Below are 144,179 nucleotides of genomic sequence, written 5' to 3' on the forward strand. Positions count from 1 at the left end.
TGTCATGTTGTCTGTTTTTTTTTCGCTTTTTTGTCTGTCTCTTTCTATTTCTTTCTCTCTCTGTTAATTAGAACTAAACACAAGAAAGCCAAGGAAAGTATGGGGATGTTATTTGTAGTGATTGTGATGTAAATGTGAAGAAAGTAAAGTGGACGGAAAGATAGCTTGCCGCCGGCAGGGACCGAACCTGCGACCATCGAATAACGCGTCCGATGCTCTGCCACTGAGCTACGGCGGCGGTCATCCTCCCGTCCACTTTGTAGGGTATATATATGTGCATTTAAACCTAGCTGACTAACTCTCCTAGGTTTAAATGGGTAGACCACAGAAATTAAAAACATCAGAAGAACAGCGTGAATGCAATGCTCGACGAAAAGAACAAATTCTTTTTGCTGAAAATGGTCGCGGAACCAATCACGGTCTACCACAGCGACCACAAAGCATTATCACAACCATTACTGTAAAGTAATGATAAAACGTATTCCCCCATCAGCATGTGAGGTGTTTGATACAGCTTCGCTGGACATTCACGTTCGCAGGGCGGGACGGCGGCCTATTTTTTCTTGTCTGTCTTTTAACATACAAGGAAATCCCACTACTCACCACTTCATCGTCCGAAACGGTATGTGCCACAGAAATTGGGTAAACCCACCACCGTTGCTTATTGGGCGAGTTGGAACAAGTCAGCCATAATGATAGTTAGCGCAAACATTAGACAACATACAAAGGAGAGAACGTAGACGCAGCGCATTCTTCCAACTAAAATTTATTCAAAAGGAACACACATATATATACGGACCAAAGGACCAAACAAAAAAGAACAAAAGAAGAAGAAAAAAAAACCTGGGAGTAAAAAGAAAAAGAAGAAAAAACAAAAAAATGCGCCCGCTTGGCAAAGAATAACACGTCATCGCCGTGCCGCGGTGCCGCCCCCCTCTCTACGTCACGCCAGAAACAAAAGTTCTTTGTCGGAAAGGGGCAGCGATGGCATGCCGGACCGTGCGATTTCCTCAGCCTCAATGATCTCCCTCACCCTTTGATCCTACGTGCAAGGACCACAGTGCCTTCAAAGATATAGGGCTACACTCGCAATCCCGCACGTGGATGCCAAGGTGCCCCGATGCCATAGTTCGGACACTGTAGCGGTGCTCACGGAGCCTATCGTTCAGACAGCGCCCCATCTGGCCTACGTACCTTCTACCCCACGTCAGAGGAACAGCGTAACAACGCCTTTAACACATGGCACAAACTTGAGCTTATTTTTTCGTTCATCCGAGAAGTCGATCTACACAGGCATAGGCGTGCGCAGGGTTCCCCATCAGGGGGGGCGAAAGGTTCATCGCAGTGCCCCCCCCCTACTAAGTCAATGTATGGGGCAGATTTTGCCCCCCCCCCCCCTCTTAGGTGACTAGAAGGGTCAATGTGCGGGGCAGATTTGGCGCCCCCCCCCCCCTCTTAGGTGATTAGGGACCCCCCCTGTGCGCAAGCCTATGTACACACACGGCCGCTGGATACAGGCCCTAGATTTTTCCCTCTTAAAAGGGAAAAATCTAGGGACTTTACGAAAAACCACCCGAACCCCAGCGCTTTCTCCTATCTTCTTGAGCCTGTGTGAAACGTCATGCACGTAAGACACGACAGCCGTCTTTCTTTGGTCCTTGCCTTTCTTTCTTTCTTTCTTTTCTTGTCTTTTTTCTTTTTTTCTTTGGTCCGTATATATATATATATATATATGTGTGTGTGTGTGTGTGTGTGTGTGTGTGTGTGTGTGTGTGTGTGTGTGTGTGTGTGTGTGTGTGTGTGTGTGTGTGTGTGTGTGTGTGTGTGTGTGTGTGTGTTCCTTTCGAATAAATTTTAGTTGGAAGAATGCGCTGCGTCTACGTCCTCTCCTTTGTCTGTTGTCTAGTGTTTGCGCTAAATATTATAACTGGGTAAATCCCACTACTCACCACTGCATCGTCCTAAACGGGTAAACGGGCATGTGCCACAGAAATTGGGTAAATCCCACTACTCATTACTGGTCCACAAAAAATGAAGAAGGCAACAGTTAGTTCAAGAGGCTGCGAAGTGACGGCGGCGAGCCGAAGACCCCGAATATGTACAACGAGGTGACAATAGGGAACGGGAAAGGCAAAGGCGGCTGCGATAAGACCCCGAAGCGATGGAAGGCCTACGCCAACGACGAGGTGCCCATAGATCCATGAGAGGTGCGAACGCTTGGTTGCAGCGCGTAGATCTGTCTCTGCAGTTTGGACATCCGGGTCGTGTCTGTTACTGTGGTTTAACTCGAGCCTCTCTGCGCTGAGAATCAACGTAGAAACAACCTAGCATCACCAAAATAAAGCCTAGCTACAACCTATAAGCAACCTAGAAACAACCTGCATCACCTAGCTAAGGACTAGAAACAACCTAGAAGCAACCAGATTAGGCTTCAGAATCGTCCAGTTTCGCTGTTTCAAGCCTTGCGCGTCTTAATGCAAGCTTCACCATTTTTTTTTTGTATTTGTCGCTTTCTATTTCCTTCTCGCTCTTTCTATCTTTATTTCTTTCTTACCTTTCTGTCTCTCTCTGCTTCTTTCTCTCTCTTTCTTTTTTTCTCTTTATTTCTCTCTTTCTCTTTCTGTCTAGTTCTCTGTTTTTTTCTCTCTATTTTTCGTGTCTGTTTCTTTCTATATCTTTCTATGTCTTTCTCTGTACTTTCTATCTTTTTATGTCTTGATTCTTTTTCTTTCTTTCTTTCTTTCCTTCTCTCTTTCTCTTTCTCTCTCTTTCTTTTTATCTCTCCCGAGACCATGATTGCTTCAGGAGCTTCGCGCAGGCTCTTCATCATTCACCCGCGGATATGCTGTAATTTTTTTTTTTTGCTATGGCATACAGAGCCCGAAATGACACATGACCCCATTTCAAATCAAGGAGGTGCCCCCCCCACGAAAAAAATTCTGCCTACGCCCCTGGTGTTTCCTCGCGTACTAAACGCGAAAATAACGAGAAACACGGGACTGAAGTCTCCTCAGCTTGATTTTACAATTCTCGCAATATTATATCTTATTCGCTTCTGGCAACCACGTACTCTTCTCTTGTCAGTGGCTTATGCAAGAGACATCGGACCTTAATATATGGCGGACTACATACGTCTGGAAAAGCAACAGCCTTGAAAGACGCCCTTTATTTTTAAACAGACATGACACACTTAAAAATCACCACGCCGTTCACTCACTGCGCGGTAGATGACTGATGGAACGAAAACACTCCCACTTCGTCTTGGCACGGTTTCACCAGAGGTAGCATTTCTTGGCAGGGTTCATTGGCTCTTGAGCCGTGCACGAGAATGCGTGCGCAAACTCTTCCATGTTCATCAGCGGCACGTTGCAGCGGTTGTGTCCGTCGGAGTACTTTGTCCAGCCACCGTGTGCTTCAGGATGGTCAGTCGTGTTCTCGCAGAAGCTGTGGCAGTACGTAATGAAGAACGTCTGGTCGGGACTGAAAGTGCTCAAACCGCCGAGCACGTTGGCCACTTTGTCCGAAGGCAGAGCCGCCTTAAAAGCAGCGTACGCGTATCTCACTGCTGCATTGTCTATGATGTCCTCCTGGATCGTGTTATTAGTGTAGTCGCCAACGTTTTCGTACAGGTTGACGTAGCAGGCCGCTCGGGCGTTGTACGCGTCGGCAAAGTCCTCGCTCCACCATGCTTGCGCCTGGCCGTTGTTGATATCACGCCCTTGAGCATCGAGTCCGTGGAGAAGCTCGTGCGCAATGACTCTTCCGAGCACAGCGTAGATGGTTGACACTGGAAGATCTGCGGAGTACAGTGGTCCCTTGGTGCTAGCGATGGGAAGGTGCAGCTCGTTGGTGTAGGCGTCGTACTTGACGTGGTCTTCGTAGAGCCTACGCATGGATTCTTCGATTTCGTACTCTCTGGCCGGAAAGCCGGCGCGTGGGACGACTCGCACCCAGTTTTCAAGGAAGTCCGCTCCCAAGTCGGGGAATGCAGACGCGCTGGTGTTTTCGGCTCGGAGTCCGATCTCCGGTAGAACGAGGCGACTGCTCTGAATTTTCTGCATGGCCGTCAGCTTGGTGCTGTTGTCCAGCCCCGGGTTCAAACTAAGGCCCTTCAGTATCTCCCCTTTCACGTTGTCCGCGATGCTCACCACTGATCGCACCTCGTCCCTGCTCGTCAGCGATTCCGTCGCAAAGGCTATCATTTGGGGCAACATCATCTTTGATGCGTACTCTCTGCAGTACTCTCGAGCATCGCTCACGGGATGGCTGCACGAGTCCACGTTCATCTCCATGTTTTCTTCAAGTGTTCTGAACTCGTTTGTGAAGCAGCTGCCGAATCGGAAGATCCTCCATCCCAAGTACAGAGCGCCTTCCTTAGTGGAAAGCGAGTTCAAGAGCTTCCTGAAGTACTCTGGGCTTGTGATCACCATAGTGTGATTGTCCAAAAACTTGGACAGCACGAAATATTTGCTGAACGTTTCCATCCACATCTCAGGACTAATCGTCGGTGTCAGCAATGACAAGTTCCGTAGATGCACTCGTTGTTTCTTTTCCATGACAGCTAGCTCGAAAAGCTCCTCTTCGAATTTTGCTATCGTATCTACGATGCTAGCGTGCTTGAGGCCGCCACCCATGGTTCGGACGACCTTCTCCAAGTACTTCCTGTAATTCTCTTTCCTTGTGGGTGCAAACATGAACTTCGATATCTTTGGTGGTTTAAGCGTAAAGTCCCAGGCGTTCTGCCTCTTTAAAGAGATTCCAAACCTGAAGAAGGCCCCAATATTAAAGTCTAGCTCCATGCGGACTAATAGGTCGAATGAGTTCACTTCGCGGAGTTTCACTTTCGGCCAGCTGAAATTGAACATGTGCATGTAGTGCTTCATGCTTCGTACATTCCTAGACCCCGGGGCCAGGCTATGATAGCAGGACAGGTAGAAAGTCAAAAACTTTTGCGCCTCCGTTTGAGACCGGACTGGAATCTTGGGGTTTGATTCCACTTTACGGAAGGACTCCTTTAGCGTTTCAATAACCCAGGATGATCCAAAACTACCCTCTTGCAAAGCCGTCTGCCTCTGTGCTACCACGCTGTTCTGCTTCCCAGAGCAGACAAAGCGATAGAAGTTCTGGCAAGGAGCTTCCTTGGGGCTGAGGCTCTCGTTTAACCTTGTACTCAGTTGGTTGCAGGCTTGAGATCTAAAGAAAGGAAAATGTGCACGAGAGCGTCAATTAAGAAGGCTTCATAAACAGGAACAGCTAGGTTGCTGCATCGTACGCCGTCAAAGGCACAGGCCTCAACCTTCAACCAGAGAGACCAATGCATGCATTCATTGGATGGCAAAATTATCAATATTAAGTTTGCCGCGACATTTTAGTACACGTCACTGAATTTCTCCAGCACTAGATTCACGTTTGTACGAATGACCCCGGCAAACCCTTTGTGGGTGGTTTCTTTTCACTCATTCCTATTTCATAACAATGCGAAGTGTTACGTCGGGATCAGGCGAAAAGAAAGCGGCCGATCGCGGAGAGGGAAGTTCTGGACGAGTCGTGTTCTATGCATGGAGGGAAAGTACGGAGCGCACGCACCTGCACGTGCCGGCGACGTTTATCTGTCTGTTTGCGAATCCCATTTCGTCGTTTGCTTTCTTGGAGCCGATCGAGGCGACCGACAGGAGCATTAGTACCACGACGCACGCACCAACGGCGCCCGCCGTCACGTACATCTTGTTCTTGGTGACATTGCGGCTCTTGTCCTCGTCATTGATGACGTTTAGCTCGTCGGACATCATCTTGCAGGCTTGACCTGCAAGATAATAGTAATAACAATACAAGACGTCCGGCGTTTAAACTTTAAAATTTAGTGTTTCCGGATCTTTTAATCTGACGCACACAGCTAGACCATAAAAAACGCGTTGCAGGCAGTTTGCACGAAATGTCGAAAAACATTTAGCAACAGACATTATGTAAGTATGCGTACTAAATTTGTGCATAATTATGCATATATCCGCTGGTAACACAAAATCTTCGATGGAGACACGCGGAGCGCCATAGAACACGTTAATGTGTAACTAAGCTGTATTAGTAATTTACGTTTCTGTAACAGCGAAACGGCAAGTTGCAATGTTCTAATTGCAGGTACGCTGCACAAGTATGACTTGATTTAGCGCTGCCCTTTAGTGCATTTTCAGTTGTTCTCATTACCAAGCGGCGAATTGCTATTCTACGGTTGCTTGCTCGTGAAGTATACAAAAGTTCGCGCCCACGGCCATAGGACGACATGACTGTGGCTGGCATACGTGTTCACTATGAAAACTACCACATGGTATACTAAACAGCAGCATGTTTTGCGGGCCACAGGTGAGCAGATCGGCGCTCGTGAGCAAAAGGACTATAGCCAAACTTCGCTGTGTGTTCTACTGTATGCGGTGCGAGAGTACTTTTGATGCAGATGAAACACGTGCTGGTTCTCTCTTACCTGTTATTCATACTTGTTCGTTATACTTTAAAGATGTTGGAATCATGGTTAGTCACGTTCATTAACATCCAAGGCTCTTAACTATCAGACAATTTGATCGGGCTAGTTGGTAATGATCCGTCATTGTACATAGCGCAACACTTTACTAAGCGAGTTGATAGTTCTCTGTCGCTACAAACAATGCTTGTGTTATGCAAATATGGTAGACAACCCTCACTATCGTAGACGAACATGGTAGGCAACCTTCATTGTGACCGGTTGTTCCAATTAACTTATCTCTTATCTGTTGAAAAAGGTCGATATCCTGCCTGATCCAATTGTCTTCGCCCAGACCTTGCTTCGATCTACCTACCGCTCATTAATAACAACCAAAGTTGGTATCCTAAGCACACTCACGTGTTTTATTCCGGACCCCGAGAAAGAGATGCTTGTTCGGAGCCCAGCCCCTTGTCGTGGTCGATCATGAGACCCTCCGGGTGGACCGAGGTCGGCCCATGACCAGGTTGGCGGCTTGTGATGCGGGTTCGTTCCGTGTGCTGCACCGGCCGTACAATCTAACAGGGAGACGCGCGGGAGAAGAACAAAGAGTGCGCAATGAATATGTGCGAATCGCAAACTAAAAGGCTCTACCACAACGGGCTCGCGGCTCGGGCCGCAGGTAGTCTTCGACGTCGTCGTCTTCGTTCCCTATGGCCATTAGGTGCGCAGATGTGCTTGCTTGCTTGCTTGTTCCTTGATTCTTGTCACCTGCCCACTACGGGCGGGGATTGGCCATGACAGTGGCAGGTAATATGAAGGGGAAAATTTTTGAATTGAAACGAAAGATGAGGAGTGAATCGGTCGCCTACGGTATAAACAAAAATTGAAGGACTGACTAGTTCATACGCCAATGAATATAGGAATAATACAATGATATAGAAAACAATCGATTATTGAGAAGGACTCCGAAGTACCAAATTTTGATTTGAAACAAATTAACAAGGAATTCTTCTTGTGTCTCTAAGAATGTCGCATATGGCTAAGCAGACGTTCCTGTTGCTGTGGCCCAGAGAAGACGCCGCAAGGGAAAGAATATTTTGAGAAATCAGGTTGATCCTTTCGCTCTTCTTTCTTAAGTTACTAATACAGAATCAGTCTAAAGCTACAAAACAGTTTCAACATTTCAACTTCTCAAAACAGCTGAGGTACTCCGCAATGGATAACTTTGAAATGTCGGGTGAAATGTAGACGAGATCTAAGCTCGAAACCCAGGTATGTACCACTAACAGTACGTGTCGGTTGTGGTGAAATATTTTATTAAAGCTCGTTGAAGAGAAAGGCTATGGGTAGGGTCCGGTACAGCGTTGGCAAAAGAGGCCGCCCGAATTACGTCCGGCTGGTACTAGAGGTCAGGGCCGTACCTCTTGTCCCTCAAATATTGGCTTGTTGGATTGTTCATTTTCCTAGAAGGCCCATATCATGTCAGTAGGTTTCTTTCGAACAGTTTTAACCGTGTACGGCACACGTGCGGCAGTACTAAACTAGGAGAAAGAATGCCAAGCCGAATCTTCTCTGGAAGTTATCTAAATGATACGTAAGCTCTGTGTTTGATAGAACTGTGTCTAAATTCTAAAGCCGCAACTTTTATACGATATAACTCGAGAGATTTCAGATTTAACATCTGCTAGCTTAAGGGCTCCAATCTCTTCTTGGGGTGTGGTCGATACCCTCACAAGTCCACATCACAGCCCAACTGTAATTGACATAACCGACCTATTAGCTTCGTTGGATTATCAGGCGCACACTCTTGCAGACCACTGAAAATTTAATAGGAATTCAGAATCAAATTTGTATTCCTTGACAGGTATGATATATATATATATATATATAATATATATATATATATATATATATATATATATATATATATATATATATATATATATATTACAGCGATGAATCGTCGCTCAGTTTTAAAAGGTACCATAAAAAATCACAGTTTTTAATACCTACAGTAAAAAAAACCTGTGTGTTTGTTGGAATACCGACTGTGCACGAGATTACAGACGCCGAAAAGGCATGCGACAGTGGATAAGCCTTCTTGCCGAAAGGCCTCCCGAGCTAGTCTCGTGCGCCTGCAAGGGTAGCTAGCCTTTGCAGCCGCACAAGCACTAGCTTTTATGACGCTTACTAAAGTTAATAATGACACTTACCAATCTGCCACAAAAATGGGCACTTCATAATGTGAAACAGGCGCTTACCGATGTGAAACAGGAACTTACAAATGTGCTTAATTTTACCATGAATAAAGGAAGGGAGTTTTGAGGGCTCGTTTCTTCTTATTTGACACAACCTTAATGAGAAGCAGATAATGAAGCCAAGGAAAGTATAGGGGATGTTAATTGCACTGTTGTAAGTGTATTGCAGTAATTGTGATATAGACGTGAAGAAAGTGGGCGAAAAGACAACTTGCCGCCGGCAGGGACCGAACCTGCAAACTTCGAAATTTTCTTGAAATGTTCAATTCCTGATATCGACCTTAAGCGATGTCCAGCAGATCGCTTTCAGTCCGCCAAGACGAAATAGTTCAATGAAGAGCTCATAGCAAGTGTACTGCTTCCCAATTGCTTTTTTTTTTGCATTGTCAGTAGAACGTATGCTTCAGTTCAGTTCACAAGCATGGGCGCGTGGCCTAGTGGTCAAGGCACTCGCTTTCAGACCGGGGATACCTAAAGCCACTTTACCTAGGTTCGAAACCCAGCCCTGGAAAGAAAATTTATTTATTCTTAATTCTTTTGTGCGCACCAGCTGTTGGTGACGAGGGTCTTTTGGAACACCACCATCACCACAAGTCAGTCAATACAAGCTTCGCTTCAAAACGGCAAGTTGTCTAAAAAAATTGTCGCCCGCAGCTTCCCACGGGGGGAACTCGAGTAAATGCGTCGCAGAGTGGTGGGGATATCGCGTGAATGTTGCGTAATTGGGTATGGTTTTGGGAATGCTTAATTGTTACACGATGCGCACACCAAGTACGACTTGAACGGCTCCAGCGTGCACGAAGTTCCGGGTCCGCAGCTCGCTTCAAACGCTTGCGTTCAACGTCGTATGCTCGTCTCTTCGCAGCCTTGTCTTCTGCGTTGCTTGCTGTTGTTGACGCCGACGACGGTGAGGGTGGGGTAACGTTGCCTTCAACGAGTGGTGGGACGCTGATTGAAGGTACTGTTGCTTCCATCGCATCTACTTGAGTCAAGAAAAGCGTCAAGTCAAGCGAAAGCCAAGTAAAGACGCCCTTGACTGAATTCCGAACGTGCGCTCCGCCGCTTATATACACACCGCCCGCGTTCGAGGGAGAGGAGGGAGGGAGGGAGAGGAGAGGCTTGCTGCCGGCACGAGACGAGCCGAGAATGCGCAGTGGGGGTGTGGACGGCGCCGCCGACGCCACAGGTGCGACTAAGAAATGCTCCGAATTTAAAAAATTAAGAGGACGCTTGAGCTTCACCTTCAAGAGTAAAACGCGATAGCGTCAATCGGGCCCCGTGCGCATCGCCTTCCCAATTGCTATCCTCGCTTCGGTTCTCGGTGGATGCCTCAACCGTGCAGCAAGGAAAGGAACGTCTGTGCGCGTGTAACAATGGACGTTTCAAACTATCCTCGAATGCCTACTGCAGGTACAGTTGCGGAGTGCCCACTACGTCATAATTCCCTTTACGAATCAGCGAAGGGCCCACTACTCGTCCGTAAGGCAACACGCGAACCTACACAAATGCTCACTTTGCTGATACTTTTGCTGCCGATGATGATTAAATATGTCTGAGCGCTTTGATGGGCAGAGACAGGCGCGTTGCGTTCGAATCTTGTCCTGCCTTGCCTCAATTTTGCATGTTCTGTCCGCTAGGCTATGTGCATAGCGTTGGAGTCGCATTGGAAATCCCCACCGCACGGTGCCTTTATTAAATTTCGCAAGCGTGGATGTGTAGCCAAGTCGGTAAGGCCTTAGCCTTTCGAATGTGATACCCTGAGTTTAAAACCCAACACCACGAAAATAATTTTTACTTAGTTTTTTTTTTTTTATAGCGATACGTCTTACGTGAGGGAGGAGCGGACGAATGGACGGGAGGCTACAGCTTTCTCTCCTTGAGTCGGCATAGAAGTGCTTACGTATCAAAAAAAAAAAAAAATCGAGCCGTTTTCACGCGGTAAAAACATTCGGACAGCAAAGCTGTTGTCCCTTTCGTCAGGCATTGCATATTCCGCCTAAGTTCGGGCAAAGTTTTCACTAAGTGTTTCATAAATCCTCTAGCTGGCTCGTGATAAGCGACTCTCCTCGTAAGCTCGTGTTGGCACCGGTGAAACGATCGACAGCGTCGTCGCTGTCGTCTCGTCGCTATTAGCCCCGAGAACGAAACTGGCGGCGCGGCAGTCGCGGCGATGTGACGTCACGACAAGGATTCGCTTGTTCCGCGGCAGAGGATCGCCTTTTTCTGCGTACGCCGCGTACCCGCTCTTTCGCGATTCGGTGGTGATTACTGGTCATTCTTGCGATGCAAATCTCCCAAGGTAGAAGTTTACACTACTAGCGAACGTTAAGTATACTTAACGCTACAGCTTATAAGCTGTAGAAAATTTGGATAATATAGCTTATAATGGGCAAATTCCCGTCCGAACGGAAGATTCACTGTGCAAATGGTGATGCAGGACAGCACGCCATTCGTTGTTTTCACCGCGTACTCCCAGACATCGGTGCTAAAAACATTTAAAAACGCCATCCAGCCCAGTGAGTGATGCTACGAACTCGGGGGCATGATATCGCGATGGCTGCGAGTGTGCAGAAGATATGTGAAATGTCAACATTTATTAACCTCCAGTAATGATAGAAGCCATCTAAAGAACTATCATTAGAAGAAAATACAGCTGGTAGTCGAGTAACGCCGCGCGACGCGAGCGAACTGTAACGAAAATTGTGTTGTTTTCGCCACAGCCTAGCAGACGACAAAAGTAGAATCCCCGCCTTTGCGTCACCGGAGCGTACATTTTTCCAGTGACTCTACCGGAGCGCCGTTCGCAGCGCCGCCATCGGTGGCGCACGAGGCGAATAGCCTTTGGAAATCTTCGATCTTTCGATTTTTCAAGGTCCAGTCGAATTTTGGCGAAAGTGACTTTATGTGCATTTCGGGTAAAAACGGTAAGCCCGACTGCCTTTGGCAATCTTGAATTTTCCAATTTTTCACACTTTCGTCGCATTTTGATAAAATCAAATCTGCGTGCATTTCTGTGAAAATTGGAGCCACGGGTCGCTTATACGGGTCTTCCCGTGGCAAGTATAGACAACACGTACAGTGCACATGAAGGCGGCTACCTGAGACGCTTTTTTAAGGCTTCACGTTCTGAGTCGTGCGAATGAGGCAGCTTGCATATTTACGTTCGCAGTTTCACCATCAGACCTGTGCAACGATTTTCCCCGATAAGTATCTTTCAACGTGACGAATTGTCACGCAGACTCTGGAAATCACCGTTTACTGTGAATGTAACCAACAATAATGGACGATGATACAATGTTGCAACATTTTTATTCATTATTTTTTGCGTTAGAAAATACAAAACTGAAACTTGAAAAACTCAAACGTGACTTTTGTGACTTCTCCTAGATCTGGAGCACCTACAACATGTCCATTATATCTGCCAGAAAAACAGAAATATATCTCTCATATTGCGAGTTATTCCAAGCAAATGTTCGAGGAAAGTTTTCTGGGCAGGCAATACAGAGGGTCCTGCGACTTCAAGCAGCGTGATCAAGTAACCGGTTCTTTACTGCGTTTCACATATAATATACATATTGTATCGTATCTCTTTTAGAGAAGGTTTAACCAGCAGATGTCCATGAAGCGGAAATCTCAGTAACTTCAGATTACTAGGCGGCTGCTGGACAATTTGCAACAGAAAAATGCCCTTGTCTGCGCATGCACATTGTGACTGCCGCAGACCTGCAGGAACGTGCGCAGATTTTCCCTTTTTACGTACTATAGGGGCGGTAGGACAGGCACGCGGTTGCAGAAAGCAGTTCATGGTTCGCAAAGCAAGCTGCGTGGGAGCGTCGACAATCTTTGGGAAAAACTCATGCTAATTTATATTCATGGCTCCATATAGTCACCCCAGAGTTTCGCGAAACAGGCAGCAGTGAGAACAGTAAAAAAAAGCAAACAAAAGGAAATGGGGGGGGGGGGGGAGGCTAATCATGGTGGGAACGTTTCTATGCACCTCAGCAGCCCGGGGTCACATACCTGATCCAAAACGTCACGTTATTACGTCACTGGTAGAGCGGTTGCGGCAAGTACAGCTATTTTGCCAGTGTCACTATAGCTGCTCAGTATCACTGTAGGGCCAGTAACCTACACCGTGCCGCTTCGCGGTCCTCACTTTTTTTACAGCATCGCTACTGCCAGAGCAAGGGTGGACATCGACGTGCCGCTCTACAAATGACGTCACTTGACCTCTAGCTTTTGAGGTGCAGACAGACAGTCCCCGTCATGGTATTCGTACTTAGACAAAAAAAAATGGCGCAAGACGATTAGGCAATGGCGCTCAAGATGTCTGTGTCCACTTGAGTGTAGTTGTCTACTTTGCTTGCGCCGTATTTTTTATGGTGCGCGTAAACTATACCTGAACGACTCTTCCATATATTCACGATATGCGTGTACTTCGCATTTGATGACTCACTTGCTTTTCTTGTATGACGTGAAAACACTTCATGTACGTGCTAGTAACATACAGTGGAGATCACCAATGCTCGTCTGCTGGGAACAAAACAGTCGTCTACACAATCGTACGGGAACTGTTTTCCTTGGCGCCGTGTTGTCAGAAGCAACAATCATCATTTTTATTGTGCAAAGTGCGGCTTATTTACGCCACATTAATCTCACATCAGCCTTCTTTGCTGACGCATATACGAAGACACAACTTTGCTATTTACATTACGAGTTGAGCAATTTACGCGCAAGATTTCTAAACTTTGCGTTTTTTTTTTTTCCAGTACAAAGATTACGGGCAGTATGCTTGCCCTGCACTGGCTTCACTAAGTTTGGTTTGGATTTCAGAGGAGAAGTTTCTTAGGCACAGCGTTACAGGCAGGCTTTTCGCATGCAGTTGGTTCACGACACACAGATGTAAGAAAAAACTTGAAAGAATCACTCGAGAAGAATCGCCGCTTGCCCCCTGTACGGCAGATTGGGGTCGCCGCAGGGCAAGGCCCGAAAGTGGCAAGACCTTGAGATCGCTCATGTGACCTTCGTGAATAAAGAACTCGCGAATACGCGTTTACACGTAAGCGCCATTTAGAGAGGCTGCGTTAAACATACCACGAACGTAAGGCGATAACGCAAGAGGGCCGCAGTTACTGTGGTCCCTTCAGACAGCATATCTCATCTTCACCGGGACTAGTTGCTTTGCGCTTTGACCAACACTGCCATGATGAGAGACTACACGAAGAAAATAAAGATACGAGACGAGTACGCTTGCTCTGTTATAACTTGCAACTACAAAAAAAAAAAAAGTGTTTGTTGCCAGCTGTAAGCTGCTCTTCGGTAAATAATTTTATTGCGCGAATCTTTATATATGAATTGTTGTATGCTGGATGCCAGGAGATAGCACTACGGTTGCTTGCTTTCCTTCTGTCGGAACACTGTAAGGTTACCCGTAGCAACAGCATGCTTCTAGCACCGAAATATGCTTTACTAAAATATGATGAACAACAACTGAAGTAACTGAGCTTGCGACTCCGCGAAAGACATGCCAACAGATTGACAACTCGCAACGCCAGTTTACTCTGGCATGATGGAACTGAAGTGACACGTCATTTGAAGTCAGAATGTAGACCAAAAGTTAAACCTATGTCCAAGCCATCTGTACATCTTAAGTTGAGCTCAGTGGAAAAAAATAAGAGGCCCTGCCGCTGCATAACTTAGGGAAAGTTAATTTGATGCAGTGCCGCGTGTGGCCGCCAGCCATGCAGAGGTTGTGATAAAACAAAATTCTTGACACTGAACAGTCTACACAAGGAGTGCTCTACAAACAATGTCGGGAGTTACACTTGCTTATACATTTCGCCATAACACATAACAATGATGCGAAACGGTTCGTGAGACGCATGTACGGTTATAACTTAAGAATAAAATACAAGCTCCGCCCGCAAAACCGCGGCGCATTTGTCAGTCACGCATGCAAGAGAGTTATGCAAGCTGGTTTTCTTTCTGACCGTAAGTACTTTTTCTGTGATAATGTAAATACCACGCCTATAGAAAACTAAATGTTCATCGTTCCAATCTAAAATACGACCTTTGGATAATCAGTGCTGTCATAATCTCTGATGAAATTTGCCCGGACGTTCAAGTTGTAGGCTTAAAAACAGCGACACGAACATGTGTCTGCATATTGACAACAATTATCTGAACCATGCCAAATGTGCTTAAGGTCACGAAAGTGAGCAAATGTGATTGTATGGAATGTCTATGCAAATTCCCACTGGGTTGGGCAGCGATGGCTGTAGGTGGAGCTTGTATTTATTTTTAGGTTGTGACCGATATAGCTGTTTGGAGCGATCGATCGATATATGTGAGGCTAGCGCCTTCGCAGAATGCTGTTGACCAGCAAGCCCCCACATCACGGTGTGGAGCAATAGCATAACAGAAAAAAAAAAGCTTGCCTCAGCTTTGCTTCCCTCTTACTGAAAGACAGAGCAGAACGTAAAGAAACGCGGCGTTCTCTGGACGAATAAATTTGCCATTACAGCGAAAGGCAGTTGCAAGCGTGACGTGTTCCAAGGTATGCCGGTGGGTGAACAATTGCAGAAGCGGTGCGTGCTGCCGCGTGGAATTTCTTTACGTGATTCTGTCTCGGAGTCGTTGTGGACCGTCGAAGAATCGTCACCACAGACGACGCTGACTCGACGTCTCGCAGGGAGGCGTGACCCCAGAGGGTCGCTGGCCCTGCTAGGACCATTTCAGTTCCGCGGAGCTCTTCGTTGCCGATGTCGTTCTCGGCGCTTCAAAAGTGGGACGAGACGCTCGACGCAGGACACACTCACGCACGCACACGATATTAAGCACACAGGAGGACATTTGGGAGTCTCCGCGCGGCGGGGTCGAGGTCACAGGTTGAGTTCAACGTCTGTGGAATAGCAGCCGATCTGCTCTCCGTCGCGCAGCACCGTGGCCTTGATGACGAATTCGCCGTCGAGCAGGTACGAAGGAAGGTCCGGCGGAAGTTCGGGCACCTTGAATGTGGACGGCTTCAGGCGCCACTCACCCTGCATGGCACAGTTAAAGAGCAGCGCCGGTTACACTTGCAAACGCAATCGCCACTTTTCCTGCTCTCGCGGGGCAGCTTTCCGCGTGTGCGTCACCCGTGCAAACGCGAAGCACCGCCTCGCTAAAGTAGGGTACGTAACGCTACCCCTTTACGACAGCGCGAGGGGTCATCGTGAGATGTAATTCTTCAGGTAAATGACTCTGTCTGTGGGGAGCCTGCCACAACCAATATGACATTTAGGAACGGTAGATATGCAAGACAAGCAACGGACAGAAGCGTGCATGCAGTGTGGGAAACAAACGGTTGAGGCATTACGCTTGTGTATGTTAACTTGATAGCTTTATAGACGGACTTAGCATACTTTGGAGCGATCACATTTCTGTGAGAGAAAATGTGGGCCGATCACGAAGCACAAGGTGTCAAAGCTCTAGTTGTCCGCGGGGGAAGGAAAGTTGGAAAGAGGAGGAGAGAAAAGTCACTCTTTCAGCCGACGTAACAGTTCCGCGTTTGACATCACAAACGGCGAATCAGTCCGGTATCCTTGAGAAAACGCAACAGCGCTTTCGTTGCCTTTCGGAACTGTGATGGGCAGCCCCATGGTCCTAATATTTTCGCGACAGTGAAAGCGCTTCCGTCCATTTGATTTAGTGCAGTGCTGAGGTGAAGCCTCTCGGTTGCGTATGTCGATGTTTCAAATAGCAATTTAGGGACAGAGACGCATTCGTGTGATCACTGCCTGATTTTTAGGTATTTTTGTCTAGGGCGCGTATGCTTATACGAATTTCTATCAGGCTGTTTACATTTGTGGTCTTCCGTGCAATAAAAAAATTAAGTGCCATTGTTGCCTAATGGTTAGAGATTTAGGCTGATGTGCTGGAAAACAGTACCAAAGGGGCAGCGCTAACCGGCATATATACCACATATCCTACGTCCTGTCCCAGTGACACGGTCCCCAACCACTGAAGACAAAACCTGCCGCACGCCACTACAGACTTGGTATAGGCCACTTCGTCGGCCTTATTTAGCGCGCATGCGATAGCTGTCAGTCCATAACTGAGTAAACGAAAGTACACCAACCTCGGCGAAACCGCCAACCGTCAGAACCGCTAACCACCAGATGCACGCTTCGAAAGCTTAGGCGTTAATGTGAAGCCTTCTTTGCGATCCTTTCCGGATTCTCTTGACATTGTTGCTGGAAGCCGCTGTCTTGCGGAATAGTTCTCACATTAAAGAAAAAAAAGTGGAGAAGAAAAAGAAGAAGAAGAATAAGAAGAAGCAGAGGTTCCCTCATGAATTCGCCTAAGACGATTCGAAGATACAGTGCTCACGGATTGAAACAGGGCAATTTAGGGCTAAGTAACGCACACACTTTTGTTTCCACTGTCTTCAGTTCGGATCACATAGGCGTAAATTCGACTCGAACGCGCACATTAGAGCCAACATTATCTTTAGAGACCAGATCCGTCGCGACATGACATGTTCATATCGAGCGATTGCGCATACCAGTTGCTATATATGATAAACGAATGTGATGTCGGGTTTGAATCCGCGAGTACTGTATACAAACCATCCGATGTGGCATTTTACATCACGTCAATGCCCTCTTTATTTTTTAATCACGCAAACGCCGCAAATACGAAATAAACTCGCAGTTCGCGCGCGGTTTGTCATGCAACCTTTTGCACGATTTTGCGTTGACACCGGCTTTTCACTCAAGCTCATGTTCGCATGAGATGTATCGCCTTAATAATTACATGCCCGATGCAGGGATCGAACTTCAGGAATCCAAGCATAGCAACCCAATATGCCGGCAAGATCTTTGAGATTATCATCGCGTGTGTCGCAGTTGCGTAGTACGGCTGCGCGAGAGCATGCATGTGCGCTCACGCCAATGTTTTTTTAAGTCAAAGGCTCGCGAATGAGATGGGCAAATAACAGCCAGCCTTACCGATGTCCTTGCCATCGTCCTCACGACATCGATGGAAAAACACCGCCACAAGTTTCACAACGCGCAGTGTAAGAGAGGGGGAGGGATGTCAGTGAAGATTACGATGAAAATAGGAGTGGCGCCTACATATCTCTATGTCCGCGTCGTGTTCCTATCTTTTATGTACCGCGCTAATACATGCTACGTTCATAGAAGTGGACACGCTCGTCACCGAAAATTGATGCTCCTCTCCCATCGTACATTGCAGCTGTGCGCGTTTCTACACGGCCCAGCGTGTCACGGCTTCTGACTCAACAAATTTTGATGCTGAATAAAACTACTGCTTATCCCGCATGCAAGGTTTGCCGTGGTTGCTGAAAGACGCGTTCGTCGTTTAAATCTGCAGACGATGTCGTAAAGAATCAGTTTTGCATCGTCAGTTCATTTGCTGGTTCCTCGAAGCTTCGCGCGCCCCCGTTTCCACTAATAACTTTTGATCCTCTAATTCCTCAGGTTGGGATATGGCACTCGACATCTGGCCGAAGCTTGGAGCATAAAATAAAGCTTCCGAACAAGCTAAATATCGAGCAGTACAGCAGAAAGCGCCACGTGTAATACCAAGATATAGGAACGTGCTGGTGCAGAGTGGTTTAGAGAGAATACTCAGGAGGAGGAGCAAGGAAGGGCAGGGAGGTGAACCGGACGCGCGTCCGGTTTGCTGCTCGGGGAAGGTATTAAGGGTTGAAAAGATAGAAAGAAGTGGTGAGCATGCGTAAAATATATGTCAAGTTAAACAACACTGCCGCGTTCCTTGCACCGTCGAAAAAAGATTGAATCTTAAGTGACAGTTTGAAAGGTGTTTGTACGCTGGCTTCACAAATTATAATCAAATACACAAGGGGTCTCGCCAGGCCCGTAGCCAAGGGGGGGGGGGGGGGGGCACTTGCTGAAAGCCTTGACTATTCGAGAAAAACACCTATATCATTATTTATTTTTGGTAATAACACGTAATTCACCGAAATCCCCTGGCTACGGGCCTGGGTCTCGCTAGAGCCAACATATCGACAAGAAGCAGACTTGTCTTTGCCAAGGCAGCAACTGCTTTCACAAAGCAGTTGTTGCCTTGACAAGACAAGTCTGCTTGTCGATATGTTGGCTGCAATGACATTCCCTGTTCAAGAATTCTTCATCACTTCAAGTTCCGTTTTCCCCTGAACATCTGCCATAATACACGAAATATAGGCTGGCGATGAATATACATACCTCGTGATATGGACACTGACACGGGATCTCCTCCCCCGTCTTGACGTCCAGGCATTCCGGCTTGGAGAAAAGGTGTATCTTGCAGATGTCGTCGTACGTGCACGAACCCACGCCGTTGGGCAGGCACGGTATCGTTAGCCACGTGGAGAGACCGAACAGGAGCGTCAGCTTCTTCTGCATCTCCAGGTGCACCTGCGTAAAGTTGGCAGATAGTCTTGTTTTCCTTTCTACGTATAGGCACTGCACACGACCTACATCTAACTTCTCAAGAAAATTGAACGCCGTCGCCTGCTCACCAACTTATAGTGCAGTGTCCTTGAACGAAACTATATAGCGGTGAGCACATTAAAGTAAAAACCCCCTTGATTGCAGCCAGTCTATCTTGAGGTCCGTGAGCTGCGCGTTCACTTCGTATTCGCGTCGTTCGCGTGACTCGGGCAACTGACGGCTATGGAGTAACGCTGGAATTGAGAAATCTGAGCCAGGGCCTAGTTTGCCTTGCTTGGGCCAAGTTTGTTGGTTGTGTGGTAGGTTGAACAGGCATATATGCAACGCCAGAGGAGAAATGCACGAAATGAGACGCGACGAACCAAATGGCTCGTCCATGTTGACGCGGCGTTTCACTCTTTAATGCACGCCGCTTCGAATCGTCTTAGCGACAGTGACCCTCGGAACTTCTTTCTCTTTCGCCCAGTGGTTATTTGCGTTTATTTACCCCACCAAGTACAGTGCATGCACAGGCTAAAGCAGACGGGCACAGTGTACAGTGCAGACGGGCTAAAGCTGCGTAAACAGCAGCTTGACTAGCCCCGTCTCCTTCACACAACATGGCAGCAAACATGGCATCTAGGAAGCACGTTCAACATGAAAAAATTAATGCTGTATTTTATTGTACAGTAACATCCAGAAGTTAATTTTTGTAGTGACGATAATGAAGCAGAAACATTAAGAGTGAATGTAACCCTCCAATGGCAAAACTAGAGCAAAATGACCGCGAGGAAATGGATCATGCGCTTATGGGCTTCCTTGACAACCAATACAAGTGCACTTGCGAGGAACCCACTACGCTATAAATCATTGTACTTTTACTGTGACCCCGAGGAAGTGGATCATGCGCTTATGGGCTTCCTTGGCAACCAATACAAGTGCACTTGCGAGGAACCACTACGCTATAAATCATTGTAATTTTTGAGAAGTAGGGCAGCAGGCACTGTGCCATTTTTCGTCATTCTACGGAGAGCGTTGGTACCGGCTAAACCCATGTAAGGCATTATGCGCACTTTGTTGATGCTGTGCTGAGACGATTGAAGAATTATGGCAGAGTCCTTTGTAATGGGTTGGAAGCATTCAACAACCTACTCGTTGCGCAATTCGCATTGTGTGACGCATGCTTACAGAATTCGCACTGTGCGACAATGGTGCTTATTTTACTCTTCTACCACGCTATATTGCATATGCTAATGTGGTTCCTTCCCGACATGAAGCTGAAATGAAAAGGTTAGTGCACCAGCATTCCGGCATTTCGCTCCCGTAGAAATGCGGCCACGGTGAACGGGAATCGAACCCGGGCATGCGTGTCTGACAACGCGACACCTTATGCGCAAAGCAACCACGGCAAGTAACTGTCAACAACGTTCACGAAGTTACGTATACAGAAATCGTGCCCTGTGTGAGAGCGATTTCCCGGTAACAGCCTAAGTTTACGGTCGACAGTTCGGTGAAGCGATCACAGCGCACAAAAAATAAACAAAACCGTGCATTGCAATTATTCATTTAAACAGGCGGGTGAGAGAATATATCACAAGTGAGAACGAGCTCGTGCTCGCTGTCTTCGTTCTCCGCACCTATTGCACCACAAACGACATGCTTACCTTGTGCAACGACTTTAAAGATAAACGCATTCGTTTTTCGTACTTGGCTAAAACTATTAGCGACGCGTGGTGCTCTAGAATGCGTGCCATCTATATTTCGCGACTTATAATTAGACGAGATAGTTTTAGGTGTCACAATGAGACAAGTTTCATGCTTCGTGCGTTTCCTACTCATCTTTTCTATTTCTTGTTTTGCTCTCCGCATCTCAGTTGCGAGCTCAACTCGGTTCTGGTCTGTATGGCGCGAACATTACCGCAACGCGCGTTGCGAGTTCTTCCGGGAACCGTAAAATATTGCGATAGTCGTAAATTGATATCTAGGGTAACAGCGTGCCACGGCGCCGTTCTTTTCGTCCCGATCAGTGTAAACGACGCCAGTCATTCTTCGGAAATTCTATGTGGTGGTTAAACACAAGCTGCAAGGGCGTTAATGTCTGAAATTGGGACATTTATTGTGCCCGAAAAAAGCGTCTTGCTTGTTTACCATCACTATACATTAAAAACACACAAACACGAATGTGCGTTTGAACTTGCGCAATAGTAGCGTGAACATGTTCTCATTTTCAGCAACGTCAAACATTGGGCTAGTTTGTTATCAAGAGAAACAGCGCGACTGTTTTGGACAGGGGCGAAATAAAGAAAACGACGAGGACAATTCAGCGCCAATTTCAGATGCGATTTCATTTATTTTTTCATATTGCTGAGACCGTATTCTGAGACGATCAGTACCGATGAAACTGTCACTTAAACGATATTTCACGAGACTAGCGTCGGATGCGTTCAGCCGACTCACAGCGGTTTGGCAGTGTGCAGAGCGTGATAAGACGGTGGGCCAGAAACGTCGCTTGTGGATGGCGGTGCCCGACGCCTATCTTGTGGAAATCTCGCAAGGGTCATTGTGTCGCTGAAAATAATCGTCTCAATACCACTCCTGTCGGCACAGCAAGTAGTAGTGAGTGTTTTGAGGAAAGGAAAGACGCTTGTTTCTGCAACTCATGAGGGAGCATCGAGCAGCGCTGTTGTGAGGGAGGGGAAACGGGAGTTAAATAAGAGAGCCAAAAGGGGACCACCTTCTTGAGAAATGAGTACCCACAACAGCTTTTACCGCAGTGGTGGCCGAATGTTAGAGCGCGCGTCTTCAATGCAGGAGGGACTGGGTTTGATTCCCAGTGCCACCAGGCACTTATCGGTTTTGCTAATGGGAGTATTTCTTAATATGTGTACTGGGGCAGGTGGAAGTATTCTACACAGTGTTGTACGGAACGGCGTTCCAAGGAACGACGTTCCAGGAACGAGTTCCTTTTTGGAGGAACGGAGGAACGCTACCGTTTCATTAATGATCGGTGGAACTGTAATGGTAACTCGTTACGCTTACGTAGGAACGGCATAGGGAACGGGATTCCTTCTGTAAACGTTCATTGGCATTGAACAGGCGCCCGCACACAGCACATCATGCAGAACAGGATGATGGGCGACCGCGTGAGGCGCAAGAATCTACCGCTCGCCTGTCACTTGTCTCTGCTGGTGGCCTCCCACTGCGCATGTATGATCTTCGGCCCCAACGTAATGGTGACGAAATTACACTTTGGTTCTACCCCTTAGGAGTGAGCGCCTTGCCGCGTGCAGCGTACTCTTCCGACGTTTTATTGGTTTATGTTCGCGCGCTGCCGACTGCGAAGCTTCAGCCCAGTTCCTGGGAATGTTTCTTTCGTCGCGCGGTCTTTAGTGGCTGGCTAGATCGTCGCTTGAGTATCTCGTGCATGCCGCCGGCAGCTATCGACACATCTGTCTTTTGACACCCGGTTGCGTGGATAGCGGGGAAGAGGACCCAAACGCAGTGGACGAGGGTACTGCATTGGTGCCTGTCCGGTGCCTTCGATGGTTTCGTTTGGGCAGGCATTCCTTCAACATACGAGTTATCTCCGCGGCTATCAGTCTATAACATTTATTATAGTTCAGTTAGACAGCCGCCGCACCGCAAAAGTCTGTCATGCAATAAACGATATGCGTACATCCAGCGCTACATTCTTGTTGCGCCCGCTGAGCCTGCCCTCGCCCCTACGACCATGGTTGACTTGTCCCTATTTGTGTGCAACACGGCAGTGCCCTCAAGCACATGATGGAACGGCTCTTCAACATTGCCAACGAAGTGCTGACGAGAAAACAGGTTCCTCCGTCGGATACCAACATCGAGATTCAACTCTTGCTGAGTGCGAACAAGGGACTTGAATAAGTTGCGAATGTGTATCCTGGACATTATTTTCTACTCACACTGCGATATTGAATCAGCACTCATTAAACGCCTATGTATTGTTCTTTTCTATGTGGTTTCCTGTACAAGAAACTTATTTATATTGGTGAATGTCTGGGAATTTCTATTTGAATATCTGAAGCACAGTATTCTGACAGCGCATTTGAGGGCTGACGTGGAAAGTGCCCCATGTGTTGCACTTGTAATAGAGGAGCATGAAACTTGCAGTTAGACATATCTGTAACATGGCCGGTGGTCTCTAAAAAAGTTCGTCTAGGAGCGTTTCTTTAGATTCATTTTATCTACATATAACCTAGTGCTGGCGATGTCAAATTCGTAAAATATATGTAGCTCAATGTTAGCTTTAAAGTGCTCTCTTTATTTGGCCTCAGAAGTATCCGGCACTATATTTTAATAAAAAATCAAATGTAAGCGGTAATGTAACGACACGTTCTAATTTTCGAAATGTAACTGGAACGAGTTCCTTTCACGTTAAAGGAACTTGTATCGGGAACTCTTTCCAAGATTGGGAAGGAACGAGGAACGAGCTTTCGTTACTGTTTTAGAGGAACGTGTACAACCCTGATTCTACATGACCGCAGACTTTTCTCTGGCGGTGATTAAACTTTTTCTTTTTTTGCATATGAGTACGGCGTCCCCTTGTGGTACTTCCGGTATCAGCACAAATATAATGGTGTCGTATAGGGAAGGCATGCAGACAAAATATATCGGTACATACGCATGGCGAACGTATTTCATGAGAGAGTCTGAGATGCTTGTTTCGTGTGGTTATTATGCTTTGCTCAGCCTTGTCGACTGCTCGGACTGGCCGGCCGTAGCGATGCGGGAAGCTTCAGAATGCTTACCCGTTCACGGGTGAGTGAAGAGACACAGTACGAATCAAGGAAAGGGGAATGCGCACTAATGACACACGCTTCACTTTCACGTCAGCTTCCTTCCTGAATTTCTGTCTGACACTTCCGCACACGCTCCTGGGATCAGCGTAACAACGCACCTTTGAGCTCGTTTCGACGCCTTTCTAAGCACCACAGCTACACCGTTTGCTCCTTTGCCTCGAAGTCGCGAACCCGATACTCTTTTCCGTCTGGGGGCCCCAATTACGTAGATCAGCTCTTTAGCGCGCTAGGCCGCGGGCAGATAACACGGTTATTTTCGCCCGTCCGCTGTCTTGCTTTTCTGCTCTGTGAAGTGGTTGATTTCGCCTCAGGGAGTGGTTACATGACGGCTGATCGTTTCCCTTATCATTGGCGGCACCGTTTCGGCAGGCGAACAGCCGAACCTTGGCAACTGCTTTGTGTTGCGACCTGTTAAAACAGTTCTTCTTTCTGTTTCCGGCTCCGCCGGCACACGCGGAAGTGCCAGCTTTCCCCGGAGAGAGGCGGTCCCCTCTATCGCCCTGACCCCGGCTGCGATGAGCCGACGGCGTGACAGCAGTACACAGCGAGGGGGTCTAATGGACAGCGCGTTTAGTGTCCAGAGAAAACGGTCATTGGGAATGGAGGGTGGGAAGAACCATTGCTTGCTAGTGAAGCAGCGAAATGTTGCCACCCCTCAACCCTCCGACTAAATGTGGCCCGGTGCTGAAGGTACAAGATTTCTATTACGACCACGCTTAAAGAAAAAAAAAAACTATTAATAATTGATTCATGCAGCGATTCATCCCATAGCAACTCTGGGGCTACGATAGATGGCATAATGGGTTGCTCTAGGTAAATTTCACCACCTGCTGGCGTTTAAATTAAGTGCTTCGAAATCTAAGTATACATGCGTTTTGCACTTGAGTCTCGTCGAAATGTGGCCGAACATCAAACCTCTGGACCTGCTGCTCAGCCGCAGAGCATCGTAGGAGCCACTGAGTTAGTTCAGCGAGCACAATAATAATAATAGTAGTAGAAAAATAAAGGTCGTGAGCTTGTAAGTAACGTGTTCATGTTGACTGGTTACAGCATTTTATGGTGTAACTAGTGACGGCCATCGAGACGATGAGGATAGATGTGTCTGTGCCGCAGCGGCCGCAGCACGGTGTTGAGAGACGATCACATTCCCTCGTGCTCAGCGAATTACACGACCGGTACGTCTCTGTAGGGATCACCTATCGCTGAGAAACTGACGTCAGTGCCGTTGGATGACGTAGCACAACCACGCACACTTCCCCGCTTTGGCGCCATGTGCAGCAGAAACGTATATGTGCGGTCATTCCTTTTTATTTTCTTCTTATATTGTGCGGCCTGACAACGTGCACACGCACGCCGACTAATACCCCTGACACACGGCCACTCTAAAGTCCTTTAGAAAAGGGGACATCTTCCGGAAAGGCGTTCGAGCGCAGTGACACACGACAAAGGAGTAACTCCCTTCCAGAAACGATCCTTTTCGGAAAGGCAGATCGCGCATCTACTTTTCGGCCAGGAAGGGAGTACTCTCGCACACAGTGTGCAGAATTTATGAATAAAAGAAAATATGTTGCAACACTAAGGTGATCTCTGTCGCTCCGCTGATTCATAACAGGACCACGAGGAAACACGCCTCGCCTTCGCACAGTCAAGAAAAAATACAGCAAAAGCAGGAACAGCAAAACAACTGTTCATAGTTGCCAGACGAAGTTAAGTTGCTGCTAAAAACGGAAAAAATGAACGGAAATTGCGAGTATGCGCGTTATAAGCCGCCAGACAATAAAAAAAAAAGTTTTCATGCTTTAATATCGCGAAATATGATGTACATGTGCATTTTTTGAATACATTTCCTATTTTGTTGCTTGCACAAACAGCGCCATTTTTTTCTACAGCGTTTTTCTGAGGAACCACTTAAAGCAGTTGTCCGGTGCCGTGTGTCATCGGCACAACTCCTTTCTGCAAATGGTCCCTTTAGGCGACAAAAGGGGTTTACCTCAAAGTACTTTACTATTGCCCGTGTGTCAGGGGTATGAGATACACATGAGTCAATACTCATAAGAATGATTAAACGTTAGATTTGTTCCTCAGCACAGCTGTCGGCCAGTCGTTTTGAACTTGTCAGAGAATTTGGCCGGTCAGCGGTGTACATCATTTGCAAACGATAACCTTTGTGGATATTGTTCCGGGATATTGTAAAGGAGGAAGGAACAGGAGAGAGAGGAAAGGCAGGGATGTTAACCAGTCTAGAAAAAATGGTATACGCTACCCTACACTGGGGAAAGGGATGGGGGAGTTTGTAAGTTAGACGTAGAGTTAGGGAGAGGGGGAGAGCGCACGCCCGCCCGCACGCCCGTACACACACACACACACACACACACACACACACACACACACACACACACACACACACACACACACACACACACACACACACACACACACACACACACACACACACACACACACACACACACACACACACACACACACACACACACACACACACACACACACACTCACTCCTCGCAGTCAAAATATCGCTGTTGGTCTATAATTGCTTGTGGAAGACTATTGTAAGCAGGCAATTGTTTATAGTACGTCTTGAGAAGATGCCAAGCCAGAGGAGCAACGCGGCGCGTGAAGGCGCACGGAGGTTCACACAGGCGCTGCTCGACTCCCGGAGTCGGCCGGTTTCGGCAGCGTCGTCGGAATGTTGGCCTACATCCGCGGCACCGCCTCCTGCAGATCGCCCGCCCCTCGCTTCTTCTTTCCCCGTGTGTGGCATCGCGACTTCGACGCTGGAATGCGGGTCTGCGGCATTGGTGGCGTTCGATCGAAGCGCGCTCGCCTTATTTTCCATTCGCGGAAGTGCGCAGGTGCGTGTGTGGGCACAGCGGGGCGTTGTTTTCAGGCATTGGGGACGACGGTCTTAGCATATATTGAAACTCTGCTTGTCAGTGTAGCGAAGGTGAGATGAGACCAGCGAACGGGAACAAAGCACAAATACGGGGAGTATTGAGGTACTGATTTACAACGGAGAGCTAAGTTTAAGTAACTACACGTGTCCAAGCATCCTCGTCTTCATTTACTCCTCTGTCTGTACATTAACTTTTATTTATGCTAACTTTCTCCACGTCAAGTAACCATGTTTCGCTGTTTACACAAGGGTTTACGCCGCGGCTCAGTTGAATCATTGTGAATGCAGCCCAGTACGCGATGGACAAACATCACTATGTCTTTCTGACCCCAAACGTGTGTCCAAGGGCAATCTTTCTTTTTGAATGAGACAACGAAGACGTACTCTGGCTTTACTCGGCTCCATAGGCGTGCGCAGGGTTCATCATTAGGGGGGGCGAAGGTTCATCGCAGCGCCCCCCCCCCACCCTAAAAAGTCCATGTATGGGGCAGATTTTGCACCCACCCCTCTCTTAGGTGACTAGAAGGGTCAATGTACGGGGCAGATTTTGCGTCCCCTCTCTTAGATGATTAGGGGGGGGGCGGCCCCCCCCTGCCCCCCCCCCCCCCTCTGCGCACGCCTATGCTTGGCTCAGCATGCTCATTTGCTACTTAGTTATCATCGAGTCCATGCGGCCATCTTATTCGCGTCAGTGAGCCAGAAGGCAACTGTCGCCCACATATTCTTTTTTTTTTAGAGCGAGAGAGAAAGGGAGAAAGTAAAGAGAACGAAGTCAACCAGATGCAGGTCAGGTTTGAAGTTCGCAAGAAAAAGTTAGGAGTAAATTTCATTGGACAACTGCAATTAGGAGAACGCATTTAGTCTTGCAAGAAAAAAAGAAAGAATGGCTGAGGTTACGGCGAGAAGAAAAGAATGAACAGAAAAAGAAAACGCGAGAGATTACAGAAAAAGGATTCCCCAAGTATATAATTGCGTCTAGAACTGGAGTACAACTCCGATGTATAACTAAGTGTGAACGTCCGCTGTAGCTCTGCTTTGACTACCGAAGACCAGTTGCGAGATATCTGTAATTAGCCCGCTGTTCTGTACACAACGGTGGCGTGCGGCATACACGAAAATGTCGATAGTCCTTCGACTAACCTCCTTCGCTGCCTCGACGAATGGTAGCCATACCGAGCTGCATTTCTTTGAGCCGCTCCACCGTAATGAGCCTGTGTGACGTGCTGTTTGCGCAGTGCCCGGCCACGACTCGGCGGGAGCCGTTGCGATCGCGCTACTGGCTGACTGTGTAGATACAATGAATAGTGCAGACTGTATACGCAGCACGCCCTTTACGAGCCGCGCTGCTGAATTACTTAAGCCACAGTTTCCAGTGGCTTAGTTGGAGCGGCGTTACTTCTGTCCAACAGTGCTGGCAAGCCAGACGTCGACGGCGAGTGAGAACGGTCGCGCAATGCGATTACTATCAAACGTCAAAGAGCAAAGTTCTAGCGTTGCTCTAACGGCGTTCCATTTCTGGCCAAGCTGTTGCCTCCGGGCATAAAACAGAATACGTGATTGCTACTGTTTTACTAAAGGTGCTCAGTGCGGCCGACTAAGTGGCGTGTGCCAAGTATCTCAATACATATACGCATAGATGCCGAAGCACCTGTATGTTATTCATTGCGATCTGAAAAGCAGGCGAGGCGCGAGTCTCGTGGACTCTGAATTCATGAAGGAAATATGTAGCATGACCTTGCTACATATGTATAGGTTGTGTATAATACACAGTGTCCTTCCCAACTGGTCAGCCGCCTTCGCAGATAATGTGGTCAAACTCAGGATTGGCTGAAACTCGTTCTTACGGCAAACTGTAGCGTAAAAGTTCGTTTAGTTTCTCTTCTTCTTACTTATATTTTTTTTTGGGGGGGGGGGGTTCGGTGGGAAGGGGAGGGTACGATCCTTGAGTCATGTAGTCAGAAAAAAAAAAAACCGTTCCTTAACTTGAGTTGTTTGCAAATGAGGAATTCGTAGCGCTTCAGAGCTCGAATTCCAAACTCTTTTGCGTAGATTGTTGGTCATAAAAAATTCCGGCCAATATAGTGAAGGCGTCCAATCAATGCCAAATAGTATTCACTATATAGTATTCACTAATAGTATTCATAAATAGTATTCACTAATAGGCTGCGCGAATTTTGCCCCATATATCTGACATGTTATAAGCGAAGGCTGGGAGACATAGAGCGAGGCCCCAGACGAAGGCTTTTTCTCTCACACCTCGTGTGTTACGTAAAGACAAAATGAAACGGCCGTGGACCCATATTCAGAGAATTCATTCGCCTGCAAATGTACAGAATGAAACGGCGTGCCATACTAACCGCGATGGGTGACGTGAGGTTCTCGTTGAGCCTGAAGCGGATTCCGACCGACAGGGGGCCAGGAATCTGCACGGGGTTTGGGTCCAGGTCGAAGCCCGTCACGAACAGCGGATCCGTCTCTTCGCCGCAGTTGTTGAAGGCCAGCCGGGCATAGCCGCGCCGCACCGTCGGTCCGGAACCCTGTGTGATATAATAATCATTGGGGTTTAACGTCCCAAAACCACGATATGATTATCAGGGACGCCATAGTCTCCGGAAATTTCAACCACGCGAAGGATTTTTCAACGTGCACCTAAATATAAGCACACGGGCCTCAAGCATTTACGCCTCCATCGAAAATGCGGCCGCCGCGGCAGGGATTCGATACTGCGACCTTCGGGTCAGCAATCGAGCAGCATAACCGCTAGGCCGCCGTGGCGGGTGCAAACCTGTGTGAGAAGCAGCGGGCTGGCAGCACTGGGAATGACAGGTATAAAGCATGCAGGGAATAACAGCGAAAGCGTGCCACTGTCATCCGTTTTATATGTCCGTAAACTACGTATTGCTGAATCGAAGGTCGTATCCACGCAAAATTAGGTTTGAATGCGCTTGTTGCAGCTTCCAGGCCGCCCTTACAAACAATATGTCCAGATTCGGGAGTAGTTCAAATTTGTTCTCGAAAACAATTTTAGCGCAAGAACTTTTGCGGACAGGGCCTGCACTTTGGCAGGTGCACTGCAACACGGCACCATCCGTACTTGGATAACTTTCTTTACGTAAGCGCCGGCCGCGATATTTCACTACAGGTGTGACGACTCGTTATCAATACGATCGCTCTTAAGAGTTAAACGGTCCAGAAAGCCGGTCTTACAAAGGAAAGTCTGTAAGAATCTGGACATTGGGGCGAATGGACGTTTGTAGTAAAAGAAGCTTTTGAGTCTCAGTGCCTAATTCATTAAGAGAGAGAGAGAGAATAGGAATAAAAGAAAGGCGGGGAGGTTAACCAGGGCTGAAACCGGTAGGCTACCCTGCACTGGGGAAGGGAAGTTTTAGAGGAGGAAAGAAAAGTCACTCTTTCTTTGAAAGTTCTCATAAGCTTGATGAGATGCTGGACATACACTAATTAATATAATTGTAACTGTTGGATTTTTTCCGCCTTAAAGATGCCGCCGCGGCCGGGATTCGATCCCGCGACCTTCGGTTCACTAGTCGAGCATCGTACCCACAAGACCACCGCGGCGGATTGGACATTATATTAGCGAAGGCGACAGGCCACAAACTACGAAGGAAAAGCTTTGTGAATTCTTCCCCTGACCTGTACTTAAAAAAATTCGTGTCTGTTCTACTTTGTTCATAACAAGGGAGACGTGCCAGCCTCAAAAATTCTTTTTCTGCGTCTATTTGTCGCGTTTTGGCACGTCATTGTTTAAGCGTTTCATGTACTGTCACGCCCAAGACCAGTTGCAACATGTAGCGCGTCCTCAAAGTGGCGCCACCACTGTAAAGCGGCGCCGAGATAGCAAAATTTAGTGAAGTAAGTTATGTAAACCAATTTAACGCTTGCAGGTGCCACCTTTCAGTCTTGGGACCCCTTGAACCACGGCCACCGGTGTTGTTACAACTCATATTGAGCGAGACTGTACCTCTCTTGCCCGGACGAGCTCTTCCGTCGAACAATTGATTTTCCTCGAGGATCGTCGACTATTCAAGTGCAAGCTGGACCAAATAAACAACCTGCTGCAGAACCCGTGCTGACGTAAGCTCTCTGTGTCCCGCAGTCTCAAGCAGCACGTCCCTCGGTTCGTCCCAGTATGGAGCGTTCCTTTATTTGCCACCGCCAGTGGAGATTCGTGCTCGCCACCCGAGCGTGACGAGAGTCGTGAGTGCGCGTATAAACCCGAAACGGTCGCGGTGCGTCTCGAGAGATGCGACTTGATGGGTTCTTGATGGTCGTGCAGCGGCTGCAATGGCCGCTCGGCGCCGGCCATTGTCAGCCCGGGCGCGTCTTGCGTGGGACGGAAGGAGCTGGCGAGAGATGTTTGCCCAGATAAGGGTCACTCGGTCTGCGCACGCGCCACGTGCGCCGCGAAAAAAAGAAAAAAAGGGCGCCACTGGCGCTGTTGCCATGCCGCTCGAAGTGCCCAACCTGCGGTCGAACAGTCTAGACCTGGGCCCGTATTTACGAAAAATTCTAGCGCTTGAAATGTTCGGGAGAGAAAAAAATTGCACCCAATCATGCTGCTTTAGGAAGTTGAAATGGCTCCAGCAACAGTTTGAAGACAGCCCGACGTTTTGGGACCGATTCGGTCCTTCCTCAGGAGGTGACCGAATCGGTCCCGAAACGTCGAGCTCTCTTCAAACTGTAGCTGGAGCCATTTCGACTTCCTGAATCTTCTACCCAGCCAGACAGATTTATGTCGAAATGTTTACATTTAAGTCATGCTGCGGTACGTTCGAATACCGAAGGCAACTGGCCAACAGAAAAATGCACTTACGAAAGAATAGCTTTGTGAATTCGGTCTCAGAGCTCTGAAACTAGCCTTTGAATTCGTACTGCACTACACATACGCACGCACAAATGAAAAAAAAATCTGTGACGTCGCAAGCCTGAAATTGGGGGAGGAGGGGAGAATTAAGAGGAATTCAGGTGCCGCAGAAAGCGGGCAGTTTCAGCTGCTATATTGCGATAGATTTCTTTCGTGTCATAAAATTGAACCACTTTCTTCGTTCATTTGCTAAGCGACGCTCGAGCGGAGCAATTTTTAGCAGTATTTGCGAGGCTATCGGTTCGCCAGTCCAATTAATAATGGCACTAATCCTCCTCCTTATCCCCCTTGTAAAAAAACCTGAAGCTAGCACGCTGTGCAGGATAACGACTTCGGAAACGAAACTGGACTAAAATAAATGAAAGAAGGCAATTTCGAGGGCTCGTTCCTTTGTTTGGCACAACCTTAATGAAAACCAGCGGATAATATGAAGCCAAGGAAGGCATAGGGGACGTTAACTCCACTGTTTTAAGTGTATTGTGGTAATTATGATATAGATGGGAAGAACGTAAAATGGACGAGAAGACAACTTTCCAACGGCAGGGACCGAACCTGCAACCTTCGGATAACGAGCCCGATGCTCTATAAGTGAGGCCAGCTGGCTAAAAAAAAAAAAGGCAGAGTGTTTCACACTCGCCGTCATGGCTACGAGCGGCGGTGACTAACACTCCCAGGTTTGCATGCACATAAATACCCGATAAGCAGACGAGGGGACGACCGCCGCCGTAGCTCAATTGGTAGAGCATGTATTGCCCCTAAGCAAGTGCGATACTTTTTGTGGAATAAAGTGGAAACTTCGTTTTTTTTTCTTCCATCTGGACGATACCTTCCTATCCTCGTTTATTTATTTCGCAATGCACAGAGGTAAAGGAAGCTCACGAAGAGGACTGGCAAATGTTTTAACCCGTCAAGCAGTAAGACACGCAAGATGGATGGATGCTTCGAAATGGCAAGCTCTGCGTGCCAGCTACCATTTCTGCTGAACTTTGTGCATGCTCAGCTACGTCGAGGAAAAAAGTTCCTTCTTCCGCGCTCAGCTACAACATGCTTTCGTGGAGTAATGACTTAGTGGCAGTCGCACATTAACGCAATGCGGCGCTGAAGTTTACCGTTAGTGCTAGGCAAGCACGTTAAACACGATACTAAAGCGAGTCATCTGGGCTGTGTGCTATCTCCAATAGCCACGTAAAAGCTTTAAGCATGCTTTTCTCGCTGTCCATGTCTATCTTTACGACAGCTGTATGCATTTGACGCCGACAAACGATTCGTTTCCTCTTATGCGACGTCTTTATAGCACGAGGTGCGACGACGGCGTCGTGCTTTATGTGCTTTCCGACGCACAAGCATACTTGAGTGAGCTCGCAAACAAAGCGTACTCGGTGCAAAGGCCGGATTAAAAGCATTTCGCGATTACAGGCTCTGTAGGCTGCTTACGGTACAGGAACATATTGCTAGGTGCATATTGTATCTGGCCTCTCGGACTATGCGCGCGGGCACCATATGAAGAGGACGAAGAGCTGTCTCCGCTCGGGCTCTGAGCTGAACCGGCAACCACTGTTCTAAATATATCTTGTAAGTAGTCTACTAAAGTGCCTCGTCATAGGCGTAACATTTTAGTGAAGGTGCTGGGTATTGATTCCAGTACGTCCCTATGGTACTGAACTAAGCCCAACGTGGTGTCATATAGAACAACAACAACGACAACAACAACGACAACAACAACAACAACAACAACCACGACGACGACGACGACGATGATGATGATAATAATAATAATAATAATAATAAGAAGAAGAAGAAAAAGAGGAAGAAGGAGGAGGAGGAGGAGGAGGAGGAGGAGAATTTTCAACCTATTTTGTGTCCACTGCAGGACGACGGCCTCTCCCGAGGATCTCCAATTTACCTTACCTTGTGCGAGATGCTTCCATTTAATGCCAGCGAACTTCTTAATTTCTTCACTCCATCTAACCCTCTGCCGTCCTCGTCTACGTTTCCCATCTCTTGGTATCCGTTCCAGCGCTCTACAACTGACCATCGGCCATCGGTCCCTCGCATTACACGACCTGCCCAGGTCAACATATATGCAATGAAACAATTTTATTTGACGTTCGCAGAGCCCCCGCAAAAAAAGCACTATGTCGCCCCCCCCCCCCCTCCCCTCACCCCCCTCATCGCATAGCCGCTATAGCCATACAAATAAATGGCACAGCTGCGCATATGTCACAGGGCCACCGTAGCACAGTCGTCAGAACGACAGCCATGCAGAGCGGCAGAGTTTATAAGCTCTATGCTCGTAGCTTGATCTTTTTGTAAATTACAATCCAAGAAACGCAGCCAGCAAGTAGGGGGATCAGAGAAGAAAGAAGGAAAAAACGGTGCTCCAAGCCGTCGCTTCGAACAGTGGACGCGAAAGAAGAAGAATTAAAGAACATTTTGATCACCACTTTCGTAACGTCCCCGCGCTGTGTATTTCAACATCAAGCATGTTGCAAGTATACTCGCGAGCACTGCTCAGTAAATCCGCTTTGCGCGTTGCACTTGGTAAAGTGGTCCATGTAAGCCACGTTAAAGTTGATTTTAGACCCCACCAACGTCATATAACAGCACTTAAGCTCGGGAGCACCTATCTAAATGCACGGTAACGGAAATATCATTTCTAGGATACGACTGCGCCGATTTTGATTAGGTTTGTTGCACTTAAAAGGAATAATCTATGGACTGTTGGAAGGGAATTGCTAATTTATGCTATATCTATGAATAGGAAAGGCCGGAAAACCTGCAGAATTTTGTAAAACTCAACAGCCAACTGAGCTACTATATCGCTCAGAAATAAATAACAAAAAACGATGTGACAATTCTGGAAACTACCCGGGTAAGACATCGAAACACCGCTCTGAAATAAACCATCAGTTTACTAGGACTCTTGCGATATTCTTGTAAACGTCAGTGAAAACCAACAGATAATGAAGCCAATGTAGGTATAGGGGACGTTCATTGTACTGTTTTAACTGCATATTGTAGTAATTCTGACATAAATGCGAAGAAAGTTAAGTAGACGAAAAGACAACTTGCCGCTGGCAGGGACCGAAGCCGCAACCTTCGGATAACGAGCCCGATGCTCTACCAATTAAGCTACGGCGGCGGTTGTCCTCTCGTCCACTTTATCGGGTATTTATGTGCATGCCAACCTGGGTCCCTGCCGGCGGCACGTTGTCTTTTCGTCCATTTCACTTTCTTCACGGTTATATCATAACTACTACAATGCAGTTAAAATAGTACAATTAAAGTCCCCTATACCTTTCTCGGCTTCATTACATGTTAGTTTTCATTCTGGTTGCATCAAACAAAGAAAGGAGCCCTTATAATTTCCCTTCTTCGTTCTTGTAAACGTTGTAACATTCACGTAATCTGCGAGCTCATAAAGCAAAGTTCAGAGCTGGATCTGCTCTATAAGAGATGCTGCTTTACAGAACTTCGATAGCTGTTTTTGGTGCATACAATTGTTATGAATTTCTAAGCCTCGTGTTTCTAACGTTATGGTGCGGCAATTTTCAGACATTTTCGTTTTAAGTTTGGGGTTTTAATACAAAATTATGCTTCTCAGGATTTCTATAACTGATCTCTTTCTCTCGAACGCAACAAAAATTCATTCGACTCGGTCCCACTGCGAGTTTCTTTCTTCGTAAAAGCATTTGTGCGTTTTGCATGCATTCGAACGGGGAAAGCCGAGTTTACTCGAGGCTTCCTTTTATTTAGGCTATGCAATATGTTTGACTGAGAGTTTCCCTTGTAAGCTTGTTTTGATTCTGGTGGAAATCGTCTTATTCCTCACCCAATAGCGATTTTGCACACCAGGGAAGTTCGTGTTGCGTGAACGCTGCTAGAATGCAACAAACTGAATGTTAAAGAAAGATGGAAAAAATTTAAGAGGAAGAAATGGGAAAAAGACGCCCCCGGGCTTCCATGTAATACGTCGGGGCCAAACCATGTGAACTTCATCCAGATGCGTGGGTGGACAAGTGCAGTGCGCGCAGACGTGCCTCGACACCCGCAGCCATATCTTCGCCAACGAATTTGATGCGTGCTCGGGTGTACCGGGTCTTCCGTTTCCATCGATCTCGCACCTCTTCTGTCTAAAGACGTGCAGCGTTATGGAAGCTACGACGCCTATATAAAGAGAAAATGAAATCTCGTGCTAGAGGTTAGAACCCCCGTAAGCGTAGCCAAACCTAATGTTGGGCACGTTGTTCAAGGTGCATAGCGCGACCTAAAACGGTGACAAAAACCAAGGAAAACACCAAAGACAAGCGCTGACTTTCAAATTGAAAACTTTATTTCGCATTAGAAATACGCATATATACATGCGGAAAAATATGAATGAAAATTAGCGCAGGTTAAAAAAAAATTGCTCAAGCGCGACTTGATATCATCATTGCACGTGCTCCTCAAGTCTAAGAAATTCAGTGCTTACACTTGTACCTTTTTTTCTTTTCTTGTTTTTTTTCTTTTTTGTGTCCTCGGTTCAAAAAGTCGCGCTGTTTACTTTGAATTATGCCGAAATCACTGGCCAAAACCTTACTGCTCCTATGTTATCGGCCATACGTTACTTCGTCTAATTCTATAGAGCTAACATAGTTCAATAGACACCAGTTTAGCCCGTAATATTTCTTCTGCTGCAAATTATTATAGAGGAGTCAAAACCACCTAGCCCAGAAACAAGCTATAAGCCGTGTCGTATGATTTATGACTTACTCAGGTGCAGCGTAGCTGACGTCGGCTATATTATTCACAGAGTGTAGAGATAAGTTTATTCTTACTCAGCCTCTATGGTTTAGTCTTTATATCTGCTGCGTTCAGAAAGGTTTTTTTCTTCTTCATTTTTTTTACTCAGCGCAATCGGAATGTCGTGGGCCGGCTATGGTGGGCCGGTCGAGGTGACAGCACCTTCGCTTCCGGACTTCTTTCAGAAAACCACGACGTTGCCGCAGTTCTTGTTTTTATATTTCTCCAAGAGCACGAGCCCTTCATCTTTTCGACTTGGTCGGTGCAAGCCGCAGTGACACGTGATAGTATGGAGACCCACGATCCGGGACCATACTGCGGGGAAAAGCGGCCGTTGGGTTTCTTTTTTTTTTTTTTCCTTTAGCACATTTTATGCAGTGGCGCGAACTCCTGCAGAGCAACTGCGAGCTCATGCGTCTGCCTTCTTGATTTCTCTTCTCGCTTTGTCAGGGTATGCCTGCTGGAGGATTCATGGCATAGCGCTATATGTGGTCATAAATCCCCGCTTCATGCAGGCAGCTGCGCAATGACTTGGCATATGTAGCCGCACAAATTTACAACCTCAATGAAGCGGCCGATCAAAAAGTCGACGTATGCTTTCAACTGCAGCCCCTATACTCGGAATTCCGGTAAAAGAAAGGTGTAACGCCACGCTTTTATGCTAACTGAAAAATCAATGAAGACCTTCTGATTCAGAATACGAAAGCCTCTAGGTGAAAGAACCGTTAACTTCCACTGCAGCTCAGTAACTAAGACATGCCGCCGCTCATTCTGATGTAAATACATACTAGTTAAAACATTTGATTGTAAGCTTGACACCGAGAGAGAGAGAGAGAGAAACGAAGAGTAAAGGTATGGGAGGTTAACCAAGCTTTGACTCGGTTGGCTACACTGCACGTAAGTTCATTAGCTATCATTGGTATTGTGGCCTCAGCTTGCAAGCAAAGCAATCGACGTTCCCTAAGAACATTTCGCAGCTATTGCCTGATGTTGCATGCGGATACATTCTTGAGGAGGCGACTGTGTGATAGCGGTTATATTGTGTACAGCCGAACATTTCCTGTCACGCTACCCTTCTAGTGCCAGTTTTAATTTGACGATAAAACTGATGCGACTCTTCACTTAGTGGTTACTGCTGTGCTGGAACAGCTGCGTGTGCTCCAACGTCGAAAGGACTGTACTAACTGCTGATGACAACGTCGGCCACAATGCCTTGCGGAGAAGTTAGCGAAAACAAAGGGAATTTCGCCCACACAGCAATATTACAGCAATAGTTGAATGGATGACACTACGTGGGCTTTTCGGCTTTGCTATATGACCGCAATGAGGACTGGTAGTTATTAATGTCTGATGTTTTATGTCCCAAAACCACGATATGATTATGAGAGACGCCGTAGTGGAGGGCTACGGAAATTTCGACCATCTGGTGTTCTTTAACGTGCACACGGGCCTCTAGCATTTCGCCTCCATTGAAATGCGACTGCTGCGGCCGGGATCGAAATCACCACCTTTGGGTCAGCAGTCGAGCACTGCTCCGCTGCGGCGGACTAGGAGACTGGCAGTTGACCTAGTCTTATACAAAACCGAAAGTAAAGCTAAATTGTGACGGTGAGAGGAATAGAGCCCCAGTGGTACATGTCGAGGGATCCAAGATAGGCTCGACCATGCAGCCGATCGACGTAGCCCGTGCCGTCCCCTTTCTACGTCACGCATTGATAGCGACTGTTCCTAATCCATTATAAAACCTTGTGAACTTGGGTGAGTTCGTAATTCATGGTAAACTTGCCAAAGCTGCATTGGGAAGGGACGTAAGTTGCGCCTGTTTAGCTGTATACTGTGTCCCTTTGTAACGCGTTTTTGCAAGATTACTTCATACGTTTCATCGTTCAAAATGCCATAATCGTGAATTACAATAATCGATCGCATTTTATGACTTTACGCGAAATGCTCAATGCTAAGCAATAAATAGCTAGAGAACACAGTCTGCACCTTTGGACTTCTAACTTTTAGCTTACAATGTTGCACAGCCACGAATGAACTGTAACACTGCGTATTCCAATCGAGTGTTATCATCTGTGCACCTCACTTGCAACTTTTGCGGAGTACCCATGTATTGCTTTCTCTTTTCTTTCGCCGGACGTCTTTAAATGTGTTACTGTCACTTCCTTTCTTTTTTTTTTTGTTGCTGTCGTGCTTTAACTGCAGGCACGTCGTTTCCTCCTATGTGAGGAAATTGAGGAAATAGACCCTTAAAAGGTCATCACTGCTTCCGTTTCCGCATGCGCATATAAACTGACAAGTCGAAGGCTCAGCCTCTGAATGCCTTCTGTCATCGTCTGAATGCGCTTCCCTTTTTCCCCCTTACTTTCATCATGCACTTCATATAGTGTCGACACCGACGGAGGCATCACCAGAATCCTCACTTTTTGCCTTTTTCGAATTTCACTTTTTCTCCTCCCTCTCTCACTTCTTCTTCATTGACAATGCTGACGCTGACTCGGCCCCTAGTCGCTTATGCATTCGGTCAATTGGGACGGTTCAGACTTCCGGCATGCAAGAATGCTGCTTGCGCTTTTTCTCGTCGGTCCGATCGGAAGTGCATCCGGTGCAGGAAGCGCCAATTGGCTGCATTGTAGCTCTACCGAGCTTCACCCCTTCGCTGTCTTCTCTCTTTCCGTAACCACTCACGAACACTGCTTTGTGTGTGCGTGAGTTCATGGAACGTTCTTTGAAGGATGAAGCGTAGGCACTGTAAACAATTTAGCGCAAAACCAACAAATGAAAACAAAACATAAACGCAGGACAAGCGCTTTTTTGTTTATCCTGTATTTGTCCCTGCTGGTTTTACACCAGATTGTTTACGTTGAATCTGTTCCAACTCGCTCAGCTATATTTCCTTTTAAACGTGTGCAATGTGGTTAAGACTGGTTAGCAGTGAACTCCGACATTACGCATTTTCTGTACATTGTTTTATCTTCCTCCGCAGTATCTCTTCATTATCTCTTCATTATTCAATATCTCTTCATTAACCATGTGCCATTTCATGCCCAATTTCTTTTGCGTCAAAGAATGCGAGAAAAATAGCCAATTTTAAACGAACTTTTATTTTTCGTTATACTAGAACTTTTCAAAAGTCATCTCATGTATTATTGTAATAGAGCAATCGGTATAGTGATATATCGCTATATTTGAAATTTTTTAGGCTTTATCGTGTCCGAACGCCTAACCTGCAGCTGTAGGTCATCGACTACGTTTTTCTGATTCTGAGAATAAGGTCGCACGTTCGAATCCTGTCTTTACGGTGCCCGGACAGCTGTACTGGCATCAAGCTATGGCTCAACTATAGCGCTCCTGCATCTTAGCACAAGATCGCTGGTTAGATTTCAGTTCCCGTTTCCACGGGAGCGCAATAGAAGAAGAAAAAAAAATATTGGCGAGGCTTGCACTAAGTCGCGCAAGGCTTGAAACAGTGAAACTGGACGATTCTGAAATCTAATCTGGTTGCTTCCAGGTTGTTGCTAGGCTTTAGCTAGGTTAAACACGACACGGATGTCCAAACTACAGAACCGAGCGTTCGCACCGCTCATATATATATAGAGTACGGCCACGTCGCTGTTGGCGTAGGGCTTCCATCGCTTCGGGCTCTTCTCGCGGCCACCGTTGACTTTCCCGTTCCCTATTGAATGGCAGCTTCGCACTAGTCGTGCCAAGTCTTTTTATCTTTTTATGTCTTTTATTCCTATTATTTCCCTCTATTTTTCTCTCTCTCTTTCTTTCTATATCTTTCTCTCTCTCTCTTAGTGAACCAGTGGTGAGTAGTGGGATGTCCTCCTCACCATCACATCTCCCTCCTCACGCTCACTTCCCTTTCCCACCCCCTTGCTACAAGGATATGCTATGCTCTGCTAGCGTGCCTGGATAGCCGTGTGGTTAGGACGCTCGCCTTCGGATCGAAGGTACGCTGGTTCGAATCCCGCCTCGTGAAGGTTTTTTTTCGGCAAGAATTTTTCTCGCTCTTTATATCTTTCTTTCAGTCGCTTTCTTCATTCTTTCTTTCTTTCTTTCTTTCTTTCTTCGCACTCGTTCTCAGTGTTATTACAGGCCACGCCGTAGCGGTGAATAGTGGGATCTGCGCAAATTCTGTGGCACATACCCGTTCATGATGATGACAGTTTTCTGACAGGCCGCACATTACGGCTAGCTTAAACAGCTTCGCTCTTAAGATACTCGTACGCGTTAAGGATGTGCGTTAATGATATTCAGTTGGTTAAACTGGAGCCCTCCAATATCACAGGGCAAATTCGGGATATGGGCCTGCATAATGAATTTTCAAGACACCGCGTTCCGGGATTGTGCTTACCTTTCTTTCTGCTTCTCACCTTTCTCGAAATAATAGACTGGCGGCCTAATCTGTGCACGATCAGGGGAACTAGCGCTGGAAGACAGGACGAGAGAAGACGCTACACAGACATTGCGCTGTGTCTATGTGGTCTCCTGTCCTGTTTTATAGCGATGCTTGCCGTGACAACCTTTCTCTGTCTATATTTTCACTCCATCTCGCTATGCAGGCTAGCCAGCCACAACTAGTCTGGTCAAGCTGCCTTTCTTTCTTTTAAATCAACGTTTCTCTCTTTCCGCTAAGCCGCATATTGGTTTTTTTTAAAATAGAGAGGGATCGATTGGCTATTCGACGTGTAATGAGACGTCATAGACATGAACACGACTTTCAATGCGTTTGACGCATATCAATCTATGGTATGCACTTCTTTGAAACGGCGGCACAGTATACTAAACCGTAGAACGACACACGAAAATCAGCGCCGACCTTCAACCGAAGTTTATTCGCATGTGCAATTCACGTTTTCGTAATACACTGCGGCACCGCTTGAAACAAATGAATCCTCACCAACTGAATATCGGCTTAATTATGCTAGTGATCGTCAAGAAAAGCGTCACCGATGACCTCTTGCGCTCACAGATGGCAATCGGTCCCTGTTTGCACTGCTCAGCGTATATGTGTAAGCGAATACTATTCGAGTATCGTGTGTCTCTCGACAGCCTTGAGGAAAGAAAAGAGGCTGACCTTCTGGTCAGGAGTGGCGCAAGCTGGCAGCTGGTAACAGTTCATTCTCTAGCGGGCATGCTTAGCATTCATTCCTGTTTTTCTACCGTAGCACGTTTTTTATTCTACTAAAGTCTGCCGTCAGACTTGTCGTTAATCCGAAACTGTGGACAGCCACGGGGACTAAAGAAGAGATAGTAGAAAAAAAAAAGGAGAGAAATAAGAGCGAGACGCGGTGGCTTCGCATTAGGAAACAAAAGGACACAATGCGTGCATGGTACGGCCGTGTGGGTTGGCGCACACAAAGGGGGCCAGCAGATGCAAAAAAGCGCGCCAAGAATGGAGCCATTCTTGGTGGAGTCGCATTTCTCGAGTAATTTATTCTTTGTGCTTCTTTGTTTTTTTTTTGTTCTCTCGTCCTTGTGTGTTTTGCACCCTGGTGATCCGAGCTGCCCTTTTGTTCTTTCTTGCTGGCGCAGTCCCGCCAAACTCAAGGCCGTTTCCTCGTTGAATACGCTTAGATACCAGGACGGCTTCTGAAGGCTCGTGTTTGTGCACTATGCTGGCAACAAACGGCATTACTTACTTGCAGGAACAAACTTCGCTTTGCTTTAAACCTTTCTTCCTTCTTTTAATGTTGCGCAAAGCGAACGCTCTTTTAAATGGTGGTATCTACGCTTAAATAGCCACCGTGCTCGCCTGTGGCACTAGCACTGTCGAGCGAACAGGCGGCACGAACGTGACGTGGCATTTTACGTCAAAAGCGCAGTGGTAATTACGGTGGAGTCGGGCTTTACGGCGAACTTCAACGCCAAGATTCAGGAATAGAAAAAAAAAGGCGCGTTACGAAATTCCGGGATAGCGAAAACATGCTCTATAGATTCGTGCACGCGCCTATGTGAAACCTACGTAATGTGCAATAAAGTGGTTCCCTAATCCGAAAATACCACGAAAGCAAGGGTAACGAATAATAAGGTACTGCAGCGGAGCAAATCCCGTCGCGCTCGTTTTCTAGTCATTTATGTTTATTTGGCTCTTAATTCGAGATAAAAGTTGTTCGTGGCCCCAACGTGACGTGTTTACAGCATAAACCCGTGCTTTTGATTTGTGACAAAAATTTGCTTACACGAACAGCGGCACTTCGTTATCGGCTGCAATTTCATCGTGCACGCCAAACACGATGCATGCTAACCTTACTTGCTGTAGATTCAAAAAGATTATCTCTATTTACGCAACGGCGGCGCCACGCAAAGCGTCTGGTGACGTTCTAACGAATTGTCCCAACAATGCCATGCCAGCCCATATGCAAATGACTCGTGTGTGACGTCATTGCTAATGGCATTTGCAAACGCAACCGCGTCTTCGTCGAAAATAGCTTCGAAGAAGTGCCTTTGTTTTCTTACGGACGCGGCACGCATTGAGAACCAAAGCGTGTTATGCACGTGACGCAAGTTAACGGAATTGTCGCTTGACGCAGTATGAAACAACATAATTGCTGCAGTACGGGTATGAGACAGGCCTGCGTGCGCTCACCTGATGCCCTTTTTCGTTCGCTTTAGTTGTCTCACGGCAAGTGCCTCGAGAAATAAACATCACCGGAATATCTTTTGATTGAAGGAATGCTGCTGTGCTTACTAAGCCGGATCTAACGCAAGTTACTCTTCACCTCGATTTTTTAAATCGAAATTGAACATGCACATTATAATAATGACGTTTATCTTCTCTAGCGCTTTGTGACTGAGACATTTAAAAGGCGTTTTCTAATTGTAAACACAGCTCTCCTGCCCACTTTTTTATTTGACATCTCTGACAAGGCTCTAATGTAAACAAATAAATAAAATAAATGTTACCTTCTGTGAGGATCTGTGATAGCAAGCTATATGGAACTTCTCGGGAACGTGTCTGTCATGCGTGCCTCTAGTTTATTGAAGGTACTATTTACACACCCACACACACACACACACAATATATATATATATATATATATATATATATATATATATATATATATATATATATATATATATATATATATATATAGGCAGGCATGGTGGCGACTTTGCCGTAGCGTTGCAAACAGTGAATATCCTCCGTGAGAACAGTAACAACGGAAGTTTTTATTTCGACAGTTTCGGCCAGAGGCTGGCCTTCATCAGGAATCCGTTGTTACTGTTCTATATATATAGACATTGCCGACGAGAGAAAAAGCGAGGGATAATAGCTACGCTTCAAACGGCTTTATAATGCGCGAACGGCGGTCGTGACTCCGACTGCAACCGTCTGTCCTGCATTTCATCTAATGGTATAACACCGCACACAGGCTTCCGAATGGAAAACCATGAAGCGTACGTTGTGGCAAGGACACGAGCGATAGCGTTACGTGACGAAGATGGCGAATAGCGTGTGCTTATGTGCATGGGCTTTCACAAAGCTGACCAAAGAAACGAGCGGCTTCGTGCTCTCGGCACGAAGCCGCTCGTCCGCTACGTTTGCATACGTGCGGCCAGTGCTGCGTGAGCCGCGTTTTGTGCAGGCCTGTAATGTTTTGTCTCATTCACGGGATATTGTGAGGAAATTTGGCGTGACACATCGTGGGCGTCTAAACCGTCAAAGCCGGAAGCTATATTTTGTTCGTTATAACGTTAACTTCTCTTTTTAATGCGTCGCTTTTGTGCGACGCCGGAGCTAGGTGTACCCCGTCTGTTCGCTACGTCCGTTGGCGCTTCCTTTTGTCAAGAGGCTTGTTTATGCTGTCAGCAGGTGCGACGCAGTCACTAAACTTGCGTTTGGGTTTCCGCTTTTTGTGTCTACGCTATTCGACTCCTAAGCTCGCTACTTTGTTAAAACACGCCGCTCTCGCACTGCTTTGTCGGTATTATATCGTGTCAGCCCTGCTACAAAAAACCTCATGTTGAAAGTATATATACAACTGCCTGTTTCGTGCCTCGTGTTTTCTATAAAGTATGCCGCCGACTTTTTTACAGCAAAAGCTGTTATGAGATCACAACATGAGCCGATTTTGGTGGCGTAGCTGTCCGCCGACGGTGTCCGTAACCACTATCGCGCACAATGAGAAAAAAAATAAAATAAAGAGTGATCGAGCGGGATTTGAACGCGGGCTCTCTGCGTGGCACTCGGGTGTTCTACCACAGAGCCACGCAGGTGCTTAAAGCTCCGTCGTCAAAAAAACCCTATACAGGCGTTATGTCGGGCAACGAATCAGATGTAATTGACGTGGTAGAAGAGTAAAGATGACAACCAGGCGTCACACAATGCGAACTTGTGTAACGAGCGCGTGGCTTAAAGCTTCCCACCCATTACAAAGGGCTTAGCCATAATTCCTCTTCATCAGCCACAGCATCAACAAAGTGCGCATAATACCTTACATATGTGCAAGCGGGTACCTCGCTTCTCCGCAGAATGTAATAATGGCTTATAGTAGGTAATTCCCCAGTTCGTAAAGTTATGGTTATTTATGGTGTAGTGGGCAGCCTTGCAACTCTACTTGTATTAGTCGCCCCAAGCGTGTTTACAACGGCCTTTCAGAAGGGTGCTCCTCCAGCTTTCGCTGTGACTGCACTGCGCGTTGCGCGCAGGCCTGGCGCTTTTTATTGCGATAGCAATTATATGGACCCTCTCGGTGGATTTTTGTCGTCGCTGTCGCCGTCATGTCTCGGATATGTATATGTATGTATGTATATATAAAAAGGCACAATTAAAAATAAAGCAGAAGACAAAACTATTCTGAAGTACCCGACCGGGGATTCGAACCAGCGAACCCTCGCTACTCAGCGCGCTGCGTTAGACAACTCAACCAAGCGCCATGCATGCGCCGGTGAAATAACGGCGAGCTATTTATATACACCATTTACCGCTGATGATAAGCAAATCTCTGAGGAGCTTGAGCATGCTTTCTATCACACAACGCTCCTACATTTTCTTTCAATTTGAAGGCTGCCCTTGATACACGCACGACAAAGTGGCCCTTTTCTGTACCCCCTCGTGATGTGGAACGAAAAAAAGTAACACCGGGCACACCTTGCGTCAGACGCCCACGTGTGGACAGGAGACGCAGATGGGTCACGCCACGCGCCGCAGTTTAAAGGAAAAAGAAATGCCTAAGAGCGTCTGATTCTCCATTGTCGACACTTGCAACGCGTTGCTCAAGCACAAAGGCGTAACAACTGTGACAGTTGTTAGTTCACGCTTGCCCTGTGCATGCCTGTGCGTTCTTTTCAGGAGGTCCTTTTTTTGTGCTTCAGGGGCGCGCTGCAAGTATCGCGCTGCTTGTCGCTCTTCGTGTGACATTCCAATTTCTTGCTATCGCATTCATTGCTTCGCCCTTGCGACGAAACTGTGACTTTTTTCTTCTTGTTCTTCTTTTTTTTTTTTGTAATGACCAAGTGTCAACAGAAACCGGAGAAGAAGTCTCTATATAGCGATCGCATGTATTACATGCTTTGTACAAAAAGATAAGGGTTGGTGTAGGGCTCTTTAATGTGAGATAATTTAGAGTTAGCTAAAAGTTCACGAGAACTGAAATCTGGGCGAGTTTGTAAGATTGCATACTTGAGCAGGTAGCGCAAAAAAACGAAGACATGCACAAGCGAGGAACAGAGACGCGAGACGAGCGCCAACTTCAAACTAGTAGTATAGTTTGAGATCAGCGCTTGTCTCGTGTCTCTGTTCCCCACATAGGTCTTCGTTTCTTGCGCTACCTGCTCAAGTAAGCTGAAAGCTTGTATGCGCACATGTTTTTTGTTTTCTTCTTTGTCGCTCGATCCTTCCCTGAAGCTCTCTCATTTTACATATTAGGTCATGGTTTTCTAAACAAGAAAAAAAATTAACGTATCAAGAAGTGGGAATCAACATCTCAGTTCTGATTGTTTAGCGCAACTCAGAGTAAACGGAAACAAATTTAGGGGTAGAAGGGAGGAAAAGACGAGAGCGTGAGTGCTAACTTCCAACTCTGCGCCAATGCGCCAACCTGAAACAGCGATTGATCATCGAGAGCAAGTACTACGTCAGATGGGATCACGTGCGAGCCAGACATAAAATTTGCAAGCTGTTTTACGCTACAAGCTTCACTTTTTGTCCTTTCCTTTCTTTTTTTAGTCAATCAATCTAACGAAGCACGCATGGCTTTATCGGAAGTATCAGTCTTATAATTAGTTTCATAATGAGCAAGCAGGGGCCATTGATGCCGCGCAGCTATAGAAAGCGTGCGTACTCATCAGGCGATCGAAGTGCTTGGCTGACTGATCTTGACTGAACCGCGGTTGCCGGCCTCTGATTGGACCTGCCAACTCGGTGACGACTTAATCGATCGCGCGTGCTCGCGTTTCATCCGTGATCGGTGAAAGTTTGAGTCACCAAAAGCTCATCCTGAAGTGCTGGCTAATTGATACGCGACAATTCAGGGCTAAGTATAATGTACACGCTTTCCTTTACGCCGTCTTCAGTTCGTGTCATATCGGCTAAAATTCGACTCAGACACTTACATCAGAGTCAACATTAGCTTCAGCGGCGAGACTCGTAGCTAGGGGTGTGCGAATAGGGAATTTTGGAACCGAATCGAATACGAATCGAATAGTGATGACACCGATTCGAATGCGAATACTAATCGAACACTCTTCGAATAGCTTTCGAATAGTAAGACAACCGTTTTTAAAACAGCCTTAGAACTCCACAACATTTTATTTGAAACAAACGTCACAAATTTTCTAAAAATAATACCACAATTATGAAGACTGAGGTAAGCTCGTATACAGCAGCGACCAGCGCCTTCGAAATGTTTTGTAACTGTAGGTTAAAGTACAGCGGTGACTACAGTAATGGGGTTGACACTTTGTCCCCACCTTTAAGTGAAATTGAAACGTACAATCTAAACAATTTTGAACCGAAGACCAAGCATGCAGCTAAAGATGTAATGAAAGACATGCACCTGTCATCACAACATGGACCTAGGCAGCAAAAGCATGTAAAGATGAGTGTTGAACGCTATATCTACAAGAACAACTTACGCAAACACAACACTTGCGTCTTTTGTTATTCATGAAGCTGAATTCATGATGATTAATGCGATGCAGCTGCTGCATAGTAAAAACTGAGTAAGAGTGGAGTTTTACGCAAGAACGCCTTCATCCAGCAATCATTACAGCGCCTGTAGGGTCGTAAAAAGTTTCGGCTGCATGCATATTGGTAATTTAGGGATTAAAGGAAGAAAAATGCCCTTTGGTTGTTACAAGGTTTCGATGCTTTAGGGTTATCCCGTCGGTGCTGATTATTCGAAAACTATTAGAAAAATATACGGTATTTCGAATATGCACTATTCGATTCGAGTACCGAATTCGAATAACATGCCATTCGATTCGGTATACGAAATTTTCGAATATTCGTACACCCCGACTCGTAGCGACGTGACGCTGTTGCCTCGAATAAATTGGCGTGTCAGTCATTACGCAAAATGAGGCGTTTCAATACGTGAGCAGTGATACAGTAGTGCGTTGAAGGTCAGCGCATTAATGACCTGTCTCACGGCATCACATCTTTTTCGTTATTTTAGCATCTGCTACAATAAATAGTAAACGAAGGACTCGGTATATGAAGCATCGCCTTTCTTAATCAATGTTGACGTTCGATTACATAATCGCACTGACGTTTCATACGTTACCTATTGACAAATACACTTGAAATGTTCGTTTCCTTTCGTAGTATATAGTGTTTCATTGCACAGTGCTTATACAGTCATCTTTGGAGAGTGGGCTTGGGTTTCATTCGTTGAAACTCCTCACCAATAGCTCTGCTTACCAAGAAGTCGTCGTGCGAACGCGTGCCATTTTTATTGCTTTTTTTATTCATTCTCTGCCTTCGAAAATTGATATCCGGAGGAGTAGGCGGCGTTGCTTGAACGCCTCAGGGATCTCATTCGTCAGACTCGAGTTCCTCCAGACTCGACTCTTGCGGGGGCGTCCGAACAAAACCACCGCTCGCTCGCCCACGGCTATACCCGCGCTATATTCCGTTGCTATCTAAATACTTGATGCTCCCGCCGTGCAACACTCGTATTTCGCGAAAGCTTAGCCAGATTTCAGCGAGAACCCGGTTGCGCAAGAACTACCGGGAAATTATGTTAATTATCCAACGTCCACGCAAGCCAGGTTCAACGTCTTTCGTGTTGTTTCTATAGCTTCGCAACCACTAATGAATAATTTCCCCTTCAATTATGCCTCAATTTACGGAATAAGCCAGGAACAGATTGTCAGGAGCACAACGTGCGTTGTAAAAACAAATAGGCTTCGAGTAGTCCATTTAATATTTCAGTCCCTGTGAGGTCTGAGAGATTCGGTGTAAAAACTTTTTAATTGAAAGCTATAAACTTCACATTCATGTAATTACTGCACTCCTTAAGTATTCGAATGGGTGGCGGCACGCTTTTGGCTTGCTACAGAAGAACTAAAGAGATGAATGCTATGCGACAATGGTCTTGAGTTAATACATGGTTTAGTTACAACGCCAGCAAATAGAATAGTTAGCTCAATGAAGAGTAGATGTCAGGACAATGGTGGTTGTCTTGGCACAAGACGTTCGCAGCTGAATCAGAACGATGTTGGATTAGCTTAAAAAAACTACAGAGAGTTTAGAACATTTTTACGGGAAGCGAAGGGAAAATTGTTGTTCGTTGATGGTAAGTTCGTCATCATCATAATTTTCAGCCTATTTTATGTACACTGCAGGACGAAGGCATCTCTCGATGATCTCCAGTTCAACTCATCCTGTGCGAGCTGGTTCCATCTTATACCTCCCGATTTCTTAACTGCTCTGTCAGTCGTCTACGTCTCCCATCCCTTGGTATCCATTCCGTCGCTCTATGTGACCATCGGTTGTCTGTCCTTCGAATTACGTGGCCTGCCCATGCAGATCCACATTTTTTTTTGTCAGCTAGAATGGTGACAGAGAGCTAAGAACACTCTCACGAGAAGTGAAGGAAAAATTAGCTGTTGATGGACGGTGAGTTAATAAGACGTTAATGGTCAAGAGATTGACAATCGATGAATAATTCACATGAAGACTGTTTAGAAGTTGACAGGAAGCTGAGATATGTTTTGATAAAGGTTGTTTTCAGCGCGGTTGAACCTGGCTGCCGATGTTTGTGCTGCTGATTCTTCCTTGTTTGCTTTTTCGGACCCCCTTTACAAAAATACCTTCGAGCGATGTAGGGGTCACTAATAAATAAATAAATAGAAATAAATAATAGTAGTGTTATCGTACCTCCGTCCGGATGTTCGTGAAACGGCATCACGAAGTCACTCTTACGCAAAAAACGCTTCGCAAGCAATGGTTCAGCGGGAGATACACAAAGCGACCATAGAAATGAAGTTTCTTACAAAAGGAAGACTTTGAAGACAGGGCCCAGATATATTTTTTTTCTGCCACTGCATATCAACATTCGTGTTGCGTATTAGAAAGCGAAGGAAGAAAATATGCTTGCACTCGTGAAAGAAGTTATATCGCTGTAAATATTACTCCATGTTGCACGTATAATCGCTCAGTTTTTTCTACATATAGCATCAATCGGCAACTCCAGAGCGCGTCCTTGCAGTCCCGCTTTGTGGGGTGCTGCATTTGTTTTTATCGATGTGGATTATGAGATGTGTTGGTAATTCACGGGCAGTCCTCTCCGCAGAACATACGTAACTATCGTCCCTAAAATTTTGGGAGGCAGCCCAGTAAAGAAAAGCGAAGAACGATGAAAGCTGTTTGAAAGAAAGCGAGAGAGTTTCAAGGACCATGAAGGAGCTGTGAAATGCAGGAAATGCGTGCCAAGGACTCTCACAAAGCAGGGCAAGGCTATCGAAGCAAGAGAAGTGGGTTAAAGAAAAAGCGAAGTGAGCAATGAGAGTTGACTGGGTTGCCAAAGGCGACACCAGCCTACTAACACATGACTGAAACGTTACGGTACATAAGTGCTAAGAGAGAGAGAGAGAGAAAGGGCATCGACGTTAATTACGTTGCTCCTTATTTGTAAATCTACTCTTAAAAAAGGGTGAAGAATAAAGAAAATAAAGAAGTGTCAAAATAATGCTTTCTTTTTTCATATATATATATATATATATATAATGTGCACTCAAAAATAGCAGCACGATTTATTTGTTCATGTGATGTACAGTCCGTTTGCCTTCTCTTGGAGACCAGTCGGATTCCAAGAGAAGGCAAGCGCGTGAGGGGGAGGCAGAAAGTTAGGCGGGCAGATCTGATTAGTAAGCTTGTCGGGATACCGTGGCCTCCGCACGCACAGGGCCGGGTTGATTGGCGAAACATGGGAGAAGCCTTTGCCACGCAGTGGGCGCAGTCAGGCTGATATGTGATGTATGAGGGAGGGGGGGGCGGTCAAATTCTGCTAGCCCGTTCTATAAAAACGATTTAGCATTGCCTGCTGTCATGTTGCCTAGTTGTGACACAGAAAGATCGGCTTATATCGAGTGACCTAAGCTGGACTGATGGTTGGATTGAAACGCAATCCCTTGGGTACAACAACCTGACCCACTAGGCCATGGACTTTCTAGCAAGTGACAGCTGTTGGCGAAAAATACTGTTGGAAGCACAGAGAGATACCAGAAAGTGCACGACGCTAATCGTATTAAAATGTGCGTCAGATAAACGCGTGCAGCCATTTGTGATGCAGGCGTACCGTATCAACGAGCTAGCGCAACTATTTTCCATTATCCGAGGGATGTACTAGAACTCTGAAATGTTAGGGTACGATTTGTTCTTCGTGTGCCAACGCTGGTTTCTCTATTCATGGATGATATTGTGCATGCTCTGACGCATCAGTTAACTGCGAGACGTTCTGCACATTTTAAGATTAGTGGGCGCTATAAGATTTTACGGTACTTTCGAACCAAGCACAGAGACGGTTAAACTGAATTTTTAAAAACGCATCTAAAGTGTACTGGGGGTCCTGTTTACTACGCCTTCATCAATGACAGTAAATCAAATATTAGAGAAACAGTTTGCCCCAGTGAAAGTTTATTTAAATGTGAAAGCAGAGGTCTGTGTTCCAGTCGAAATTTTTAAAGTTCTTCCTTAATCTCAATATAATTCGTTCGAGCTATATAAGACCAAGTGCAACCTACACTGTGAAGCCCTGACAATCATAATCAATTTACTGGCCCGTTTACACGTTAGCTTCGTCAGGTTATCTGGCTCAGCTCTGTGCGCGTCGTTTTTTTTTTCGCTTTAGGATCACATTTCTCCTACAACATCAACAGAGTTGCTGACCTTTGCCCGTTTGTCCTTTCAATGCGGTGCAGGGCGTAGCAAGAAATTTATTTCGGGAAGGGGGGTTCAACCATTCTTTACGTAGGCTCGGCGCATGTGCACACATACAAGCACACGCACACACACAAAATCAAATGCAAAATTGAAAAAAAAAACATTCTTTGAGAGGGGTACCCCTGGCTACGCCAGTGATGCGGTGCACGTTGTTTGAGTGGTCGCCTCACAGAACAAACTTATTCCCTTAACTTGCGCCTTTGTTGGTGAGTCGTTGAAACAAAGTCCCCCCCCCCCCCCCCCCAATTTCGCTTAAAAGCAAGCTGGTGTTGCAATAACAAACTCTATAAGAGTTATACTCACATGTAAGTAGAGAGAAAACTGACGTTGCTATATCTACGAAGAAGCCAACCATTCTTGCCGTCTTCGGCATACGTATTCGCTCGTGCTGAGGTTTGATATATATATTGTGATGGCAACGCACTCCGGCAAGGAAATGTAAGGCGCGGCAAATGAGTACGACTTCGTTCGTCGGAAATTGAATCTCGTCCGCTATAGCCAAGATGTCGGCACGTGTGCTAGCGTATATAGGTTGATGAGGCGACCCTTTTAGCCTCGGGCATGTGAAGTTCTTTCGCGAACCGCTCGCGAACAAATTTGATGAAGTCGCGTCTAAGAGTGGCTCGCCTCGCTAGAATAAAAAAAAAAATGATAAAACAGTAATTGGCGCGTGCAGTTATCTCAGTTCTAGTGTAATACTTTCTGAGCTTTCAGCTTATACTGTGAAATGCTGCATAAATCTGCCCTATTGCTAGAGCAGCCCCGCATACGAAATTGGCATGCCTTCGTATCCTTTTTTAGCATTTTCTTCTAAATCATTTCTGGGCGTCTTGTTTCGCAAGCGTACTTCAATTTCTTTCATTAGGCTGAGCAGGTTGTGACATTTGGATTGTCGAAAGCTCGCCCTCCCGCTTTTTTTTTCTCAAATAAGTCTTATAAAAGTACACACGTGATTCGATATATGCGGACTGTATCTAGGCACGTCGTCATGTTGCGTTCATCCTCAGGGCGGGGAGTGAGAGCGATTTGCGACCTTTTCATGTGTGCGGGGCCTGTTTCTGCGTTGCTAGCAGATACTGACATGGTGAAATGGGCCGGGGATGAGTCGTACAAAATGAATCAAATTTCGCGTGTGCCTCATATCGGGTTGTACAGTGACTTATTACAAAATGGATACGCTCTTCGTAGTTGTTACAGATGTGTGTTCATTACGTTTTTTTTATCGATGTTTCATGAAACGTTCGTGAATCTGTCCACGTTCGTAAAACAATGACGCACGAGGAAAAGGTCTCGGATGAAGTCCTGTCATGGTGTAAGAGTGCTAATGATTAGTTTTCGGCTCCCGGGGCGTCTAGAAAGGGTGAGAGCGGGTTTAATAAGAGAAGGCAGGTTTGTTACCCTGAACATAGGAAAACGCATCTGAAAAGATGGGATGTCTGATGACGTAAGTACGCTCCGTCGTAATGTTAGTATCCAGTTATAGTTTAGCGGGCTTAACGGAATAGCGGGCTTAGCGGAATAGCGGGATCGAAACGCGCATGCGCAGTACGGTAAACGACCCGTAGCGTTTACTGTACGCTCGCTATTAGAGGGTTTTAGTATGTCCGGTATTCCGGTAATACTTACTGTCGAAGCTTAAGGACGTGAACCTAAAGCAAATAAAAGCATCAGTACGGAGATAACGAGCGACAGAGCTCGCGACGGCCACTTGATAGATTCGAGGTGGACGGCAATCGCTTTCGGCGGCGCGGCTATGTTTACCGGGCGTGCGCAATGCGCAGTTCACACACGGTATTCCGGTATTCAGAGTTAGCGTTACCGTCTTTGCGTGGTTAACGTAGTGTACGTAAAACATGGCGGCGGTTTTGGACGCCCGCTTCGAACTGAATTTAGCGTTGATGTGGACGGATTCCCTTCTTTCGCAGCAAACGACTGCGTAGAATGGCTTCGCTTGCCTTCAGGTAGCTTCGACGCCCGAGTATTACGGATAACTTAGCGTAGTTTTTGAAATCGCTTCCCATTTCTAACGACCCTCCGGCCCAACTAGGAGATCGGTGTAAACAAATTTGCAACATAAACATTTTCGCTTTTGGTGCGTGGTTCATATTTATTTACTTTTATTGTTACTAAAAAAGTAATATTGCTGCGTGCGGGGATACAGGCAAGCATTCTTACTTTTTTTTTCTGTTCACTTTTTTTTAAACGCATTCACCCTCCGCTAGATGATGCCACCGTCCCAGCTTGGGCACGTAAACGCTATCCCGCTAAACTAAAACGCGCTGTCCCCAACTAACGTTTGCGGCACGGTAACGCTATTCCCTTAACCTCCGCTATCACTGCTAACGCTAAACTATAACTGCCTATTGTCATTTACAAAGTTACAATAGTTCGCAGAGACCGCATAGTAAAATAACTGACTCTCTCGAAAATATAATCTCCTACTGTGAAAGACAAAGAACAATGTACTTGCACATATATATATGACGAGAGGATGAAGAAAATAACAACAGCCTAAAAAGGTTACTCGTGATCTAGTGCTTTATACTCGAGATTCAAGAGAGTTGAACTTTCGGCGTTTCGTGACGTTAACGAAGCTCCATAAGTGGAGCTTGAACGGAAATAATTTTTCATATTCCTCTTCGAAACGAGAATACCGGGAATGAAGAGAATAGAAATGAACGTCTCGTAAAAAATAGTTATTATTAATCCCAGGAGAAGAAACGCTAGAACAGGACCCCGTTTCCTTGCATTTGCAAAATAATTATATCATGCACTCTCATTTAGCCAGCCGTTAATTCAGAATTGCAGTTTACTTGAATGGACGGAGGTACCAAATTTTGCTTGGGCAGTCTTGTGAAAGAAAAAAAAAAGAAAATGGGCCGTGGGGTTTAGAGTGCAGTGCCAGTCATAAAGGGGAGGGGGGGGTAGTGAGGGGGGAGGTGACGCATAAACCACTGTCTCCCCCAAAACTGACCCAACGTTCCCACGCGTCGCAGGCACTTTTTAATGGTGAAATCTAGCGTCCCTCTTCGCGAGAAACACGTTAAAAGTAGAAAGGAAAATGCGGCAAGGCAAAAGAGGAAGAAGAAAAAAAAATAAACGAAGCGACGTTTGCCGCAGGAGGGCACTGCGAGCGTGGCTCTCTGAGAATTCGGTCACGACTGCGCTGACATTTGACGCACACCTCGCGTCTGCCGAGACTATTTACTTTTTTTTTCCCCTTCCACACATCCCGTCAAACGTAATACAAAGCGAGAAAAAAAAGGTGAAAAATATACCAACGTTTGAGGATCGTGCGAGTGTAACATAGACTCCATTTTTAAGTCAACCTCGTTCTATATTTTGTTTCCTTCGCGCATGGCTGCGGCCCGGGAGAAGTCGAGGCATTTCAGGTGTGGATAGAAAAGGATGCCTCGCGCATGCAGCCCTTCGTCTCACCCAAAAACGTGCAGCGTTACGAAAGCCACGAGCAGAGACCCCGCCGTGGTAGCCCAGCGGATTCGGTATTGCGCTGCTGACCCGAGAAGGTCAAAACTAATACGGAGTCCCTTACTGAGACGTGCTTCATGATAAGATCGTGGTTTTGGCATGTAGCGCACCGAAATTTACTGTCTTTAAAAGCCACGCAATGTGGTCGAGTAGCCACCGCCAATACTTTGATATCACGCCTCAAAAAGGCTTACGAGTAACCGTTCACACTCGCACACTCGCCAATAGAATGTGTCAACCTCATACTACGCATCCTAATTTCGCCTGTTTACTATACTTTCTCGAACGCAGATGGAACGGGTCACATTATAGACATATTGAGCGCTTAAGACCACTCTGCTATAGGTCTGCCGCAGTTACCACTTCGGTAGCATTGCACATATTTACTGAGACAGCGTCCAAGTTCTTGTGTTTGTAAGCGAGAGCTGTTTGTGTTTCTTGCTTTTGCGTCTGTTTTGTTTCAAGTCCGGGTGCGCGCGTGCGCGTCGGCTATGCGCAAACAAATTTTTCCGCGCGCGAATCACTGACACGCTTTGCTCAATCCTTTGACCCTTCCTCCTCTCCCATCTCACGCACCATCGCTCTGAATGCTGTGCATGCCTTTCGGAGCCTCTCAGTGATGCGTGTACGCCAGCTGACGCCTCTTAAAGCTCGTTTGAGGCACATCGTGTGCAGATGCGGTGGCGCGTGATACGTATTACGCATGCGCAACAAAAATTGAGCGCACCTCGAAATTCACCCGAGTGTATTCCTTTTTATTACGTGCGCGTATTTCGCAACTGCCGCATCAGAGTCCGGCGAACCGCTGTGCATCGGATATCCCGTTTTCGTGTTTTTCGCTTGCATGCTCATGAAATCTCCAGAAAGTGGATTAGCGGGTATTCCGCGCGGCTATAAGTGAGAGGCCTGTTTGTTTCCGGAAAGCGTTTAAAAACGATGTTGAAGAGCTTTCTTCGTTGCTCTCGTTGTAGTAACCATTGTTTCTTTATTTAAAAATGAAATTTCATTCGGGGGATTTAGCGTAACAAAACCGCAATATGATTATGGGACGAACACGTGGTTTCTGTCTGTGAGTTCTTATACGTTTATTCGTGGTGTTTCCTGCGCAGCTCCCACTATAGCGTGGCTCGTAAACTTATCGAAGTTTTCGAGAAACTCTAAAATTTAGCTTATTTATTAGTGCGTTATTTGACAAAGCAGAATCACGTAGACGCGCTGTGCACTGTTAAATTCATCCCACGTTGACCAGCCAACGTAACGTCGCAAAAAGTTGGCAGGCGGAAAATCACAATAAATGAATATCGCAGGAACGTCACTAGGGTATTCCGCATCAGAACTTACCGTAATATATTGTTGGACCACTAGATAAAAACCTTGGCAATAAACCTACTTTCTCCACACATGCTCAGGAGAAAATATTATCTTCTGCGACTCGATAGATCGAATTTTTTTTTTTCGAGAAAGCCGTGCACTGAAGAATTACTATGTAAAATTACTAAGTGTCGACCGTCCTGTCATTTCGCAATTTTGTGCAGTGTTGAATGAGAATGCCGAAGTTAGAACACCGCGAGAACCATATGTACAACTACGCAAACATGTCAAAGGCTAACAGCGCGGAAACGACATGAACTAAAAGGAGAGTAACTAACACAACGGACGATGCGCTGACTTGCAACTAAAGTTTATTGCATGAAATAAACGGAAGAACACGAGAGGTTAGCGAACATAAAAAAAAACATAAGATCAACAAAAATAGCAAGAAACATTAAAATATGATATGTAATGAAAGCCTACATTACTTGTGCTTGTCATGCGCACGCGACAAATATAGAATTTCTGTTTCCGTCAAAGCAATGGACGGCATGGTTACGTAGTGTGCGCTTATTCTAACAACCTCATCTGCCTCAACTATTTCCCGCATTAACTGGGATCCACTTCGCCCCACCACTCGGCACTTATCGAAAACGGGTTTGCAATTTGCAATGCCAGCCGTGCTGCAGAAACAAACAACGCGCAGCAGCGGGAAAACAAAATACATGGCCCTGTTTATCGCTCATCAGAAACTTCAGAAGTGATTTCTGATCCACCACACACGCGCTACGGATTGACTATAAAAAAGCCTCACGTCGTTCATGGAAGCGTGCTTACAGCGGTAATTATGACAGAGCTACCCTTACAAGCAGAGAGAGTCGCAAGATACAGCACCTCACCCCAAGCGACTAAATGGGACATATGTCTCCCCGGAGACCAGGCCGCAGCAGGTGGCCTTCTATACGTTGCCGTAACTCGTTCTAATGAGACCACTATCTTCGCAGGAAAGCGTTCCGCTGCGCTGGTCGCAAGTTCGGAAATATCGTGGTTACTTAGGCGCGTCGCTTTTCCGCCGGCAGTTATTCGGGTAATGAATTGTGGAGGAAGCTAATGAAGGGGGGCATTCGATCTGTCTGTACAGCCGAAACATGTCTCGCGATGGAAGACCAGCAGGCTACGACAATGTCGTCGCCTATCACTCCATGCGGGCGATTCTGAAGACAATCCCTTCCTTGGCAACTTGCACCCGCAGTCTGTAACGCACTGCGATGTCTGATTTCTAAGGGAAGGTATAGACACATCCCCAAAGCAATGCAGTATAGCCTCTCACTAAGTCACATCACTTCAACCACCGTATTATTTATTGCACGCTACCAGAACACATTAGCAGTAGGCTGTTGGCTTGTGTTAGCTAGATTATGGCTGATCTCGGCTAGGCTGGCTAGTATTATGTCTAGTGCTCCCTATTCGCACTCACAACATTAACATTGTCTGAATTTAGCCTTAGCCCATGCATTGACTGAATTATCAGCGGATTTTTTTTTTTTTTTTAGCTTGTTACGGTGCTGCGTGCAGACCATGCCTACGAGAAAGCTAAGTTCTTGACAGATATCAGGGGGAAACTATTTTCGTTCACGAGACATTGCTCTCCTGTAAAGAATCAATTAATCAATTAATCAATCAGTTTATCTTCTAAGCATCTCGATTATATGGCCTGATATATCCGCCAGTGCTAATATTTGACCGCAAACATTTAAACGTGATATGGTATAATTCCAAAAGATCTTCTTGGACAAGTTGGTGCTTAGATTTACTGTACATACTTGTTTCTGGGGCACGAGAGACAAATAGGAGCAGCAAAAAGCAGAGAGATTAACCATACGCACGCCCACTTATCTGTGCCTGTGCAAGCAGTATACTAAAATCAATACTAGCTGTACAATGATAGCGGCGAGCACGGACGTCGGACGTCGGTCATTGATAATCTGATCGTCGGCGGAATTGGTCTTCGTTTATACAAGAGTGATCGAACATTACAGTGTTATAGCTGGGGCTCGCGTTAGCGTCAGAATAAACTCGACTACCTGCGTCGTGTACGCAATCTTATCAGGACAGTCTAAAACCATCGCGAAGCTTCCTAAACATTGTGGCGCGGCCTGCGGCGAACTGTGGTAATAGATTTTTCGTGGGTGAAGCCCGATCACATAAAAATAAAGGAATAAAAGCACTTTGCACTACTTACAAGTGTCTTTCTCACTTTGTTTCATTTTTTTTGTATAGTCAAGCGATTTCACCCACAAATGTATAACACCCCTCAAGTAATGTTTACGATCCCTTTGGGAGAAAAAAAAATTCGGCAGATCCCACGCACTGTGGGAATCGATGTAACGCGAAGCAGCCAGCAAAGAGGTGCATACATCGCCTTGTTTGTCTTTGAGCCAAATGAAATCATTCATGCCATGGCATCTAGTCCACCATATATCGCATGTTTGCCATGCACGCATGCATGCACAATCTAGTGTACACCATGCCAATGAAACGCATATTCTGGAATATAAATGCATGACCTGTCGTTTATGTTCATCACGCACTCGTGTCATGCCATACCAATTTTGGTATATATCACGTTAACAAAACGGCCGGAAGCGCACCATGACAGTGACATGTAAATCATACCGTACATGATATGCATAAAATGATTCGCATGTTAAGACCTCTCATTTATGTTCGTCACACAGTCACATCGCGCAATACCAATTTTGGTGTATATCAAAAGAGCGAAATGGCCGCGAGTGCACCATGAGTAGAGCATGTAAATCATGCCATACATGACATGAATATTATGGTTTTTCATGTTACCACCTGTCACTAATGTTCATCATACAATCACATCGCGCAATACCAGTTTTGGTGTATATCAAGCTATCGAAACGGCCGCGAATGCACCGCGAGCGTGGCATGTAAGTCATGACATACATGGCATGCATGTGATAGTTTTCATGTTACCACCTGTTATTCATGTTCTTCATACAGTCACATCGCTCAATACCAATTTTGGTGCATATCAATCTAGCGAAACGGCCACGAGTGCGCCATGAGCATGGCATGTAAATCATGTCGTACATTTCATGCATGTCATGATTATCATGTTACCGCCTTTCATTTACGTTCGTCGTACAGTGGCGTCGCGCAATACCAATTTTGGTGTATACCAAGCTAGCGAAGCGGCCGCGAATGCATCATGAGCGTGGCAATTAAATCATGACATACATGACATGCATGTCATGGTTTTCATCTTACCAACTGTCATTCATGTTATCCATACAGTCACATCGCGCAATACCAATTTTGGTGTATATCAATCTACTGAAACTGCCGCTAGCGCATCATGAGCGTGGCATGTAAATCAGGTCGTACATGACTTGCATGTCACGATTTTCATGTTACCACGTCTCACTTACGTTCGTCATGCAGTCGTGTCACGTAACACCAATTTTGGTGTATATCACGCAAGCGAAACGGACGCGAATGCACCATGAGCGTGGCATGTAAATCATGACATACATGTCATGGATGTCATGGTTTTCGTGCTACCACCTGTTATTCATGTTCTTCATAAAGTCACATCGCACAATACCAATTTTGGTGTATATCAATCTAGCGAAACGGCCGCGAGTGCGCCATGAGCGTGGCATGTAAATCATGTCACACATGACATGCTTATCATGATTTTCATGTTACCACGTGTCAGTTATGTTCGTCATACAGAAATGTCTCGTCATACCAGTTTTCGTATGCATCCCTTCATTTAAACGGCCGCGAGCGCCCCGAGACCATGTTATGTAAATCATGCTGCACATGACATGCGCGTCATGATTTGCATGTTAGGACCTTTCATTATGTTCGTCATGAACTCTTGTCACGCCGTACCAATTTTGGTATATATGAAGTTAACGGAATGGCCGCAAGAGCCCAAAGGCCGTGGAATGTAAATCATGCTGTTCATGGCATGCGTGTCATGATTTTCATGATATGACCTGTCATTTGTGTTCGTGATAAGGCCATGTTATGACACACCAATGTTGGTATACATCCGATTAACGGAACGGCCAGGGAGCCCAAAGGCCGTGGAATGTAAATCATGTTGTTCATGACATGCGTGTCATGATTTTCATGATATGACCTGTCATTTATGTTCGTAATAAGGCCATGTTATGACACACCAATTTTGGTATACATCCGATTAACGAAACAGCCAGGAGAGCACAAAGTCGTAGGCGGCTAGATAGATAGATAGATAGATAGATAGATAGATAGATAGATAGATAGATAGATAGATAGATAGATAGATAGATAGATGATAGATAGATAGATAGATAGATATAGATAGATAGATAGATAGATAGATAGATAGATAGATAGATAGATAGATAGATAGATAGATAGATAGATAGATAGATAGATAGATAGATAGATAGATAGATAGATAGATAGATAGATAGATAGATAGATACGCTCAAAGTCGCAGTAGTTCGCTAAGAAATGCTTCGCATTTAAAAACCTCACAGGGTCCCTCTCGCATTCGCTTAAATCCGGTGTTGCTATGTTATCGTCATCATCATCATCTTCTTCTTCATAATCGGAGCTTGAAAAGTCACGTGAGTACCTGCCCACTTTGTTGATGGTGTGTCTGATTGGGATGGCAATGAACGACACGAGTATGGGACAGAGTTGCCTTTTGTGCATACGATAGTTTTAAGTATTTAACAGAGAAGGACAGCGAGCTGTCGACCTGTCAGTGTCTCGGCAAATTGTTCTTGAGAAGCATGGTAAATGCTTTATTTACTTTTTATAAAAAACTTTTACGGTGTCTTTAAATCCATATTTCTGATATTATTATACTACTTTGTAACAGTATGTCAGTTTTTCCACTCTAAGGCGAAATGCTAGAGGTCCGTGCACTGTGCGACGTCAGAGCATGTTAAAGAACCCCAGGTGATCGAAATTAGCCACGCTGCTCCACTAGGGGCGTCTTTCACAGCCTGAGTCGTTTTAGGACCTTGAACCCCATAAGCCAGAAAAAAAAAAAATGGCGAAGCTTGCACTAAGCCGCGCAAGGCTTCAAAAAGCGAAACTCGACGATTCTGAAGACTAATCCGATTGCTTCTAGGTCGTTGCTAGGCTTTAGCTAGGTCATGCTATGTTGTTTCTACCTTGATTCTCGGCGCAGAAAGGTTCGAGTTAAACCACAGACAGTCACAGACACGACACGGATGTCCAAAAATGCAGAGACAGGACGTCGCTCTGGAATAAAGCGTTCGCACCTCTCATAGATCCACGGGCACGTCGTCGTTGGCGTAGGCCTTCCATCGCTTCGGGGTCTTCCATCTCTTCTGGGACTTCGAAGTTTTTCTTGGCCACATTGTCTTTGCAGTACATTATGTCTACGCACGCAAAGAAAAAAAAAGAAGAAAAAGCTCGGTGCGCTTTAGACCACGGTCGCATTACAATGCGCGTCCAACTCAGCATTTTCCGTTTCTCTCCCCCCCCCCCCCGCTTTCTTTTTTTCTCTTGTGTGAATGTGAAATCATTCTGGTGAAGGCGCAGCACAATCCAGGCATTGTTTCACGTGTTGTAAGGCACAAAAGCTCCGAAAAAAAAGAGAGAAAATAATAGGAGCAAGACAAATTACGCGTCCCTGAGACGCCTCAAGCTCGAATATCGCGGGTATAGTCTCTTGCAATGAGAGCAAACGCCGTTTTTTTCCTCATTCTGTATTCGACTCATGGCAACTGAACCTGCAGTTACAGACTGTGTGACAATGTTATCTCGTAAAAAATAATAAAAAAAAATAAAACGTTTGACGAAAGATTAGAGGCGGAAGGAGGTTATGCGCAAAAATTAACACGGTTACATGGACGAGCGCCGAGTCCTGTTAAGTTTGTTTAGAGTTAAGACCCCGTCGCAACGGCAGCGCTTTCTAGAAAGAGTGTGTGTCCAAACAAAGGCTAGGTATCTCTGTTCCACAAGGCTAACACCTCTCGCAGCACTGAGGAAAAGGAAATGACCCTCTTTTAAGATTGTTTTTTCCTCGTGAGTAAGCGGCTCCTTCTTAAGAGCTAGCACCGTTCATCACCGCGCGTATACCAGCACTAAAATATCAGATACTAATTTGGCCTTACCATAAACTCTACGTCGAGATCGTTGTGAACGTGTCTCAGTCCTTCTTTATCAATAGCCAAGTAATGTGTCCATGCGGATCGGTTTAGCCATTCGATGGAATTTCGGCCCGTCCGAGTTTTACCGACCGCCGGCTGAGACCACGCGGCCGCGAGTTTATAGTTCATGTTATCGTTTCTTACAGATATAAAAACAAGCGCGTAATTTTCCTTTCAGGCAGAAAAAAAAAGCAAGCCACAAGGATCGGGCTTATGAAAATAAATGAACTTGAAGTGCATTGGAGAATACTGAGTGAATTCGTGAAAATAAGCGGTTTTCCATTTTATAACGAGCTCAAATAAGGCGTACTACTCCTTGAGACAAAATGAAAGCATTAAGAAACCACAATGTTTCATCATTTTTTTAAATGCCCTTAGATTAAAGCGCGCTTTAGTTGAAATAACACTCGGGGTTCGGGGGAAATGTGCGTATTCACCATTCCATAACTGAATCGGAGACGTCGAACTTCTCCCTCTTCGACTAGGGCAAATCCCCGGATGTATCCTGTCCATACGGTCGAGCCGAAGAACATGCAAAATTCCGCGTCAGAAAAGTCCGCCGGCCATGCGTTTACACAATTACAACGAGTCTGCTTCGTTTTAAGGTTTCAATTTGCAAGTGAAGTATTAAAAAAAAGGTCACCGCCTCCCCCCCTCCTCCCCTCCTCCCCCCCTCCCCCATTCACTTCTTCTTCCGTTAAACCCACGTTTAAAGGGCTACTTGATCGTCTTACATTTCAACCTAAACCATCTTTTTAACAAGTCTGAAAACTAGCTGCATATGTTATCAGCGGTGTTAATTACATCATACGTAATTTATGTATTCGAATCAAATATGTTTGCGCTGTTCGTCTCGCTCCAACACATCTGGATCTGAGGTTTACCATGCATTTGACGGATATGAGTTTGTCTGGGAAGAAGGCTGAGCGTGAAAAAAAAATAAATAAAAATCCTCCAGCGCTCAATAATATTTTCATAACCAACGCACACAAGCTTAGCTAAAGCTAACCAATAAACCTACCCAGAATCTACGCTGAAACTACCGATACTGTTATAGCATAATCCCCTTATCATTGTATCCACCACAAACAAGAATCCAATGTTAAGATAGTCGTAATTCTGTACTTTCTACTAAAAAGTAAGGACAAGCGTACTTGATTTCACATTGCTGTTCTGTACTGTTGTCCTTCACAGTGACCACGGAAAGCAAGCGTCGCAAAAAAAAAAGAAACAAGAAAAAAAAACAATCGCTACGTAATGTCTAAAATTGAGTATCTTTGTGGCATTCGGAAAGTCCTAACGCGACAATTTGTTTTATCTCTTCCTCTTTAAAGCGGCTAAACAAAGACAAATGTTGCATGTATTCGCCAGTGAGATTTCTTTCAAGCGTACGCAGTCATGCGCTGTCCCCGCTATCGAACTTTGAACATGCACGACCACTCATGTTTATTCAGAACATAGCCTTCCACTATTTTCCCTTCTGTGACTTAAGGAGAATCCTCAGACACGATTGACACATGAGCAATCGTTATTTGCGTAAGAAAATATTTAGAGTGGCTGGTCAGAAGTACGTCATCCCGTTACGCAAGGACGAACAGCTTGAGGGAGAAGGTGGAGATTGCACGAATGACTTGAACCGTTGAGAAAACTTCGAGCATCACATGTGTAGTCTATTTATCTCATAGTGCGCTTTCTTCAAGAAGAGGGCACTTCTTTCAACTTTATAGAATTAATACATCGCCTCTTGTAACTTTCGTAAAGTCATCGTTAAGCTTATTGATTCAGCTTCGGCGAAAATATGTTTGCACGGCTGGCGCAGCCTAGCTTTAGTCGTTTTTGCGCCATAAAACATGAGTTCATTAACTTGTATGTCTGCAGTGTAGAATTAGCTAAAGACGTGCGGTGTACAACTGCATTCGTTGTTATCTGTTTACTCGACAGGAAGGCTTGTCAATCAGTAAGGTAAACACGCTCTGTGCTAGAGAAATGAACTTGACCAGGAACATTAATGTCCTTAGAGGTCCCGAGATGCAGACGGAGCGAGACCAGTTTACAGGCTACGCACAGTTACGTATTTACGCACGTAGCTATTGGCGAAGAGGGCCTCTCGCGCAACACACACACACACACACACACACACACACACACACACACACACACACACACACACACACACACACATATATATATATATATATATATATATAATATATATATATATATATATATATATATATATATATATATATATATATATATATATATATATATATATATATATATATATATATATATACACACACGGGAAGGCCTAGCTACGGTCGATGATTAAAAAGTACAGGGCGACCGCGTCCTCTTATACTGTAGAGAGACTAGAGAAGCAGTGTAAAGGGAAAGGGATACCTAAAAACACAAGATAACAAAATGTCGGCAACACCAGTAGCCAAAGTCAACGGCAGGACCTATTTTGTTTGACGAACGTACGGTGCGGGGTTACAAAGCCATATTTCGACAACGAACATCGCCTGCGACCCAAATGTACATCTTAAAGGCCCAGCATTGTAGCTTTACAAAGAACCCTTCCGGAGGAGAGTACATGGGTGCTCTTTTGCGACCGAAGTCTCCGTTTATCGTGTTGTGTGAAGGTGAAAAAAAAAAAGGAAAAGCAAAGAAATCGGCGGAGGTTAGGGGGCCGAGGGCTTTCAACGCGCCTTGAAGTGTCGGCGTAGGCGGAAGATCTTAATGAGCAGATAACGTTATGCCGCCGTTAATATTCATTACATGGCGTGCTTTTTTGAGGAGTCACAAAAACACAAAAGGAGGCAAAGAGAGAGAGAGAGACAAAAAGAGCGAAATGGAGGGGTTCTCAAGGAAGGAAAAAAAACAGAACGAGTAGAAAGTTGTTAGCGTAACGACAGTTTAGGTACGGAAGAATCACTGTACGCTCTACGGGACCACTTATCTGCGCGTGCCGGCTGCGCTCCATGCGGAGAATGCAAACAGGCTTTGTCACAGAGATTGCGACGCATAAACCTTGACAATAGCACCAAAAATCGACATCAGTGAAACAACATTCGTCTCGCAGTGGGCGTTAAGAAGGCGGGCAATAATGAGAAAGTGTCGTTGTAGCCTTTTAATTATCGTAATGACGAGAGAGCGCCAGGATTTTCATTTATGCCGTTTTTAATTGTGTTTTCGTGCCCTCTGTAAATACGTACTTCTTCCCGTTTGTATCTGAATATTTTATTACGTAGCAGTTTCGGAGAAGTTCATTTACACTAAGAATAAAGCTAACGCAAATATAATCAGCGCGTGTAACTCACAACATATACATCCAGATGACACTTGTACAAACTGGCACATTACAATGGACTGCTGATAAGTTCGTGTTTATAGAGGAAAGGCTTGATGAACGGGCTTTTCTTTCATAAGGAGTCAACTGAGTGTCCCGAATGGGCAAGTTTATGTATTTTGAAGGGAATCCAATAGCGCTTAAGACAGTACGCAGCGTGGGCAACTGACACAACGTATTGAGGTACACCTATTAAATGCAGTGAGATTCGTGTTCTTGGCGTGTTTGAATTACACCGATACGTCAATAGCTTTCTTTCTTTCTTTTTCTTTTCTTTTCCTTGTTATTTTTTGAGGTCCTGTCATCACTCCAGTTGTATTTATGAATCTTGCCTCGCTGTTTCTTCTTCAGTTGAAAAAATAATTATAAATCCCACACAGAGGCGATTAAAACAGTAACCACGTTTTAATTAGCCTATGGTTCTGACTTTGTTATGTTTAGTAGAAATATCCAAGCACTTGTGTGTTATAGATCCGTTTTATGAAGAATCAACCGGAGCCACTTTGTATGTATGTGGCGTCTGTACTTAACTGTCATTGAAGATTGACGACGCGATGGAGATGCTTCGGAGGCTTTGTCGCATAAGTACGCCGGAAGTATGGTCGCACGGCGAAAGGAAATCGACCCTACGGCCTACCGAAGGACCGACTGAGGATGATGTCGTCACCTGTGTGTCGTTCGCCGGTTGCTCCTCTTCATCTTCGGCGTCGTCTTCGCCTTCGCCGTAGTCCGGGTCCAACTGCTGCGTCGTAGGAGGGGGCGGTGCTTCGACCAGGGACTCGTTGGAGGCCGACTTGAGCTCCTCCGTGGAGGCGCCGCCGGGGTTCGGCGTCGACGACGGCACGGCTGGCGTCGCGCGTACGTCGTCCGCCGCGCACCGCTGAACGGAGCAGCAGAGGACGGCGGCTACGACGAACGCGATGACCGAGAACATGGCAAGTGGCACTCTGCGTACACGTTCTTCGCAGCCGCCGTGGAAACTCGACCAGTCCGGTGAGGAGGGGTGTCCACAAACGGGCGAGCGAGATATACCTCGCTGCTGGCGCTGTCTGTGTGCGTACGCTATAACGGCTCGGGAGAGAGGAGGAGGCGGGCGGGGGAGGGATAGCCGAGAAAGAGCGTTCCGCGTTCGGTGAGAATATTTCGGAGAGAACGAAGGGACGAAGAAAAAAACTCGTTTCCTGCAAGCGCGCTTTTTCTTCTTTTTATTTCTTCGTTCTTATTATTCTTTCTGTTTACTCGCCTATAGGCTGCCCTTTTTTTTTTGCTTTCTTCTTTTAGCCTGTCGTTTCACGCACGAATTTCACTAAAACGGTGCAGCGCGGTGGAAGCTGCACCTGGCGAAATATAATCGAGCTAGCGGAGTCACTAACAGGTAGCACAAAGATAGTTCACATGAGACTTGCGCGCGTATGCTGAGATAACGTAAACGTACCCGTAACTAGCCATGTTGGAAGCCAACAATAATGAAGCGCGAAAATGTGAGAAAATTTGTGAGGATGACACCGTTGAACAGCTGTCACGTGCCGTATAGTTCCCGCAGTGCAGCGGGATCGCACAGCGAAAGAATACAGACGTCTTTCTGACGCATGTCAGCCGATGGCCCGTAACGATAATTTGTCACAAGACAAGTTTAGTGTTTGTAAACAACCGCTGGTGTTGGTTACGACGCTCTTGTGCGCAGCAGAAGGTCATCTACACGCTGCGGCGGCCCCATTCCTATCGGAGCTGCAGCATGGAAGAAACCTGCGTGCACTGTTTTTGCTTTTCAAGAGACCGGCGTCGTCAAAGTTAACCTGGAGCCGTTGACCGTGACGCATCTCAAAGCTTTCTGAGATAACGCAAACGAGATGGCCGGTGTTAAACGGTGTGGGAGCGCACCTTTACCGCAGGCCGTCGGTCATCATATATTTGCAATGCTCTTATTCCAGAGCAATCCGTGATCACAGATGCCAAGAGATCGTGAGATTTCACATAGCACTAGCGAATGTGACCGGTCAAGGTCAAAGTAAACTTACAACGAAAAACTTCGCGATGGTACGCGTTTAGCGTTCAGCCCGTGAGGTGTTTATTACAGAACGAGCACAGGTGAATCAATCAGCTGTCAAAGCGGAGGAAGCGCGACCACCAACAACAACTGTTCTCATCTTCGTACGTGTACCCACGTTCAGTGGAGGAAGTGCTGTTAGGATCGCATGACGTTAAACACGATCTTTGGATAAGAGCCAGGACTGCCTTGGTGTGGCTTGGAATGGGCGGGTCGAAAATGTAGTGGGTGACTTGTAGCATGGCATCTTGGGCGGACAAATGGGGGCGAAAGCCAGCCATGTTCTTGGAACCCGCCTTTCCTTTCTCCCTATTCTCTCCCTGGAACCCGCCAATGATCCTACATCACTGCCCATATCAAGACCCCTGCACCGCAAACATACACCACTCCCCTGTAACATGCACCCCGACCACCATGATAAACGCCGCAGGGCTCGCGCTAAAGCTCTACACCGTATTTACGGCTCCGAAGTGGACGTCGTATGGGTAGACGCAGCCTGCGTGGGCGATGACGCGGTCGCTGCCGTGGTAAATCACAATCTCTCCCCCATAGGCAATTCCTCCAGAGACCTCCCCCGAAGATGCAGAGGAAGCTGCCATTGCCTTAGTAATCGTTAACACAGAAGCACGGTATGTCTTATCAGATTCCAAAACCGCAATCCTAAATTTTGCACGAGGCCGAGCTCACGTCCCTGCTTTTTGCATACTGGATTCGCCCGCTGCACCCCCGCTCCTTCAAGTGGAGTTGATTTGGGATGCCCGCGCACTCCGGGAATCCTGGAAACGAGGCCGCTAACCTCTTATCCCGAGGTTCTTTAAAACGTGCTCTCGCGGCCTCCGATCCGGGATTCGCGAAAGAGCGCGCGCACTTTCAATGAGCGGACTCAGGACTGTAGGGCAGCGCGTCAGCTATATCCTCCACGGCATAAGTCCTTGGGCAACCGACAGGCGCCAGCTACAAACTCACACTCTTCCCTCTCCACTTTTCTATCGCAGTACCACCCCCTTTTCCTCACCTCAGTCTATTCTCTTTGCTCTCAACCTCATGCTTCTGCTATCCACATCCTTTCACACTGCACGGCGGATCCTCTCCCACGTGCCCTAGAGCACCTAAAGACTTGGGAGGATTGGGTGACCCTACTGCGTTCAGAGGACCCGGTTGCGCAGGCCATGGCTGCCGACCGGGCTGCCAGCGTCATGGACCACCACCAAGTGTACGTTTGAGCGCGATGTGGTCGTGCATGCCTGCGTGCTCCAAACTCCCCTGTTTTATCCTCATCTTCGTCTTTGGCTGTCACTCCCATCTGCGCCCTATCCATGCAACATATCACTCCCCCGCGGAAGAGGAGCCATCCTGGCGACCTAAGGAACAGGTACGACTGGCGGGTCACAGTGCGGCTTGATTCGGTCGACGTAAACAGTTTCGCGGCCGCGACAGCGGCGGTCCATAGATTGTTGAACAGACTCAATATTATAATAAAAATAATTGTTGGGGTTTTGCGTCCCAAAACCACGATACGAGGCTGAATAATATAGTTGACCGGGGATACTTGACGTACCCGGTAAGGGCCGTTATATTGAGGCACTATCTTCGTGGAAAGACTAGTAGCAGAGGAGGGAACGCGAAGCCACACTATCGTTCCATGCGTATATGACTAAGGAGACGGGTTTTCGTCGTGACAGTCCTTCTGGCGCGCTTGGCCTTGTGCGGTAAAAGAACGTGCGATTTGTCTGTATTCCTCGTCATAAGTGGCGACTTCAGGTAGAATCGTGGATTCTGTAGCGTCCAGGCGATGCAGAAGAATAGTGTCCATAAATGAGGAACATTCGTGGCCGCAAAGAAGAAAGAAGGGAGAGGATCCTGTCACAGACCGAGCGGAGCTATTAGAAGCACAAAGGGTATGCGGTCCCAATTGGTGTGGTCAGCGGACACGTACATGGAGAGCATGTTGCCCAGCGTGTGGTTAATCGCTCAGTCATTCCGTTGGGATGGTGTGCACTGGTTGTCCGATGCACAACGTTGCATTCGTTGTTTTTACCCCAGGCTTCTCGTCTGTTCTCTGAAACCCGCCAATATTAATAACAAACTTCGACAAAGAAAAAAGATGAAGTACGCTTGAAGGTCACCTCTCTTTTCAAGCAAACTCGAGATTGAGCGATGACCTTATCAGTGCCCAAGCTTGGCTGCACACGTCATATGAAACTTCATCATCATCATCATCATCATCATCATCATCATCATCATCATCATCATCATCATTATTATTATTATTATTATTATTATTATTATTATTATTATTATTATTATTATTATTATTATTATTATTATTATTATTCAAAAACTATGTGAGCCCCACTGCAACTTCTGGGTTATGGTGCTCGACTACTGACCTGAAAGACGTGGGTTCGATTCCGGCCAGATGCTAGAGGCCCGTGTGATGTGCGATGTCGGTACGCGTTAAGGAACTCCATGTGGTCGAAAGAGACCTCCAATACGGAGTCTCTCATATCCTGTGTCGCTCTGGGGCGTTAAAAGTTTAAACCCATTAACCAGCGAACCGTATTACTACAGCGAAGGGTGTCAGCCCACGGCAAAGAACCTTACGGCTGACACGTATTGTGAATTCACTACCAGCGCCATGAACATGGTTGTAGTCTCATTACGGCGTTGTCCTGAAAGCTATCTCGCTAAAGACGGCGGCCAAACAGGCCATTCACTGTATAGATAAACGGACCGAGTGTCTTCTGAACAAAAAAAATGGCTCATCCCTCCGTCGTAGGAATCGGTATAACACGAAAGTGAAACGTCTCGCCACAGAAGTAGTTTATTGTTGATAGTGCATTGGTATATGAGAGCTTGTACAATGTCTACTGTTGTTTGGCAGATATAGCCCCGCTTGATGTGGACGCACGTTGACGACTAGTGGCACGTCTCCGTTTCGACGACTAAAGCCCATAATCATGATTTAACCCTTGCGGTAGCTGAAGTGGTCAAGATATACCTGGGCACCGCATATGGTGAATCCCGCGCAAAGATGGCATCAACAAGCACATAGTAGACACTGATACTTGATATGCACTCCTTCAAAGCGTCGTGAAACGCGAAGAGAAGCGCGACGAGCGTCGCGTCTTCCCTCTAGCACGGCCGCTACATAAACTGTTTTTTTTTTTATGTAGCGGCCGTGCCTCTAGTCTGGCCGTTAATTCTCACACGGCGAGCGGGGAACGCGGTGCGACAGGCAGGCGAGCGTCGGAGAGATATTTTTCGATATGGATGGATGCTATGAGCGGGGCTTGGGCTAAAGCCGCCATCCCACGGTGTGTTAAAGCATTGACAACATTACACTTCTCCTATTGGACGCGCCAAAATGGATGGTCGTACACTGCAAACGCAAACTAGCCGAATTGGGCGTTTTAAGGGCTACAATCCTCTTTAATACTACCTTCATCTGGACAGTACTACCTTAGGGTGTAATGAGGTGGGTGTAATAAAGTTCTGCGTCCTCAATTTTACTTCGTTAAGAATTTATGTGGAAGAAATGAGGTAAATTCACTATCTGACGCCATTCGTCGAATGGAGTTAGAGGAACAAAAAACTCCCATCTCATTTCCTCTGGCATGTTTTCTCTTTTTTTTTCCGAAGCTTTCCATAACGCCTTCAGTGCTGGCGGGCATGCATGCAGCTGTGCGGGGGAAAGAAGTAAAAGAAAGAGGCGGCATGCTTCAGCGCACTAAAAATCCCTTGCACAGATAGCCCAGAGAAAGAGATATACGAGACCCTCCGAACGGCTGGAGAGGAAGCGAGGAAGCCCTTTGGCCTTGCCGGGCTGCAGCCTACTGCGGCCCGCCCCCGCCAGGTCAAAAGCAAGCCAGACGAGGCGCTACCGAATGGGACAAAGCTTCGCGCCGCGAAGAAAAAAAAACAGAAAAAAAGAAAGAAACGTGAGGGGGGAGTCGTTCCCGCGGCGGCGCGATCGTCGTAGCTAGGCCGGCTAGGCCTTGTGAACGCCACTTCTCAAGTGATCAGCTGTGTCGGTCGTGTGTGCGCGTTTTGTGCCTGCAGCCTCAGTGTGTTCTCGCCGCTGGATGTGATATGCGTGGTTTGACGACAGTGCGACATGCTGCGCTGCGAGTGCGATAATCGCGACGGCCCGTCGACTCAAGCGAGCGTGCCGCTGTGCATTACCAAGCAGATGATGCCGGCACCCTGCGTGCTCGGCAAATGGCTCGGCACAGTCAGGAACAAAAATGGTAAGTAATACTGATGTTCTCTCTCTTTGCGAGCCCTTATCGTCGCTTATGCACCTGTAGATGACCTTCTGCACATTGCGTCGCTTGAAAAGTGCTATGAAAAGCAAAAAAAAAAGAAAGAAAAGAAAATCGGCATGTCAAGCTTGCGAAATTCCCGCCAGCGCACCATGAGCGTGGCATGTAACCCATGATGCTGTACATTACACACATGTCATTCATTGTTTCCATGTTACCAGCTGTCATTTATGTACGTGATACAGTCACGTCACGCTATACCAGTCTTGGTATGATATCAAGTTAGAGAACCGGACGCGAGTGCACCAGTCTCCATGCCGTAAATGACATGTCGTTATTTTCATGTTACTATATGTCATTTATGTTCGTCGCACAATCACGTCACGCTATATCAATTTAGGTGTATGTCAAGCTAGCGAACCGGCCGCGAGTGCACCACGAGCGTGGCGTGTGTACATGACATGCATGTCATTATTTTCATGTTGCCAGCTGTCATTTATGTTGGACGTACAGTCACACTGCACAATACCAATTTTGGTTTATATGAAGCAGGCGAAACGGCCACTAGTGCCCCCGAGACCATGTTGTAAAAATAACGGCATACATGACAAGCGTGTCATGATTTGCACGTTAGAAACTGTCGTTTATGTGCGTCATACACTCTTGTGACGCCATACCTATTTTGGTAAATATCAAGTTAACGAAACAGTCGCAAGAGAACTAAGAGAGTGACGTGTAAATCATGTTGTTAATGAAATGCATATCATGATTTTCAAGTTAAGACCCATCAATTTATGTTCTTCATGCAGTCGTGTCATGCCACACGAATTTTGGCATACATCCCATTAACGAAACACTCACACGAGCTATGAGTCGTAGGCGGCTAGATAGATAGGTAGATAGATCCGTTCAAAGTCGTAGAAGTGTTTAACAAATGCTTCGCATTTAAGTCGTTAAACTCAGATAGCAATGATGTGTGATGCATGTTTTGGAACTTCTGTGAATATCACTCATGCTTCATACGACCAGTCAATCGACCCAGGAGTGCACCCTGATAAAGTTGTTTGCACGATATAATTTTCTTGCCTGCGATAAAGCATGAATGAGGCATGATGCTTTCAGGGAATATACATTAGAGCAAAAGGCCACGGTTATCACATTGTCACATGATGGAATGTGCATAAAGGACAACTTTGTTTTCGATTTATTCTTTTCTCCAACTTCATTTGTTTGTTTTAATCCTTCGTCATCGTGTCAATTTGCGCACATTGACATGTGACAAGACCGTGCGCTCTCATTTTGCAGCATCTACCTTGGATGCAGTCAACTACCCTGGACATCTTTCTCCCGTCAGGCAACTGTGAGAACCCACCGAAGCACAGATTGTCAGGAAGTGAAAAGACTTTTCGGCAACAATTTTGCATTGCGCACTCTGCCCGTCTCCTGAAATAGCATATTAAGGTACATAAGCACTGTACCTTCATACATATGCATCAAGGAACAGTGAAATAGCATATCAAGGTACATTAACATCATTAGCTTGGATTAATTTAGCTAGAACGAATAAATCATGTTAAAGTTATACAATGACGGCCATATCATGTGACAGACATCTGCTAAGTGCAGTGTGTATTGTGAAGCACATGCATTTTATGGTATTGAATGAATGGATAAATGTTTATTCCAGCAAAATACAGGAAATGGGCCTCAAGTGAAAAGCGACAATGGTAGCTTGAGAAGTGCACAAGGCCTAGTACAGCAAAAATAGAGACAGAGCAGCAGAAACGTGTGCACGTTCAAAGGCAAAACATATGCGCATACAAAAAGAAGCAGGAAAGACAAAGCAGAAGAAACGTGCACATTCAAAGGCAAAACACCTATGCCATCTGCAAAGTGACAAAATCAAAAAGGGTGAACATTTACGCTAGTGAAAACAATGAAAATCAGAAAACAGTGAAAACAGAAAAGAAGGAACGGCCATTCATTTGCATGGAAGGAATGCAACTTCATTGGTCACGTATCAACAGTGGAATTTGCCATGGCTACATGTGCATATTCTTAGCCATTAGGAGATGTGCAAGGCTAATTTAATCGCATTGATATACGTCAGCTGTTGAGTCTGTTGAACCAGATTGTTGAATCATCTTGTTTATTCCCTCTCGTTAATTTGCTGTTTTGCATTATGTTGCCATAGTTTTCAAGGTCAATACATAGTATCATGACTGTTGACACAATTTGACAAGGTGAAAGCGCTGTTATTGTGCCCAGGCCTTAGTTTATCCTCACTAGAAGTGCACTGTTTATTTTTGCCATGGTTCAGTGCCACGTTGCCCAATCTTCACTCCTAAACAGAGTAGGTGCGGTAAATGAAGACCTTGCTAACATTCACAACCCTTTTAAAGTGTACTTATAATGATGACTTTACTGACATCAAAAACTACCCACATAATGGTAAACATGGCAAGAGTACACTTCTGGTGGTGTTTCGCATTTTTTTTTACATCCGTTTGTTTTTTGCCCTGTGCACACGAAGTGAAACACTCACAAGGAAATACATAGCAGCATCTCAATTTTGTACTTATTTCGTGTTTTGACAAAATCTCTTCAATAAGGATAGTCGAGCACAAATCTTCGGTAAGACATTCATTTTTATGTATACAGAAATCTTAGTGGACTTCTTTTTTGTGTAATTTTCAGGAATACACTTCTGGCAAAGCAGCAAGTGTTGCTTGCCCACCAGTCTGTGTTCAAGTCAAGTGTATTGTGGGCATGAGTGTCGGCAGGATTTTGTCTTGGGGGTGCAAGGCGGTGTAATGTGTCGGCCTGTGAGCGGGAGAGCATTGGTGTAGCTTGGGTGGGGTCAAGTGCTGGTGTGTCTTGATGGCGGCAGGTGCCCTTTGTGCAAACCCCTGCCGACACCCATGATTGTGGGAACACCCTGATGTGCCTCACTTTACACTATGTCGAACAGCTCGTACATCTTACCACATTTAGGCCAACACTGGTATTGATGCAGTGTGTTATGCGCAATACTGCGTGCAACCTTTCTGATATCGTGTGCATTTGAAAATTTCGCATTGTTTAAAAAGACGCTGAGTGGGCCCAGTGTTATTTAGCAAACATAAGTCTTAACAGGGGCAGTTGGGCGAGTTGGTGTATATTCATAGTTAAAGAGGGTGCAAAAAAATCACAGCACAGAGAAATGAAGGGGACAGGATGACGCACTACTAGCAACTGAAGTTTAATCGAAACCACAGAAAGATGTAAACACACAGTACGAAAAAATTACAAGACTAAACAATCACACATCCACAGAGGAATGAAGGGGGCAGACAGGACAGTGCGCTACTAGTAACTGAAGTGTAATCAAAACCACAGAAAGATATAAACACACATGACTAAAAAAGCCGCACATGTTCAACTTCAGTTGTTAGTAGTGTGTCGTTCCGTCCCCTTTGTTGCTATGTGTTCTGATTTCGTTTTCATGTTTTCCTTACCTATGAAATGAAATCCTGACTGTTTCACAGTCTCTATATATGTGTGGTCAATTTTGATTCATCCTCATGGCATATCAAGTCCTAGGATCTAATGTGCAAAGCGACCAGTCACTATTTACAGGAATTTTTTTATTTAGTGCCTGTGATTGCCTAATTGCAAGTTGACGTTGCAGCCATGGTGCTTGGATTATTTTCAATGTGGTAATTATGCGTAAGCCATCAAGTGAGGAATTAAGGATGAACTTTTGAGTTACAGATGGCACTAGCTGGCATAAAAACATTGAAGCATGGCTGTACTTGTTATGCATATTAGAAGTATTGGTACATTGCAGTCATGTGATTATGCCGACAAGTTCTCAAGCACACTTCCAGAAATTTACGATGGCTTCCAGGTATCTGTGAGTAAATATGTACAGCAACATATGAAGGCAACCTTGTAATTTTGTGGGCATTGCTGAATGCTTTTATGCACCTTGGTAAGTGGACCTACAGTCAACACCACAGGTCTATTTTGGGCTTTCTTGCAGGAAACTCAACTCCAAAATCATGTGCGACATGTTTTGATGCCATAGGGCAAACTAGTGCAATAAAAAACTGTACAACTGCCTGTCTACACGGTTTCATATTTCCTAAAAGTGATGCTAGCCTTATTGTACTAATTAGTTGCCTTCGTGTGTAGTCTGACACCAAGTTCCTTGGGTAGCTTATTTTTTTGGATTCTACTTACATACTGGCACGGTGAAGTGCACACATTAGTGCGCATCATGATGAGATTTTACACCCTACTTTCGTATTGCTTTACTGCTGTGAATTATGTATAGTGCTTAGGCTGTACTGTATACGTTGTTCCACGTGTTCAGTTTTGGGAGTAGGTTCTGTGCACGACGATGGAAATATATACCTATACCCTTACATTGACACGAGAAGTGCTGCTGTTTTGATTCCAATAAAATGTTGCAACCACTGGTTTTGTATCAATTGAAGTATGACTACTTGTCGTGCATGCAAATTATGAAGAAATGAATTTGTGCTTGCAAAACAAATTGCTGAAACACTGCCTGCTCAATGTAACTGCTTGTGTTTTATTACCAAACACATTGAACAGATGATTCACAGATTATGACACATTGTAGAAGATGGCAACAGAAAGACAGAAAGTCATCACCGTGTTCTAACGTAGATTGGGTGATTTTTTATCAATAGTAGCATAATTGAAGGTTGCTGTTGTATAAATAAAGTTTAACGTAGTGTGCAGGTGGACGAGGGAGTGCACATATGATAGTTTTTCCAGTTTTCTGCATGTTTGCTACAGTCCTCGCGTTTCTGTGTTACAATTGTGAAATTCTGAATTGCAAACAAGCCAACCTCTCTGCTGCTGTGGTGAAGTAATTCAACAGAACCATATTTTCTCAAGAACAGCTGTTCCGTTGAGGAAGAGGGTAATGCCTTTTTTTAATGGGTACTGCATCATCTGTCTGAGGGGAGGGCCAAGTACACATGGACGTTCACAAGAGAGAAGTGCAAGTACATTAACTTTTTTGTTTTGTGGGAGACCTGTCACTGGTAAACTGGGGAGGTTGTCCTTGACCTTGGGGCACGCGTTAGGCATTCGCTTTAACGCGGTGGCGTGATGCTTACCAATAAAAGCTAATTAGTAAGAAATGTAGGTAGTATCCGAGTATGAAAGCAAATAAATACTGAATATGCGTTATAGAGAATCACTGAATGCCGTGCTAAAGCGTGCATTGCGAATAAGCGCTAATTGCGGAAATAGATAAGCGTTCAGCTGCTCAGAATTAAGGCGCTGCTCGCGGCTGTACGCGCGCATTCAACGCACTTTATGTAGGCGCGCTACAATGTCCTTGTAACTCTGGAATTTTCTGCGTGTGTAATTTTCATATGCGAACGCAGGCGGTCCGCGCTAAAGGGTGCATTGCGAATAAGCGCTAATTGCGGAAACAGATTTTTATTCAGCTGCTCAGAGCGCGCTGCTGCCCCTGCGTGCAGCTCGCGGCAGTACGCGCGCATTAAATGCACTTAATGTAGGCGCGTTACAATGTTCTTCTAAGTCGGGCCTCTGCGTGTGTAACTTTCATATGAGAACGTAGGCGGTCTTCGAACCGCTCATAACACCCTGCCGCATCTGGACGCGCGCAGTTCGCGGCTGCAGAAATAACGAAAATTGCTCCACAGCATACGCTCATGGAATGCACATACGTTCGCTCATCTGAAGATACCTTTGTCACGCTGGTATTCACGAATTTAGCGCGAGCGAAGAGGGCACACGTTTATAATTTTTCTAGCGGCACGACACGGTGAACCGGAGAATTCGGAGCCGAGGGTGTTTACGTCGATCGGCTCGGCCTGCATGACGCCCCACAAATTATGTATTGACCTTCCGCAAGAGCAACCACAAGCCGATGGTACAAGAACAGAAGTTCGAAGTTGTGCCGACGGGTAACCAGCCGCTTTGTACATACATTGGTACATATATAAGCCCACGAAAAAAAGCAAGCTTGCAAGTGGTGGCGCTGTGGTGTAATGGTTATAGTGCTTGCTTTGAGTGCGTGTGGTCGCGAGTTCGATTCCTGTGTCGTGTGTACTTGTATGCAGATGTCATGATTGTGCATAAATACTTTGCTGTCCATTTTCTATTATGTCCTAGTGATGAATAGTAGCGGAAATTGGCCGGTAAACGTAATATACTGCCTAAAATATACTTTTCTTTTTTCATTTCGCGACCGCTCTAGGGCCTCGTATAAAAGGAGGCTTTAACAGCTCTCAAAAGAAGCAGAAAAACTCTCAATGCGCTCTGTTCAAGCCCCCAAAATGGCTTACATAAAAACACCAACTTTACCTCCAAAAGGAGGCTTTAAAAGCTCTCAAAACAACCAGAAAAACTTCCAATGCGCTCCGTTCAAGCCCTCACAATGAGTTCAATAAAAACAAAAATTTACCTCCTTAGTTCCGTCTAATCACTCCCTTAAAGGATGTAAATAAAACCTCCTTTTGAACCTCGTTTTGAAAGGGGTTTTGCGTAGTACCTTTTGGATGCACGTTATGCGTCGAGCCCGAAACTCCCTAAAAGGCTCAAACCCGTTTGCAGTGTAGCAACGGCGCGTTGCAGGAACTAATGGCGGAGGCAACTACTTTTTTTTCGACCCTGGCGGCACAAATCACAGCCAAGTTATAAAGGGGACGCTTATAGCATCCATCCAAGAGCACTGCAAGAGGAAAGTGTGAAAGATCAAAGGCGCGTTCACGTAGTATCCGTTGTGTGTTTGGCGGTAGCTCAGTGGGCTAAACGAACGCAAGCCATCGTTGCGGACCGAGAGGTCGTGGGTTCGATTCCTGTCAACGGATTTTTTGTTATAGTTTTTTTCTTTGCCATCTGACGGCGTTCATTTTGCTCACGCATTTCCGTGACGGAAATACGTCATGAAAGTCTTGGTGGACCCCGGCATAAAACACTTTCGCTCACATCGAACGCTAAATGGGGTTCAGATCCAGCGCTAATGTTCTTGTGTAGCGACTGGCATACTTCTAAAACCTGCGCTAAATTCAGCTCCACTACTGTGGCTTTCATGAAGGCGGTAGGGTGAGGAGCAGGTGGGGAGAGCGTCTGCTGCGCTCGGTGGCGGGAACGACAGAGCGATTGAGTGCGGCGCGCGCAGCGCAGGGAGAGGGAGACAGGCGGGAGCAACGTTACTAGAACAAACTCAGTTTAAAAGCTCCGCCGGAGAGGCGGTCCGCGTGGCGGTCGTGAGAACTAGTGGCGCTGCAGTCACGTCTAGCTCCCGCGGCTGGCGCTTGTTGTGACCGGCGCCGCCGATGTACGAGCGCACGTGGGTTACAGCGTCGTCTACGCTTTGTTAGCTCGTCATTTTTGCGACTGTTCTTGACCAGGCTTAGCGTCTTGTACGAAGACACGTGCATGAGGTACGAAGCGTAACGAGGGCGAACAGATTCACAGTGCGGTATGCCGACTTGCTTTGCGCCGGGCTGCAAGAGCGCGGCTACCGCAACGACGACTCCGCTTCACGACACTTCTTCGTACCTGCAAAAGACCCTACGCCATTCAAGCTTTGCATTGCAAAGATAGAAAGCTTACTGCGAAATTCAAGGTCTGTGACGTTCATTTTGAGAGTGACGACATTGTAAAGCACTATCGTCGTGTCGTTGCGGGACAAGACGTTTTGATCCCACGTGGAAAGTGGGAACTCGCGCCCGGTGCCGTGCCGCGCTTGTTCCCAGCACTTCTACCCCACATTTCAAAGCCAAAATGTTCGGGACCGAGGCGCAAATCCCCCCAAAAACGCACGGCGCCCCGCGAAAGTCCAGTGCCCAGTTTGGAGGAGCCGCCAGAAATAGAACAGCAAAACGAAAGGCAGGCGATTACCAATATACGCTACCGAGACTGAGAGTTGCATCACACTAACATTCGATCAGTTGTCAGCTGTCGCTATGCCTTCAAAGCAGTGGATTTTCGAGAGATTTTACGACGAGGTATTGAACAAGATGTGCGGAATATTTTACACTCGCCGGCTCGGGAACGGGATGCTCAGCGCAAAAATTTGACACGGTACACATAGAAAAGACGAGGACCAGCGCTGGTCCTCGTCTTTTCTATGTGTACCGTGTCACATTTTTTGCGCTGAGCAGTTTAATAATGGAATACCAACTAGCCCCCCAATCCCACACCTTGCTTCGGGAACGGAGACTTACTTGTGCAAAAGATAATTGTAGTGCATGCGTAGTGAACGGCTACAGCACGAAACGCAAACGGCTGTCGCACAGTGTAAAGTGCTGCGGGCATGGAACATCTGCTCGGTGAAGTTGAAAAACTGAAGTTGAATACTGACGACTGTTCTAGCGACAGAGTACGCGCGAATAACTGCTCGGTGCTCACATCACGGCCGATCTGTTCGAATTGTTTAAGGCACCGTAGAAGGATGCGACGTAGAAAGATGAGACACCGAAAATACAACTATCCGCTGAAAAAATTGCTCAGAGACGACATCTATTCGATGTAATCGCACACTGAGATTTCATTTACCGAGTTCTCGTAAAATTTTCCGATTTTGGGTCAGTATCCCTTTAACCGTCGCGAAAACGTGCCCTGTAAACATTGCAAAGCATTGGTGATGTTTTTCGAGAAAGTGTTTTCAATAAATTGTAAAAACATGAGTACTGTTTTTCTAGAACGTTTTTGTATGTCGAGTAAGTACGCTTCTTTGTGCACTATAAAGGCTTTTAGAAACGTGTTTGGTTGTTCTTGGTCTAGATAAGACGGCAGCGGCTAAAATTGTGATGGTAGTTATAAAAATTACTCTGAAAACCCTCATTCGCTTAGAAACTCCTATGCTTGGAAGTTAAGCGCAATGTAGACAGCTCAAATATTGTCACAGGGTCGTGACGTCGACGAAGGCAGCAGTCAGCAGGTCCGAGATGAAACTCTTTATTTGGTCGAACTTTATTTGGCCGGGAAACTGAAAGTCAAACTACAGCAATACACTGATAGCGGCGAAGAGGGCGTCGACCGTCGATCAACTGACAAGCGGTCAAGCGCGTCGGCTTTTATACAGGCGCTATCGAACTTTCCAGCGATATCGCCGGTGGCGGCGTTATCTCTCGACAAAGCTGGAACATTCGCTTGCAGCGCGCAATCTTACCAAAACGATCTATTACAATCGCGAAGCTTCTCGAACACTGCTTCGCGGACAGCGTCGAGCGTTGATAACCGTCCTTGCTGGTCAAACCCGAATACATCAAAATAAAACAAGTGGGCGTGGCAATACAGACCGAACATCGATTCTTAGCCAATCAATGAACAACGCATGCGGGCCAATGCATACAGACGACCTTATGCATATCCACCTAAGTACCCACCTAACTAGTACAATAAAAAGTTGCCGCGCAGTTGCCGTGAGCAACTGTGCGGCGGACCGCAGCGTTATGCTGTGGCAGCAGACGACGCGCCGATAGTGGCGCAAGACGGAACTGCAGCGCCGCTAGTTCTCGCGACCACCGTTCGGACCACCCTCCTCCGCTGGCGGAGATACGGAGCTTTGAAACTGAGTTTGTTCTAGTAACGTTGGCCGGGAGAGCGGTGCGAGCGGTAATGCGGCGGGGAGCTTCGACGGCGGCGACGGAACGCCGCGCGCGCTCTTTGTCTTTTTGCGCCGGCGCCGGGTTGGGAGAGCTGCTGCTACTACCTTCAACCAAACGCTAGAATGATGGTTGTCATTTCAAGATCCACGATAAAGGTGTTAAAAGTGAAGACGACCATTATAACCAGTTATGCACAAAGCTTATTTCTTTTAACCTCGAATTTCTGGTGCGCTAGAACCAAACTGCTCAAGAACTAAACATTTCCCCTTATATCACCGGCCACTGCAACCCAAAGCGATGCTTAAGAGAAGGGAGCTTCAACGGCGACGGCGGGGTGCGGGCCTAAGGAGCTTCGCTCCTAAAAAAAGAAATTCCTTCCCATTCAACGCTGCCGCCACTGGAAGCATGATTTGGCCCACTTAGTTGGTGGTTCTTACTGGGTTTCCCTCCGAACTCTACGTCGCAAAGCGTTTCTAAAAAATTCATCTAGTTCCAAGCCCTGAAAAACGTCGGACAGCGAAGCTTTAAGCGCACGAGTGTACTATATGAGGGTAGACTAAAGCAGCTTAGTCCCATTTCGAGTATCATCATCGTCGTCGTCGTTTCGTTGTACTTATTTTTAATCACTTCCTCCTCTGGTCACGCGAGCTGCGTGACGCTATACTACTGCTACTGCTGCTACTACTACTACTACTACTACTACTACTACTACTACTACTACTACGACGACGACGACGACGACGACGCAGGGTAGACCAAGACGGTACCACAGTAATTTCATTATTCTAATTTCTAGTTAGGATGAGAAGTCTGGGCTGAATGTAGAAATAATCATTGCACTAGTTCTTTTTATGTGTGCTTGTCTTTTGTGTTAACTTAGTAGTTTTAAATCTTCATATCTACAATTCTTGGCCAATCCCCCAGAGTGGGTATGAGCCATGTGTAGAGGAACATCATCATCATCATCATCATCATCAAGACGGCTTCACTCCAAAAAGAAAATGTAGGGCTTAAGTGAGGTCTCTTCAAAGCTCGCCGCTCGCTGCCCAATTCTAGTTGGCACCGACGATGGAGCAAGAAGGCGCACCATCGTCGTCGCGCTCGTCAAAGCGACAGTCTCAAGGTGAGACGCCACGGCGCACGCGTTGATGGAAACCAAAACAAGTGTCGCGCTTGCTGTAGGTGCACACGAAAACACGTCGTTCCTGTCCGCGACAGTCGTTCACTCTCTCTGCGTGTATTCCCGACGCAAAGCCTCGAGAAGTGGGAAACGTGTCTCAATCACTCAATCAATACATCCGGTGGCCCACTTTCCCCGATGCCTCGCTCTCTGACAAGCGGAACAGCGAATGGAGAATTGTTCAGGTTGCTCGTGCCAAGGCTATACAACCAGAAACGACAGCATCCCGCGGGTTTTCCCGACAGCACGACTTGAACAGCACTTACCCTGATTCGCGCGCGACGAGCTTGAAACCATGCACGAACCGGTGCGCTAAATTCCTCATGTATTCATAATCTGTTTATTTTTCCCGCGTGGCATTCAAGGACTAAATAGGCGGTAATGGTTTCATTCTGTGAACTGTTTCTGTAGTGCCCCAATCATTTGGCACAACGGTTTTCAGGCTGGCACTCCATCGTTAAGTAGCTGTACCTTACTAAAAATATTTTTTTTCCGCGACATCATCCCAAAAGACATTATAGCTTATGCCATTAGAAGTTTATGTGCACTTTAAGTGTACTTTAAGCCGGGCCCTTAAACTGCACCTAAAGTGCACTTAGGGGCCCGGCTTGTCGTCCATCCGGTGTCTCATGTCGCATGGTCACTCAGTGGTCAATACAGGCCTAAAACAAGGCTAACAATGCTAAAAACTAGTGCAACATAAACTAACAACGTCTAAAATAACATAAGCTACAGAAATAACGAAGCATTCATCGAAATAATTTACCTCAAATCGCGAAAAACACTTTTGAAACATCCGGCTGATACCAGTGCCACACAAGAGAGGGCGCCACCACCTCGGCAAGCGCTCGAATGCCAAGGGAATCGCTGGGTTGCCCGTGCTATACACTTCCTCACGTTTCACGGTAGTGGAGCTGCAATAAGCGAGGGATTTAGAGCTACACCAGGGCCCACACAAGAACGATATTAGCGCTACATTAATCGCAGAGTTAGCGCCACATTGAGCGCTGGATTTAGAGTTTTTTACTACTCCCCTGTACCGGAGAACAGTCACCACTTATTTTAGCTTTAGCCAGCACGTTTGGACTTAATTCCGGAGTTCTTCAAACGAACATCGTGATTTACTTTTATTTCAAACAAGAGTTTGGCGATACCGCACACTGTGTGATTGTTATGTGTTTTCGGATAACGCTCTTCTTTTTTAGCGGACATTTGCAAGTATGTAGCGTAAGACCAAATGAGTTTGATTCAGGTTGTCCAGGAAACAGCACTTACATAAATTGGGGCGCTCGATTTTGTACACCTCACGCATGACGACGAATGAATGACGACGCCTAACTGCTACCGTATATCAGTCTCTCCTTATTTCTCCCTTTTCCTCCCTATATTCTCTCAAGCCAGTGTAGGGTAGCAAGCCAGACGCGCATTGTGTCAAGCACCCCTTCCTTTTCTCACATCTACCTCTCGACTCCTGTAAGCTAAGCACTGCATTCTAGCAGCTTTATTTCTTGCGTTTGAGTGTGCTCTTAGAAAAACCCTCCTGTAGCGTGATTCTGACATTTGCTAACAATTGTGACCACGCATTAAAGGTTGGATATCGACGCCAGTAAATTCCGAACAATTGACAAGCGTGGGCGTTCGGCCTTACTGGTATAGCATTACAACAAATGTAAAAATCTAGAAAATGACCAAAACGTGTTCCGTCGTCGCCCTTTGTCCTAAAGAATTTTCAGATCAAAAGTAATAGGCAGGTCGATACCAGTTCCGAGATGTACAGTCGCCCAAATCTTTAACTATCGTTCGCGAGCGGCATTTTTTTCTGTGTATCTTCGCCATATGACTGAATCAAGTTCCAGAAAGGGTGAGGGTAAGTGCATGCATGTCCACAAGAAACATGCCCACATATCAATTTTTAGCTACTTCTTTCAATCATATGGTGCTGACACACAAAAAAGTTGCCGCTTGGCACGATAGTTAAAGATTTGGGCGGCTGTACGTCCCAGAAATCCGACATGAAATTAATTCCACTTACTTTTGTAACTAAGTGCGAGACGAAGGCACTGTGGGAAGTTCAGTGGAGCGCCAATGTATATAATACGTATAAATCGAAGCACATGTTCTGGGTGGGGCTTTAAAAGTGGCGTTGTACAGTCTCAGGATTTCCGCCAAAGGAACTGCTTTCAGCAATGCCCTACATCAAACTCAAGACAACACGTGAGTCTAAATTAACTACCGAAAGCATTAATTAGTTAAACTGCGTTTATCAGTGAACGGATCACTGTAATTTTTGTACAAGCAATGTCTGCTTCTTCGTTCCATCTAAGATAGGGCTCTTTTGAAAACCTCGAGAGAGCTAGCGGTGTGCGCCCCTTTGCTTCATCCGCAATTCAATTAGTTTTACGGGCTATCCTATAAAATGTGTTGATTAGCATGCGCTGCATATTATATGCATTTATACTACTAATAAATAAGTAAGAATGAAAATAATGATGCCTACAAAGGCAGGAAAGTAAACCACGAGTACTTCGACTGATTATCGCACACGAGAATGTATACGCATTCAAGATAACAGGAATGTAAATCAGAGAATAGACACAAACCAGGGGTATAGTAAGCCGCGTTTTTAAACCCTTCCAAATAGACCTGCAGCGCTCGGGAATTGAAACCAAAACGTTTAGTCATATTTCTGTGTCAGACAGCCCTTGTATATGCGGCCCAAAACCATATGTTCTAATAATGGAAGTCTGTCCAGTCCGTCAGATTCGTTGACAGTGGTCAGGAACGGAGAAGTGGGCGAAGGCCTAATCCCAGTCATGTGGGTCACAGATGTGGCTGTCGGATATTTTGATTAAGAAATATAGCTTTGTTGATGCAACTCCGATATTCAAACGGCACAGCACGGCTTTATAGAGTCATACAGGCCCATGCAAGAGAAGGCTGCAGTCTGAGTGTGCGTCCAGTCGATGGCTCGGGATAAGAACGGAGCCGCACAGGGTGATAGTATATGCGCAAGCCATCAGGTGCACCGCAGCAACAAAACAGTTCTCCAGGGTGGAATCAAAACGCTTCTGGTACTCGTTAAAGAACATCAGGAGTTGGAAATAACATGGAGAGATTTATTCTGGTATACTTCATTCTGTCCTGTTAGCTTAACACGCTAAATCCTCACTCACTCACTCACTCACTCACTCACTCACTCACTCACTCACTCACTCACTCACTCACTCACTCACTCACTCACTCACTCACTCACTCACTCACTCACTCACTCACTCACTCACTCACTCACTCACTCACTCACTCACTCACTCACTCACTCACTCACTCACTCACTCACTCACTCACTCACTCACTCACTCACTCACTCACTCACTCACTCACTCACTCACTCACTCACTCACTCACTCACTCACTCACACACAAACACACACACAAACACACACACACACACACACACACACACACACACACACACACACACACACACACACACACACACACCAGGATGCTCTCTTGCCCAAATTGAACATGGCGCCATAAAAGTGTTTCTTCTCGCGCTCACCAGCAAGCGCTCCCGGTATATTCGGCGGCCTTAATCCAACGATGAGACGATTTTTTTTTTTTTGTGAGGCCTCAGCATGCGCAAAGATTACGTTCCCGTCTTCCTGTTTCTCTTCTCCTTCAACTCCCATCGCCATCCATCGCCACTAGTGTCTTTCCTTTCTCGCTAAACACCGAAACAGAAATCGAGCTCGCGGCGGCGGTGTAACCGCGCACTGGGTCTATAAAGACGATCGATTTGAACAAGCCATCCCGTTGACTATTATTTGCAGAGTCGCTAATAGCCACCGACGCGTTGATTGCAATCGATGACGTGTCGCCACTTCGGGAATGGGGCATCGAATTTCAGAGCGCGGTTGGGTGCTACTACATCAACGTCCACGGGAAAATAGAGAGGGGTGCAATGAGGGAGGTGGCGAAAAACAACACAAAGGCCACAGTAAAAGTAGTACATGCTGAGGACTAAGTCCATATATGGTAAGTTTTGCATCATGAATGTTTTAATACGTTTAGGAAAACATGGACGAGCATTTATGGGAGACCCGAAAACACGCACGCACGCAAGCACGCACGCACGCACGCACGCATACGCATACGCATACACACACACACACACACACACACACACAAATATATAAACACACGCACACACGCACGCACACATCCACACGCACGCACACACAAACACACACACACACACACACACACACACACACACACACACACACACACACACACACACACACACACACACACACACACACACACACACACACAATCATCCTTAAGGTGCATGCGAGATCGAGATTGCGCTCTCACTTTCTTCCCCTTTCTCGTAAAAAAAAAGGTGCCTGTTTTTGACGTTGGAAAATCGAAGGCCTGAACGCACACGCGCGCACTTTTCTCCAAGTTTGGATCGGAGCACGGTTGCGAAATTGATAAAAGCACACGCATGCATGGCCACTGCTTTTGAAACATTCACATATCGACGAACGCATAAGGTTGCGTGGGTACCGCCATGGTTCGACATTAAAGGATTGACCGACCCTTCCGAATCAGGTGCACTTTCGTGATTGAGTCGGGCGCTATACGCTGGACTTTTGTTTAATGTTTTCCTCTTTTTTTATATAGCTAGCGTACTCGGATGATGTGGTTGATAAAATGAGAATTAGCAGACAAAAAAAATTCTGAGCCATAGCTTTCACAGTCGTCATTGCAGAGCCCATTTCACTGGGGCAACTTTACGGTGCTTCGCATTTCAAATGTCAGTACTGGATATATAATGAGATACAACTTCACTAGGTATATAGTGAGATAGAGAGCCATTTCAGCTTCTAAAACTTTCGCTTAGCAAGTACATTCGCTGAATCTGAGCCTATATTCACACAGCCTTACTTTAAAAAGATTAAATTGCCAAATAAAAATCACGATATTCGCTTAGTGGAGTTAGTAAAGTAATGTTAGGGCAGTTTTTACTTGGTTTGTTTTGCCTGAATATAATACATTTGATGTTCCAGTAATGTTCAAGTGGATCACTTATCTCGCTTTCGGCTTTCAGTGGTTGACGCGCCTCCAGAAGTGCGTGACTACGACCGTCGTTCGAGAATAACGATAATATATGCATAATTAATTGCACGTTCAATTAGTACAGAAACTATAGTCTAAGTATGCAATATAAAGACTGGTTTCAGCGGCACCATGACGCTACATTGTATCTTCCTCGGCCCGAGCCGACTGTCACTCATCCATTTTCAGTTTTAAGGCGAAAGCCATAGATGCCTCATCAAACGCGAAAATTGACCGTCGGCGTCGACGGCGTCAAAACAAGGGATGCAAAAATTATCATCACGTGATGGCATCACCGTACGACGTCAATATGACGTCACAGATCGCCGGAATCAGTGACGTCACATGGTGACGTCATCACGTGACATTATGGCTTGCTCAAAGGTGGGCCGATCACGGAGGCTGTGCAAAGCAAGGTGAGGTGCATAACGCTTGCAATGCCTCCCATCCTGAAGGCAGCGCAAAACCACGTTGGGTGCAGAAAGCTTTCGATGGGGGAGGATCAATACAGCGATTGAGAAGGAAAGGAGGAAAGGGTGGCTTTCGCCTTCGAGTCGTCTAGGCGACTCGAAGGCGACCCTGTGAGAGATTTCTTTTTCTTTCTCCTGTCCTCACCTCTCGCGGTTGAAAAGGTCTCGTTTGCATCTGAGAGCTGGAAATTGTTGACGCTGACTTGTTGAAACCGGTTTCGTACGTTCTTTCCGAAAATTCTGCACACAGAACACTAGAATATTAACATGCATACTTAGATACCGTAGTTTGAACACTTGAATGAACACTCTTCTTGAATGGTAATGTCGAAAGGTTCGCAATCACGCGCCATTCTATTGTTTATCTTAAGCACAGAACCATAACGAAATGTGCCGTTCGAACGTGGGTTCAGCCAGTGCAAGATAAGTCTAATTGTACATCGGCTGAAAGAATCTTCCAACCTACCTGATTATAATGATGATAATTACAGTCATCATCATAACCACCATCGTCATCAACAACAACGCCTTCGGTCGTCGTCGTATAATACGCTTTCTCGAGGCGCATGCTGCCACCTTTTCTTATCATACTGAAGATACTGCGTTGTCACTGGAAACTGGAGTCCGAATTCACGAATCATTTGGTTCGTAAGCGTTCGTTTTGATTAACCGATTCTCTCCGGCATACCCAGCATTAGCGTTAATCGAAATTTGCTCTTACGAAAAATTCTAGCGTAAGAGGTTTCTACGTATGTGGCCCCTGAGATATGAAGAAAAATTTGACCTGTTACCCCAGGACTATACAGCCCCTTGTCGTCGTTGTTGTTGTGGTTGTTGTCGTCATCGATGTCGTCGTTGTCATGAGCGTTACGAGCGCTTGTGCAGAACAAACGATGAAGCTAGAAGCAAATTTTTCATATGTAAACGCGCTATTTTTATTCGTTAAGCAAGTGTTTGTCTCAAAATAATATGTAATAACTGGCCTGATAACAAACCTAACTGAGCCGTATCTTCGTCACAATATTTTTGGTAAAAAAAAAGTCAATTTCATTTTTTGCTCTTCATGAGTAGCCAAACACACAGCCAAGACACAGTAAAGCTGGTAATAGTGCGGGTATCCAAACAGTGTACGACAAGGTACTTGGCTGCTAATGGCAAACACTGTCCTGAAAGACAGCGCGTAAGCCTTCTCGGCAGTGTACGTGAGATTCGGATGAGCACCTACCTGACGCGATCATCACGAAAGTTTCGATCGAGTAGAAGCTGCTCACGCATGCGAGAGCGTTTGTTGCTCCCCTCTTTGTGTGGCTGAAGCTTCCTCAGTAATCTCATAAGCTTCTTGGCCAGATCAACCGCCTTACCCTTCTGTAACGTCTGTGAGGAATAAAAATGCTATGAAAGCGTTATGTAATGAGCTCGAAAAGCCTTTGAGTTCACCCGCTGCCGGTAATTGCACTATCTCTATGGGCCAGGTGTTATTAGCTGTGCATACATGAACAAACACTTTCCGTCTACTTGGTTTTTCTCTTTTTTTATATTTACTTGCGCGTCAATATCTGGTTACTGTTTGGGCTGTTTCCTATTGACCAACCACATTCGCGAAAATTAAGTCTATAATCATGATTGGTTGGTACCTGTTCAATAACAAAAAAAAAAAATCTGGGGTTTTACTTGCTAAAACCACGACATGGTTATGAGGCACGCCGCACTATAGGTGGGACTCCGCAATAATTTTGACCACATAGGGTTCTTTAACGTGCATCTAAACGTAAGCACACAGGTGTTCTTGCATTTCACCACTATTTCACCACCATTTAAATGCATGCCGCCGTCGCCGAGAATTGAACTGGCGTCCTCGAACTGAACACCGACACACATTAGCTGCCAAGCCACCACGGCGCGTGGCACGTGTCCTTATGAAGAGCTTCAGCGTAAAAAAATAGTTTTGTGCCAAGCAGTCGTTGTGTACAAGCTAAGCTTAGGTTTTAAGTCGCCTGCCATATGGCTTATGACATATTAGAAAAAACTGCGTCGGAAGAGACAACTGCAATGAATATTGAAGCGCAGTTTCACGCTGACACGAGCCGTCATGGCTGTAAGCGTGACAAGTCGCTTCAATCTTTCTCTACTCATCATCATCAGCAGCAGAAGCCGCAGCACTTTACAACCTACCCTGTCATGCGCGAGCTTGCTCTTATAAAACATTCTAGCGTAAGACATTTTTATGAACATAGGCCCTGAGATATAAAGGAAAATCCGACCTCTTACCCCAAGGCTATATACAGCCCCTTGTTGGTGGTGGTGTTGTCGGCGAACGCTTGTCCGAGCCGCAATTGTCTACACATTAAAGTATTCTTCAGGACTGCATTCGCATAAATCATGACAGTATACAAGAACTCGGCGACATCTGAAGCCAATTTGGTTTGGAACTGAAAGTGCGTTCTAAAACCCGGCTGCTGTCATCCGTCGGAGCTCTCGCGTGCCAACTTTGGCGACGATGCTGGCACACGCGAACTTATGCTCTGCACGCCGTGCATTAGTCTGGCGGAAAGCTGTCGCGCTGGAAGACAACTGCCGACTCAGCTAATGCATTCGCTTCATTGTAAGCACTTCGCGTGTGAGAAGTTAGGTCAGGAAGCAAGCGAGCTAATATGTGTCACAGCAAAGTTCTTAATTGCGACCAGGAAAGCGGAACTCAGTGTGCGGGGCACGCGGGAGTCTTCGAAGTGAAGTGAGAGCGAAAAGGGCACTCGTAAAACCCTACAAGGAGCACTGGCATCTTGTCGACCCAACAGCGGCCTGGAGAACTGTGTGGCTAGTCGTGCAGAGTACATGCATGCCCAACGAGCGGGGCGAAGCTCTTGTAGCTATACATAATGACTCTCGGGGCTGAGTCTATATCCACGGCTGGTTCAAAATGAAGGTTAAAGTTCGATTCGCATGCATTTAACTACGTTCCCAAGCACGTACGTACGTTTCACGAAGAAGCAATTTGCAATAGGAAGGAGTGTGAGAGGAGTAAACTGATGCCGACAACCGTGGTCAAGTACGCACTTCAACGAGTTGGTGACACATTCAGTATAGAGAGGGAAGTTCGACATTTTCCAAATGCTTTTTCACGTGTAACACATGGTTCTCGGCCCGACAAGCTCATGGGTTTTCCTTTGCTGAAGACATATTCAACTCTCCTTCCCGTTGATTGACGCGGCGACAACTACGTCATTCGGGAGACTTGGGTCGTTCCAGATAATTGTATTCCCTACCACACTGACGTACCGTATAGCGTTTGAACATGTGAACAGCATTCATTGTGCGAACAGTGCCTCTCATACGGGTTACAGACGTTTTTAAAGCATGCAATTAGAATGAGCATTCTTTACTTAGGAAAACCTGCGTTAAAATATACACGCAGAATAGTGAATAACTCAACTTTTTGTAGAGACAAGCGTCAGTTCATGTGGCGCAGAACGCATTCATAACTTTTGATTAGCACCACTAGCAGACGTGAGCTAGCAAGCCAAGGATAGTTAACATTGATGTTTTTCGGGAGTTAAAGAGGTAATTTCCCGTAAATATTAACGCGACAGCATTAAAAAGTTCACATTAAAAAGTTTCGCAGAAAGGCCGGTGTCGGTATCGGCGTCGTTGGTGTTGAGCGAAAAATCGCGAGAAATGGAAATAACAAAAATCATGGTACACCGAGCCGGAATCAAACCAATAGGCCTTCAGCGAAGCAAGCAAGTGTCCTCAGTGCTTGCACCTGTTTATATATATATATATATATATATATTGGCTTGAGCGAACGAACGTACGAAAACTGTTATTGTTCCAACGCTTCGTCAGGGAATCCGTCAGGGAATCCCTGACGAAGGCCGGACCCCGGCCGAAACGTTGGAACAATAAAAGTTTTCGTACGTTCGTTCGCTCAAGCCAATTTCTATTAATCACTGGATCCACTGAAAACACTTGCCTGATTATATATATATATATATATATATATATATATATATATATATATATATATATATATATATATATATATATATATATATATATATATATATATATATTAATGGCATGAAGTGCGAGGAGTCGCGGTAACGCATGTGAAATTGCGTGAATAAAGCGTACAATCGCATCATCATCAGCGATAGCATCAACAACGTGTGGAGCTGGTTCTGGGTATTTCGTTTTTTCGTAAAGTGATGAATTATATCGCAGTGGGCACTTCGTGACTGTACTTGCAGTAGGCATTCTAGGATAGTCTTAAACGGCGAGAAGTTCCTTTCCTCGCGACACGGTTGGTGTGTCCACCGAGAAGCGAGGCGTGGCAAGCGAATGAGATGGTGATGTGAACGGTGCCCGATTCGCTGTCTCGACACAGTGATCTACATCATTATAACAATTTCTATCGCCATCACTTTTTCAAACAAAACCTACCTGATGTAATTGAGCTTTATTATATGATCGCAGCCTTGTATTCTGGCTATAATTTCCTTTTCTTCATAAACACCTCTATTTCTATACAGTACAGTAACCAGCGTGTTGCAACTACACCGATTTTATCAATACCTTGCCTGTCTTTTGCTCTGTCTTTTTCACCGATGCTCTAAACGCACCAGGCTTATGTCGGTGGCTCACCCGTTAATGCCTCCATCCGCTTTGAATCAGAGCTCTCCTGGACATGGGCATTTCCTTCGGATTTTGATGGATGAATATACTGACATTTTATGACGTGATAAGCTTATTTCTGATCTTTTTAGCAGACACCAGATGGTGCCCGCACAGTGCTCGCGCTCTCTGCACATTGGTGCTGGAGCTCGATAACTTCAGCAGTTTACCGAACTGACATGACCGCTGACCGTTAGTCTAGATGCGCTAGCTCCTTACATGCAGGGGCGGCATATGAGCCACGCATTTAGGTCGACGACCACAGATTGTGGTGGCCGCTATCGCAGCAGCCGACTTTACCCTGATCCGGCCCAATAAAACTCTACTGTGTTCACAGGGGTCACCATAACTTCGGCGCTTGCTCGAGGTTGGTCACCCCTACGCGACAACGCGGAGTTAGGATTACGGAAACAATTTCGCCTGGAAAAAAGGGCGACGCACGCGAAGAGGATGCTTACTAGTAAACTAGTAAAGTGCTGTTTAAAAATTCTTCAACCCGGGGTGTCGCTGGGAGCCAACGTTTCGACAAGAAGTCTTGTCTTCGTCAAGTTGCAGCCTTGAAGAAGACAAGACCACTCGTCAAAACGTTAGCTCCAGCGAAACCCGGTGTTCAAGAATTTATCATCTCTACAGGCTTCCATATTCCGCTGAACTTCACGGAGAAGCGTAAGTCCGTGTGCTTGTCCGCGCGTTCTCTTAAACTTCCTCTCGTCCTTGTTTGTAGCAAGCAAAAGTGGTAAAAGATAATATTCTTGCGTCGTCGTTTGTTAGCGTTGTTTTTTTTTTTTACTCCGTGTTGAACCTTTCTATGCAGCCTTAAACAATTTGACTCCAAAATGTTTGTCTAAAGTAATCAATTAGTCCAGGGAGCTGCTGGGTCTCACAAGACGCTTCGCTAACGATGTCCGCGATCGTTGTGAAACTTCAATTTCACGGGAGCCGGAATAACAGAGTTGTCCGTTTCTACTTTAATATTTTTTTCAACTGTAATGCGGCGATATCGAGAAAGAACAGATCGGCTTAATTCTCACTCGCATATCAAAGAACGCAAATGAAGTGGCAGAGCTTTTTTTTTTTGTATTTGAAATGCAAAACATTGTACGAGCGGGGCGCGGCGCCTCTTCGTTGAAGAGATGCCTGCAAATTAATGAAGTTCCATGGCATCGGGATTAAACAGCCAGCTTTCGGGAAGTAACTTGTTTTCGTGCTTCAGCAAACAATAGAAAAAAAAAACTACCCCTAGCACTATTGCGGATGGCTGAAGAGTCGGCGAAGAGGATATGGAGGCGTTGACGTGCATCGGCCAGCTACGATGTCTGTGAAGGTGACTACTTAATCCGTACTAACTAGCCCTTAATTGGACAGTGCGTAAGTCTTTGTTAAAGCCTTCCGGAAAGCTGGGCGCACGGGACGTCGCTTAATCCTCTGCCGCAGAATTCTTCCGGGCTGCCGGTGCGCGGCTTCTAAATTAACGGGCCTTCTTTTTCAAACACCTAAAAAAGTGTTCTTCTGACCGTCTCAAAAATTCTGAAGCGCGAGTCAACAAATTTAGCTCGCGGGATCGAATCCGGCCCGGCCGCGGCGGCGGCATTTTCGATGGAGGCGGAAATGCTTGAGACCCGTGTAATTCGATTTAGGTGCACGTTAAAGAACCCCAGGTGGTCGAAATTTCTGGAGTCCTCCACTACGGCGTCCCTCATAATCATATCGTTATTTTGGGACGTTAAACCCCAACAATTGTTATTATCAACAAATTTAGTGGCAATTTGCTCGTGCTGAACATGAGGTCGGGGGTTCGATCCCGCTTATGCGCCGGGCGGGTTCCTGTGGCGGCAAACGTAAAAAGCGCCCGTGTGCAGTATTCTTCTTTTATTTACGTGGTAAAACAGGAGCAGTTAGTGTCTCTATGTGGCACCGGGTACTCCTTATCTCTTGACATGCAAAAGGGAGAAAAAAATATACAAATAAAAAGTCGTTCTCACAAAATAAAGCACGTAGTGCGACACCCTATTTAAACCACGCTACAAGCAGTCAACACTAGAACTCGAAGGTGTGTACCCGATTTCAGAGGGGATAAAATGGTATACAGGTGCACATACAGAAACAAGCGTTTTGACTGGATAAGCATGATTCATGAAAAACCACTATCTTGCAGGTAAATAACAAAGCGTAAGCTTGTGTGACAGTGGAAAGAAAAACAACGGGCGGGCAGATTCAGTCCTAAATATTTAACTACGGTGTGGCTCAAAACTGAGTACATGCACTTTGAGGACATTTAGTTACACAATTACATTGTTCACTCGAAAAGCACGTTCACCGCATGCATGCTTGTTGTGCCAAGAAAACAACGTTACAGGCAAATATGCAATGTCTTCGGTTCGAGCAAGTGCTGACACTTGACACTCATTGAAATGCTGCAAAATTGATCCTAACTTGTTCATTGTATACCCAACAAAGCGATTCCTTCCTTTCCATGTATGTATATAGACGGCGTTGGTGCAAAACTGCTTGTTTATTTAGTTTCACTCTAACCACTTATACCGAGCGATTGGCACAAAAACGTTAGCATTGCAGCCGCTGGTGTTATATTTATCAACTACGAGATTCTTGAAGTAAAAAAAAACTCGAAATATCTGTAGCAGAGTCGTTTACTAATCAGAATAGGCGAAGCAGTGTACTTCTAACCCAAATGCAAGTTAAATCGCTTGTGCAAATTGTGGTATCGGGCGTCGAACGCGACGCCCGGAGAACAAAGGGCACGGTGCCCGAAGCGCCGGCCGGGAGGAAGTACAGCAGCAGCCGGTAGCCAAGCAGGAACCACACAAATATCCACACAAATATACCACACAAATATCCGTAGCATGTATGAATTTTAATCAATTTTTTGATATGTTCGGCCTTGCGTTCTGACCTGCTCTTCTCATGGCTAGCTCAGGTAGGAGATTGTAGTGCCCGAAAAAACGTTGGTTCCGGATCCTTTAAGTGGACCGGAATTAATTGTTATCCAAGAGCCATGTTTTGTAACCTTGCGCTATGCTCTCACCTGAGTGATAATATTTTACTTTAATAAAATAAATGAGTTGAAAGGAAGCATGCTGTTTGTACAGCACACGCTCGGTGACGCGCGTGGCTAGTTATCTGGGGTCGCTCACGCGTTATCTTTGTCAGTATGAATAGTAAATTTGGGGCTAAAAACACGACTACACGGGAATACAAGGAACACATAGGCGCCAAGTTCACTATTCATACTGAACATGCACCAACTAGCCCAACAGCGATTGTTTCTGGAATTATCTTTATCCCTTGCATTGTTGAAAAATCGAGCTAGTAGTTTCGCGCTGTGTCGTACCTTCATAATGACGAACGCTGCGATACCGTACTCACAGTATACCACATTTCAGGCTAGAATTGTACGTAAGAAAACATTTCATCTATTCTGAACGGCGGACATATCATCAGGAAACCGGCCAATGGAAAAATCACGCCATCTCCCGCTAAAGAGGACCATGAGGCGATGCGAAGCAGCGTTTCGGCATGTCGAGCCAGCGTTTCAGAGGAGGGAGGGGAGAGGGGGAGCGGAGAGGGGTAGTGGAGAGGCAGTCGAGAGGGGAGCGGAGAGGAGGAGTGGAGAGGGGAAGGGGGAGACAAGGAGTGGAGAGGGGAAAGGGGAGTGGAGAGGAGTAGTAGAGAGGGTAAGGATAGAGGAGGTGTGGGGAGAGGGTTTGCGCATGCCCAGAAAGGGTGGTCACGCCGCACACCACCACCACCACCACCGGATTGAACTCCGCCATAAGATGCTTCGCATCTAAAAATTCGCTTACGAAAGAACAACTTTGTGAATTTGGACCCTTGTGCTAGTCCTGTGCAAGCGTGTGCAACGTTATAGATGCGATGTCTCACTTCGATGAACGCGCGGCGAAAGGCTTTGTACTGTAACAAAATACGTGTACAGGAATCAATAAAGACGTTGCATAAATTATAGAGGCTAATTTAGCGTTAAATGTGTACCAAGTACTTGAGAAATAACGTTTTAAGACGCCAAAATGAAATTTCATCATGCAGGAGGCCGACCGTCTCGCCGAAAATTCTGTTCGCGAAGGAAATCATTGTGCAATTCATTTGCCTAAGTCGGATATCCGTAATATAATAAGACAGGTGTCAACCAACGGTTCTGGGGAGAAACGCTTCGGCTGCAAAACCTATATCAAGCAAGGATGCTTGCGTTTATTTGATGCCCTTGCGTAAATTTTTGCGACAAATGCTTTGCGGGAAGTCACCTGGGAACAAATAAAAAAGCAGTAGGGCAAGTTGGCCAAGTTTAATGTCCCTACATTTAAGGGCAAAAAATAATAGAAAGGAAATGTCAAACGACAAGAAAAAGAGCTCTTGCGGGGTACGTGTTTTCATTGTTTTCTTTTCTTGGCTGCGTGTAACAATGCTAAGAATAGTCGAAGGGGACCGGTGCCATTCGTGCATGCTATGCGGTAGCAGTTTTTTTTTTTCCAGAGCTATTGACGACGCAGTGTTCAGTTCATTACTTCCGCCTCCCAAATGGCCTTTGCCGTGGGCGGAATGTCGTCACGAGTACACTTTAAAAAAAGAACTACACTCCATCTCAGCACTACCGTTCAGCACTACCAAAGCTACGGCGCGTAAGCAAGTGACATGCATGCGCAGCAAAACATAGTTTCCGATACCATTACCTTAAAATTCGCAGGGTCGAGACATTCGGGCTTGTTTAGCACGCGTGTTACAACGCATCAATGAGTGATATGTTTATTCTTCAGCGCGTATATGTCGTATTTATTTAATTGTTGTATCAGTTACCGCCGGCAACAGTGATTACATATCAACATGGCAGCGACCATGCAGACGCGACCCGAACTTGCTATTTTTACTTGCCCACAGAGCTGACAGCAACAAATGAACGGTGAAATGAGCCATCGCTTTGTGTCATATCATTGTGAGGACAAAGCATTAGGTAATTTTTTTTCGTCATTGTCGAGATCAGCTGCTTCTTTAGCCACACCTGCTAAGCCTAACGCACCGAGAATTTGATAACAGTTCATGAAAATAGCGCAATATAGTCACGAATACATTGTTGTCGAAGTGTCAAGGCATAAATCTAAAGCAAATACAAGCGTCATGCAATTTGGAACTTACGGGCCACACAGCACATGACGACGACGTGATAAATTCGAGGCGGAAGGCACCAGCGTCGATGGATGAGCCGTGTTCTCTTTTATTCCGGCGCTGCCGTCTGCTCGCTTTACTCGCCCAAAGCGTGCGCGCAGACGCCAGGGGGACGCTGAGCAGACGACGCGGCGCGGATAGCTGCATCGTGAGGGATTTTCGCCCTTCCCATTGGCTAAGGGGCCCTGTAGCCTCCACAGTGCTGAAGGGAACATCTGATATGGAGATATAGTAAAAAAATTTGCAGTGGCTTAGCTCGGCTATGCCAGGATATACGTAGCGTTAGCAAATGTTCAGCTGATTATTCTGAGCATTCCAGATTTCCGCAGCACGTTTAGCTTTCCGCAGCACGTTTAGCGTTCCTCTGTTCATTCTTCTTACGCTGAAGCGCTAATTGCCAGACAACTACTTCGGGATCCGATGACATAAGCTTCTCGGCTCTTCTGCGCCGTTGAGCAGCATTTGCGCTCTCCTTCTCCATGGCGTTACCCACCTGCAAACGTCAGTCAGAGGCGCTATTAAGTAGTGTGCCTCGATGTGTGCGCACTATTAAGCGGCACCAGCGCAGTCAGACGGCGACTGCACAGCGAAGGCGAATACACCATCTCCCGCTAAAGGGGACCATGAGTAGATGCGAAGCCGGAGCGCTTGCACGATCGCGTTCCGTTGGCGTTCGTTGGGCATGCTACCGAGCTCGCGTCGTGGAACGCGAAGAGCGACGCTACGCGCGTCGTATCTTCCATCTAGCCTGGCCGTTAATTCTCACAGGGCGAGCGGGGAACGCGGTCGACAGGCGGGCGAGAGGGGGCAGCGTAGGAGAGGAGAGAGAAGGGGAGGGGACGCTCATGCGCTCGAGCTCATCGTGGCGTTGCGCAGGAGAGAATTTCGGCATGTCTAGCCCGCGTTTCAGAGGAAGAGTAGAAAGGGGGAGGGGAGAGGGGAAGTGGAGAGGGTAATGGGAGAGGGAAGGGGATGGCGCGTGGAGAGGGGAAGGTGAGAGGGTGAGTGGAGAGGGGAATGGGAGAAGGTGAGTGGAGAGGGGAAATGGGAGAGGGTAGATGACAGGGGGAATGGTGAGGGGGAGTGGAGAGGAGGTGTGTGGAGAGGGTATGCGCATGCGCCGTAAGGGTGGTCACGCCGCACACCACCACCGGATTGAGCTCCGCCTTAAGATACTTCGCATCTAATAGCTGCGCGCGCCATGGCTACGACGTCACCCCTCTCGAATGCGTGGAGCAGCAGCGGCGAGTCGCGCGCGCATGCGCAGCACGGCTCATGATGACCCCCGCGAAACCTGCTCTGGCTAGGCAAGTGTAGCTAACGCTACAAAACATGGTTGATCCCTCCGTCATATGAATCGGAATAACACGAAAGTAAAGCGTGCCCTTACAGAAGTAACTCAATGTTTACTGTACATTGATATAAGAGAGTTTGCACAATGTATATTGATGTCTGGCAGCTATAGCACCGTTTAACGTGGATGCACCCACTTTGATGATTGGTGGTACATCTCCATCCCGACGACTAAGGTCCATGTTAAATGCTTAAACAAACCCTTGTGGAAGCTGTAGTAGTGAAAGCGTAATCAGAGAACGAGGTGTGATATCCAGAAGAGCGTCGCACATTGGACGCAGAACTTGGTAGCCATCCCGCGGCATGTTAAAATGTGATTGAACACCGCGGCAGGACAAGAGGCAAACGCAAAGCGCGTCGTGCCACCCCGGTAGCCCGGTCGCGATTCTTCTCGGGGTGAGGGCGTGAGCAGGGAACGCGGTGTTACAGCCAGGTGAGGCAGGCGCGCGTCGCAGAGCTATTTTTGGTTTGGATTAGCGCGATGCTATGAGCGAGGCCGAGGCTTTTACGACACTTGGGCCAATGTCGCCACCTCGCGGTGCGTTAAGGCGGTGACAAAATTGAACTTCTATTGAAAACGCGCCGAATGGGACGGACGTGTAACGCGTTGCAGGTGCTAATCGCGGACGCCATAATAATGACAATTTACTTTACCTTACCGCTCCCAGAGGGCAACACCACCCCGCCGAGCGGGAGAGTGGTAGATATAAAGGCGCGTTAGTAAAGCGTAAAGCCTCGAGTGTCTGTGACCGTGGCACAGTCAATAAAGAAAAAAAAGTGACCGTGGCACAGTGGATAGCGTGCCCGGCATCAGTTGTTGCGGACCGAGCGGTCGTGGGTTCGGTGCCCAGTGACGGAACCTTTTTTTCTTTGCCATCTGATCGTGTACCTTTTTTCGACGTCATTTCCGTGACGGAAATGCGTCATTGAAGTCTTGGTGGATCCCGGCATAAAACACTTTCGTGTTAAAAAGGTTGTCTTTTCGTCCCACAACAATAATCGTCATCTATCTTACGTGCCTTTCCCACATTATTGCCGCGCGCCTGGCACTTCCAGATCACGAACGGCATGCGCGTTATCAGCGTGACATAGAATTCTTGTTAGGAAAGTGGCGAGCGCCGAGTTTTCAAGAAAGAAACGAAAGCAATTCCAGATGGTGATTATTGTCGTGGGCAAAAATACGCCTTTTTACCCGATCTTAGAGTGTGGACAAGCGACACGTCTACTCGGGAGAAGCCTTCCACTCATCTGTGCGCTTCTTCGTAACGCCACTAGAGTCCGCCGGCGTCGTCGACAATGCGTATCGAGGTAGAGGCCGGCGCTTACTATATTTACGAATAAAGGGGCCTGCATGCCGCGGTTTGCAGTCGACGGCAGCCGCCGAGGACAGGTAATTAGAACCATCGAGGTGCCATTACGGTAGGCCGCCAAGAAGAGATGTGGGAGGGGAGGCCAAAGGAAAGGGAAGGAATGGTTTCATGTGAAGGAGGTGAAGGTTGAGTTGCCTGGAAACTATAGCGTCTACCTCTATTACTCGGTGCAGGCACGGCTCAAAGGCCGAAGAATCAATAGGCCACTAGGAGCGGCTGTATCTTGGGTGGCTTTCTTCTTTTTTTTTTCTACAGCAACTTGATGTGTACTGGCGCTTGAGTACTGTACACGAAGCTGCGCAGCGCGCTACATACCACTCCTCATTAAATGCGTACAGCGTTGTGAGAGCCGTAGTTGATGGCCCAGGTCTAACCGACAAAGCGTAAGCGCACCGAGAGGAAGTTCTGGGCTCACCGGAGGCACTGCGCGATACCGTACTCTAGGGTGCCTTGATGCGCGTTTTGTTGCGCGTTTTGCGCACACATCGAGGCACACTACCGTACTCGCTGCTAGCCATAGTCGAAAGCAAGTGATTGTTATAATGGGAGAATGATAAAAGAAAAGAGAAAGGATTATTAGGGGCGAAGCTCCTTAAGGCGGCACCCGTTCGTCCCTCGTAGTCGTAGTCGTAGTAGTCGTAGTGCGTAACCAGTCTTACGCTTTGACCTCCAAGGTGGTGCCGGTGGGAGATTTTTCCTGTGCGTTGTTGAACAATAAAAAATTCGCAGCGTTAGCTAAAAGCCGACTTCTTCTGTCTCTCATTCCCATTAGCAGCCATTCTTTACCTCCAAGGTAGTGCCTGGTGAGATTTCTCCTGTGCGTGATTAAACAATAAAAATTTTGTTCAAAACGCCGTTGATTGATGAAATAAACCAACGAAAGACGCCAGATGTTTCTAAAGCAAAACGAAAAGACGCCAGCTGCTTAACGAAAGACGCCAGATGTTTTCTAAAGCAATGGTTTTCTAAACAATGAAAATTCACAGCGTACATGTAAAATTAAATCGAACCTTTAGTATAAACGCGCCCGATCTCACGTCGGTGATGATGTACTGGGCAGAATTCACGGAAGATTCACGGTTTACCGATGAACCTCCGCAGCTTCGCCCACTCATCATCATTCACTCCGTGGATATGCTGTGATTTTTATGATAATTATAAGGGTCTAACGTGCCAAAACTACCATGCGATTGACGTCGTAGTGGAGGCTCCGGAAATTTCTACCACCTGGGGTTCTTTAACGTGCACCTAAATATAAGTACACGGGCCTTAAGCACTTCCGTCTCCATGGAAAATGCGGGAAAATGCGGGCCGGGATTCGATCCCGCGACCTTCGGGTGAGCAGTCGAGCTCCATAACCACTAGACCACCATGGCCGGTCAAAAGAGAAAGGAAAGGGAGTTGACCAAAACGGAAAATATGGTTCGCTACCTGCACTTGCGCACACGGGGACGTGGAAATAAACGAACAGATACATGGTCACCATGACCTGGATCAACGCACACTAATACAGGATCATCGCGCAGACAACGAACGCTAGAGCATGCTACAGCCGCTTGTGCAAGCCTGTTGTCTTTAAATATTGGGGTAAGGTTTTGTGGTTTTCTCCCACGAGGACATGTCAGGTCGAAATTCATAAATAGCCCACAACGCAATGTCTGATTCTTATCGCTGCTAGGAAACCCTTCCACATGTTCCGTGCCGTGTGACTGCCAGTGCCAGTGCGCATAGAGACGATCGCTCGCAATTGCACTAGCTTGCTTTAATCAAAGATCAGCGTGGGAGATTGTTCGATTGAAATGTTTATTAGCATTGTGAGATGCGTTCCAGTCCATGACTACTTCTCATCGGTCGCAAATGTCATAGGGCGTTTTGTCTATATGCATCAGCGTACGCTGCTAGACCCGTCGTTTGGACCAGCCTCTTGGAATATAGTCGATATAACAACCGAACCCGGAAACGAAAGTTGTGTAAATCGAACATTCGAATAGCGAACATTGACAGCCATTTACACAGTGGCAAGCACTTAAACACTACAAGTGAGACAAAAGGAAACATGCCCACACTATTACGATTAGCCATTTTCAGAGACAGTGATGGTCTACTGTCTTTACGAGTACACTTGCTGACAAATTTTCAGTGGCTTTCCTATTGCTTCCTCAATGTTTCACTCTTTAAGACTGGCTAGTGCTTGTTCACGGCGTGACGCAGTCAAGAAGGACTAGGAAATCGGTGATTGGGACCTAATAAACAAAAAGTACGATTGCAGGCGTTCTCGTCGAACCAGCATTATTGGACCTCACTAGAGTCGGCATATCCACTAAGGGGCTTGAAGTGTCTGCAATACCGATAGCGGCAAGATATCTCAACGAAAAGGACACATTTAATCATAATAGTAGTCAGAATTGCTCAGAGATGGGATGGTGATCGAAGCCGGAAGGAGCATACCTGTACGGCACAGGAAGCGGAAGCGGCGGGTATTGTTTGACATTCCACCGCAACGATACAAAAACATGACGAAGGGATGCAATTTTGTGTGTTTTCATTTCCTTGAAACTTCTCCCGCATACCACAAAGCAGGAGACGTCGGCATACAACGTAATCAGAAGCATTTCTTGGATACCCTTGCTTCAGGGTACAGTGTCTACTGGCGTTTCATCCCATGTAAGTGGTTATTGTTAGTAAAAGAAAAACGGCGCTGCATTTTGCAGCCCACAAGGAAGCGCGGCTTAGTGCCGCAAAGGAGGGAATAGGGGAATAAATGAAGAGGGAGAAATATAGAGCTTTGAAACAATGTAAGAAGCGGGCGTCCACACGTCTGCGATTCCATCGACCAAGCGACAAAGGCCGCGTTCACTTGTGACCAGTGTTGCCGTTGGGTAGATGTGAAAAAAAGCCAGATATAAGTAGCCAAAAATAGCCATTCCATTTAATCGTATTGCCAAATTAGTCTTCAAATGGAATAGAGCTTTTAATATGACCAGTGTCTTTATTATTAAAGAATAAATAATACCATTTCGAATAAGTAAGAACGTAGAAATAAGACAGCAGTTTTTTAACACGAAAGTGTTTTATACCGGGGTCCACCACGGCTCCACTGACGTATTTCTGTCACGGAAATGACGTTGTAAAATATAAAGACTAAGAGTGGGCAAAGAAAAAAACCAGAAGAAAAAGTTCCGTCACCGGGAATCGAACTTACGACCCCTCGCTCCGCAGCGCACCGCGCGAAATGATTCGGCCACAAACGGTACGTTCTTCACAGTGCTAACGGCGAGCTATTTATATACACCATTTGCCGGTGGCTGTACTCAGAGATCTGTGTTACAACGTGTTTTCGTTATCACTATCGAGATGGCGCGAAGGGCTCGAAGAGCACGCTTGAAAGGTCGCCGCCGTTGCGACGAGCCCCCGCCTTTACAGGTCTAAGTACAAGCCACAAAGTATGGCTGTTTCTTGCGCGAGGTAATAACGAGGGAAGGGGTCCAGGGGAACGCAAACTTTCGACTGTTTGGTTTTGATTATTTGGTTGCACTGTCTTTTGAATAAACAGTCGAAAGTTTGCGCTCCCCTGGACCTCTTCCCTCGTTATTTCCTCGCGCAAGAAACAGCCATACTTTGTGGCTTGTACTTAGACATGAACCGACTAGCCCAGCAACGTGTACTTCTAGCCTTTACAGGGCGTGGTCGCTTGTGCGTGCGCTTATCTCGTGATCGCGGTGGTTTGTCTGTCTCGCGTTGAGAGCACGAAGGTCACTTGGCTCACTGCAGCGGCCCCTTTTGCGAAAGGAGCGCGGTGCTCACGCAGAAATTAGTTACAAATGTGACAGTTCGCTCTCATCCTGTGTATGTTCGTTCCGTGCGTCCTTTCTGCTTGAGCAGCGCGTTGCAAGTTTCGAGCTGCTTGCCGTTCTTCGCGTGACATTACAATTTGTTGCTGTAGCATTCATTCGTTCGCCCTTGGGGCGAAAGAATGCACAAGAAACGCTCAACTACATCTGTGAAGACACGTTTCACTTTCGTGTTATACCGATTCCTATGACAGATGGATCAGCCATGTTTGTTCCCTCTTGTTTGGTCCTCAAGCCGCAGGTATACGTTGCACATAAGCAATACATAAGTGCGATTATTGTTTTACAGACGAACAGTGGGCACTTAGCTAATTTGTAAAATGGTGAATTATGGCGTATTTGGCGCCTACGCAACTGTACTTGGAGTAGGCGCCCTATAGGAGAGTTTACGACGACCAATTGCACGTGCACAAACGTTCCTTCCCTCACGGCACGGTTGGGGTGTCCACTGAGAAGCGAAGTATGCCAAGCGAGGAAGCGATGCGAACAGGTCCCGATAACGCTGTCGCGTTCCACTCTTGAAGGAGACGCTTAAGCGTCCTTCACTTTTTTTGTTACGGATCTTTGTTTTTGTGAGGTTCACACAAGAACTCGCACTGTGCATCAGCATCATTAGAAACTGGCGCTCAGCGTCAGCATGGATGGCGGGCAGCGTCAACCTCCGCGCAACTTCGTCACTCTGTCTTCGCAGGCACGCCGCGTGTTGCGTTAAGATGCCTCCATGCATGCGCACCAGCCTGCTGGCGAGGGAGAGGACATGCGCGCGCGTCAGTTGACACGACAGAAAAGCTTGGAAACAAACGGTAGTCTTTAGGCTTGCTTGTTAGTTTATCTGCAAATAATAAGAAAATTGGCTACTAACAGCAGCAAGACAAGCACACCGCAAAAAAGATATCGTTTCTATCCCAATATCGAAAAATGAATTGCGAAGCATTTTAAAGACACAATCTGAATATGGGTAGAAATGCGTGGTTCGACGAAAATTCTAAAAGCTGTGATTTATATCATGTAGATCCACTTATCGAATTTGAAATTCCGTTATCTCTAGACAGAAGTGTGGAAACCCTTATTCACCGATTAAGGCTAGGAACTGCCTACACCATGCATTTTTTACACAAAATTGGCCGCGCTGAAACTCCTGAATGTGATTGTGGATTCGTAGATGAAGACATATATCACCTCCTTCTAGAATGCCCACAGCACGACGCACCAAGACGCCGACTTCAATCATCGTTAATAACATTAGACCGCAGACCACTAAGTTTAAGGAAACTTTTGGGCCCGTGACCAACAAGAGGCTTACAGAAGTGTGCTTTAACATTGAAAATTTTTCTTGAAGAGAGTGGCATCCTTGGCCATTACTAGCGCATTTAAGCTTTGTTTTGTATTAACGGCAGAGTGTATATTTATGTGTGTTGACTATTTTTGTCTTGGATATGTTATGCAACAGTAGCTGTTCCTTTTTTTACACCACCGTGTGTACACATATATGTGATTGTTCAATATGTTGTTTTGACTGTTATGTTATGTCTTGACTGTTACGCTAAGTTGTATATTGTATCTACTGCGGGTTAATTATGATTAGAAATTTGGACCTATGTACTTTATGTTTATGGATCTTATGTACTTTATGTTTATGAACCCTATGTACTCTAAGAGCTAAGGAGTAGCCGGCGCCTTATTTTTGCGCCAACATCTCCTGACATCATGTCAATTAAAAAAAAAAAAGTGCGCCAGAATGCAAGTTCAAATTAGCCAGAAAGTAGCCATGGAGCCAACCTGAAATTCTCGTCACCAGATGGGGTCGCAAAGCATAGCCATTTGGTTCGAACAAGGTAGCCACCAACGGCAACCCTGGTCGGGAAGGATGCCACGGAAGGAATGGGTCAGCGTTTGAGAATGAAGGAATGGGTACCGACATGATCGAGTGATAAGACGCCGAAGACCCTTCTAGACGTTCCTGTGGTAACAAGATCATCGGTGCCGTATCGCCATTGTGTCAGTTTTTCGGTGCCATGGTAAACGGCAGAAACGACATGAAGTCCCCAGAGAAGATGCTCGCAGAAAATACAGCGCTCTCTTTTATTTCCGAGAGCTTCGTCTTTCATTATGAACCTCAGCAGGCGCGGGTCGTCTTCCGTCCTCGGTGCCGTGCATAATTAAGCGATCTCGCCAGGTTTGCATTGAGTCGGGCAGTCGCTGTCTGTGCCAATATACGCACCACTCTCGGCGCCGTCTAGGTTGACGTCAGACCGACTCTGAAAAGGGAGGTTGCTGTACATAAAAAAGAACGGGAGATAGACACGTCGGTCCCAGCTCTGAAGAGAAAGAGAAAAGACGGGGAAGTTAACCAGGAATGTACTTCGGTTGGCCACCCTGTATTGGGGAAGGGGAAAGGGGGTACGAAAGAAGGAGAGAGTCGGTAACGACACTACAAAGTCACTGTCTAAAAGCACTGTGTGAGACCAGTCATAACTTTTCGTTCAGTCCGGTTTGCCGAAGGAACCGCAGCAACGCCCTTATAGCCGCTCGCGCTGAATACCGGGTAGGCCAGTGCCCTGGGATTTTGTCCTCTGTTAGAGGCCGGTTGTCTAGCTGGACCAATGCGGCTGAGAGGGCAGCTCTTTGGGTGTCGAAACGGGTGCATTCGCAGAGAAGCTACGCGATGGTTTCGCTGCACCCGCAGAGTTCACACAATGGACTATCAGCCAGTCCAACGGTGAATTAATATGCATTCGGGAATGTCACTCCAAGTTAAATACGGACGAGTGAGGTGGAATCACGTCGTGATAGGTTGGATGGTACCTGTAATTGAAGATTTGGGTCTAAGGCATGTAGGCGTGGACTTGTAAAAGTCGGTGAATTCCACCGGTTCAGCGTTAAATAATGTGCACACGAAGGCGTTTTGCTGCGTCAGATCTTGATAACGGGATGGCGACACTGCTGACGCCACTAGAATATTATGTTGTGTGATTTCTCTATGGCTTCATGGTGAACGTGCCTGATTTCGGCAACGAGCTGCTCATGTGATCCGTGGCGTAAAGCGGAAACCAAACTTTGTAGGGCTGCTTTGTAATCACACATGATAGACCACGAATTAGGTGGTTCATCTGTGACAAACTGAAGAGCTGCACGAAGGGCTACTAGTTCAGCAGTTGTAGTTGATGTTGCGTAGTACATCTTCAGCTGTATTTTGACAGATCTTGCCGAAGGTTCGAGTAAAGCTATGGTGATAAGTTATGCGGCCTATTTGCACGTCCGATGAAGATGACTGCATGTATAGACAACAGCGGCGTTACAATGCGCGCGAATAAGCGATTTTCAATAGGCGTGAGCATTGTTGGTGGGATCATGAATCGACCGCTGGGAAAAAAAAATGTTTTGCTTAGTGTTTCAAATTGTGATTACCATTAAAGATTTAAAATACTGTCAGGGGAAAAAACCTGTCCGACCTCGCCGGCTACCGTTCGTCAGTTGCAATATAACGAATTATAATAAACATAATATCTGGGGTTTTTCATCCCCAAACCACCATATGATTATGAGAGACGCCGTAGTGGAGGGCTCCAGAAATTTCGACCACGTGGGCTTCTTTAACGTGCAGCGTAATCTAAGCACACGGGCCTTAAGAATTTTCGCCTCCGCTGAAAATGCGGCCGCCGTGACCGGGAGTCGATCCCGCGACCTTCTGGTCAGCAGTCGATCATAAATTGAATTAATAATTTAATTCGTGAATTTTAATCAATCAACTGCCAATTAGCGTGATTTTAGCTTTTATGGACGTCCGCCGCAATTTCAGTTTTATGTCGACGAAGTCATAAGTTTTCCTCGAAAAGGTTTTTTTAAATATTACTTAACGTCTTCATAGAAACACCCAGTGGATAGCATTCGGAAAGCTTTCTTAATAAGGACGCATACGCATATCTTGACTAGGGTTACAAAACATACAGTTTCATAAACGATGGCAGCTTCGGTGACCTAATTTTGTTGTCTGACCACACAGCGTTTCATGATATACGAAGATGATCCTCTCAAATACTTTTCATGAAAGTATTTCAGATTCACACTACTTTGAGCCATTCGTGTTGTCCTCCAGGGACATGATCAGTAAGCCTCTCCTCTCCAGGACAGACGAGAGAAATCGAGTAATATAATACTAAAACAAACACAGCGCTCCTCCTTTTCTCCTTTCTGGTAACTAGTTAAATCGGAAAGTAGGACACATGAGAGGCAACTGTAGCATGACACAGTTACCAAACTGACGATACCACTTTCCCAGTACAACAAATATACCACATACAAATATGCTAATTCTATCAAACTAGTAAAAGGTAAATAATAGAAAACACACCGCTAACCAGGAAACGTGACCCATATAAATTCACGTTATGACATTGAGGCATGCACATTGTGCAATGAAAAACACTACAATATGAGCACACGAGACAAGTAGTCCGGAAAAGAGACACTCGGTGCTAGTAGAACGTAGTGATAAGCGGTCATGTCTGTTCTTGTTGTATTGTTGTTGTTGTTTTTTGCGCTGTTTCTAGTGGTGAAATTGTACCGACAAGCTTAATAATAATATATGCGGTTTAACGTCCCAAAACCACCATGTGATTATGAGGGACGCCGTAGTGGAGGGCTCCGGAAATTTCGACCACCTGGGGTTCTTTAACGTGCGTAAGGACAAGCTTAAGCCAATACTGATGTATACATAGAACACACGAGTATTTTAATCAACTCAATTAGCTTACTGCCAGGAAGGAAATTCCATGGGGTAGTCCAAGCACATCTCCGTTCTTCTAGAGATTCCAGCGAACTCCTACGTTACGCGAGCTATTACTCAGAAAGGTTGAGCTGAGTGTCTACGTGCTGGGCGCCTACAAGGCCGTCATTTCATTAAAATATACGTAACGAGCATGGAGCCAGATCTGTCGGCCGACAATCAGTTACATATTTTCGCTGCGTTTTCTATTGCATGAGCCCCGGCATTTGTAAGCAGTTCCGTAGAATGTGCGAAGCGACTGGGACGCCTCACCCTGCGAAGCGCATCGTTAAGGGCACAATTCGACCGACCTAAAGGGCTGACCTTCAAGGACGAAAAAGATAAAAAAAAACGACCTTAAAGACACGAGCACGCGTTCTACAACACCGCGGCCAGGGCACGCTATAGTGTCGAGATGGAGCTGCCACGTTCACGTACCTTGCGAACAAGGCACGCAACCAATTCGTAACGTCGTGCTCCCTTTGTTGAAACAAGACATAGCGAGTCAGACACGCGAGCTCCGTGTTGTCATCACTGCGCTTTGTAGAACCACGTATCGCGTGCTAGTACTGCAATCTTTTTTTTTTTTTCCTGCCAGAGTTTACTTACATGGACACGAATGGGATCTTAAAAATTAGCCCTGGTCAAAAAAAAAAACATAACGAGAAGAGAAAGAAGCCGACCTTTCATGAAGAGTTCTTGTGTCAGAGCTGAGAAGTCTGAACGACATAACTGACTGCAAATAGCATAGCGCGTCCAGGATGGGACCAGACGAGCGAAACAAGAACACACACACACATCGCTTTCAAAAACTGTTGAAAGTTAGCCCCGTGTGGGCGCTCTTGTTTCGCCTCAAAGAGAGAGAGAGGGAGAGATTTTGGAGGGCGTGCACACGACCGTGAACATATAACACTGTTTAGGAAGGAAGTAGGATGTTTAAAGATTCCGGAGGAGAGTGGGAAAAAAGGAACATAAAAAGGAATATAAAGTGAGCGAGCAAGCCTGATACTGAAAAAGTAAATTGATATGCTAGGTGAATTGGGGCTTTTCTGTGTCACGAATAATACCCTTTTTAAAGCATCTAGAGGAGGCCACTTTTGGAGATACACATAAATAATAAATCCAATGGATGTAGCTGTTTTGAAGGTCATTGCATAGGACCTCAGATGCGCCATAACACCACAGAGCGTTGCGAATCTACAGTCACTGGACGGCCAACAGACGCCGCTACCCCCCGAGCAGGGTATTACATAACTTTCGTATCAAATCCCGAATGCGTTTAATAAGATTAGCACACGGCTGTGCTGAAGAAGAGCAACGCTGCATTTTATTCCAAAAGTACTATTTTCGGGCAAGCTTGCTTCGATTGTTCAGGTATGCTTAACTGTGGAGCGAAATACTCTCTTCTCTCTTCTTCTCTTTTCTTGCATTCCCCCTCTTGACGAAATGTATTCGGCGCCACAGTCAAGAACACCTAAGCAATGCATTTTCTTTCTTCTTTCTCGCTATCCGTTTCCGGAGACCTCAGTCTCCTTCACTCCGCGGCGATGCGCTCGATTGTCGCCCTTTTTCCCGCGCTGCCATCAGCCGTCGTTCGACGTTCGTTTGCCTTGGCCATCTCGAAGGCGCTGGCCTCTGCTCGTGCGACAAGGTAATAAAGGTTCCTCGCAAATCGTGCCAACACTGCAAACCGACAGCGTGTCGCTGCGGTAAGGAGGTAAGCGGAGGGAGAGAAGTGCGGCCCGCAGTCGAAAACGAAGAGCGCGAAAGATCAGGAGGAAGATGAAGAGCGTGGCACACACATGCACAGTGCGAGACACGAAAGCAAGCGTGCACCGCTGCCGGCGACGTCGGTAGCGCGTGGAAGCGACGACCGTGGGTATAAAACAAGATCCGGAAACAAAGTGGCAGCAGCACCGGCAGTGCCTGGATGAGGGAGAAAATAGAAAGAAGGAAGAAAATGCTAACGTAGGAAAAACAAAAGCCAAGGAACCTTAGCAAGGAGAATAGCGCGCCACTCGCCGGCGAAACACTGCTGTGTACGAGATACGTGAAAATGAACAGGAGAGACAGGAAGGAAAGAGACAGAGTCAGCGTTCAGCCACCGCTTCCCCCGGGAGTTGGGGTAATGGACGCGCCCAGCGTCACTTCCGCCGACTTCCGCTACTTCTCCTTCCTTTCCCTCACGACTTCTTCCCCTTTCCCTTGGCGCCCTCTCCCTTGCTCACTTCGTCCCGGGACACCTCCGACGCCAGCAGGCGCAGGAGGAGAACGAAGGGCGGTCAATGCGGCGCAACTAGAGCTCCCTTCGGACCCCGGGCCTCGTCCGTCCCTTCTTCCTTTTTGCCCCCTCACAGAAAAGAGGGGAGTGGAGACTCGCACGCTGTGACGTTGATCTGGCAGCGCCACACTTGCAGCCGGGCTACTGACCGACTCGACAGCTCGCGCTGGCCTTTTTTTGAACGGCACGTCGTCCCCACGACGCCCCTGAAACCGCAACTACTTACGACCGACTCGGTGAGTACCTAACTTGGCCGGAAGCCCGCGCGGCACTCGGCGATACAACGACGCGACGATGAGCGCTACTGGGGCGCTTCTCCTTCTCTCTGTTTCTCCACTTTTACCCTCTCTGCTGCGAAAGCGACAATTTATTTCTTGCATCTTTCTACTTCAATCGGTGTCCGTCGCTCTTGTTGTGTTGTTGCGGCGCAGTGCATCTAGATAATCTTCCTCGGCGCTCTCGCGCGTCGCGGACTTTAGCGAAGGTCACGATTTTCTCAGCGCTTCTGCTCTCATCCCCGACGCACGCCGAGTCGAAAGACTGAGGCGGACAGTGTAGCGTGTTGCGGCTGAGAGCCACGGGAAAGCTAGCGTCCGCTTCACGCTAATCCTGTGGTCGCCGATTTAAGCTGCGCGCGAAGACGACTGTCACGGCGACCTGGCATTCACAGACCACGCGTAGTCTGCGAGAGACAAATTGGGTCCCACTTAGACTCTCCGCAGGACTCGAGAAAGGCAGACAGTCACAGTGCGCAAATGAGCTGGGACTTGTCTCGTTAGCAATATTCTTTTGGTCTGCGGGACCTCACTCACGAGATGTGTTGACTTGCGTTAGTTTTGTTCTTTCCGGCTCTTGACAGGACGTTTTGCAAATTGCACACGTGAACGCGATATTACGCCCCTCTATTCTGCAATTCTAAGGTTCACCGGAACAATATTTTTGTCACGCCTATAGATGTACTGGTTCTCGATACCTTTTAGTAATGATAACCTTTCACGGGATACATTTATCATTTCCGGTAAGGTAACGTCTTCCAAATAGTTCGCATCAGACTTGCTCTTTAGGTCAGTAATCAAAGGTTTCCTGAGTAATGCTGCAAGCGATATGAAACACGCGTGTTATGCCGCTCTGATACTCATTCAATGCTCGCGTTATCTTTTGTCTGCATCTCTTTATAGTTCGTCTCTTTTCGACGAAGCATCTCTATACTTGACGGTACTGCAATTTTGCTAAGCTTCTCGACGGAAGTGATTCAACGAAAGAGCTGCAAAAGAGCCCGCGGTATTGCTGTAGTAAAAAGTGACTCTACGGTAATGTAGCAGGAACAACAAATTATCCAAATCCGTCGATGGAAAACCATAATACTAGCACTTAGTGATTGCCGTATGATATCTTTTTTGCATTTACAATGGCGCGAACCTTGAGCGAATTGGGCGTATATTTCCTCTATATACATATGCATAGTATAGACTTGAAAAATAAGAGGGTGGTTACAGAAAAAGAGAAAAGTAACGCGTGCCATGCTTGAATTCTTGTAAGCTGTAGGCGGCAGTTACATACTAAAAGAACAAAAATCTACATAGAGCAGCTCTTAGTAATGGACAGCATAGGCGTGCGCAGCGTTCCCCTTCAGGGGGGGGGGGGCGAAGATTCGTCGTGGCACCCCCCTCCCTATTAAGTCAATGTATGGGGAAGACTTTGCGCCCCCCTCTTCTTGGGTGACTAGGGGAGGGGGGTGGCTCCCCCCTGCCTCCCCCCCCCCCCCCCCCCCCCCCTCTGCGCACGCCTATGATGAACAGCAATGACTTCCGTTTTTTTTAAATGCGAAGCATTCTTAGCGAACTTCTGCGACTTTTTTCACTAGTTCAACCTGTTCTGTCTCAGTGATAAGCAGTGGCTCTTCCTTGATGTCAACAACGTTAAAACCTGCGGCACAATTAGCTAGCTAACACGAGATCATGTTTGCATTTTTGACCGTATCTCTATTCTGCACAGCACTGCCACGCTGGGCCTAAGGCTTAACGAAAGATGCCTGCTATCAATTTCACCACCAAATTCACCCAGCGGCGTCCATAACTCTGGCTAGATGCCTCTCCAGACAAAAAATTTTGGCAAGCTGTCATCCTCCAATATGTACATGCGAAACTTTGCAGCACGCATTACAATGAGCAGGCTGCCACATAACGGGACATAACTTCCGTAGGGGCGTAGGAAGCGCAAAGATCGCCCGGGATTGCAATCAGCGCCACATTGTGGTGAGCGTTGACTCTTTCACAATGATTGGTAAATGACTCAGTTGTATAGACGCTCTTCAGCTTCAATCTGAAGTAGGCGCACTTACGGTCACGGAAATATAATTTAATCTTCTGCAACAAAACGTTTCACCAAATCGTTTTTTTTTTCTGCGATGGAAAACATCGCCAAATACGTGCACTCTCACTCATTGTAGATGATCAGGAGTAGAGTTCTGTGTTAGCAAAGCTGACGCGGCGCCGGCCACTAACCATTTGGTTCCAGTAATCGCCAGTAATCGTCAATGCGCCACAGTTTCAGCTTGGAAGAAGGAACTTACTGTGTTCGAAGACATTACCTCGGTAATGGCATTGACCGCCTATAGCGAAGCGCCTGGGGTAATTACGCTGACTTCGCCTGGCACTGTTAGTGTTACGTACAACAATAAAAAGAGTGCGCAGCACTTTGGAGCTTTGGGCCTGAGGGGCCACCGCTTTGCCGCACGCTATACAACTATAAAACGCGCGTACGACTGAAACTAAGAAAAATAGAAATTGTTCTAATTTCTTTAGCGTTCATGCACTAAGTTTTGTAGTTTTGCCTATTGAAGAAATATATTAGTATTTTTGTGCTATTTTATGTTGAAGAAGTACATTAGCGTTTTTTTTATGTTTATGTGACAATAATTGACGCGCTAAGTACCTCCGAATGTGTTCCCGACAGAGCATTCTTGTTATCTCTTTCTGTTCTGTTCTAACCGGATTGTTGTGGAGAGGTTGATGTTTATATTATCTCGGCTACTCCATTTCTATAGGTTCTGCAGCGAAAAAAGAACGTTCAAGAAACAAAACGAAAGCATGTTAGCTGAATACATGGCGCTCCGTGCTTCGAGCAATTCGAGCAGAGAGACCTGCGATTATCTGGAGGCTGCTGTTCAAAAACACCGAAATGTTTTTCAGTTCCTTGGGAAGGAAGAGAGAGAGAGAATCTTCGATAGCGCTTGATCGGTCCGTCCTCTTAGCCCCAGAGTGCTCTATTACGTCTCGGTATGCTTATTTATTTTATAGCTCCTGCAATGATTTAGAAGAGGTGTGGTATTCTGCTAAAATGACTTCGCGAATGACATGAACGATTTTCGTAGCCAATTTACAGGTTACCCACACATCATCGCTCACATTGGTGCCTAAATTGTACTCATGGGAGATTATGTGGCCTCGGATGAAAACATGATACATCACAACAAGAAAGAAATCACCCCATGTAAGGAAAACTTTTTTCGAACTCAGACAAGCTTTGATTCACTGAGACTTCCTCTGATCAAGAAGAGTGCGCTTTTTCTTCTTTTTAACCCTATGCGCACTTTCCCCTGTATACGGTAGCAAGTTGAAGTAGTGGTTTGAGGATAGAAAGACGCGTATTTCTGCTGCACATAAGAAAGCATGGCTCAGCGTCGTTCGGGGGAGAAGAAAGGAAAGTGAAAGGAGAAGCCACCTTCTCAAGGAATGAGCACCCACAATACCGAGCGCCAGGCAGGGGTACTTCCCTGATAATTAAAAAAAAACGGTGACTCTGGGAATTGAACCCAGCACCTCCCGCATTGGAGGCGGACGCTATAACCACTCGACCACCGCTGCGGTTCCAGTCAGCCTACCCACCGTTCTTCTCTCTCTCCCTCCGCCCACTTCAGCTAGCCTCGGGACACTCAGACAGGCACGACCCCACGCCGATTCACTCGACTCTACTCAATCAAACACAGACACCTACCCTGCCCTATTTCCTCCGACTCACCCAGACTCATGTTGATAGGCTCCTGGGAGGCTTCATCCATCAACGAGTGAGCGTTATTTATATTATGAACTGCGAGAGTGGTCCATTCTAAAAAGACAGGGTGTGCAAACACGGACACTAGAAAGAAGTCAGGACACCACAAACGAGTGGTCATTACCAGTTCCCTCATTACATATTCTCATCTCATATCTTTCTCGGCTGATCAGAAACTTTACAAGACATTTGAAATCAATTTGCATTATCAACTTAATTTAGTTTACCATTACTAAGTATGGCGCAATTAACCAGCAGACGTTCATAACATTAATTAAATATTTAAGTTATTTATTTACCAGCTACGCATGAAAAGCTGAAATTTTATCACGGCTTCATGATACCACTGAGGTCCAATTTTTTTTACAGTGTTTCACTGCATGCGTCGTCCAGAAAGCTTTTAAGGATTTCACAGACTGAAAGGAAATCGTGCTGCGCCAACCTCGAACCCCCACCTTTTCTTTCCTTTTTTTTAAATTAAATAAACGTGCTTCCGTAAACGCGTAAACATTACAAAGAAAGAAAGAAAGAAAGAAAGAAAGAAAGAAAGAAAGAAAGAAAGAAAGAAAGAAAGAAAGAAAGAAAGAAAGAAAGAAAGAAAGAAAGAAAGAAAGAAAGAAAGAAAGAAAGAAAGAAAGAAAGAAAGAAAGAAAGAAAGAAAGAAAGAAAGAAAGAAAGAAAGAAAGAAAGAAAGAAAGAAAGAAAGAAAGAAAAGCGAAACCCCAAGCAGCTGCACTATTCCTGCCGCGCCTCAAAAAGCGTGCTTCTCAGAGCCTGTAAAGCGTGCTTTGCCTGCAGAACGTCGGTGCTACAACAGAAGCCAGACTCGCGGGTCTTCTCGGCTCTTATTGAATGGCCGATTATCTGGCAGCTTTATGCTCCGCCAAAAAGCCGCGAGCACACAGCCGTTATTCCATGTTTGCGTAACGGCGTGCCGCTTTTCTTTTCGCAGTTCGGTTTGAAGGCCCAATGCGAATGCTACTCTTCTCTAGTGCGACAACACGGATTAGCGGGAAAATGACGTACCAATGGTTAACGATAAGTGAGCGTGCCAGGTCCTCGCAGAAAGCGTCCCTAACATTATTATACAACAACTGTTCTTTCATTTTTTCGTGGTGTTAGTTTTGATGGCCCGGCATACGAACACATTGTATAACAAAACGACGTTGGAGAGCAAAATAAAAAAAAAGAACGCAGTTTGAAAAGAAGAACGCGTTAATGTCTCCGTACTGTAAGCCTTGTTTTGAGTAGGAAGTTCATTCTTTTTTTTTTCTTTGCTATCGGAAGATAGACAAAATAAAACAGAGAGACACTTGAGAAAAACATCACTTACGAGAGAGAGAGAGAGAGAGAATAGGAAAGGCAGGGAGGTTAACCAGATGGAGGTCCGGTTTGCTACCCTGCACTGGGGATAAGGGAAATGCTGTTAGCTCTAGGAAGGTAACAGCAGGATTGAGTAGTTCGAAACACTTGGCAGGGAAAGAAATACGTGATGTATTTTGTGGCACCTTAAAAATATCGATGATGTACCAACTAGGCCAAATGTCCACCCTTTTGGGAGATAAGAAGCACTCAGAGACTAATCGGTCTGTGCACAACCCTAGCGTCATTAGCACAGGGCATCAAGAGAAATGCGAGCCGGCCCTGTATAGGGAAAAGAGCACACAGAAAGCGTCCGCGTCGCTCTTTTCTACACCGCGAGAAAAAAGAAAGCATAAAAAGAAAGTAGGAATAGCAAAGAAAAAAAAAAGCGATGGCCGAAATGCACACTGGCGACCGTGTGTGCCGCCAAAGCTAACAGTATCACTTTCGCTAATTGGCCGCTGCAAAGCAAACGCACTCTGCGGACGAGAATCTCTCTCGGGAAGGAGGTCCTCCAAGAAAGGCATCGTTTGTACGCCGCTCCGGTGCACGGCTCTCGCCGCTTGTCTGATCCGTGCGTGTGCTCGGGAGTGGCGTTCGGGTCCAAACAGTGCTTCGTGTTCCCCCACCTGCGCACGCCACGGCACGCGCACGAACTCCGGGCACTTTCACCTCGGGGACCACAGGTACGGGACACGTCGCCCGCCGAGTTGTTGCGTGGCGTGTCGCGTTCGCGGATCGAAGGCCTTCTGTACACACACGCACGTATGGCCGACCAATCGTGTTTTGCCCACAGACCTGCCTGTCGAACCTGCCTCCTCACCTCTCATTTCTTGGCCCGCGTGTCGTGCGAAGGCGGGCTTTATGTAGCTTAGGAGCTCTCCGTCTTCGAAGCTTCTACATCGAGGTCGCCAAGAGACGGTTATTCTTGGCTGTGTTGGTTCGCTACCTTTCTCCACCGCCCCCTACACCTACACTCTTTTTTCTTGTCATCCGGGTCACCGCGGGTCCTTTGTCTCAACCTGCTTTTGCTGCTTCAGGTCAACGGGGGGGGGGGGGGGGGAGGAGGCAAAGGCAGTGCCGTAGACCATCATCTTGAGCTACGTCCTTATCACCACCGCAGATCCGACGCTGAATCGATAGCCCTCTCCCTGTCTGCTGCTTTTCCTGCTCGCCATTTCCCTTCCCCTCGGCCATGGTTCGTTTTTATTCCCCAATTCTTGGCCACCAGATCGATACCGTAGAAGCAAGACTCGCTCAGAGACGACCCCGAAAGCCGCCGTCCTTGCTATACTTGCGCACCATCGCCCTCGTACGCAGCTGCAACGCCGTTTCTCGCTTTTCTTTTCTTTGCCTCTTGAAGTTTTAGCTATCATTTTGTGTGTGTGTCTCATGACTCCCGAGCTGCGACCTAGACCGTAAAACCGAGACCAGACAGTCGACAGTGAATGGAAAGACTGAAACCCGGCATCCTGTAAGCGTGTTTGCGGCAATAAAGTGACGTGTGATATCGACATAGCTCCTGGACTGTAAGTAATTCTCAGGTTTTTTGCTGCTACAGCATTTTTTTGCTCTCTTTCTTGTTCGAGGAGCCAGTGGACAAAGAAACAAACAGAATACCTCCCGGAATTTGTGTCTATGTCCGCTTTTCTTTTCTTACCAATGATCATTTTGTTGGCATTCAAGCGTCCCTTGTTTTATTCGTCTGCATATGATGCAGTTTTGCAATCTTCACACACACACACACACACACACACCTTATATATATATATATATATATATATATATATATATATATATATATATATATATATATATATATATATATATATATATATATATATATATATATATATTCAATCCAAATTTTCAAATCCTATGCGACAAAGAATGGTGCCATAAAAAATGAAAGTTTTAATACATTCTCGTGCTGTCGCAATAGCTTATGAAGCCGAGTGCTTTAAAAATTCATTGCGATGAGTGAGATTTGTCGCCTGTTACATTGTAAATGCAGACAAATGGTGCAGTCTTCCCTCTGCAAATTGCAGTAAGGGCACGGTACGGTAAACGCGATAATTTATAGCGCTTTTTATTTTTTTTTCTATCCTCGATAAGTAGCCCATCAGACGAAATAGAATGGCGGTCACTGGAATCTCTAACTAAACATTATTTTAAAAATTCAGTCCTTTAAACCCATCGCCACGGTCAAGCGCAGGCTGGGCCGTTTAGATAAGCTCAATTTCCGTGTTATGTTTCTGCTTTCGACGCTTTTGCAAGATATTTTTTTCATCTTGAGTCTTATTGTAGCGCGGGAGCAGAGTATGGAAGTGTTTGGACAAACTATGCCCATGGTCATCTTTTATTCTAAAACGTAGGACTTGACTTTTCCTCGCTGAAAATGATCCTTATGTTGAAAGCAATAATTTTGTTTATAAACATGATTGGTCCCCGCGGAAGTCGTAAATTACGCTTACTGTTCTGCCGAGAAACACGGTCGTAGAGCGGCCGGCATTCATATGCCTGCAAAACGAAAGGACGATGGTTGACCCTATAGGTTACGAACAAATAAACGAAGAAACGCTAACATGGTGACGCATGCCGGTTTTATGCTTCGTGATAATGTGCTGGATTTGCTGCTTTCGTTGTTAATACTTGCCGCTTTGTCCTGAACATTTTTAAAGTGATTTTGAACGCAGGTACTACTGAAACATTTCACATAATAGCAGTGCTAAAAAACCGATCGTACTGCACAAAAAATACAGAACGGGCGCTAATCCTTCGTGTGGATAGTTCTCTTTTTTTGGCGCGCCTGATACTTCAACCAAAGCAACTGGTCCAGCTTTCTGCTTCAACAAGCACTGAAAACTTCAGCATGCAGTGCTTACGTGATCGAACAAGTTCAGCAGACAGAAAACCTAATAAGTTGTTTTCGTAGCACAACACAGGAAATAATTACGTATATCATGAACATGGTCGGGGTAATATATTAATCATATATTGAAGAGGCGAGGCGCTGTACTGGTGATTAAGCGAGAGGTTCAGGGTGGAGTATACAGCTACATTATCTTTATTCGCAGGAAGAACTTTTACGTTGCCTGCCCCACCCACCGTTGTAGCTTAGACGCCGCGTTTCAAAGCGCGAGGAGGCGGGTTCGATTCTCGTCTACGGTAGAGATATTTCGATGGGGACGATATGAAAAACACCCGTGTATTCAGATTCATGTGCGCGTTAAAGAGCCCCAAGTGGTCAGAATGAAACCAGTGTACCCCCCCCCCCCTCTTCCCAATACAGCTTGCCTCATAATCATATTGTTACGGAGAAGTGAAGGAAGACGAAGGGCTGAAGAGCCTGATTGGCGCGCGAGTGTGGTGGTCAGCCATCTTGACTCTTTTACCAATTCCTCTCTGTAAATAAATATTTTATATACTCAAACAACCCCGTATCATATTGGTGGAGGTGCTGGGTATTGGAGCAGGCAACGGAGCTCCGCAGCGCACGTCGCATCGCCCTCCCAATATGGCTAACGTTGAGCGTCCCGCATCATCGTCGCTGTCTCCATCAACGTCGCCATCACCACCACTTGTTTTCGTACCACCTAAGGATCCCGGTACATTCTGTGGGACCGATGGCGTCGACGTTGAAGACTGGTTGGCCATGTTTGAACGCGTGAGTGTACCGAACAGATGGGATCCCACACTTCAGCTGGCCAATGTGTTATTTTACTTGAGGGGCACTGCTAAGGTGTGGTACGAAAACAACGAAGAAGAACTCACTAGCTGGGACCAATGCAAAGAAAAGTTGCGAGAGGTATTTGGCAAACCCGCCGGCCGTAAGATCGCCGCCTAAAAGGAACTGGCCTGCCGTCCCCAATCGTCCATGGAATCGTAGCTCTCATATATTCAGGACGTGGTTTTGGCACGTAAAACGCTGGAATTTAATTGCTTATTTAAGCCTAGTTTCTAAACGTTTCACACAAAGTCTTCATGACCAGCTTGCAGTGTAGTGACTGCAATGTTGTTTTGCTAATCTTTCATACCTATGATGTTGGGATAGCCTGCCCTACTTGCGATGGAGGTTCCCAACAAGAACGCCTTTTTTTTGCATCCAATAAGAAATAAAGGAGTGCTTGTTGCTAGCGAGCCCTAAAATATAAAAACACGCAAGGAACGAAAACAGCAGATAGCGAAAATTTGTGCAGCAACCGTAACAGTTTCAAGTCAATGTATCGTTTGCCATGAACGACCCGTGAACGTCATCATCCCCATGAACCACTTCGTCCCCCGCCCCTATATTCACAAACCATACGGCACGACCATAACCGTTGGTGCAACGCCATATCATCAGAGTCATACATTTCATACAGTTCAGTTTAGTTGCTCTTCGAACTACGATTACACACTTTATAATTAATTAATTTGTAATCAATGAGAAAGAAAGAAAGAAAGAAAGAAAGAAAGAAAGAAAGAAAGAAAGAAAGAAAGAAAGAAAGAAAGAAAGAAAGAAAGAAAGAAAGAAAGAAAAATGCTTCGCAGTTGCCTTTTTTTTTCCCCGAAGCATGGGCTTTTGCACGGGTGCGTAAGTTTAAGCTACTCATTTTACTTTAACCCTTTCAGACGCCCCCTATGAAGAACTGTCTGTAAATGCGTCAAATCGATACAACGTTATTTCAAGGCACTCGATATTCTACAGATACAAAAATAACATCATAATACGCTAATTTATGTGCGTTATAGTAATTACCCCCAATTAAATTGTAAATAAATATATATTTATTCTGAAGTCATTCGTGCCTTATTTTTGCATAAGTAGAATCAAATCTCTCAGGTTAGAAATATAGTGCGAATTCGTTTTCGGTTATGTGAATTTTGAGAAAAGAAAAATTATACTTTAGACGTGGCTGACGGGAAGCGGCACGTCGAACGACTCGTCGAACGTGGTAGTTCCTTCAGCAAGGTAATCGTATACAACAGTGCACTGCAAAATGAAGTTAAATGAAGACAAATTTATTATGCAGGAGGTTGAATTCATCGAAAGCTCTATGTATCTGGCCATTTCTTAGCCACTAGTCGATAGAACTAACAAAAACAAGTGGTCTACGCAATTGTGTACATAGCGTGTTAAAGGGTTAAAAGGAGAGGTTTACACAGGGTGCAGAACGTCCTGATAGAAAAACATTTCTGCTTTGTAAATTCGCCCTCTCTCTCTCTCTCTCAAAAAGACCATTCAAGTGCCGCCGAAATCTGTTTTGACGCGCAGCGTGCAACTGTGTATGAACGAGCGGTCTCTCTGCTCCATAAAGAAACTGGCGGGCGAGCAGGAACACAGGCGGCTCGAGACGCGTGCGTAGCACCGAGAAAAGAAATACGCTGCGGCGAGTGACAGTTCGATTTTCCAGAGCAATCCGGTTTCTGAAGATTGTTTTTCTGAAATTGCAACGTGGTTCTTTTAACCATGGCACTCCTCCTTTACATTTCGTTGCAGCGTTGCTACTTTTCATGCAACCTTTGGAAGTGCGGCGCTGCCGAAGTAGCCACCCGAGACCTTCCCTAACCCGTTAAGGTCACTCTATTTATTTTCTCTGCGCGTCTCTTTTCTAGGGGCGTTTACAAAGAAACGCTCCTGATTTAGGCAGCGCCTTCTCCGAACGCACCCGTATTGTAACTATAGGTTGCGATATAGGAACTTACGACGCTGGAAACTGGACTCTTAAAGGCTTGACCTTTCTTAAATTTATTGAAGACGGCTGCGTTCGGATAGTTTGGCTGTTTCTCGTGTGTACTCGGGTGGCATCCGTTTGGTTTAGGCTACCGCTATAGGGGAGTTTTTTGGTGCCGAACCGTTGTAACTTGGATGCTGACAGCGCTATGCTACAGCCATTTTTGAAACATGAGAACTGCACGGTGCGCACAGATCTCTATTCTGACAGAACATCTCTAGTTCGTCTAGAAAGCCACTGGGCGATCTGAAGAACTCAAGCAGAGTACAGAAGAGGACCTATCAGAGTACAGAAGAGGTTCTATGAGCATCGAAATTGATTTTGTAGCGGCGCTCCTACGCGCTTCACCTAGCAAGACAGTTTTATCGTCTTTGAAGGCGGAGTACAGTCCTGCTGGAGTCGGGCGTTAACTTAACGCATTTGTGCTAGAAAGCGAATTTACTTACAGTGCAGTCTAATAGTGAAATGTACAACGTGCAAGCTTGAACACCCAGTTGCGGGTGACGCGCTTCAATTCCAGGCTACGTGAGTAAGCCTAAAGTAAATTAACTTTTTTCTTTTTCATTTTATGTGACATCCGTGTTACGAGAACATTGGCGAGTAGAGCTACGTTTTATTCCTATCAACAAGAAATTAGAACGTTTCAGATCAGCTGGCCACTTTTGACGTAAAACACTTCAACGTATAGGTTAAATACCACCTTAAACATTACAGATTATTATTTTATTGCGATATCAATTTTTGCCGTCGATAGCATTTTGCTGTCGGCGTCGGCGTCGCCGTGAGGCTCTGTATAAAGTCAAAGGGCGAAAATATCGCCCTGTGCGTCGCATGTTCCGTGTGCCAGAGAAAGAGTGCAATGCCAGCCGACGAACCGGAGAGGAAACGGCCGTCTTGAGAGTTCCTGGAGGGAGAAGGGAAGGGATGTGGTGTGGTGTGGTGTCGTGCGGCTCCGCAGGAACTGCGTACTTTGAGCTTACTGTGGTGGTATGCTGGGACAGTTGGTGCAACATGTTGTAGATTGTGTGAGGGGAAAATAGCAGAAATAGAAGCACAAGAACGTGACAGGACAGACGCTCAGCCTACAACTGCAGTTTATAGAATTTTTTTTTCCACACGAGAGTCGGAATCACGCATGTGCAGCTACCTTATCACAAAAAAGACAAGGCCGACGGGAAGGTTATTTATCCGAACTGATATGTCCCGCCCTTTTACTATTTAGAAAGCCTATTTACGGAATATCGGTCAATGTAGAAGAATTGTTTTATTCTATCCCGCATGATGAATTGTTTTTAGCTGTTCGGGAGGCCATTCACTCTTTCGGGGCAGTGAACTTTCAAAATAATGCTTCAATCAATGTAGAAAATTTCTTAGAGCTTCTTCATTGATACTTGTGCGTGAACATGGTGAAATTTGAAAATCTGACCTTTGTCCTAAAGAATGGCATATGCATTGGTTGCTGTGTGGCCCCAGTGCTGTGTGTGAACTATTTTTAGCAAAATTTGACCGGCAACTTCAAGCCGAGCTTGCTGCACAACCTGTAGTTAGTCTACAGATATGTTGACGACTTTTTAGTAATTTTGAACGTAACGAACATCTTGCCACCCACACCTGTTGCCAACAACCTTTTAGGCTGTTTTAAACAGTGCGCAAGTTCATTGTCATTCACTCATGAACAACCAGGCAATGATGCTTTGCAGTGTTTAGATGTTACCTTGGTTTTTAATCAAGTTGACCATGTTTGCTGGGAATTTTCACCACGGTCTAAGAAGGGTCTGTTACTATCTGATTCATCTCACAGTAAGAGCAATTGCTATTTCCTGCCTCAGTTCATCGTTCAAGAAATCTTGTCTGCATAACATAGAGCATAGCTTCCGCAGGCAAGTGAGTCGCCTGCTCAGCTCGGGTTACCCTGACAGTCTGCTGGTTGCAGTGGGTGGCACGTTGTTAAAGAAGTTAAAGAGGACAAATGCTGCCAGCACTCAGGATAAAAGGAAAACAGAGAAGATTGTGGTCATGCCGTATGTGAATTCTGTGTCGCACAATTTAAAGAAGATTGGTCGCAAGCACGGGGTTGACGTCGTGCTCACAGCCTCCTGCAAACTGGACAAGCTGTCCTCCATGGTTAAAAATCATGGGAAGGGAAATGTGAACCAGAAAAGTTGCACAAAAAAACATGCCATGCATTTTGTTCCGTGTACCGATGAGGTCGTGTACAGAATTCCGTTGAGCTGCGAGAGAGAGAGAACAAACTTTATTTAAAATAGAGACGTTTCGGGAGCTGATGGTGGTGGCCCCTAATGGTGGGTGTCCTCAGTCCGGAAAACCACGAGACTCAGCCGCCACTCCCGCCCTATAGATTAGGGCCCATTGTACATCGGCCAGACGGGCCGATGTCTAAATGACAGACTCAGAGAACATGCATCGTCAATGAAGGCTCTCTCAGGTGGCACGCACCTGTCTCTGCACTGCAAAGATTGCGGGTGCAATCCGCAGTTTACGAGCACTAATGTTCTTTGCAAATCAAAACACAGACTGGCCAGGGAGGTCACGGGAGCTGGACAGATTGAAGCAAACTGAACCACGTGCATCAGTGCTCCCTCGGTAGCGCTGAATGATAAAGAAATAGGCTTTCTAAATAGTTAAGGGGTGGAACATATCAGTTCGAATAAGTAACCTTCCTGTAGGCCTTGTCTTTCTTGTGATAAGGAGGCTATACATGTGCGATTCCGTGCTCTCGTGTGAGCAAAAATTTCCAGTAAACTGTAGCTGTAAGTTGAGCGTCTGTGCTATCAAGTTCTTTCCTTCTATTCCTGCTGTTTTCCGCTCATACAATCTACAATACAGTACTTTGAGCTGCTGCGCACGGTCGTGCGATCCCTGTGTTGACAGGGACCATCAGACGGCTCATACCTTTGTAAGTGCTGTGTCCTCGCTGCTGAGTTCGCGTTGAAGCGATAGACAACACTAAGGTCGCTTCGTTCATTGTAGTGGCCACGTTTCCGTACGCCAGCGTTTTCTTGAGTTGCACCACGATGGAAGCTGGAGAGGTTAGCCACTAGTATTACTTCGTACAAGAATGGTCGCAAGCACGGGGTTGACGATGAGATCGTGTACAGAATTCCGTTGAGCTGCGGAAAAGTTCATCGGCCAGACGGGCCGATGTCTAAATGACAGACTCATCGCACTCATCGCATTCACTGCTTTGCAAAAAAGAAAAAAAAAACGGTGACAAATCATCCGGAAGACTTCACGAGAGATTTACATAGAAAAAGAGGGATAGATACACAAAACACAAATGTGGCTGCAGTTTGACGACAAAATGTGGCTCTTAAAAGCGAGTGAATGCGAGCCATTTGGTACGTATCCATAACAGCGCGAAGTAGACACGGAGAAGAATGCACACAGGACTAGCGCTGACTGCCAGCTGCTGGTTTATTGTAAAAACGCGCAAATATACACTGAAACGGAAAACTCGGGGAAGGGAAACATATCAGAGCTTCTAGCGGCGCATGCGTCCAGCGGCACATTATTGTTCAGTCATAAGTGATTAGTTATGGAGATAGCAACACTCCTTGTCTGTTAGATTAATGTAGGGCGCGCTACATCTTTGCATTTAATCGTGAAAGCCTCGTGAACTTCACGTGCAGTCTGGTCCTTGTATGACAGGACTAGCGCTGATTTCCAACCAGCAGTTGGCGGTCAGCGCTTTAGTCCTGTGTGCATTATTTTCTGTGTCTACTTCGCGCTGTTTTTAACTATGTGGCTCTTATAGACACACGTGGTTCTGATCACTGCGAAAGACAGTTGAATAAAGTCGACTTAACGCTCGTGAAGTTCACGTTAAAAACTGTTTGAGACACAAGATAAGGTTATCTATGAAAGTTGGATGAACTTAGAAGCAATTAGAATCCTGGTACTCAGTCTGGATTAGGAACACACATTAAAACTGGTAAATGTCAGGGCGCACAAGTTGCCAAAAATACCTGAGCAATACAAAATACGTATCTCGTGGAAGAAACAAGTTTAGGTAAACCTATGCGGAACCAAAGAATTAAAAAAAAGAAAAAAAAAGATCAAGGCTTACATAGTTGTGAAACTGGAACTCTAAAGAGAACAAGGTACTGCGGTGCTACTATTGGGACATTCTCTGTGAATCCGTGTTAGTTTCGTTGATTTGATGAAAAACGTTTTCTAATTAGCATGCATCATCCTTCCCCCGCGCCCCTTCGAGCTGCAGACACCTAAGTCCTGAATGTTTAGCTAAATTTAGCAGGCGTGGAGGATCACAAAGAAAAAAAAAACGGCAATGCAGCGATAACGTCCTCAATGTAGCCATGGGTTCTTTTTCTCTTGTGCTTACATAGTGCGTTAACGAACCTTTTTTCCGATACCTCCTCTCACAGGAGTATCAGCGACGCCAGCTTTCCGCCGGAAATAGAAAAAAAGCGATCTTTCGCTGTCATGAATGCCCACTGCGGTCACGGCTAACGACATTTAGCCAGGGAGTTTTTATGATTCTGTTCTGTTGGTGACGCCATTTAATTAGTGGCAACGCCTTCCCGCGACCTTTAAGGAAATCCGATGCCTTCGCATGCTTAACTCCGTTAATGAGGCGGGAACCAACCAAGGACGGCACGCATTCATAAGCACAAGAATCTTTTGTAAGCTTGAAATGACAGCACGGTTTCTTCATGAAAGCTTGCTATGGCAAAAGATGCGCAGTCATTTTGTTCGCAGTAACTGACCGATATCTTCCCGCTACTTTGGCTTTCTTCTTTTCAGCGATCCCAGGGAGCAATCACAGTCAGCTGGAACTGATATTCGGACGAATTGCACGGCAGGGTACATGTTGCCGATTATGTTTTCCCTTTGTGCCTTTTTTAAAAGTTGATGTGGTTTGAAGATTACTTCAGCACTTGCCACCCCACCTACTGGTTTTCTTGTTATTTTATTGTTTTGTTTTTTGACAGAGTAGAATGTGCTTATGTCAGGTCGTTTTGTCTTTTCACGCAACCGTACCGCTACAGGTGGCGTATGTCCTCAGAACACACATGAAACATTTCTCTTCCCATGACGAATTTCACGTGCCAATTCTTGGTCCGATCGGCAGAGAGAAGGAATGAAAAATGAAAGGAATGAAATATGAAGGGTGACCAGGATCGCGCGTGATTGGCACAGGCCGCCGGTTCTTCCTCAAATGATACTGTCCCGTTTGTCGCGATGGTAAGACTTCGGCAGCCAAGCGTCAATGAAATATTCAGCTCTTTATTGGACAAACTTCCGCCCAGGGAAACAAGTAATACTCGCAGTACAACGAAGGCGACAAGCACAGTCGTCTTGTCATCGATATCTTATCTTTGGATCAAATAATAACAATAATTTGTGGAATCTTACGTGCCAAGACCAGGATATGATTATGAGGAACTCTGTAGTGTAGACCTCTAGCATTTCTTCTCTACTGAAAGGCGAGCGCTTCGGCGGGGATCGAACCCGCATCTTCGGGTTCAGAAGTCGACCACCTTACCCGCTGTATTACCGCAGCAGCTATAAAGGTTCAGTTCGTCGGTATTTATGCATCAGTAATTCTACTTCACTGCATAAGTTCGGGCGTTCGAGAAAATTCCGAAACTTAGTCCCCTATTCGCGTCGGGAATGCTACCTGATTAGAACAATCTAAAATATCCCGAAAAGTTATGATACATCAAAGCGCGTCATGCGCCGAGTGCCTTAGCTGAAGAAACCTGGCCGCAGCGAAAAAAATGAACTACAAGAGACAGTACTCTTCGTCATCATCTTCTTGTCTCCCTGGGACTGCAAGCAGCACTCGCGTTAGATGTGAAGGAGGAACAAAAATGTAATGGGCTCCCCTCACTCTTGTGCTATCACGCCCCCTTTTCCTCATGTTCGCTCATTTTTCTCACTCCTCTCTGCTTTTTATCGCAAACGATATGAGAATGCGTGACTTTAATTTTCTAAAGTTTTCTAGAATGCCAACTGAATGCCCGGTTTTGTTTTCCGACGATTTATTTCACTGTGTCCTGGTTTGGGTTTGTTTTGTCGACGTGAGTGCATGGCCCTGGTCGTGGATAGTCGAACGTGATGTGCTGACTCTAATTCATCGCCAGCACAAGCATCAGTAACAAAGTAAACTGCTGGGCATGTTGGCACAACGTAATCTAAGATGTTAGGGTGGACAAGTGGGCGTGTTGGTATTGCATGATCCGATGTAGAAGGAGCGAAGACGACGGCGGACAAGAGAGAGTCGTCTTCGCGCCTTCTACATCGGATCATAATCTAAGGCAAACACAAGCAAAACAGTCACACTATATACATAGCGTAAACAGGGTGTCCTGTGCACTCCTTTCACTTGTGTTTGCGTGTCGTTTTCATCATTGTTGATCAGCTGCCTTTTCATGAGTCTGAGTGATGCACTAGCAAGTTAGTCTCACTCATCAAAGCATCGCCGCTGAGAGACGCTACTGCACCGTTAAAGGTGCTTGTGCAAAAAAAAAAAAAAAATCGAGAAGGTATGCAGTTTATATGCGTCCGAACATTCGCCGTGGCGTGCTACGCAACACGCTATAATGCGTTTTCTCTGTTTTATTCTTTTCGTTTTCTTTTCCTTTTTCCCCAAGAGCGGTAATCTAAAACACGCGAAAGATTCAGGTTTAAGTTCTAACACCTTTCGAATCCGCCATTGGCGCAGAAGCTGCGTGCGCGGGAGGCCGATAAATCACTAATTGAAAGCTTCTCGCCAGAGCGGTAAAATTTTGGTGGGCCCAGTGATCGATCGGCCTTAGTTCGTTTGACGTCACGGAAGGGAGGAATCGACTCACGTCGCCGCCGACTCCGGCGCGGCAAAGTGCGATTGATTGCCGCAGAGTGTGCTTTCCCGGGATAGCTGTAGGCTAACTATATATAGCAGGCAGACATATTTCCCTGTCTTTCAATCGCTTCGGAGATCGCGAAGTAACATCCATCCACGAGCCTTGCTCGGCTGCAAAATATTTTCTGCAAAAAAAAAAGAAAAGACGGTAATCGTTACAAATATACTCACGCTATCGGACAGTGTGTTTACTAGTTGTGCGGTGCGCTTCTTTAACGTGGAGTCTGGACGGCTGTGATAAGCAAGCAGACTGCGATGTATGGCGTGCGTGTATGCGAGCGTCTTTGAACTCTTAAATAGCGAAGATATATAGCGTGCATGTCGTGCGGTGTGCACATAGCACATTTGATTGGAAGAGGCGGTTAATTGTTCATGCACCGCTTTTTATTCATATCTCCGCGCTGCATTTTCTTCTAATACTGCGTTTTGCTGCCGAGTAACAGGCTCCACTGGATCCTATCCAAACAAATATCCCGCTCTCGCCCTTTCTGTCGCTCCACAAATACCCGTCGCACCCACTGCAATGTTCTGAAAGTTCATGGTGGCGGAAACTGGAACTAGGTATAGGGAGGTGCGAAGCGTACCGAGGCACCGTGTTCGTTGAAAAGAGCAAAGAACGACGGGGATGGGGGAGGAATGAGGTGGATGCGTCGCACCGAGACGCTGGCGCCGCTAGGCAATTAACGCGATCAGAGTTTCCCAGATCGCTCTCTCGTTTCAAAAGCCGCAGCGGAAGATTTCCCAGCGGGGATGGGGCCGCTATAAACAAACAAAAAGGGGCCGGTTCGCTGCTGCTTAGCTGCACGAGACAGAGATGACCCAATATATATTTCCCAAGAGCTGCGCGAACAAGAAATAATTTCGGCAGAGTTTCCTCACGATGGTCGGAGAGGCGTGATTGTTTGCGGCCTGCTCCAATTCACGCTCGTTAACTCGGCGCTCTGTTTTATCTCTCGCAAAGCACGGTCGTACAAAATGGCAGCAAGTTGCTAGAAGCATGCATCATGTACGTTTGGAAAAAAATAAAAGAGGAGACAGGCAGCATTAATCCGGCATCATCTGAGATAATCGATCGACATGATTATGGGCAACTCAGGCTTAAATTCTGATTACATATTGTCTCACACTTCGATCTTCACGTTCAACAGAATCTATCACTCGCAATCCTTGGTACTAGAAATTGCGCCTGCCCGCTCAAATGATCGTTTGATGTATCTTGGTGCACAGGTTCCGTGGTAATGTAAAGGTCGGTTTCTTTTTTGATGTCGTTAAATCTATACTGCCGAAAAATAAGTATTGAAGATATTTGTTTCCATACCCATTTTCCTAAGCAACGCCGTTATATTTCTAGTGTGACCGGTTTAACAATATATATTTCTAGGCCGAACGAAGTTACTTAGAATGCGGTTGTTGATTCTTTCTAGCTCGGTTATGTCTGTTAAGCTTTGGCAGAATCTGTGACAATATTTAGGAAATGTTAAATGTAAAATGACCGTTGCCTCCTTGTAGAGAGAATTAAGTACAGATTTAACAGGTTGAAAGAAAGAGTACCACGGGTTCATAAATAAAGGGGCAAGTGCGAAAGCATAAAGAAAGACTGCACAGCATTGTCATCGACAGCCCAAATCATGCAACTGCTAGTCGCTTACGTGAAATAAGCATAAATTTATGCTTGAAGTTTATTGGAAAAATGAAATAAAGCAAAATCTACGCAATCGGGCCTATTCGTACACCTTGAACGACTTCATTAATTTTTCGCGTTTTAGTTCGAGTTCTCTATCACTGACTACAAAGTACGTTGATAATATCGCAGTGACTTTCTGACTGCTTTTTACAGCCCTCGATTGGTTTGCTAACCGTCAACGGAGACTCGCAGGTGCGATCACCTTCATCATCCACCAACCCGTTTATATACCAACGAAGACGGTAGCTCGCACATCAAGGACCAAACAGACTGCGAGAACGGATTCTGAATCCGGCCGGGGCTCGTGTCGCCTTCCTTCGCTGGGAGCTCATGCCGAGAGCCAAATTCAATTCGATGTAGCGCGGTATGTCCGCTGTAGCGAGCTTGCTCCGATCGCACGACGGCACTCGGTGGACTCAATTATTGTATCTCCCCTGCAGCGAGCTATTCCGCGCGGGACACAGCCGCGGTTCCACGTGGACGCACACGACACAAGAAAGAAAAAAGCCCGAAAAGAAAGTGCTGTAGTAAGTTAGAGGTACGGTAAAGGAACTAACACGGTTCCTTACGCTGGCGTCGCCAGGTGGGAGGGGGGGGGGGGGAAGGGTGTTTAAGCACTCCCCGAAATATTTCAATTTTGCATTTGTTCACATACACACACACACACACACACACACACACACACACACACACACACACACACGCACGCACACACACAAGCGCGCGCAGCACGAACATACATAAAGTAGGATTGAACCCTTCCCCCACCCCTCCCCACTCGAAAAAAATTTCTGGCTATGCCCCTGATTCCTTATGCATTTGGCTAAGACGACCCGATGGCGAAAGCCATCCGGTGTTGCTATCTTACCGTGCACTTTATATTGCGCGGACGCCGCTTTGTTTTTTCATATTTTTTAAAAATTACGCGAATGCCACAAGGACGAAGTGATCGCGCAGCTTGTGCGGTCATGTGACATATGCGGCTTCACACTGCAGAGACGAAGTGAACGCGCAGCTTGTGTTTCAAGGTCATGCAGGCTTTCGTTCAAGGTCGTTTTTACATGAAATATGTAAGGCTTTCGCCTTAACAAACCTGCCTGGGACTTTACAATTCGCCCTGTACGACTTTCGTCTTTCCCGCTCAATAAACGAACTGAATACCACATTTTCCAAAAGTATATTCGGTATTGAAAGACTTGTTCATTGATTCTCAGATTCTCGATCACACTAGGACGACCTTTGCGACTTGGCCAGAATTAGTGTTTGTTGTGGCCGACTACGATGGCGTGTTTGTGTCCCCTGTTTCTATTTCTCCGGTTACTCCCTTATTTTCCAACATCAGCCTTCCCGAGAGCAGTGTAGCCAGCTGCGCACTCTGACCTCCTTTCGTTTCGCTCTTATAGTATCCCTCTCCCTGGTGTGTGAACTACACTGTCGCTAACAACGCAGCGTTTTCCTTGCCGCACGATCGAGGCTGCCGCGCTTACAGATGGCAGACTTTAAATCCGAACCGACGCTGGTGTATTGGAGCGCGTTACTGATGGAGCTTATAACGAGACCCAAATTAAATTCGGCGTACAGTGTGATTCCTCCTCGTACGACAGGAATGCGAGCGAGCGTCATTATCTCCGGCCTCCTCGCCCCTGCGGGAAGAGCCGCGAGAAGTGGACGCGAAAAGCCATCAGCGGGATGGAAGCGCGAGCATCGTCGTCCTGCGGCGGTTATAACTCATTCAAGGCGTGCTGTCCCAAATGAGCGCTGCGGAGAAGGAAGGCACTGCGCCAGTGCGTTTAATCTTTCAGGGTCAGCGGCTGTGGTGCGGCGTCCAAGAACAATGTGTAAGCGTGCTCCGGAAAAGGGAAAACGCAATTGCAAGCGTGACGTCACAGAATAGGGGGTGGTCGGATCAAACAGCAAGAGGGCGCTCGGAGAAAGAAAACGGCTGCAGCGGCAGTATTACGAGCGAACTCACTCGCGCCGGTGCGCTTTTGTGGTCGCAACTTGAAAGCGAGGGAGCCCGTAGGATTTTTCTTTGTTTCTTTCTGCCGTACTCCCGTGCTGTGGTGTGCATGTCTTTTCCTTTATATTTCTTTTTACTCTTTCCCTCATTATTACCTTTCTGTCCCCTTTACCTCTTCCCGAGTGCCGGGTAGCAAACCGGATCATTTTCTTGTGGTTAACCTTTCACTAGATCTTTCTCTCCCTCGGCCAATGCCGGCGCGTGTAGTCTATCCCACTGCAAGACCGTGCAGTTGTTTCGAGGCTGCTGCTGTGGTGGATACTGCAAGGAAGGAAACAGAAAAGGTGAAGGCAGCGATGGTAACCAGAAAAACTTCCGGTTTGCTACCTTACACTGGGTGATCGGGAAAGGGGAATAGAAAGATGAAAAATAGAGAAAGGGGAAGGGAATGAGAGAAGAAAAAAAAGGAAGAAGAGACGCAGAGAATTCACTGCAAAAGAAGAGAGATAAAAGCGAAGGCAGGGAGGTTAACCAGGTTGTACCCGGTTTGCTACCCTACACGGGGGGAGGGGGAAGGGGAGAAAAAAGATTAGAGAGAGCAAGGAGGAAAGAGGAAACGAGTAATACGCGCACACACGTCAGTGTTCACCGCACACACACAGACAGTCACAGCCGAGGAATATTTGACATCTTTTCCTCTGCGATTCTCTAAAAAGTAGTCTAGAATCCGAGATGTTAAAAAAGGCTTGCAAGGACTGGTTCCAAGGAATCCAGAACTTGCAGAGCGCATTCAGCTGACGGAGATGTCATTCTGTTGAGGAGAGCGCGCATCGTGGTCATGAGAGACCTCAACACAGCGAGGACTATTACTAACAATGCTTCGCCAATGCCTGTAAATGGCTTCGCACAACCATACTTTCGTTCTCATTTTTAAAATATCTTATTGTGATGGCAGTACCGCGGCCTTCTCGAAGCGCATTTGCGGTGCTGTGTTGCACTTCAAAAGGTATATAGTGCATGCGTGACCTGCCCGCGCTCGGGAGGCAAGGGCCTCCATAGAGGCGGCTAGCGTCTATCGGCTAGCGTCTAACGAAGAGGCAAAGTGGACGAACCATCAGCGCCCATCTCATTGGGCGAGCCAGGACAGCGATCATTCCGCCGCTGGCATGAGCATTGTGCACACGCGGGCCATAAGCGCATTAGCATTACAGCGTGTATGCACTCATCTGAGCGCAGTGGTTAGTATATGCCAGGCTAACGTTATGACAGGGTGCTGTAGCGGCTTCGCGTCGGCCTCGTCTCTTGCATCGTCGATGCCTGCAACAGTATACCGGCGGTGCACGCAAAGCGTTTTCGGAGGCCTAGTAGCGCTGCGGGTGATGCTACTCCCGCCCAGCAGCATTTGCCTCTTCTGCTGCGCCGCGATTTGTCACACCCACCTCGGACGAAAATGCTAATTTTAAGGCTTATTGTTTACGATATAAAACATGTATGTACTGCATATGAACTTTTCTTGCAGAAAAAACCATTATGCGTTTTGCAAGCTATAACAAATGTATACTTCATCGACTGAGTTCCGAGAAAGATGTGAATGAAATTATCGATCAAATTTTAATAATTACTTCTTATTCTTCAGGTAGCAGCTCCATTAATTAATACTGTTATAATGCACTGGCAGAATGTTTGTTTAACGTCGCGGCGTTGATTAACCTCATGCTGTGCGCAACTGAGCGAAATAAGTAAACAGCAATAGAAGAGTTTTTGTAAATGCTGAGTAAGAATGATAGGCTTGCTGTGAATATTTACCTGTCGAGCGGATGCGCGGCACCGTTGTACACAACTGCACCTCTGTAATACAGAGAAGCCCTGGGGATAAAAATAAGTGAAATGAAACGTTGCTGCATTTAGAAAGAACTTTGCACTGGACGGCTCTGCCATAGATTTAAATCTTTCGAGTTTCCCGTGCTTCTACGTTTTCTCTAGACAGTGTCGATGCACTAAACACAATTTTCGCTTTGAAGAGAGACAGACATTCTTGAACGGAGATGCTTTCCAGCTCATGCACATAGCATGCTAGTCCAGGAGAAAATAATGTGATGCCCATGAAATACAGACATGAAATGCACTTGTAGAATACACACGAACTACGCAAGAAACATGAGAAACAAGAATAAACACAAACGGGCAACCACAGTGCCCCGTTCGGGCCAGCGCCTTTGCAGTGAAGCTCACCATCTCGAGGCTTGAAGCTAGCAACGTTGCTCACTTTAAATTGGATGCGGTAATTCCCTCACCGAATGAGTTCTTGCAGAAAAATGAAAAGAAACCTTGGCTTCTGTGCTGTTGAAACTTGACAGTAACAAAAATAAATATAACAGCGTTGTCGTGGCACCCGTAAATGCAAACGTTAGTACGAACGAAAAAAAAAAACGAAGAAAAAAAATAATGCTGGGTCTTCAATTTTCTAAACACCTCTCCTCCTGTGCCCACTCCTGACACTTTCATGAAGCGGTTCGCCGTGTTCAGGTTTCAGCGCTTCTTTGAAACGCCGCTACTCTACATGAAAACAGACTTTCGCGATACATCTTTCATGTGCTGCTTGGAGCTTCAGCGGGCTTAATGAAACTGCGTTGCTGTATCGAAAACTAGAACTTTCTGGAGCACTTTTCTTTTCGTCACAGGGAAGAGAAAAAAAAAAGAAGAGAAGGCGGCTTTTACACAAAGGCGTAGCGAAAGGAATCATAGGTTTAGCATAAGCTGTAACTTATTCATCTGCCACTGGTCACCGCGCCGAACATTGCATTAAGTAATATTTCCAGGACGATGAAGGATGTACTTGCTAATAAAAAACACGCGGCATCAGGTTTCTAAACCTAGTAAAACAAAATAAGATGTCCAGCACGGATACTACATGCATGACGAACGCCTGTTATAATGGGGTTGCAAGACGTATATATGCAGCGCGTAATGAGGATGTTCATGTTTGCACTGGCCGCACGTTCTATAATATAAGCACATGGAATATGAATGAATAAGATGGTAGACATACTTATGGTGAGTGTACGCTCCTTTGCCTGTCGTAAAAAGTACGGTGTTCTCTTCTTCGGTACTGCGTAATATGGAGATTCATAAGCGCTGGATTAAAGTTTTGCGGAATTATAGTGTATTCTACCTTTGAAATTCTTAACTTGATTTGCACTTTTCCGGCTTAGTAGAACTGCGCTTCAAAGACCGCTAAAAGCATCTGCCAGCCAATCGCGTTTTTAGACGTATCATTAGCGAAGGCGAGAACTTTATGTCAAAGCGCACTGACGAAGAGGAACGTTTCTAAATTCGGCCCCTCATTCATTGTTCACCGTATGTGCAGGAATTGAACAAAAGACACAAAAATCACAAAGAAGAAGAAAGAGAAAAACAAAGCGACGCCGAGTTTCTGACTTTCTAATTCCAAATTCAAACTCAGAACTTGTCTCGCAAGCTTCATTTCTGTATTCTCGTCTTAGCAATCTGTCATGCTCGTGATGTCCTGATGGCTAGCTTAGCAAAAAGAGTGAACGTAATTGTTTTGCTATCTAGAGAACTGCAAGCCTCCTTGTTAGATCATGTGGTGGAGCGATCGCGCTGGCATCGGCCCCATTTTGGAATTCGGAATCCAGGGCTAGCACGAAATTTTCGTCCACTATAAAGTTTTCTTTCAGTGAAATCCATATAGATTTTTCTTGCGGCTTCCTGCTGGATGCCAATTTTTCTGCTTCATAAACATCAATGTCATTTCGATATGATGGGCTGTGACCGCGTTCTTTTATCCTTATGCGTCTTCCTAATGAGTACGAAGGCGTTGCGCTTTTCCCAGCTGCATTACCAGCCTACACCCCCCCCCCCTGGAATTCCACTTGTGCATGTGCATTTTCATATGTAGTAATAATATACAAGTACATATTGCTAGGATACAGGTAAATATTTATTCGTAATATCAAGAAGAACGAGGCGGTCAGCCTATTGAACTTATATGTAAATGTTGAGCACTGCACCGAACGTTTTTTCTGCCCTACCAGGTCGCCTTAGTCTCCTGGAGGTTACTGGAGGTATTACGTCATGCGCTTGCAGGAACCACGCAGCGTTCTCAAAATTTTCGTAGGGCATCGCCGAAACGCGCTTATGCTAACATGGTATAGTTTTTGTTTACTTAGCAAAACTGTCATGCGTCCGGATACACTGTCAAAATGTTTTCGCGACAAGACCGTAAACAGATGCGCATTAAAATGGCACTTGGTTAAGCAAAGGTGATAGTTCACTCGGTTGCCTGACCACGTGAATATTTTTCGAGCATCCAACCAAGGTGAGCACTATTTTAAGAGCACTTAAAAAAAGAAAAAGCGGCCACCATGCGATGCGTCTGACAACCTCAATAACGTGTCTGCGATAGCTATGCGGAGAGGAACAAGGCAGCTGCTGACGTCACATACGAGAAGGGCGTGCGTCACCACCGCGTAAGTGTGTATGTTTGTATCGAGCCCAGGTCGGGACGACAGGTTTGTCAAGTTGCCCTTATTGACTTAGGTCACCGTGCTCGTGTTTGGGGAAATGACATTATAAGAGCAACGCCACCGCTGGAAGCGAAACTCAAACAGAAGCAGCGTCCCCCGACTCGCTGAGACGAGCGAACGGATAGCGCTCGTTGCAGAGCGTTCGTTCGGCGAAAGCAATATGATGAAAGCCCAGACAAGGTTTCAAGAGCTTGTCTCTATAATATGGGCGTTCAAGCTGCTTTGTGGAGGCTTTATATGCTCCTTTAAATGGCTGCGGTGAACTTCGTAGTGTCATTCATTCATTCATTCATTCATTCATTCATTCATTCATTCATTCATTCATTCATTCATTCATTGCGCACGTTTGTTGATTTATAAGGCTTTAAATTAAATGCTTGTGCGTGTACGAGAAGCTGGCATCATGTTTGTACGCCTTGCTCTGTCATTCTTGTATGCTGGTTCATGTTGAACTCTATATTGGCTATGATTGATTGATTGATTGATTGATTGATTGATTGATTGATTGATTGATTGATTGATTGATTGATTGATTGATTGATTGATTGACGACGTTTATAGATACACATCCTTAACAAAGTAACTCTTTCGTGATGAATAATCAATAAGCTCCGCGCACAGGGCCCCGATCTTAATCGATCATGCTCGCCGATGCGATCAATTTGACCTGACACTGTGTGTGTCCTATGTAGCGTCATATATTTGCGGCGATATCTATCAGGGTCCCAGCCTGGCGCTATACACATAAGCATTCTTGTACGACCTGCGTAAACATCCCCAATGCATGATGAGAGCAGTCGCACAGTGTATATATATATATATATATATATATATATATATATATATATATATATATATATATATATATATATATATATATATATATATATATATATATATATATAATGCAATGCGGAACACTTTGGCAACTTGGGGCTCTCCTTAATTAGTCCGACGTGAGAGATTGAGCTAGTTGCTATTGAATGTTAGTGTGCAGAAAGCACCGGCATAAAAGAGACAAGGCACCGAACGTTTGAAGATGTCATGTTTCCTGAAGGGTCCGCGGCAACGAGGAGCGTACAACGAATTTCGATGACCTTCCTGTGAGACACTGGGCTATTCAACACGTGGTGACAGACACCTACAATTCAAAAGATGCTCAGGCGAAACAGTTGTCGGCCATGTAGGCTAGGCTAAACCCGCCTGCTGCAACACCACAACCACCACCACTACCTCCAAGACAGGTATAAGCGCTATAGCCTTGTCTTATCCCCATTGTCAATCAGAAAGACGGTACCAAACCTTTAAGGTACTAGCAGGAAAAATACGATGGCCAACTTTGACAATATAGTGCGATACGGCACTGTCCGGAATAGCACTTTTGCTCACAAGCGCGGCTCAGAATCTGCGATATAAAGCAAGAGCGGGTTTGAAGAATACAAAACAGTGAGAGTGCGAGAACACAGATCCGAGCCAACGAGTGGAGCGTACGTGCTAAGGTGACTCCAAATTTCAAAAAGGCCAAGCGGCTGCGAAAAAATGTAATCTTCGATATTTCATCACGAAATTTCTGCGAAGGAGAAAAGGTACCCCAGACGCTCAAATATAAAACGCAATTTCCCAGGATTTCTGTCTGTGGTTCTATGTATATTTGACCCAGAGAAGTCAACGATAAGGTTATTCGAATAATAACACCTAAGAAATTCTTGAACGAGAAACACTCTACTTCTAATCAATAATGAAAAGTGGCGCGCATTTAATCATTTCATCGCATTTCATATTTCAGCCGAGAATAGGTTGCATGCCTGTTTCTTTTTTTTTTCTTTTTATCGGTCGTGCCACGGTCAACGCAGTTCGAGTGGTCAGAAATGGCGATGGTATGACCTAGAATTAGCTCACACACGAACATTAGATTGTACTTCAAAATGAGTCTATGAAACCGTGACGCTAATTAATAAGTAAGGGAAGAGGAGTAGCCGGAGCCATGTATAGGCACTCCTTTTAGCTGACGTCTTTAGTACATCCTCCAATAACGCTGCGTGATGTCTAAGTGACGTAAGTAGTAAGTACGTATGCATTTCTCTCTTTCTTTCTTTAGTAAGTGTCACTCTCCCCAATCGAGGTAGGCGGGCCGCGATTAAATCAATGGCTGCTGAAATTGATCGGCTCAGATTAGAACAAGAAGCAATTAAAATGACGGCAGCCACTTCGTAAGTCAGCCGTCGCCCGAAAACTCGTGTCACCCTTGTCACCGAGCTTCGTTAATTGTCTGTAGCCAGTTCAAATGCCACCGATACCTTAATTTGAAGGCCGGGACATGAGGAATAGCTCAAAGGTCTATGCGGAAATGAGAGTGCCCTTTCACGCACTGAATTCAGCGTTTCTAGAGAACGCAGTCAAAGTCTGCAAGCAATTTAAAAAACCTAAAGTTGAACTAGCTAATAAAAAAGATGATTTATCATCGCCTCCTTAGGACCAAATAAAGTTATTCAGTCAGTCGGTCAATAATTGCTACGCTGCTAAGACTAACACACCCACAGCACAATTCTCATATCACACTTAAAAGGAGCAGCACGTACGAGCATAAGCACCAAACAAACGAAACCTTGAAAAGCAACGAGATCTTGACCTCATTTCATGTCACAACGAACGTTGTCGCTCTACGCAGACTCCTAACCATATCAAGTTCCGCTAAGGTTTGCAAATTATATTGCCCGACATCTCATGCATGTTTGAAGGTCAGGCATTGCGCACAAGCATAATCACTGTCAGGATAAGCGTAACCGTTTATAGTCTCTTATGAGCACGCTGGCCGCAAAGTGGCGTCACAGCCAAGTATGCTTCGATCACATTAGCGAAAACTGCGCATCACAAAACTGTTTTTCACAGGAGTTTTAATGGCACTACGCTACTCGCAAATTTCTAAATTTGCAGGTTTTATAATCCACCGCATATGTGTGTGTGTGTGTGTGTGTGTGTGTGTGTGTGTGTGTGTGTGTGTGTGTGTGTGTGTGTGTGTGTGTGTGTGTGTGTGTGTGTGTGTGTGTGTGTGTGTGTGTGTGTGTGTGTGTGTGTGTGTGTGTGTGTGTGTGTGTGTGTGTGTGTGTGTGTGTGTGTGTGTGTGTGTGGTGTGTGTGTGTGTGTGTGTGTGTGTGTGTGTGTGTGTGTGTGTGTGTGTGTGTGTGTGTGTGTGTGTGTGTGTGTGTGTGTGTGTGTGTGTGTGTGTGTGTGTGTGTGTGTGTGTGTGTGTGTGTGTGTGTGTGTGTGTGTGTGTGTGTGTGTGTGTGCGTGCGTGCGTGCGTGCGTGTGTGCGTGTGTGCGTGCGTGCGTGCGTGCGTGCGTGCGTGTATTTATGGTATATATGCTTCCAGACCTGAGTGCCGCCGTATTACATAGGTTAAGCTCACGGACTCCTTTCAGCGGAGAATAAGGCTGCAGCAACTGCATCGATAGATTTTATTTTATTTTCTTTCATTTTCTCTTACGCAGAAGCTCATCGATCATTCCCCCATGACACGCAGCAGATATGCGCCTCCACGGCCAAAACTGGGAGCTCTTGATAGCAGGGCGGATGGCTGTGTCCTTGGAAGAGATTTCGGGCGAGCAGCCAATAATATATGCTCCAAAAGAAACCATGCATAGCAATACTAAAACTTTCTTTTTATCTTTTTAGTGGGTGTCATCTTTTTTTTTCTTTAAGCAGTACCTCTGAAAGTACACCATTTTCGTTCTATGACCGTATATTGTAAATTAGCTTCAAAACAAATAATAAAAAGAATATTTCAGCCACCTACTCTTATATTTGTCGTCGTGGAATGTGTTAGTATTTGTCAACAATTGTGCCCAAAGGTGATGTAAACCGTGTAGATCTTAAATAAACAGTGCAGCATTGAGAAGACTAGAATCAGCGTCACCAAATCATAAGCTATAATATATAAAGACTCCGCGCAGCGTCAGCGCTCTCACATTGGCATATCTTTTAAAACATGATCTTTAATATTGAAACATATCTTAGGCATGTCTGCAGTGACAACATTTGCATTGATCGCTGTGACATTACATAAATGTCATTAGTTTTAGTTTGACAACAGATTCGTGAACAAGAGCCACGAATATAGCACTTTATGCCAGGCTCTAAGAAGGTCTGCACGGTATCTACGCTATCGAATGAGCTCACGCGTGCGTGCTGTCACGAAAATGATGGCATGACAGGAAAGAACATGGGGCTTCAGCCGTAAAAAGAGGGGCAATGGATACGCATGGCAATGCAACAAGCAATGCAGAATTGCGTAATGGTCCTGTTGGATATGAATGACAATTCATGGGCATGTCCAGAACATGCCATGGCCCATCTTAAATTTGACCTTGCAATGACATTGGCCGAAACTGACCGTTGATAAGTCTAGTTGAGGTTTTAAAAGAGTTGGCTTTGCCGAAAATTTGGGCAAAGCCAACTCGACACAGTTTCGGCCCACTACCAAAATGGACTTTGCCATTGCTTGAAATCTGGGTGGCCCACCCCTAAAATTGACTTAACTCAATTCGAGAATTCAGTTGACTCACGCCCAAAAGCACTCCCAAGTCACACCCCCAATGTTTGGGTGGCCCATCTCAGAAACTGACTTCGCACAATTTGAGAATTGAGTTTATTCATGTTCAAAATCGATTTGGTCCACTCCTAGCATAGGCTAGGCCCACCGCTTTCGCACGATACTAAGTTGCTTGGCGGAGCCAAACCGACGCTCAATATTTTTTTTTCTTTGGCGATAGTCTCGGTTTACGAAGCCGCTTCACTTGTAGCTTGTATTTGTATGTGTACAGAAGGTCATCTCCTTTACTTCGAGCGCAGCAGGCTGGTCTCCTCTACAAACAGTGAATCCAGAACTTGCAGAAGGGGCGTCAAGCTCTTTGTGAAGCTTTCATCTGACGCATAAAACATCTCGTTGCCATAGCACCCGGGTAGTAGGGAAACGCTGACGCGTTCTTGCTGGCCGTATGCGTTATACAGTAACACATTCGAAAACGTTGCTCTGTTCCAGCGCCAAAGCTGGCTTTGCTCCAAATCGAGCTCCACGCGCTGCAGCGCGTCTTGAATGCGACGAAAAGGGGCCGCATGCAAATCTGGCAGTTCCGGCCCATTTCGAGCGCGGAGGCCGCTAAATACTCGTTAGGCCTTATTTATGCACTGCAAGCAGCGCTTATGGCCTTCAGAATAGGCTTTGCGCACTCATCGGTCAAACAACGGACGATGTAATGCGATAGTGACTCCGTTGTATCTTAATATAAGGTGCCACTGCAGCGACAGCCACAGCCAATGTGAGACAATCAGAAACCCAGTCTTGTGAATTCCAGCTTCCCTCTGTTCCTCTATACAAACGAATGCAAGATTACTTTTTAGGGCTCGTTTTTCTTTGTTAGACACAATATTGTAGTCATACGAATGAGCGTCAGTAGCACA

General features: G+C 46.1%; 2 protein-coding genes across 2 annotated transcripts; both read right to left on the bottom strand.

Moving 5' to 3' along the window:
- Positions 1–3,206: 3,206 nt before the first annotated feature.
- Positions 3,207–7,042, bottom strand: LOC119382520 (neprilysin-1). Its single transcript, XM_037650237.2, has 3 exons — positions 6,872–7,042; positions 5,587–5,803; positions 3,207–5,193 (listed from the first exon to the last, which is right to left on the bottom strand). The coding sequence occupies exons 2-3, from the start codon at positions 5,787–5,789 to the stop codon at positions 3,273–3,275; spliced, it is 2,124 nt and encodes a 707-aa protein (XP_037506165.1). The 5' UTR covers positions 5,790–5,803; positions 6,872–7,042; the 3' UTR covers positions 3,207–3,272.
- A 4,960-nt stretch (positions 7,043–12,002) lies between these two features.
- Positions 12,003–67,375, bottom strand: LOC119382521 (ganglioside GM2 activator). Its single transcript, XM_037650238.2, has 4 exons — positions 66,996–67,375; positions 29,255–29,434; positions 18,945–19,136; positions 12,003–15,752 (listed from the first exon to the last, which is right to left on the bottom strand). The coding sequence occupies exons 1-4, from the start codon at positions 67,260–67,262 to the stop codon at positions 15,594–15,596; spliced, it is 798 nt and encodes a 265-aa protein (XP_037506166.1). The 5' UTR covers positions 67,263–67,375; the 3' UTR covers positions 12,003–15,593.
- Positions 67,376–144,179: the final 76,804 nt, after the last annotated feature.

Source organism: Rhipicephalus sanguineus, chromosome 2 (genome assembly GCF_013339695.2).
Source record: "Rhipicephalus sanguineus isolate Rsan-2018 chromosome 2, BIME_Rsan_1.4, whole genome shotgun sequence".
Classification (NCBI taxonomy): Eukaryota; Metazoa; Arthropoda; class Arachnida; order Ixodida; family Ixodidae; genus Rhipicephalus; species Rhipicephalus sanguineus.

Bases quoted from the DNA above. Each gene is read 5' to 3' on its own strand.
- LOC119382520 (XM_037650237.2), bottom strand. From the start codon at position 5,789: ATGATGTCCGACGAGCTAAACGTCATCAATGACGAGGACAAGAGCCGC. The intron at 5,194-5,586 runs GTGCGTGCGCTC...TCCTTTCTTTAG, and splicing joins AACGTCGCCGGCACGTGCAG to ATCTCAAGCCTGCAACCAAC.
- LOC119382521 (XM_037650238.2), bottom strand. From the start codon at position 67,262: ATGTTCTCGGTCATCGCGTTCGTCGTAGCCGCCGTCCTCTGCTGCTCC. The intron at 29,435-66,995 runs GTGACGACATCA...TATATCACACAG, and splicing joins AACCGGCGAACGACACACAG to GGTTCCGGACCGACGGTGCG. The intron at 19,137-29,254 runs GTTAGTATGGCA...AACTTTACGCAG, and splicing joins ACCTCACGTCACCCATCGCG to GTGCACCTGGAGATGCAGAA.